This window comes from Lampetra fluviatilis, chromosome 35 (assembly GCF_964198595.1).
Source record: "Lampetra fluviatilis chromosome 35, kcLamFluv1.1, whole genome shotgun sequence".
In the NCBI taxonomy this organism is placed as follows: Eukaryota; Metazoa; Chordata; class Hyperoartia; order Petromyzontiformes; family Petromyzontidae; genus Lampetra; species Lampetra fluviatilis.
The window spans coordinates 3,205,134-3,349,312 of NC_136309.1; the positions used below are offsets into that span (position 1 = coordinate 3,205,134).

The 144,179-nt window shown below is 53.3% G+C and overlaps 2 protein-coding genes across 6 annotated transcripts; both read left to right on the forward strand.

Moving 5' to 3' along the window:
* Positions 1-2,736: 2,736 nt before the first annotated feature.
* Positions 2,737-32,740, forward strand: LOC144944519 (netrin-1-like). The gene is made up of 7 exons (XM_078872734.1): positions 2,737-4,328; positions 5,531-6,522; positions 10,550-10,738; positions 17,907-18,056; positions 19,066-19,119; positions 30,926-31,000; positions 32,110-32,740. The coding sequence occupies exons 1-7, from the start codon at positions 3,844-3,846 to the stop codon at positions 32,727-32,729; spliced, it is 2,565 nt and encodes an 854-aa protein (XP_078728860.1). The 5' UTR covers positions 2,737-3,843; the 3' UTR covers positions 32,730-32,740.
* An 11,102-nt stretch (positions 32,741-43,842) lies between these two features.
* Positions 43,843-110,114, forward strand: LOC144944518 (lethal(2) giant larvae protein homolog 1-like). Of its 5 annotated transcripts, none has more exons than XM_078872730.1 (27): positions 43,843-44,067; positions 55,423-55,554; positions 73,668-73,765; positions 82,272-82,353; positions 83,460-83,593; positions 87,317-87,475; positions 87,815-87,977; positions 89,386-89,524; positions 91,139-91,190; positions 93,009-93,163; positions 93,988-94,211; positions 96,116-96,183; positions 96,734-96,878; positions 97,218-97,322; positions 97,714-98,006; positions 98,346-98,496; positions 99,539-99,568; positions 100,525-100,651; positions 101,146-101,262; positions 102,530-102,696; positions 103,855-104,125; positions 104,278-104,386; positions 105,150-105,217; positions 105,520-105,567; positions 105,954-106,048; positions 106,502-106,548; positions 107,477-110,114. In XM_078872730.1, the coding sequence occupies exons 2-26, from the start codon at positions 55,474-55,476 to the stop codon at positions 106,508-106,510; spliced, it is 3,090 nt and encodes a 1,029-aa protein (XP_078728856.1). In that variant the 5' UTR covers positions 43,843-44,067; positions 55,423-55,473; the 3' UTR covers positions 106,511-106,548; positions 107,477-110,114. The 5 variants fall into 5 exon arrangements, with proteins under 5 accessions (XP_078728856.1, XP_078728855.1, XP_078728857.1 ...); XM_078872729.1 differs by having other exon boundaries at positions 43,843-44,049; XM_078872731.1 differs by having other exon boundaries at positions 43,843-44,049; positions 83,460-83,575.
* Positions 110,115-144,179: the final 34,065 nt, after the last annotated feature.

The window sequence follows — 144,179 nt, forward strand, 5'->3', positions numbered from 1 at the left end:
CACTGGGGAGACAAAGGCGGCCGGGCGTGGTGTTGTTCATCCACCACGGCTCGTGAGCCGGATCGCCGTGAAGGCGTTAGTGAACATTTGAATCCGACTGCGTCGACGCATTTCTCTACTTTTGCAAATCAGCTCAAGCCTAGATCACGTGATTCCCGTGTGCCCACGCCCCCAACTCTGAAGCCCCTCCCACTTCCCTCCTGCCCGCCGCCCACTGTGAAAACCGACGCCGCTCCTCCTCCGCGCCAAAGCCGACTGAAGAGTCCCATAGCTCGCAAGGTGCTTCGAAATAAACTGAGCTGAACTGAGCGGCATCGACGCCCTGATGCATCCTCCCCCTGCTCCTCCTCATCCTCCTCATCCTCAACCTCCTCATCCTCAACCTCCTTTCACAGGTTGAGTCACAAACCGTAAATCTCCATAACAAAGGCTCACCCTCTTAAGCCTCACCTTACCATATGAATAAAAAGTGTGCCGTACTTGGCCCTTCCTCCCTCTCCAACCATTATATAAACGGAGTGGTAGCTCCTGCAATCTCCTATTTACTTGATACAGCTGTCGTGGCTGTGACGGTTCCACCTGAAGACGGAAGCTTGTGTTGCCTCCGAAACGTCGTGATTTTTATTTTATTTTACTTTTATTAATTTTTATGTTTTACCTACGTGACTTTACCGAGAAAAAACCTAAGAATATGAATATTCCTCCTCCTCATCCTCCTCCCTCTCCTCGTCTCTCCTGACCCATGTCCTCTCGTTTCTGTATTGTATTGAGATTGTTATTGGAATTTTTTGCACTTTTTGTACGCAGCATGGACGGGTGGTGCTTCTTCTGTACGATTTTATTGTTCACGTACGTGATTTTGATTTAAAGCTTTCGTGACTGCAGGGATTCAAATTCTTGGTTCTTTCGGTAAAGTCACGTAGAAGGTAAAAAATAAAATTATAAAAATAAAACATAATAAAATACAATTCTCACGACGTTTCGGCCACAACGCAAGCAGTCGTCCTCAGGTGAAGAACAGCTCTGTCGGAAAGACAGCGTCTGAATGAGCACCACCAAGCTTGGCAGCGTATATTTCAGCTGGGTTGGAGGGGGAAGGGCGCCTTGACAAAGGAATTAGCATATCAAGACAGCAGCAGAGGTTAGTGTAAATGCTTTATGTTTTATTTTTATTATTTTCCTTCTACGTGACTTTACCGAAAAAACCAAGAAGATGAATTCTATATTTATTTAAAGTTGCGCATTTTGATCAACCCCCCCCCCCTCGTCACACATCGTCACAAATGTCTGACCCCCCCCCCCCTAGGTGCGTGACGTCATTTATGGATGGCCCCTAATTATATTCAATGATAATTATGTGACCTTTGTGATGATGACTGAAACTGCTCGTCTGCAATGTAGCGCTGTGCATGTTGACTTTACTCTCGCGCCGTGCGTAACCAACCGTGGCTCATCGGGGGTGCGGGGGAACGACATCAAACTGAACGCAACGAGGCAGTTCTAAAGACGCGAGTTGTCACCCCAGGTGATTTAAAAGTGCCACAGCTCCCGGCGTGCTTGCGCATATCGGAAAGGAAGAGTGCGTTCCAGACGGCCGCAGAAGCGACGCATCTGCCTAGACGGTGCGGGCGGCAGCCAAATCTATTTTTGTTCGATGGCCGAACCCAAAAAACGCCGTCGTCGCTGCTGCTGCTGCTGCTTCTGCTGCTGCTGCTTCTGCTGCTGCTGCTTCTGCTGCTTCTGCTGCTGCTGCTTCTGCTGCTGCTGCTTCTGCTGCTTCTGCTGCTGCTGCTTCTGCTGCTGCTGCTTCTGCTGCTGCTTCTGCTGCTGCTGCTTCTGCTGCTGCTGCTGCTTCTGCTGCTGCTGCTTCTGCTGCTGCTTCTGCTGCTGCTGCTGCTTCTGCTGCTGCTGCTGCTTCTGCTGCTGCTTCTGCTGCTGCTGCTTCTGCTGCTGCTGCTGCTTCTGCTGCTGCTGCTTCTGCTGCTGCTTCTGCTGCTGCTGCTGCTTCTGCTGCTTCTGCTGCTGCTGCTTCTGCTGCTGCTGCTTCTGCTGCTGCTTCTGCTGCTGCTGCTTCTGCTGCTGCTGCTGCTTCTGCTGCTGCTGCTTCTGCTGCTGCTTCTGCTGCTGCTGCTGCTTCTGCTGCTGCTGCTGCTTCTGCTGCTGCTGCTGCTTCTGCTGCTGCTGCTGCTTCTGCTGCTGCTGCTTCTGCTGCTGCTGCTTCTGCTGCTGCTGCTTCTGCTGCTTCTGCTGCTGCTGCTTCTGCTGCTGCTGCTTCTGCTGCTGCTGCTGCTGCTTCTGCTGCTGCTGCTTCTGCCGCGAGGGATGATGAACGCGGAGGAGTCTCGCGTGGGTCGATGATTTGTGCTCCTTGGCGAGATTCGGGCAGCGAGGTGATTTGTGCGGTCCGTTTGCGGCGTGCGCTTGTGCGCTCAGCGAGTGGGCAAATATAGAACGCGCTGATGTTTGTGACCTCCCCCGCCCTCTCTCACGTCATTTGCTTACTCCCCCCACCCACCCCCACCCCTCCCCCACGCAGGAGTCACTGCCACGAATCGTTAAGGTGCCCGGCTGAGCACGGAGCAGAGGTGGTGAGAGAGAGTGGAGGAAGAGAGAAGACTGAAAACAACAGCACGTAGCATATTGCGGGGAGTAGAGAAGAGAGAGAGTGGGGGGGGGGGGTTAGAGAGGGAGGTGGGAGAGACGGGAGGCGAGAGGGTGGGGGGGGGGAGTGGGAGACGGAGGGACACAGCAAAGGCGAAGGACGCATTGAGCGATATCCACTGCAGAGGACGACTGCCGAGTCGCTGGCGACTGAGCGAGACTCGGAGACATCCAGAAGGAAGGTCCAGCTATTAAACTGGCGGAGAAGCAGATCTCGTGAGCGACGCAGAACGACTGATAAGTGACTGACAGACAGATACGCGTACGGGCAACATTGAGACGGGCACAGAGAGAGAGAGCCAGAGAGATATCAATCAGAGAATATTTAGATAACTTAGACACGGATAGATATCGGGGTAAAGAGAGTAGAGACATGTAGACAGACCGACACGCAGACAGACCGACACATTCAGATAGACGGACTGACTGTGCAGGCTTTTGAGATATTCAGCTACGGACACAAACAACCACACACAGGCAGAGAGACCAGCACGGGCGACACACGAGGTCACTCACACGCTCTGAGACGAAGCGCTCGCAACACACACACACACAGTGACACACACTGACACACACACACTGACACACACACACTGACTGACACACACACACTGACTGACACACACACACTGACACACATACACACACACACACAGTGACACACACTGACACATACACACTGACACACACACACTGACACACACTGACACACACACACTGACACACTGACACACACACAAAGACACACATCGAGGCAGAGACCGGTCGCAAACCGAGACACGCACGCCCACGTATACACACACAGACACACACACTGACACACACACACACCGACACACAGTGACACACACACAGTGACACACACACACTGACACACACACACTGACACACACTGACACACACTGACACACACACACTGACACACAGTGACACACACACAGTGACACACACACACTGACACACACTGACACACACTGACACACACACACTGACACACACACACACTGACACACACACACACAGACACACACACACACACTGACACACACACACTGACACACACACACACTGACACACACACACTGACACACACACTGACACACAGTGATACACACACACTGACACACACACACACTGACACACACACACACTGACACACACACACTGACACACGGGGCCGGCATGGCCCTTCTTGCGCTCTGCATCGTCGCCGCTCTGTGCAGTAGCCGCGCGCTCCTGGCCGCACGTCCCTCCTCCTCTTCCTCCTCCTCCGCCGCGGGCCGCGGGTCCGTAGGGTCCGGGTTGGGCTCCGGCCCGGGCCTGGCCTCGGTACCCAACTCCGGGTTGGGGATGGGGGGGCCGCTGCGTCGGAGAGGAGAGGGAGGAGGCGGAGGAGGTGGAGGAGGAGGAGGTGGAGGAGGATCCCGGGGGGGATCAGCCGGCGGTCCAAATCGCTCTCTGCAACAGCAACAGCAGCAGAAGCAGAAGCAGCTACAGCTGCAGCAGCAGCAGCTGCAGCAGCAGCAGCAGGCGGGGTCGGGCGGTAGCTCCCCGGACCCGTGCTACAACGAGAGCGGCCACCCGCGCCGCTGCATCCCCGACTTCGTGAACGCGGCGTTCGAGAGGGAGGCGCGCGCTAGCAGCACGTGCGGGAGCCCCCCGTCCCGGTGAGCCCCCCCTCCCCTTGCCTCCCCTCCCCTTGCCCCCCCCCCTTGCCCCCCCTCCCCTTGCCCCCCCCCCCCCCCCACACACACTCCTCCCTACTGTTGGTGTGTGTGTCCACTCCCGGTGACCCCCCCCCCCTCCCGGTGCCCCTCTCCCCCCCCCCGGACCTGGTGACCCCCCCCCCCCCCACTCACGACTCAGAGAGAGGACAAATCAGGGAGAGAGAGAGAGAGGACGACTCAGAGAGAGAGAGGACGACTCAGAGAGAGAGGACGACTCAGAGAGAGAGGAGACGACTCAGAGGGAGAGGGGACGACTCAGAGAGAGAGGACGACTCAGAGAGAGAGAGGACGACTCAGAGAGAGAGAGGACGACTCAGAGAGAAAGATAGAACGACTCAGAGAGAGGACGACTCAGAGAGAGAGAGAGAGGGGGGACGATTCAGAGAGAGAGAGGACGACTCAGAGAGAGAGAGAGGACGACTCAGAGAGAGGGAGAAAGGACGACTCAGAGGCGCCAGGAGGAGGACGAGGAAGCACAGATGAGCGGGAAGGCAGCAGCTGCAGCAGCAGCTGCAACAGCAGCAGCAGCTGCAGCAGCAGCAGCAGCCACGCGATTCGCCATCGCAAAATCCCACCCCCAGGCTCTGCGGTCCTCTATACATGAAGGCGTTCCCGGCCACTGAATGAACGTTTACGTTTGGGAGTAAATCGGAGCACCTCGAGAAAACCCTCGCGTGCAAGGGAGCAACGCTCTATCCCGTACACATGAAACGGGCGGATTCCAATGCCTCGTTCTTGTGCCGCCTTCTCCTGTCACAGCCACGGAAAGGGAGTTTCACTCAACGTCTCTGTGTGTGTGTGCGCGCGCGTGATCCACACACGGTGCTGGGTTACAGGCAGCCGCGTGCAGCAGCAGTAGGAGCAGCAGCAGCAGCGTGAGTCGCGGCTAGCGCACGAGCAGCAGCTAAAGCGGTCGTCCAAGGCAGTGCTTTATTGTGAATATCATCATCATCAGCAGCAACATCATCAGCAGCATCAGCAAGATCATCGTCATCTTCAATTACGAGCAACATCCGCAGCATTGGCGGCAGTGGGGTGAGACAGTCATCAGCAGCAGCAGCAGCAATCAACCTCGTGTCATCCGCGTCGTCACGGCAGTCACTTTCCACGTCCCGTCCCTCCCCACTCGCAATCTTCCGCAGGTACTGCTCCTCTATCTCCTCCTCATCCTCCTCCTCATCCTCCTCGGGTCCTTCCGGAGGCGACGGCCGGGGCCACATCCTCGCCGGCGCTGCTGCTGCGGCTGCTGCGGCTGCAACGGGAGGAGGAGGAGGAGCCGGATCCGTCGGCGTCGGCTGCCGCATCTGCGACTCGTCCGACCCGCGCGGCGCCCACCCTCCCTCGCTGCTCACCGACCTCCACAACCCGCACAACGCCACGTGCTGGCTGTCCGAGGCGGGCCTGCAGCCCGGCCAGAACGTCACCCTCGTGGTGCCCCTGGGCCTCAAGTACGAGGTGACCTTCGTGAGCGTCCAGTTCTGCACGCCGCTGCCGCCCGACTCGCTCGCCATCTACAAGTCCATGGACCGCGGCAAGACGTGGGTGCCCTTCCACTACTACTCGAGCCAGTGCCGACGCGTGTTCGGGCGGCCGCATCGCGGCACCGTCACCAAGATGACCGAGCAGGAGGCACTCTGCACCGACGCGCACCTGTCCCAGGGCCTCGTCGCGTTCAGCACGCTGGACGGGCGTCCGTCGGCCAACGATTTCGCCAACAGCCCCGTGCTGCAGGACTGGGTGACGGCCACCGACATCAAGGTGGTGCTGGTCAAGCCGTGGAGCAATTTGGCCGGGGGGTCGGGGTCGTCCTCGGCATCCTCCTCCTCCTCCTCCTCCGGCGGGGTCATCGGCGGCGTTGTCTCGCCGGGGTCAACAGCCGGCGGCGGCGCCGTCAGCAACGAGCTGGCGGACGGAACGCCTCCAGAGAGTCGCTACCACGGCGTGGCCGACATCCAAGTCGGGGGCCGCTGCCGCTGCAACGGGCACGCGTCGCGGTGCGGCCGCGACCGCGACGGGGCGGCCGCGTGCGAGTGCCGCCACAACACGGGCGGGCCCGAGTGCGACTCGTGCCGAGCATTCCACCACGACCGGCCCTGGCAGAGGGCCACGAGCAGAGATGCACACGAGTGCGTCGGTGAGTCGGCGGCGGTGGTGGCGGTAGTGAGTGTAAGTGGTGGTGGTGGTGAGCGTGGTGGTGGTGGTGGTGAGTGTGAGAGTGGTGGTGATGAGTGTGGTGGTAGTGGTGAGTGGTGGTGGTGGTGAGTGTGAGAGTGGTGGTGGTGAGTGTGGGAGTGGTGGTGGTGAGTGTAGGAGTGGTGGTGGTGGTGAGTGTGGTGGTGGTGGTGGTGAGTGTGAGAGTGGTGGTGGTGAGTGTGGGAGTGGTGGTGAGTGGTTGCGGTGGTGGTGGTGGTGAGTGTGGGAGTGGTGGTGAGTGGTTGCGGTGGTGGTGGTGGTGAGTGTGAGAGTGGTTGTGGTGGTTGTGAGAGTGGTGGGGGTGGTGGTGGTGGTGGTGGTGAGAGTGGTGGTGGTGAGTGTGGGAGTGGTGAGTGTGGGAGTGGTCGTGGTGGTGAGTGTGGTGGTGGTGGTGAGCGTGAGAGTGGTGGTGGTTGTGTGAGAGTAGTGGTGGTTGTGTGAGTGGTGGTGGTGAGTATGGTGGTGGTGAGTGTGAGCGTGGTGGTGAGTGTGAGTGGTGGTGGTGGTGAGTGTGAGCGTGGTGGTAGTGAGTGTGAGAGTGGTGGTGAGTGGTGGCGGTGGTGGTGGTGGTGAGTGTGGGAGTGGTGGTGAGTGGTGGCGGTGGTGGTGGTGAGTGTGAGAGTGGTGGTGGTGAGTGTGGTGGTGGTGAGTGTGAGCGTGGTGGTGAGTGTGAGTGGTGGTGGTGGTGGTGGTGAGCGTGGTGGTGGTGTGAGTGTGGTGGTGGTGAGTGTGAGCGTGGTGGTAAGTGTGAGTGGTGGTGGTGAGTGTGAGAGTGGTGGTGGTGTGAGTGTGGTGGTGGTGAGCGTGAGCGTGGTGGTGGTGGTGAGTGTGAGAGTGGTGTTGGTGAGTGTGGTGGTGGTGAGTGTGAGAGTGGTGGTGGTGAGTGTGGTGGTGGTGATGGTGAGTGTGGGAGTGGTGAGTGTGGTGGTGGGTGTGGTGGTGGTGAGTGTGGGAGTGGTGGTGGTGGTGGTGGTGGTGAGCGTGAGCGTGGTGGTGGTGGTGAGTGTGAGAGTGGTTGTGGTGGTTGTGAGAGTGGTGGGGGTGGTGGTGGTGGTGGTGGTGAGAGTGGTGGTGGTGAGTGTGGGAGTGGTGAGTGTGGGAGTGGTCGTGGTGGTGAGTGTGGTGGTGGTGGTGAGCGTGAGAGTGGTGGTGGTTGTGTGAGAGTAGTGGTGGTTGTGTGAGTAGTGGTGGTGAGTATGGTGGTGGTGAGTGTGAGCGTGGTGGTGAGTGTGAGTGGTGGTGGTGGTGAGTGTGAGCGTGGTGGTAGTGAGTGTGAGAGTGGTGGTGAGTGGTGGCGGTGGTGGTGGTGGTGAGTGTGGGAGTGGTGGTGAGTAGTGGCGGTGGTGGTGGTGAGTGTGAGAGTGGTGGTGGTGAGTGTGGTGGTGGTGAGTGTGAGCGTGGTGGTGAGTGTGAGTGGTGGTGGTGGTGGTGAGCGTGGTGGTGGTGTGAGTGTGGTGGTGGTGAGCGTGAGCGTGGTGGTGGTGGTGAGTGTGAGAGTGGTGGTGGTGAGTGTGGTGGTGGTGAGTGTGGGAGTGGTGGTGGTGGTGGTGAGCGTGAGCGTGGTGGTGGTGGTGAGTGTGAGAGTGGTTGTGGTGGTTGTGAGAGTGGTGGGGGTGGTGGTGGTGGTGGTGGTGAGAGTGGTGGTGGTGAGTGTGGGAGTGGTGAGTGTGGGAGTGGTCGTGGTGGTGAGTGTGGTGGTGGTGAGCGTGAGAGTGGTGGTGGTTGTGTGAGAGTAGTGGTGGTTGTGTGAGTGGTGGTGGTGGTGAGTGTGGTGGTGGTGGTGAGTGTGAGTGTGGTGGTGAGTGTGAGTGGTGGTGGTTGTGTGAGTGGGATGAAATGCAGCAAGTTGGCACAGTGCTGGGGCACAGCTGCTGCATCTGCCGGTCATCTCAGTCAGTCAACCCACGGCACCACCTGGGTCTGTCCCGTGACCTCCTCCTGCACCTAGCCTGGCACAGCAGTCAACCCACGGCACCACCTGGGCCTGTCCCGTGACCTCCTCCTGCACCTAGCCTAGAACAGCAGTCAACCCATTGCACCACCTGGGTCTGCCCCGTGACCTCCTCCTGCACCTAGCCTGGTACAGCAGTCAACCCACGGCACCACCTGGGCCTGTCCCGTGACCTCCTCCTGCACCTAGCCTGGCACAGCAGTCAACCCACGGCACCACCTGGGCCTGTCCCGTGACCTCCTCCTGCACCTAGCCTGGCACAGCAGTCAACCCACGGCACCTGCTGGGTCTGCCCCGTGACTTCCTCCTCCTGCACCTAGCCTGGCACAGCAGTCAACCCACGGCACCACCTGGGCCTGTCCCGTGACCTCCTCCTCCTGCACCTAGCCTGGCACAGCAGTCAACCCACGGCACCACCTGGGTCTGTCCCGTGACCTCCTCCTGCACCTAGCCTGGCACAGCAGTCAACCCACGGCACCACCTGGGCCTGTCCCGTGACCTCCTCCTGCATCTAGCCTGGCACAGCAGTCAACCCACGGCACCACCTGGGCCTGTCCCGTGACCTCCTCCTCCTGCACCTAGCCTGGCACAGCAGTCAACCCACGGCACCACCTGGGTCTGTCCCGTGACCTCCTCCTCGTGCACCTAGCCTGGCACAGCAGTCAACCCACGGCACCACCTGGGTCTGTCCCGTGACCTCCTCCTGCACCTAGCCTGGCACAGCAGTCAACCCACGGCACCTGCAGGGTCTGTCCCGTGACCTCCTCCCGTCAGCCGGCTTGTCTGCACCTCACGTGGCACAAGCATCGTGGTAACGTCACCGCCACTTCACATCCTGTTAAGGCATTAGGAGGGTATCTTTGTCTTTGGTGTGAGTGGTTAGAGACAAAGATCCCCCGTATAGCCTTAACAGATTGTTGGGGTGAGTGCTGCTAACGAGTAGTACCTATTATAGCCGGCACGGCCCGGCCGCCTTTGTCTCCCCAGTGCTGATGCTTACACAACGCAACAGGTGCTAATTTGTGTGAGTGGTGGCGAGTAGTGGTGGCGGTGGTGATGGTGGTCGTGTCCGTGGCAGCGATAATGACGGTGGTGGTGGCGCACTAACTGTTACACCACCGCTCATCATCATCATTTGGCAGTGGTGGTGGTGGTGGTGATGATATCGATGAGTGAGTATCACCCAATAAATCATCCCGTTCGGTAACCGATGCGAGTGGTGGGTAGCGGTGGAGGTGGTGGTGGTGGCCGTGGGCAGGAATCTAACTCGGGTGGCGGCTGTGTTTGTAGCGACAACGCGCTAACCGCTACACCCAGTGCTGGATGAAACTAGTGCGGGGCCTGTAGCATATGTTATAAAGGGGCCCTAAATAAAAAACACACGTAAATAAAAACACGCAAATATTAAAAACATAAATTTTTAACTTGCATAATAAAGTAATTGTACATTTTTGATTTGCTTTACAGCAAGATAATAAGACACAAATCACTAACCTTAAACACCCCGTCGTTCATAAAAGTTGAAGGCAGTATAGTACTATAGTAATTGAGCAAGTGCAGAATCACTGAACCGGAATTGATAGCTTGAAAGCATTTAGCGCGGATACCCTTGAAAGTGCGGGGCCCGTAGCTACTACATATGTAGTAGCTACTTGTGCTACTACATATGTAGTAGCTACTTGTGCTACTACACATGTAGTAGCTACTTGTGCTACTACATATGTAGTAGCTACTTGTGCTACTACACATGTAGTAGCTACTTGTGCTACTACATATGTAGTAGCTACTTGTGCTACTACACATGTAGTAGCTACTTGTGCTACTACACATGTAGTAGCTACTTGTGCTACTGGGATCATCCGGAACTGGCTACACCCACCGCGCATCGTTATGAGCGAGCGCTTGATTTCGACGAGTAAAAAATCTCACCCCAATAAACCACCCGTTTGGACAACCGATTCCAGCCGTTGCAAGGTCAACCCCGTGACCTCTCCTCCTCCTCCGTCTCTGCCGCCAGCCTGCCGCTGCAACCTGCACGCGAGCCGCTGCCGCTTCAACATGGAACTCTACAAGCTGTCGGGACGTACCAGCGGAGGCGTCTGCCTCACGTGCCGTCACAACACCGCCGGGCGGCACTGCCACTACTGCAAGGAGGGCTTCTTCCGCGACCTCGGCAAGACCATCTCCGACCGCAAGGCGTGCAGGCGTGAGTCCCGCCTGCCACCACTACCACCACCACTGACAAACAAAGACAAAGATCCCCCGGGTAGCCTTCACAGACTGTTGGGGCAAGTGCTGTTAGCGAGTAGCATCTATGGTCCATAGTGTGAGTTGCATGGCCACAAGTCCACAACTGTGGCTTGTCTTTAAAGTGTCTCTATGGGTCTCTATGGGTTTATGTGTATCTCTATGTGTCGCTGTGTTTAATCTATGGTCCATAGTGTGAGTTGCATGGCCACAAGTCCACTACTGCGACTTGTCTTTAAAGTGTCTCTATGGGTCTCTATGGGTGTCTGTGTATCTCTATGAGTCTCTGCGTGTCTTCGCGTCTCATGGATTCACTGTACGGTCCGTAGTTTTGCCCGCATGGCCACAACCGCGCCGTCATCTGCAAGGGAGATGTGGCGTCATTATCGGCCCGGTGATGTTGGTCCGATGCGGTTGACGATGATGGTTGAACCTTCAGTACCTTCATGGGGGAGGAGGATGAGGAGGGATGTTAAAGCCCAGGATGGGCAACCTCCAACGAGCTCCCCCATTATTGACGTTCGACGAGTGACCACCACAACAGCGTCGACGCATCACCACGTGGACAATAACAACCGCCGTTGAGAATCGGAGCAATCCCCCCCCCCCCCCATCTCTCCCCCCACTCCCGATCACCACCACCACCAACCCGAGCCGACCTGACCCCACCGACCGGGACTTGAACCCTCAGCCGTGGAGTTCCGACCACACACGCACCGGGGTTGTGACGCTCTCTCACTCTCTCACTCTCTCACTCACTCTCTGTCACTCTCTCACTCTCTCTCACACTCTCTCTCACTCTGTCACTCTCTCACTCTGTCACTCACTCACTCACTCTCTCTCTCTCTCACTCTCTCACTCTGTCACTCTCGCTCGCTCTCTCACTCTGTCACTCACTCACTCACGCTCTCACTCTCTCTCTCACTCTGGTCACTCACTCCCGCTCACTCTCTCACTCTGTCACTCACTCACTCACGCTCTCACTCTCTCTCTCACTCTGTCACTCACTCCCGCTCGCTCTCTCACTCTGTCACTCACTCACTCACTCTCTCTCTCACTCTCTCACTCTGTCACTCACTCCCGCTCACTCTCTCACTCTGTCACTCACTCACTCACGCTCTCACTCTCTCTCTCACTCTGTCACTCACTCCCGCTCGCTCTCTCACTCTGTCACTCACTCACTCACTCTCTCTCTCACTCTCTCACTCTGTCACTCACTCCCGCTCGCTCTCTTCACTCTGTCACGCACTCACTCACTCTCTCTCTCACTCTCTCACTCAGTCACTCACTCCCGCTCGCTCTCTCACTCTGTCACGCACTCACTCACTCTCTCTCTCACTCTCTCACTCAGTCACTCACTCTCGCTCGCTCTCTCACTCTGTCACTCCCCCGCTCGCTCTCTCACTCTGTCACTCACTCACTCACTCACTCTCTCTCTCTCACTCTCTCACTCTGTCACTCACTCCCGCTCGCTCTCATCACTCTGTCACTCACTCACGCTCTCACTCTCTCTCTCACTCTGTCACTCACTCCCGCTCGCTCTCTCACTCTGTCACTCACTCACTCACTCTCTCTCTCACACTCTCTCACTCTGTCACTCACTCCCGCTCGCTCTCTCACTCTGTCACGCACTCACTCACTCTCTCTCTCACTCTCTCACTCAGTCACTCACTCCCGCTCGCTCTCTCACTCTGTCACGCACTCACTCACTCTCTCTCTCACTCTCTCACTCAGTCACTCACTCTCGCTCGCTCTCTCACTCTGTCACTCCCGCTCGCTCTCTCACTCTGTCACTCACTCACTCACTCTCTCTCTCTCACTCTCTCACTCTGTCACTCACTCCCGCTCGCTCTCTCACTCTGTCACTCACTCACGCTCTCACTCTCTCTCTCACTCAGTCACTCACTCCCGCTCGCTCTCTCACACTCTGTCACTCTCTCGTCCGGGTGAGGTCCCCGCTCTCGGAAATTCGCTACCCCCTCACCCCCCCTCACCCCCCCTCACCCCCCCACCCCCCCACCCCCCACCCCTCACCCCCCCACCCCCCCCACCCCCCCACCCCTCACCCCCCCACCCCCCACCCCTCACCCCCCACCCCTCACCCCCCCACCCCCCCACCCCCCCACCCCTCACCCCCCACCCCCTCACCCCCCCACCCCCCCACCCCCCACCCCTCACCCCCCCCACCCCCCCACCCCTCACCCCCCACCCCTCACCCCCCCACCCCCCCACCCCTCACCCCCCCACCCCTCACCCCCCCACCCCCCCACCCCTCACCCCCCCACCCCCCCCACCCCTCACCCCCCCACCCCTCACCCCCCCACCCCCCCACCGATCGTAAAAGGCTGAGAACGCGCCGCTCGCTCCCCCTCCCAGCCCCCTCCGCCACGCGAGATCCCCCCACGCCCCCCTCCCCCCTCCCCCCCACGCCCCCCCGTCCCCCCCCCGCCCCCCGCCGCCTCCATCTCGGGAACGTCTCCGGGTGCAGTAAACGTCGGGCCGACGGTCGACCTTGGACCTCCGAGGAGGAGGAGGAGGAGGAGAGAGGAGTAAAACATGTTTTTATTTGGTGTTAACCACCAGGGCGCCACTGGGGCTAGGAGGTGTTAACTACCTCGCCTGGTACACAGGAGGTCGTGGGGTCAGTCCAGACCCTGACGCCTGCTGCTGTAGATTTGCAGTTTGCGTGTCTCTCTCATCATCATCATCACGGTGGCCAGGAGATGTTAACTACCTCGCCTGGTACACAGCAGGTCGTGGGGTCAGTCCAGACCCTGACGCCTGCTGCCGTAGATTTGCAGTTTGCGTGTCTCACTCTCTCTCCGTCTCCCCGTAGTCGAGTGGGATTTTTCTCCGGCTCCTCCGGCTTTTCCCCTCCCGTCAGCGTCGCGCGTAATAGCGTATTCGGCGGCTGCTGCTGCTGCGATGGACGTGACGGTGAGCCCCACTTCGTTGAGCTGTCGTTTGTGGGCGCGTCGCTTCTGCAAAAAGAGCTACCCAGCTCAAGTGGGGCCTTGACCTGGTAAAATAAAATGAGTCTATTTTTTTTAGAGTTTATAGTTTAACTTCAAGGACCGCGAGCTGGGTCCCTGGTGTGCGTGTGGGTGGTGGTGGTGGTGGTGATGGGGAGCGGTAGTGTAGCGGGTAGCGATATTCCATAGCATAGTTTTTTTGGGGGGGGGGGGGTTAGATCACGTACATTTAAATCTGTCGTTAAACCCGCCACCACCCGACACAGCCGTTCATATGATGGATGATGCCGGTCGCGAAATCCTCCGTGTCAAACTGGCTAGCAGCATATTCTTGTTTCTTTCGGTAAAGTCACATAGAAGGGAAATAATAAAATGATAAAACAATAAAAATTCTCACGACGTTTCGACTGCAACACAAGCAATCATCATCAGGTGTGAAATCCACGGCAAGAAAATTTTAAAAAAGTGGCGGTCAAATTTTCTTGCTGTGGATTTCACACCTGATGATGATTGCTTGTGTTGCAGTCGAAACGTCGTGAGAATTTTTATTGTTTAATATTTATATTATTTTATCATTTCCCTTCTACGTGACCTTACCGAAAGAACCGAGAAGATGAATCCCTGCAGTCACGAAAGCTTTAAATCGAACTGTCTAGCAGCAGTAATGCCAAGGCACGTGCACCGCCGTGGGAACGCCGGGCTCGGATTGGCGAGCCGGGCGGGTTGCACTAGTAGGTGGTCATTGGAACGCCGCGATCGCCTGCAGCGGTGCATGCCGGGGCGAGGACAATTAGTTGGTCGCTGCGTGAGCTGACTAACCCTGTCGCTCACTTTGACGAGCAAAGAACAAAAGACGAGCGTTCGTGCAAGCTGCGATGTTTCAGTTTTCAGTTTCATTCATTAGGTACGAGCTGTACTACCCCGGCTTCGCCCGGGACTTGGATTCACCACACCCGGTCGCCTTTGTCTCCCCAGTGGCGATGTTCACACCACAAGAGTTACTCGTTTGAGGCTGAGTCGACCTAGGGGACGCCCAGGAGCGGGTAACAAATAATCGTCACCGGTGGTGGCCGTGAGCAGGAATCGAACTCGGGTCGCCGGGTTCGTAGCGCAGCGCGCTAACCACGACACTACAATGCGTGACGCTTCCACGTGCGCGGGTCACGTGACAGATGTGACGTCACAGCTCACTTGCCGTGCAAAAAGTAACTACATTATTGAGCTCCCCCCCCAAAAAAGTGTATTTTTATAATGTTTGCATGGTGTACAGTCTGGAAAGTACCCACATGGCAAATTTCCAGTTTGTTGCATGTCAGGAAGTACGCTAAACATTTTGAACAGGCACACATAATCACAACTTTACCTTTTATATATAAGGAAATAACCCTGTGAGCCATGTGGATCTTGACTCGGGTGCAACCGCAACAAAACAAAAACACGAACAAGAAAACATCTTCAAGTGACTACACGCAACAGAAAAATCCTGGAAAAAAACAGCAAAGTAGTAGTAGTAGCATCGTTGGGTAAATCGCACCGACCGGCTTGGGGAAGTATGGTCGAAAAACGAAAACGATTCAGCTTGACTCCCCTATGCTGCCACGCGATCCAATGCATCCTCCGCGGGCAATGTTTACCCAAAAGGTGCCGGAAATAATCCAGTTGGCTTCGTCAAATCTCACCTGGCCTGGCCTGGCTCAAGCACGAGTTGCCCCCCACCACCCCTCTCGGCCCCTCCCCCCCTAATCTCAGGCTTCCCCACCTAGCCACCAACCCACCCATCCACCCCTCCCTCTCCACTCTCTCAAAGTCTCCTTTGTAGTCCGCAAGATAGCCGAGGTGTTGACGATAAAGTTCGATACACGTTATCGCCGCCCGTTAAAATAGTTACGGTGGTGTAGGGTGGGGGTAGCGGCTTGGGGGCGGGGGAAGGTTTCTCCGTAAAAATCGCTTTCACACCTCAAGGGGCAGCACGAGGCGATAAACAAAGACAAAGATGCCCCCTGTAGCCGCACGGACCATTGGGGCAAGTGCTGTCGGCGGGCACCTGTCAAGGCCGGCACGTCACGCAGGGAAGTGCTGTGGTCAACACCAAACAACAAAGACAAAGATCCCCCCCCCGCCGGTATAGCCTTTAACAGATTGTTGGGGCAAGTGCTGTTAGAGTGCAGCACTGAATGAATGAAGGCCGGAACAGCACACGAGGAGTTGGAGTGGCCAGCACCACGCCCGCCCGGCCGCCTTTGTCTCCCGAGTGGCGATGTTTACACATCGCACCAGGTGCTACGTTTGAGGCTGAGTCGACCTAGGAGAGGTCGATTCAGCCAACGGTGTTGGCCGTGTACGCAGACGACTAACTGCTACACTACCGCTCCCCATTCAAAAAAAGACAAAGATCCCCCGTATAGCCGTAACAGACTGTATGGGCAAGTGCTGTTAGCGAGCACCTATGAAGGCCAGCACGGCACACGAGGGGGTGGGTGGCCAGCACCACGCCCGACCGCCTTTGTCTCCCCAGTGGCGATGTTTACACATCGCACTGGGTAAACTCATTTGAGGCTGAGTCGACCTAGGGGAGGTCCAGGACCGGCCCAGATAATCGTCACTGGTGTTTGCCGTGAGCGGGAATCGAACCCGGATCGCCGGGTTCATAGCGCAGTGCGCTAACCGCTACATTTTCACACTCACGCTGCAGAACAGGGGCAGAACATACAACCTCCACACAGAAAGTCACCCGAGTAGGAATTCGAACCTAGGGCCTTATTAGCTGCGAAGCACAAGCGTAACCACTGCTTCGTCAGTAATCACCGACTGATGCTGAAAGTATTGCGTGGTATTCTTTGCGTCTTTCAGTAGTAAGTACAGTGACAATAAGTACAATTATAAACGCGTAACTCTTGCAACCTCGGTTATCACGGTGGCAACATCTGGTAACGCCCCCATAGAAGTGACGTCACAGCGCTTTGCAAAGGAGTGTGGGTATTTTCTAAAATGGCGGTTGAGCACACGTCACAGCGTCAGAGTCACGTGGGGCCATTCTTTGTCAATCCGGTGGGAAAAAATTCGATTAATTATTTACAAGTGTTGTGCGCTGTTGTTTGCCAATAATAACGATGATTGTTGTTAAAAAGCGACAACATTAATTATATCTGCTACGTGTTTCCCAATTGACAACCCTGGGCCTACTTTGCAAAGTGAGATGTTCCGTCTCAAGGGAAACTTCCAGGTGAAGTATTTGAGTAAGAGATAAAGAAAATTGTGATGATGGCAATGTTGATGGCAATGTTGATGACGTTGTTGATGACGATCATTATTATGCAAACAAAGATCATGATGACAAATATGATAATGGCAGTGACGATGTTGTAGATTATAACGGTGATGACATAGATGACAGCGGCAATGTTAACAGCGATGATGATGATGATGATGATAATGACGATGATGACGATGTAAGCGACGTTGACGATGATAATGATGAACACGATGATGGTGAAAACGGAAGTGACAATGTTGACGATGTTGATTTAAAGCTTTCGTGACTGCAGGGATTCATATTCTTGGTTCTTTCGGTAAAGTCACGTAGAAGGGAAATAATACAATAATAAAAATATTAAACAATACAAATTATCACGACGTTTCGACTGCAACACAAGCAATCATCATCAGGTGTGAAATCCACAGCAAGAAAATTTGACCGCCACTTTTTTCAAATTTACTTGCCGTGGATTTCACACCTGATGTTGATTGCTTGTGTTGCAGTCGAAACGTCGTGATATTGTTTATTATTTTATTATTTTATTATTTCCCTTCTACGTGACTTTACCGAAAGAACCAAGAATATAATGTCGACAATGTTGATTATAATTATAATGATGACGAGGATCACAATGTTAATTATGGTAATGAAGATGATTACTTAAAAGATGACAACAACGAGGTTGACGACAATGATGATGACGACGACAATGACAATGTCAGTGACGTTGACGACGATGACAATGATGACGATGATGATGACAACGACGATGACAATGTCAGTGACGTTTACGATGACGACGATGATGACGACGACGATGACAATGTCAGTGATGTTTACGATGACGACGACGACGATGATGACGACGATGATGACGATGTGGGTTGCCCCCTTGCCAGCTTGCGACTGCCATCCGGTGGGCTCCTCGGGCAAGACGTGCAACCAGACGAGCGGGCAGTGCCCGTGCAAGGACGGGGTCACGGGGCTCACCTGCAACCGCTGTGCGCGCGACTACCAGCAGAGCCGCTCGCCCGTCGCACCCTGCATACGTACGTGCACACACACACACACACAGACAAAGGTCACCCGTGTAGCCTTAACGGACTGGAGGGGGCAAGTGCTGTATAGCGAGTAGTACCTGTGATGGCCAGCACGGTACACGAAGGGGGTGGGTGGCAAGCAGCCACGCCCGACCGCCTTTGGAACCGGTCCCGGGCCTCCCCTAGGTCGACTCAGCCTGACACACACATACACAAGACAAAGGTCCCCCGTGTAGCCTTAACGGACTGTTGGGGCCAGTTGCTGTGCTGTTAGCGAGCAGCACCACCGAACGAAGGCCGGTTTACGGCACATGAAGGGGGTAGGCGGCAGGCACACTCGCCCGGCCGCCTTTGTCACCCCAGCGGCGACGTTGTACACACCACGACAGGTGCTCATTTGAGGCTGAGTCGACCTAGGGGAGGCGCAGGACCGGTATTGGTGGCCGTGAGCGGGACTCGAACTCGGGTCGTCGGGTTTTCGTAGCTGCAATGCAGCGCTGCGGAGGCAGCAGCAAAGGTTGGTGGATCACATGCAGATCGTTGGGAACCTCACTTGTCGTGGGCGCCGAGGAGGAGCCGTTCCCCGGCTCGCCAGGAGAAGTCGGTGCAGGAAGAAAAAGAATCCGTGGGCTCCACCTGTTCCATCTGTAACGGGGGGATTGAGCGTTGCCCCCTCGCGCACGCAGGTTCTCTCCGGGCGCTCCGGTTCCCTCTCACGTGTACTAACACTCGTTAATTGGCTGAAAAACATCTGGATGCATAGAGGGCCGCCGAGCTTAGGCAGTTTTTGGTACTGGCTCCTCCGCCTGGCTGTTGCATTTCCCCGCTCGTCTGTGCCTCTGAGTCGTCGCTCTCTCTCTCTCTCTCTGTGTGTCTGTGTCTACGAGAGCGTGCGGATGCCATGCAACAGTGGCGGGGAGTGAGGGTGGGGATGGGAGTCCAGTGTTGCGAGTTGACATGATCCTCGTTGTTGTTGTTGTCCGTGTTGTTGTTGTTGTTGTTGCTGCTGCTGCTGCAGGAATCCCTCATGCCGAGCCGACTCCGATGGTCACGACGACACAGGCGCCAAAAGGTTTGTCCACGTCGCGCGCGTCAAACGGATCGTGAGACTACGCATGTGTGTGCGTGCGTGTGCGTGTGCGTGCGTGCATGTGTGAGGTTGATTTAGCCTCAAATGAGTACCTGGTGCGGTGCGTAAAAACATCGCCACTAGGGAGACAAAGGCGGCTGGACGTGGTTCTGGCCACCCACCCCCTCGTGTGCCGTTCCGGCCTTCACAGGTGCTACTCGCTAACAGCACTTGCCCCAACAGCCTGTTAAGGCTATACGCGGGATCTTTGTCTTTGTGCGTGTCATCTCAGTCAGTCAACCCACGGCGCCTGGGTCTGCCCCGTGCCCTCCTGCCAGCGGGTGTTAGACACTTTACGTGGCATTAAAGTGCACCTAGCCTGGCACAAACGCCGCGGTGACGTCACCGCCACTTAGTGGCGAATGGCGGTGGTTGTCGTTGTGTGTGTGAGTTGACTCAACTTCAAATCAGCTACCTGCTGCGCTGTGTAAATGTCGCCAATGGGGAGACAAAGGCGGCCGGCCGTGGTGCTGGCCACCCCACCCTCTCGTGCGACATGCTGGCCTCCAATAATGCTGATTAATCTTCTTGGTTCTTTCGGTAAAGTCACGTAGAAGGGAAGTAATAAAATAATAAAAATAAAACATAATAAAACAATTCTCACGACGTTTCGGCCACAACGCAAGCAGCCGTCCTCAGGTGAAAACCAGGTCTGTCGAGGCGACAGCGTCTGAATGAAACAGCACACGTGCTTGGAGCATATATATAAGCTGGGTTGGAAGGGGGGTTGTGGCCGAAACGTCGTGAGAATTGTTTTATTATGTTTTATTTTTATCATTTTATTACTTCCCTTCTACGTGACTTTACCGAAAGAACCAAGAAGATGAATCCCTGCAGTCACGAAAGCTTTAAATCGAAAAATGCTGATTAAGTGTGAATAACCCGACAGGTAACGTGTACTGAATGTATGTGCGTTGAACTTCGTTCGCACCGTACGTAGCCAACCAACATAATATATTCCAATGGAACCTCATTTGCCAGTAACACAATATGATAGTTGGTTTTTTATCCTTTTGTCTGGCAACAAAACTGACACCTTTTTACAAGGAGTCATGTTTGCATTGACCACAATACCTGCAGTCGGAATGCAAACAAAAAACACAACTCTGATAATGTATGCACTGTCCTTGAAGTTGATTGGTCCACACCCGAGACAGCTTTCCTTAGAGCCAATCAATTTCAAGGACAGTGCATACATTATCAGAGTTATGTTTTTTGTTTTAAATCCGACTGCATGTATTGTGGTCAATGCAAACATGACTACTTGTAAAAAAGGTGTCAGTTTTGTTGCCAGATAAAAGGGTGAAAAAACAATTATCATAACAAAATATATTGTTATACATATGGATTACATCAACACCCCTGGGTTCTGTGCACTTGGTATGTGCACAGTGATGAAATCACCCGACCAGGTGAAGACCAGGTCTGTCGGGGAGACAGCGTTGTGGCCGAAACGTCGTGAGAATAATTTTATTATGTTTTATTTTAATTATGTTATTACTTCCCTTCTACGTGACTTTACCGAAAGAACCAAGAAGATGAATCCCTGCAGTCACGAAAGCTTTAAATCGAAATTCACCCGACCGTACTTAAGAAAAAAAACAGGCAGGGCACTTCACAATGTTGGCAATCGCCTGGTGATGCTGGTTGTTTTTGTATGCACCGGCGATAACGTGGTGAACTCAAGTTGTAAGTGTTCTTGTGGGTTGCTCTCCAACACAGCGGTGGTGCTGAAGTCGAAACTAACTGGGCGCCACGGTGGCGAGATGTTTACAACCTCGCCTGGTATTCAGGAGGTCGTGGGTTTGATGCCGACCCTGATGCCTGCTGTATATTTGAAGTTTTCGCGTCTCTCTCCCAGCTTAGAGACACACTTAAGCGGTTGTGCTTTCGCTAAGTTGTCCCCCACCTGAAGAAGGACGCTTGTGTTGCGCCCGAAACGTCGTGATTTAATTTATTTAAATTTTTTACCACCCTGACTTTACCGAAAAAAACAAAGAGTTCTAGATTTGAAGCTTTCGTGACTGCAAGGATTCATATTCTTAGGTTTTTTCGGTAAAGTCACGTAGGTAAAAAATTAAAATTAATAAAAGTAAAATAAAAATAAAATAAAAATCACGACGTTTCGGAGGCAACTCACTTGATACAGCTATCGTGCTGTGACGGTTCCACCTGAAGACGGAAGCTTGTGTTGCCTCCGAAACGTCGTGATTTTTATTTTATTTTCATTTTACTTTTATTAATTTTAATTTGTTTTACCTACGTGACTTTACCGACAAAACCTAAGAATATGAAACCAAAGAGTATGGATTGTTACATCTACTACTAGTACGTACGGCAATCATTGACCCAGCAGCGGTTTGACTCAACGAGTGGTCCAGCAGTGGGTCGAACGGAATTGACCCGGCAGTGCACGGATCCACAGCTGTGCTGCCGATGAAAGTATTGTCGGTGTTTGTGATGAAGACAAAGATCTCCCCCGTGCTGTTGGGGGCAAGTGCTGGGGGGGGGGGGGTGGCCAGCACCACGCCCGGCCGCATTTGTCTCTCCCAGTGGCGATGTTTTACGACGCAGCGTGGCCAGGTACTCATTTGAGGCTGAGTCGACCTAGGGGAGGAAGCCCCGGACCCGGTTCGGATATAATCGTCACTCATAGGCGGAGTTTGACTTCTACATTTCGGGGGTTGGGGGGGGTTCGCTTTGAACCTCATATGAGGAATCGCGGGCGCACGTAATTATTTTATTTATTTTAAAATCTTAATTGTAAACTGCTGAAGATACATTAATAAAGGTGCCCAGTTTGCGAGGGAGGGGGGGGCATTGCCCCCCATGCCCCTCCCAAACTCGGCCCACGTCCTCATCGGTGCTGGTGGCCGTGAGTGGGAATCGAACCGGGACCTCCACCTGGTTCGCAGCGCAGCGACGCTGAGGATTTGCAGTCGCGGCCACCTCCACCACCAACCCACCCACCAACCCACCCACCAACCCCCACCAACCCACCCACCAATCAACCTCCCACCAACACACCCACCAACCCACCAACCACCACCAACCCACCCACCAACCCACCCCCACCAACACACCAACCCAACCCACCTCCCACCAACCCACCATCCCACCCACCCCTCACCAACCCACCCACCTCCCACCCACCCCCCATCAACCCACCATCCCACCCACCCACCCACCCCCCACCAACCCACCCACCCCCACCAAAACCACCCACCCACCAACCCACCCACTTCCCATCAATCCACCCACCCCCCACCAACCCACCCACCTCCAATCAACCCACACACCCCCCACCAACCCACCCACCACCAACCCACCCACCCCCCCACCAACCCACCCCCCAACCCACCCACCTCCCACCAACCCACCTACCCCCCACCAACCCACCTACCAACCCACCCACCAACCCACCCCCCAACCCACCCACCTCCCACCAACCCACCTACCCCCCACCAACCCACCTACCAACCCACCCACCAACCCACCCCCCAACAACCCACCCACCAACCCACCCCCCAACAACCCACCCACCCCCACCAACCAACCCACCCACCCCCCAACAACCCACCCACCCACCCCCACCAACCAACCCACCCACCCCCACTAACCCACCCACCAACCCACCAACCCACCCACCACCAACCCACCCACCCTCAACAACCCACCCACCCCCCACCAACCCACTCACCAACCCACCCACCCTCACAAACCAAACTAGATGAGCTTTAGCCGGGCGCGCGCGCGCGCGAGACTAAGACGAAGACGAAGAAGAAGACGAAGTGGGAAAGTAAATAAATAAACGAGGCCAAACAACAACGGGGGCGAAATGAGATAGATAAATAATGAAAATATCCCCCTGCGTACACAAATAAAGACTGAGCGAGCGGGCGGGCGGGCCAATGAATGAACGAACGAGAGAGAAAGGCGGAGTGGGAGGAGAGCGAGGAGAGCGAGGAGAGGGAGCGAGATGCAGGAGGTTTCTACAAAAAAAGTGTGGGGGGTGGGGGGGTGGGGATGGAGCGCTCCCAGAGGCGCGACAGCAGACAGAGGCCACTTTGTGTTCGGATAGAATCGTGATGGACCCTGCCTGCCTGCCTGCTCCTCCTCCTCCTCCCCGCGCCCTTTGTGTGGAGGTGACGACGCGTGAATCGAGAGGGGCTACGGACGAGAATGGGGTGGGTGGTGGTGGGGGGAGGCTGGGAGTAGGGGGAGGGAGAAGTGGTGGGAGGTGGTAAAGTCGGGGGGGTGGAGGGTCCCCACGTTGCCTTCTCTGGGTTCGTGTGGCCTCACCGCCGCCGATTCGTGAACTGCCTCGGCTTGCTGCGGAGTGGTCGTGAGGACGCCGCTGACGCAGTGGAGGAACTTGCGGGCTTATTGCATTGGGGGCGGGGGGAGGGGGGGAGCGGTGGCGCAGTGGTGAGCGCGCTGCGCTACGCACCCGGCAGCCCGAGTTCGATTACCGCTCGCGCCCATCAACACCGGTGACGATTATCTGAACCACAGGTCGACTCAGCCTCAATGGAGTGTCGGTGTGTAAACATCGCCACTGACCATTGACTGCTATCTCAGTCAATGGTTAACCGGTTCTGGGCCTCCCCTAGGTCGACTCAGCCTCCAATGAGGCCGGTGTTGATTTGAGGTGCGGCTACTTAACAGCGCCGGAGAGGCAAAGGCGGCCGGGCGTGAGATGTTGACCACACCACCCCTCGTGTTCCGTGACGTCCTTCATCGGTGCCACTCGCGAACGACGCCCGGCACCCAACATTCTGTTGAAATCAAATCCCAGCCAATCAGTGTTCGAGTCGATAACATCGGCGGCGAGTCGTATTCCTCTCCCCTAGATCGGCTCAGCCATAAAACTGCTGCGGTGTGCAAACACAAAGGCGTGCCAGCCGGCGTCCTTGACACCAGTTCCTACCGTGGAGGTTGGTCTGACCACTGAGCAATTGGCTCGTTATCGGTAAGATAAGCGCGCCACACTTCACTGCAGTTATAGTACCTAGAAACCCCTTCCTACCGACCCCACCTCCCCCCCAATTGCAAGGGTGAGGTGCAGGGAGCGGCTCGCACTGCTGCTCAATACAACATCTCAGCGAATAGCAATCGGCGCAAAAGCAACTTCTTTGCGAGAAGAATTGTTACTTTTTTAAATCCTTTATATTAAGTTCGCTTGCTTGCTTGCTTGCGTGCTTGCTTGCTTGCGTGCTTGCTTGCGTGCTTGCTTGCGTGCTTGCTTGCGTGCTTGCTTGCTTGCTTACGACCGTGCAAATCTTTCGGTCGTTTTTTAACCCACTTCCCGTGATCCAATCGAGCTGACATTTTCCACACAGACTCGTTGTGCGAGACAATAAATGTTCGTGAAAAAAAATTCCCTAAATTTTACACTTTTTAGGCAAAAAAAAATGTATTTTACATATGTTCAAATATAACTCATTCATGGCTTTGGCTGAACGTCACAGTATAAGAGCCCAGAGCGTAACCCCTCCACAGGACGTGGCGGAGTAGCACAGTTGGTAGCGCCCTCGCTTCCCATGCCAAAGGTCGCGGGATCGATCCCCGCGTCCTCCACAGGCGAATATATTTTTAAATTCTTTATATTAAGTTCGCTTGCTTGCTTAGGACCGTGCAAATCTTTCGCTCGTTTTTTAACCCACTTCCCGTGATCCAATCGAGCTGACATTTTCCACACAGACTCGTTGTGTGTGACAATTAATTTTCGTGAAAAATAATTTCCAAAATTTTACACTGTTTAGGGAAAACAAATTAAATATTTAATTACCAATTGCTTAATACTGGCAGACAATCATCTGACCCATAGGTGGCAGCCATCTCAAGCCAGAGGACGAGAAGACTCTAGCCGCCACGCATATAAAGGATTTATAGTGAAAAACTTTGTTTTTACGGGTTTACTTGTTATCTCTCTCGACAAACAGCGCACAAGCACCGTGAACGAAGCTAAAAACGTTTCAATCTTGATTTGAAGCTTTCGTGACTGCAGGAATCTATATCTCTTTGGTTCTTTCGGTAAAGTCACGTAGGTATAAACATTTTAATAGATCACGACGTTTCCTACGTCAGCAGTCCTGCTGCTGTGTTTGTTTCACACCTGATGACGGCTGCTTGTGTTGCGATCGAAACGTCGCGATCTTTTATTATTTTTTTATACCCACGTGACTTTACCGAAATAACCAAAGGGTACGAAAACGTTTCATTTTATTTGACCGGGTAAGGCCCCAAGTGAGCCGTGTAGCTCTTTTTCAGAAGCAAATCACAGCTCAACGAAGTGCGCTTCTCGTGGGGGGAAGATTGCCAGCAGCCAAAAACTGTAAACGCGTGATGTTCATTCTGAATGTGGAGAGAGAGAGAGAAAAAACCGGAGGACATGGAGAGAGAGAGTAGCCTTTACCAGACTGTTGGGACAAGTGCTGTTAGCGAGCAGCAACCTATGAAGGCCGGCACGGCATGCGAGGAGGTGGGTTGGGAGGAACACACACACAGAGACACGCACAGTCGTACACACATACACACACACACAGACAAATATTCTCCCGTCCAGCCTTAACAGACTGTAGGTGCAAGTGCTGTTAGCGAGCACCTATGAAGGCCGGAACGGCACACGAGGGGGTGAGTGGCCAGCACCACGCCCAGCCGCCTTTGTCTCCCTAGTGGCGATGTTTACACACCGCACCAGGTACTCATTTGAGGCTGAGTCGACCTAGGGGAGGCCCGGGACCGGTTCAGATAATCGTCACTGGGTGTTGTCCGTGAGCGGGAATCGAACCCGGGTCGCCAGGTTCATAGCGCAGCGCGCTAACCGCTACACCACCGCTCCCCACACACACGGACACACACACACGCGCGCACGCAACCCAGCCGCATGCATGCGCCACGCACTAACCAAAGTTGCAGAGCTGTGGACGCGCGTTTGGCCACCCGTCAGGAATTTCACGATTCTCGGCTGACGCTTCGTCGCACGTTCCATTGCGTGCGATTAGAAGAAAACCGAGGACTACGGGAGAGGGACGAAGGAGCTTGCAGCTCTGGTGAAGTAAACGCGGCTGAGTGATGAACAATCCCCCCACGGTCGTTCGCTCGTTCGCGCACTCGCTCAGTCACCCGTTCATTCATTCATTCTCCGGGCATTAGTCTGCCAGTAGGCGTTCAATGTTGACGTGTGTGGTGGTCTAGCCTAGGGCACCCCCAGTGGCAGCTGTCCCTGTGTGGGACAAGGCGACTCGGCACCTGGCCTGTAAACGGCGCATTAGTCTGCCAGTCGGCAGCAATTAATTACTGCTCCTGATGCTGCTACTGCTGCTGATCATGCTGCTGATGCTGCTCCTGCTGCTACTACTGCTGCTGCTGCTCCTGCTGGTTGCTTCTCCTGCTGCTACTACTGCTGCTGCTGCTACTACTGCCCCTGCTCCTGTTGCTGCTGCTACTACTGTTGCTGCTGCTGCTGCTACTGCTGCTGCTCCTGTTGCTGCTGCTGCTGCTACTCCTGTTGCTGCTGCTGCTGCTGCTGCTACTCCTGTTGCTGCTGCTGCTACTGCTGCTGCTCCTGTTGCTGCTGCTGCTGCTGCTGCTGCTGCTGTTGCTGCTACTACTGCTGCTACTCCTGTTGCTGCTGCTGCTACTGCTGCTACTACTGTTGCTGCTGCTGCTGCTACTGCTGCTGCTCCTGTTGCTGCTGCTGCTGCTACTCCTGTTGCTGCTGCTGCTACTGCTGCTGCTCCTGTTGCTGCTGCTGCTACTGCTGCTGCTCCTGTTGCTGCTGCTGCTGCTACTCCTGTTGCTGCTGCTACTGCTGCTGCTCCTGTTGCTGTTGCTGCTGCTGCTACTGCTGCTGCTCCTGTTGCTGCTGCTGCTGCTGCTGCTACTCCTGTTGCTGCTGTTCCTGCTGCTGTTGCTGCTGCTGCTACTGCTGCTGCTCCTGTTGCTGCTGCTGCTACTGCTGCTGCTCCTGTTGCTGCTGCTGCTGCTGCTGCTGCTCCTGCTGTTGCGTGTAATCCCAATTGGAGCCTGACTCCAGCAGCGGCCTACTGCTGCTTGTGACGTCAGGGGGAATCTTGAACGGCCACTGTGACGCAGGCGGCACGTGCCGTTTGCCGTGGTCGTCACGGCAAGCGGCGGTGACCGGGGGGCGGCGGGGGGGCGGCTGGAATATCGAACGGCGAAGCTTCGCATCGACGAAACGACGCCGCGGCCCGCCGCTCAGCTTTGCGCCGACAGCCAAGCGCCGGTCGGCTTGCCTACCGCTCAACTGTCACTACCTACTCTTAGGTTTTTTCGGTAAAGTCACGTAGGTAAAAAATTAAATTAAAAGTTAATAATGGAAATAACATAAAATAATAAATCACGACGTTTCGGAGGCAACACAAGTCTCCGTCATCAGGTGGGACCGTCACAGCTAAAATTACCCACCTGATGAGGGAGACTTGTGTTGCCTCCGAAACGTCGTGATTTATTATTTTATTTCATTTCCATTATTAACTTTACATTTTATTTTTTACCTACGTGACTTTACCGAAAAAAACCTAAGAGTATGAATCATTGCAGTCACGAAAGCTTCAAATCTAGAATGTAACTACCTAAACTACTAAACAATTAATAAAGTAAACTCGACTTTTTTTTCAATTCGACCAGGTGTAAGGCCCCTCTGAGCTACGCAGCTGTTGTTCAGAAGCGACTCTGGTCACCGCAAATGATCGCTCAAATTCATAGCAGCAGGCGTCAGGGTCGGGATCGAACCCTACGACCTCCTGCACACCAGGCGAGGTAGTTAACATCTCCTAGTCACCGTGATGATGATGAGAGAGACACACGCAAACTGCAAATATACAGCAGCAGGCGTCAGGGTCGGGATCGAACCCTACGACCTCCTGCACACCAGGCGAGGTAGTTAACATCTCCTAGTCACCGTGATGATGATGAGAGAGACACACGCAAACTGCAAATATACAGCAGCAGGCGTCAGGGTCGGGATCGAACCCTACGACCTCCTGCACACTAGGCGAGGTAGTTAACATCTCCTAGTCACCGTGATGATGATGAGAGAGACACACGCAAACTACAAATATACAGCAGCAGGCGTCAGGGTCGGGATCGAACCCTACGACCTCCTGTATACCAGGCGAGGTAGTTAACATCTCCTAGTCACCGTGATGATGATGAGAGAGAGAGACGCAAACTGCAAATATACAGCAGCAGGCGTCAGGGTCGGGATAGAACCCTACGACCTCCTGTATACCAGACGAGGTAGTTAACATCTCCTAGTCACCGTGATGATGATGAGAGAGAGAGACGCAAACTCCAAATATACAGCAGCAGGCATCAGGGTCTGGATCGAACCCTACGACCTCCTGTACACCAGGCGAGGTAGTTAACATCTCCTAGCCACCGTATTCGGAAGAACACGCGACAGAAGCTGTGCGCGCGCGTGGTTTTTCTTCCTTGTTTAGAGATCACGGTTATCTTTAAACAGGGTCCGCACAATGTTACCATTGACGAAAAGGTCACGTGCTTGTTTTTTGTTGTTCATAAGAGTTGTCTGTCCATAAGACGTTCAGACCGTAGACAAATAGGCCGTGTAAGTCACGTAGCGTGCCGGCCAAATCTGTTCGGAAATGACCTTTTATTCATAGACGCTGACTGCCCCCAGTGGCTGTGCAAGGGTGTATACCCCGGCACCTCCGATTAGCATGGTTGGCTACGTACGGTGCGAAAGAAGTTCGCCACGCGTGCACACAACGCCGAGATTTCCAGCAAAGCCTCAACGAACGCCTTTTCGGGATGATCGATCCCGCTTGCAAATGTGTGGGAAGTTTTTGTTTAGTAATAGGTTTTTACCCTTTCAACTGGTACAAAAACTGACACCTTTATACAAGGCATCATGTTTGCAATAACCACAACACAAGCAGTCAAAATGCAAAAAAAAAGAAAACACCGCTGATGATGATAATGATATGCACTGTCCTTGAAGTTGATTGGTCCACACCCGAGACAGCTTTTCTTAGAGCCTAGTCTCCATTGGTGTTGGACCAGATGACGCCAAAAGGCGCACAACTCAAAGACAGCGCACTATCAAGAGTATTGAGAGCTCGGGGTGAAGCATTTACACTATGAGACATCTCCTTTACCAGTGGCAAAATATAGTAGTAGGTTTGCACCCTTTCAACTGGTACAACAACTGACACCTTTATACAAGGCATCGTGTTTGCAATAAGCACAACACAAGCAGTCAAAAGGCCAACAAAAAGAAACAACTCTGATGATGATGATAATGATATGCACTGTCCTTGAAGTTGATTGGTCCACACCCGAGACAGCTTTTCTTAGAGCCTAGTCTCCATTGGTGTTGGACCAGATGACGCCAAAAGGCGAACTAGGTTTTTGTTTTTTAATTCTCCATCATCACGATCATTAGCAGCAGCAGCAGCAGCATCAGCAACAGGAGCAGAATATCAGTAACAAAAAACAAAATTACGTTTTACGAGAAATCAACCGGGCAGGTCGCGAGGGGTAGACATGCGGGTGACTGTCCATCTCTTGCAAGACGTCTTGGGTGCGCGCGTGGAAGAGGGAATTCAATTCGGTGAGCTCCGACCAGCGGAGGCCTTATCGGCTAGCAAGTGCCCATCATGGAGAAGTCACTTTTAGGGCTGCACCTTTAACAGTGTTATGATTTACGGGGGGGGAGGGGGGGTGGAGGTGGGGGGCAGAAATCAGGCGAGAGAGGCCACGTAGCGTGCGGAGAGGCGTGAGCGGACCTCTGAAAGGGGGGCGATTGGCTCAATTAGTGATCTGTCAGCGTCTGCAAATAATTAGACTTTGGGTTGATGTCAGGTTTTGTTTTGTGGGAGGGAGGGAGCAGTGTGGGGGTGGGGGAGGAGGGGGGGTGCATGGGGGTAGGCTGGGAGCGGCGTTGCTGCGAGGCAGCAGAGGTACCCGAGTCCACGGTCCGTTGTTGGTGCTTTCTGTGGCCGGACATTGTGTCCCGGATAAAATGTGTCCCATTGTCCAAGTGGAGCGATCGCCATCCCACCCCCCACCTCCCCCCCCCCCCCCACTTCCCCCCCCCCCCACCAACTCACCACCACCACGTCCTCCCAGCTCTCTCGCTCTCTGCCTACTCCTCCTCCGCGCCCGTCCGTACAACTGCCGCCACACACGCACAGACGATGCGTTTATATGTGTGTGAACTGTATGTAGATTGAGGGACGAGGAATGGAGAGGGAGGGGAGGGAGGGGGAGGCGGGGTTGGTTGGGTGGGTGGGAGATGAGCGACGCTCTCCCGGCATCGGACGGACGGACGGAGGAGGAGGAGAGGGGAGGAGGAGGGGAGGAGGCTGTAAAAAAAGGCAGAGGAAGACGGCGCGTGATTTATAGGCAGCGGCCGCTATTCAGCCGACAGCAAAAAGCTGAAGGGAACCCTTTGTGCGTAGTGTGTGGGGTGTGTGCCATTGTAAGGGTGCGACACAGCCACACACACACACACGCACGTGTGTGTGTGTGTGTGGCTGTATGTGTGTGTGTGGTATGTCATTGTAAAGGTTGCACATAGACAAAGATTCCCCCCCCGCTCGTATAGCCTGAACCGACTTTTGTGGCAAGTGCTGTTAGCGAGCCCCTTGCGAAGGGCCGGCGTGGGTGGCCCGCCCGGCCGCCTTTGTCTCCCTCGTGGCGGCCATGTGTACGCAGCAGCGCACTCAGTCCGCGTGTCTTCCCGTGTGTCCCTTAGACTGTGACGTCTACTGCAAGCCATCGAAGGGCAAAGTGAAGATCACGCTGCAGAAATACTGCAAGAAAGACTACGGTGAGCGCCGGCGGTGGTGCAACTGGTGCAACTGGTGCAACTGGTGCAACTGGTGCAACTGGTGCAACTGGTGCAACTGGTGCAACTGGTGCAACTGGTGCAACTGGTGCAACTGGTGCAACTGGTGCAACTGGTGCAACTGGTGCAACCGCACCGATGCCGGCAGTGATAATCGTCGAGGCGGTCCCCTGTCCAATTTTCTCCGCCACCCGATTCCCCCGCTACTCACACGCCCCCCCCCCGCCCCTCCCCCGCCCCCCCCCCCGCCCCGCGGGCCCCGGTGCAGTTGCACCGCCTGCGCGCTCGGCAGCTTTGCCCCCACCCCCCCACCCCCCGCTCCAACGGGGTGGTTCCGTTGGTAGAAATTTGGCAGATTTGGACCACGCGTGGCCGACTCTGTTTGCGCATTGCATCGCAGGATCTTTAAGCGAGTGGGTGGGTGACCTGCAGTGTGGTGGTTGAACACTGTGTGGATGAGTGGGTGGGTGGGTGAGTGGGTGGGTGAGTGAGTGAGTGAGTGGGTGGGTGAGTCGGTGGGTTGGTGAGTGGGTGAGAAGGTGGGTGAGTGGGTGAGAAGGCGGGTGAGTTGGTTGGTTAGTGGGTGGGTGAGTGGGTGGATGAATGAGTTAGTGGTGGGTGGGTGAGTGAGTGAGTGAGTGGGTGGATGAATGAGTGAGTGGGTGGGTGGGTGAGTGGGTGGGTGGATGAGTAAGTGGGTGAGTAAGTGGGTGAGTAAGTGGGTGGGTGAGTGGCTGAGTGGCTGAGTGGCTGAGTGGCTGAGTGGCTGAGTGGCTGAGTGGCTGAGTGGCTGAGTGGCTGAGTGGCTGAGTGGCTGAGTGAGTGAGTGAGTGGGTGGGTGAGTGGGTGGGTGACCTGCAGTGTGGTGGTGGTTGCACACAGAGTAGATGAGACGACACAGTGAGTCTGGATTCCTGAATGAACGTGCGAACCTCACAAGCAGGTGACTGCCCACCCGTGCGTCAGTGACTCGTGCAGCCCGCGTCACAGGCGTCTGTCGCCCGGCTTCGAACTCGGCAGCCTCTGACGAGCCACCTCCACCACGATGATTCTAACGACCCCCCCTGCACCCCACCCCCCCACCTGCGCAGCGCTTCACCTCCACCTGGTGAGCCGCTCGGCGGTGCGCGAGTGGACGCGCTTCACCGCCGAGATCCGCTCCGTCTTCAAGTGGGGCGGGGGCCCCTCGGGCGTGGGGCCCCCCGCGGCCGCCCCCCCGGCGCCGCCCCCACCGGCCCCCCACGACGCGGCGACGTTGCGGCTTCGTGGCGGCAATGGTGGCAACGGCGGCGGCAACGGCAACAACCGGCGGCGCGCGCGCGGCAAGAAGCAGGGCAAGCGGCGTCACCAGCAGCAGCAGCAACAACAGCAACAACAGCAACAACAGCAGCAACAGCAGCAGCATCCGCAGCAGTGGCTGTGGATCCGCAGCAGGGACCTGGCGTGCCGCTGCCAGAAGCTGCGCGTGGGCCGCTCCTACCTGCTGCTGCTCAGCTCCTCGTCGCCCGCGGGGGGGGGCTCGGGCCCCCCCGCCGAGGCTCCCTCGCAGGGGTCTTCGCAGGGTCCCCTTCGCACCCAGCAGCAGCAGCAGCAGCAGGGCCCGCTGGTGGCCGACCGCGCCAGCGTGATTGTGCAGTGGCGCGACGCGTGGGCACGCCGACTCCGCCGCTTCCACCGCAGGGAGAAGAGCGGCAAGTGTGGAGTGCCCTGAGTCCCGGTGCCGCGGGGGGCGGGCGGGCGGGTGGGGGCGCGGGGGGCGGGCGGGTGGGGGAGCGGGGGGCGGGGGGCGCGGAGGGCGACTTAGTCGAGTCCTAGACTCTGGGTGGTTCACCGCTCGGCGCTGGGTGACTCGGTGATAAGCTAAGTCAGGTCTAGACTCTGGGTGGTGGGTGACTCAGTGATAAGCTAAGTCAGGTCTAGACTCTGGGTGGTTCACCGCTAGGCGCTGGGTGACTCAGTGATACGCTAAGTCCAGGTCTAGACTCTGGGTGGTTTACCGCTAGGGGCTGGGTGACTGAGTGATAGGCTAAGTCAGGTCTAGACTCTGGGTGGTTTACCGCTAGGCGCTGGGTGACTCAGTGATAGGCTAAGTCCAGTCCTAGACTCTGGGTGGTGGGTGACTCAGTGATAGGCAAAGTCCAGGTCTCGACTCTGGGTGGTGGGTGACTCGGTGATAAGCTAAGTCAGGTCTAGACTCTGGGTGGTGGGTGACTCAGTGATAGGCTAAGTCCAGGTCTAGACTCTGTGTGGTGGGTGACTAAGTGATAAGCTAAGTCAGGTCTAGACTCTGGGTGGTGGGTGACTCAGTGATAGGCTAAGTCAGGTCTAGACTCAGGGTGGTGGGTGACTCAGTGATAAGCTAAGTCCAGGTCTAGACTCTGGTAAAAAAAATGAGTTTAGTCGTTTAGTTTAGATAGACGCGAACACACCTTTTTTTCCACTGCCTACATCCGAGCCAGCACGGTGCCCTTAACGGCACGGGGTGGGGTTTTGTTGTCATTGCTCCACTGGGGGTGTTAGCTGTGCCGGAACCGGAACCGAACCGTGATACGCCGCCGGCCTCAGATTTTATCTGGCTGCCGCCTGATGATGCCCGGTGTCATCACTGGCGAAACGTGCAGGACACTGCTAGACATTGGGTGACTTGCCACTAGGCATGGGTTGAGTTAGTGCTAGACATTGGGTGACTTTACGCTAGGCGTGGGGTGAGTTAGTGCTAGACATTGGGTGACTTAACACTCGGCGTGGGGTGAGTTAGTGCTAGACATTTGGCATGGCGTTACAGTGCTGAGCATGGGGTGGGATAGCGTTGGCAATGTTTTTATTTAGGTTTTAGGGTCAGGTCAACCACTGTGTGTGTGTGTGTGTGGGTCTGTCCCACTCTGTGTGTGTGTGGGTCTATCCTACTGTGTGTGTGTGTGTGGGTCTGTCCCACTCTGTGTGTGTGTGGGTCTATCCTACTATGTGTGTGTGTGTGGGTCTATCCCGCTGTGTGTGTGTGTGTCTGTCCCGTGACAAGCGAACCTTCACGACACTTCACGTGGCCCTCTCGAAGTGCACCTAGCCGGGCACAAGCGCCGTGGTGACGCCACCGCCACTCAGCGGTGAACTCCGTCTGTTGTGGAAAGAGGGCAGTTCGAATGTCACGTGCAAGCACAATTCAACGTGTTGTACTATATGTGTATGCTACTACGTCCATGCTCCCCGCGACCACCAACCCGCGCTGACCATTGCGATTAGGTTTGGTCGAATAACCCCCCAAGGTCACCTGCAGTCCGTGGAGATAGGCCGTCATCCAGCAGTGGCGTTGACAAGAGGTTTGCGCGCACGTGGATTGTACAAACCTTGCTTCATCTTGGTTGTCAAACACAGTGGGGGTCTCTCTCCCTCTCTGCTTAGCAGCTGGGATTACAATAATTAGACCGTATTCTGGATTATAACCCCCACCACCACTCCCTCCACCGCGTATTTTAAAATGTGAAAGTCGAGGGCGCAGTTGTTCGTATAATTGCGGAGAAAACGGTCAACGTTCGCCAAACAAAATTACCGAGTCAAGACAGCACACGACGACGTCTCATTAACTCAAAGCACTGATTAGACTAATGGACGAGTTGTGGTCTTAATTGCATTGCACATCAATTAGCGGCAATCAGCCATCGGGTTTGATAATATAATTAAACAAAACAAAACTGCTATTGGAGGTAATGAATGGTATCGGTGCGCTGAGTCACTGGAGCATTCTGTGGATGAACGAGTGAATGGAAATCAGTCGGTCACGTCTCAGAAGCCAAGCGGGGATGAGCCTGGACATTTCTTGGATGGGGTAACGACATCATCAACAACAGCAACCACCCCCACCGCCACCACAGAGGCATGCTAGGTCGCGATAGGTGGCTAAGGATCTGTGGTGCGTTGCGGAACATTCACGGGGCGAATAGAGATGGGGGGGGGAGTTGTTTGATAATTATTTTTTTCAACCTTTTTAAAATATTATATTTGGCATAAAACTAACTCTGGGTCGCTTCTGTCCGTGTGTGTGTTTGTACGTGTGTGTGTGTTTGTGTGTGTGTGTTTGTGTGTGTACGTGTGCGTGTGTTTGTACGTGTGTGTTTGTACGTGTGTGTTTGTACGTGTGTGTTTGTACGTGTATGTGTGTGTGTGTGTTTGTACGTGTATGTGTGTGTGTGTTTGTACGTGTGTGTGTTTGTACGTGTGTATTTGTACGTGTATGTGTGTGTTTGTACGTGTGCGTGTGTTTGTACGTGTGCACAGAGGAGCGACGCTCACAACAATGAGCGGAGCGCCGGGTGGCTAAAACACAGCAAGTAGGCACAGTAGGGGGCACAGGTGGTGCATCGGGCCAGTCATCTCAGTCAGTCCACCCATGGCACCTAGGTCTGTCCCGTGACCTCCTGCCAGCGGGCGGTCGACACTTCACGTGGCCTTAACGTGCACATAGTCTGGTACAAGCGTCGTGGTGACGTCACCGCCACTTAGTGGCGAATGGCGGTAGTTGTTAGACGTGTGTGTGTGTGTCGGGGGGGAGTGGTAGTGCAACAGTTAGCGCTACGCTGCGCTACGAACCCAGCGAACCGAGTTCGATTCCCGCTCACGGCCAACACCAGTGACGATTATCTGAACGGGTCCTGGGCCTCCCCTAGGTCGACTCAGCCTCAAATGAGTACCCGGTGCGATGCGTAAACATCGCCACTGGGGAGACAAAGGCGGCCGGGCGTGGTGTGGGCCACCCACCCCCTCGTGTACCGTGGCGGCCTTCACAGGTGCTCGCTAACAGCACTTGCCCCCAGAGTCTATTAAGGCTATAGGGGGATATTTGTCTTTGCTTTTTGTATATATCACAGCTGCGGTGATTAATAAATTAGCTGTCGGGTGGTTAAGGAGTCTCACATTGCCATATGACACTCATACAAACGGGTTCGTGTTTATAATAATAATAACATAATAATAATGATCATACGACAAGGCGAGATGGATGACATTCAGCACTGGTTAGATTCCTGCTGGGCAGTGCCAGGTTGCTGCTGCTGCTGCTGCTGTTGTTGTTGTTGCTTTGCGTCTGCTGCTATTGTCTTTTCCACTGGCACATCCGGGCCATCACGGCACGGGTGTTGTTTTTTTATCTCCTTCTATTGGGGCTGTTTGCCGAGCCGAGCCGGAGACATCTCGTGCTGGTTCGGGGCCAAATCAGGGCCAGGGATGACTCGTTCAGTTGCTTCATTGAATCTGGAATATTCCGGATCACAGTTCCCAGGAAGTTATTATATATATATATATTTACTGCCACACCACATCCATCCACGCCACATGAAATCTGATGAACATGAGTCTGTTCATCGGTCACAGTAATATAGGAGTATTATTCATAATAATACTAGTGTGCTCTCGTGGTAGTGCCTTAACCCAATAATTCCTACTCCAAGCACAGGCAGGCGAAAGGGCAGCAGCGTTCCTAGAGAGGTGGGGGTTGGGGGGTTGGGTGAAATCTTGAGCGAGAAGTTACGCTGCGGTCACGATCGCTTCGCGAAGCAATCTGTTTTTCCTTTTTAAACATCGTGCAACTAGTGACCGTGTCACACTCGGCTTCAATGACATCATCCGATCGTATGAGCGGGGCCTAAGTGCGCTTGGGCAGGACACGTGGCTGGAAAGGACGATGGACAACAACAACAATAATCAACAACAACAACAACAACGGGGTGGCAGCCAAGAGATGGAACGCATCCCAGGAGGACGTCCCGGCGCGGAGGAGATGGAGCGATGGAATCAGCTCGTCGTTGCAGCCGCTGGATGGATCGTCGTATCGCAAGCGGATCGTGCGACGTGGCGGTGATGGCGGCGGCGGCGGTGACGGCTTGGGGTTGGCCATCATCCAGCAGTAGATTGACCATGGCTGCTGATGACGATGATGAGTGATGAATAAGTAAAACAACTTAAAACATCTTGTGATGTTTACTGCCCCATGAGCTTCAAAAAAATAATCGATTGTAATCGACGTCAACCGATGCGCCGTTGCAATCCCTCGTTGTGAAGTCGCCTCCACACATCACCCACGAGGTGAGCGCCCGAATCGCCCCCCGAAACTGCGTAACTCGATCGCCTGCAGCAGAAACATTAAAAACCCCCACGGCTTTTTGGTGACCCCCCACCCCCCCGAGCGAGTAGTCACCCAGCAAAGGCAAATCGCAGTTCAATTGCATGCAACCGTGTTCCGCGACTGCTCGCAAGCAGTTGCAGAGGCGCCCGCGTACGAGAGATCAATTTGCATGCAACCGGGTCGAATGCAACCGATTGCATGCAACTATTCGCACAGAGACGTCCATATGTAAGCAGTTCAATTGCATGCAACCGTGTTGTGCGACTGTTCGCAAGCAGTTGCAGAGGCGCCCGCGTATTAGAGATTCATTTGCATGCAACCGGGTTGTATGCAACCGATTGCATGCAACCAGTCGCACAGAAACGTCCACACGTAAGCTGCTCAATTGCATGCAACCGTGTTGTGCGACTGTTCGCAAGCAGTTGCAGAGGCGCCCGCGTATTAGAGATTCATTTGCATGCAACCGGGTTGTATGCAACCGATTGCATGCAACCAGTCGCACAGAAACGTCCACACGTAAGCAGTTCAATTGCGTGCAACCGTGTTGCGCGAATGAATGTTCGGCAGGGCGCGGACGCGGCTTGCGTGGATTAATCGATTGGCTATGACTGCGCTGTCCGCCACGATGTGAACGACACGATGATGAATACATCGTCGGTAGGCCGATGTGGTGTGTCGGATGTGGGAGGAAAAAAACTAAAAGTAAAACAATAATCGTTTCGGGCGGTCGCCGACTCGCCTGCTCACCGGACGGACAGACGTGGCTGACATTAAGCGCTGGGCATCGTGGGAGTTAAACAAAATTTGGTATTCATCTTCTTGGTTCTTTCGGTAAAGTCACGTAGAAGGGAAATAATAAAATAATAAAAATAAAACATTATAAAATAGAATAAAAATAAAGCAAAATACAATTATGTTATTATTTCCCTTCTACGTGACTTTACCGAAAGAACCAAGAAGATGAATCCCTGCAGTCACGAAAGCTTTACATCGAAAATTTGGTATTTTTAAAGTTCGTGATCAATGGGGATAAGGGCAATGGACAGCCCCCAGTTTCATCCCAGGCGTGTCACGGGCGCCGATTTGTGGCTTCCCCGCAGCGGTTTTGTCCCGGACTCGCTTCAGTCAGTGATCATCGGCACGGCGGTAGCCCTTGGCGGCTATTAGCCGTCGTCTCTCTCACTGCCGCGAGTGTTCGCGGAGGTGGTCACTGGCTCCGGGTTGCATCCCCGCCCGACGCCGAACTCGCATTTCACGAGATTTTGGCAGACTTTCTCTCCGCCCCAAAGAACAGACGCGGCCCTCCAATTGCTCGTTCACGTCACTGCCGGTGGCAAGGGGCCTCCACCATAGCGAACCCAAGCATGGTGCGGGCGAGGTGGGGGGGGGGGGTGTATTTGGTCTACCAGACAGGTTTCAAGAGGTGAGGAGTTCCCACTCTCTACCCCACCACGTACGCGACCTGCCAATCGACTCGTGATGTTACCCATCTGACACTGCTGCGTGGACAGAGGTGACGGTGGGGGGGTGGGCGGATGAGCGGGTGGGCACGGTTGAGAAATTGACGTAATTGTTTCAACTGCAGCGCACGGGAAATTGCATCGAACCGGCGACCTCTGGATTTCAAATCCACGACACCGTGGCAGGATCCGCCGCTACATGCTCGGGGCAGGTTTAGGACAACACTTTGCTGGCAATTGTCACTGGCTACGCTAGTTTTGTTTTTTAACTACGAGGCAACTGTTGCAAAGCAATCCATGGTCAAACAGCCCCCTCCCCACTCCGCCACCGTTGCGGCGTGCTACCGGTTACACGGCGGCAAACGTTCCCTGGGCAAAATTATTTGACGGTGAAATTGGCGTGGGGGTGTGTGCGAAAGATGCGCCGTGGGGGAGGAGCAGGGCCGGATCAAGATTGTGTAGGCCCCTGGGCAACAGGTACTGTGAGGAAAACAAAGTTCAATAAAAATACAATTTTATTTTTACAAGGCTGACAACAAATAAAATTCAGCATTCGCAAGTGAAACAACTTTTCACATAATCTCTGGAGGCACTCCAGCCGGCGTAGCCCCTAAAGCCCCGTGCCTTAATCCGGCCCTGGGTTCGGAGGAACCGCTGGGACTGGAGTTGAGTTGGAGCCGAGAGGGCCGCGATTTGGGCTTCTGTGTGTTTTGGGTCGCGGGAATTAATTTCTACCGAGATCTGGCAGCGACGTCGTGTCGAACTTGCCTGCGATACACTGGAGACGATTGGATGATAGACATCGGGCTGACTGAGAAATATTGTTCGGGTTTGGACTGTGGGAAAAGGTGGAAATCTTGTCACTCAGCCACCCATGAGAATAGGTTTTCCCATTTTTTTCTGGCAGCAAAACAGGTGTTAAGATGTTAAAACAACAAACAGAAAACTTTTACAAGGAATCATGTCTGCATTAACCACAATACGTGTGGTCAGAATGGAAACAAAAAAACATACTCTGATAGCATTTGCATTGTCTTTGAAACTGATTGGTCCACACCAGAGACAGTTTTATTTCGAGCCTAGTTTCAAACGGTGTTAGACCAGAAGACGCCAAAATATATTCTCATATTTTGGTACTGGCAAAGGAAATCCCATGATGTAGCTACTCACCCACCCACTTACTCATCCACTTACCCACCCACCCAGCCAGTTGCTCACCCACTCAGCCATTCTCTCACCCACCCACTCATTCACTCACCCACTAATTCACTCATCCACTCAGCCACCCACTCACCCACTCGCCAACTCACTCACCCACCCACCTCATAGGGTTGCCACCCATCCGCGAATTGGCATCAGCGTTCGGGTGTCAATAATTGATGTTGTTTTGCATTTCGTTGAACTTGATAACGGACCTAGGTGGGTGTTGACTGTGGAATAGGTGGGCAACCCCTAGCCCTGCAGGTCACCACGGGGCGAAAACCTCCCGCTATAAGATGTGGGGCCATGTTGGCAGCTATACCTTCACTGTTTATGTCACGATGGGTTAGTTAGTTGTATTCGTTGAACGTACGCATACATTAAAAAAATGAGCTGTATTTCTCTAGCTATATTTAATTGTTGTTTTTTTTATATTCAAATATATAAATGAGAAAAAAAACGTTCAAATGTGAATGAATGGAGAGGCTAGCTTATATAACTTGCAGTATCAATATTTATATGTACACAGTCGTTTTAAAAATTAAAAGCAAAAGTAGCGTTTGCTATATTAAGTCGGTACGCACCGTGTTTTAATAAAGTAGCTTAATCGATGTCCGACTTCACCCGCGAGTTCATTATTAACTGGAATGAAAACGTCAATAGGTTTTGAAGTAAAAAAATAATCGATCTTGTCATCGTCGTCGAGTTGTGAGTTGTCCTCTTTGGTTTTTTTTGTTTGTCGTTGCCCTGTCTGACTGCCCCGGTGAACGTGCGACGTTCGGGCGACGTTGGGTCAACAATTCCGACCTCACGCCAACGTCAGCCCGACGTTGAGCGTTACTTACTGGGCGTGCGATATTTCAATTGCTGCCCTGTCCTTTGGGTAATGAGACGCGCCGGAAAGTAAGACGCACCCCCCCCCCCCCACGTAAACAACGCGTGTCCGGTGTCAATCAAGTTACATGTAAACCTGGTCCAAAAGACAAAGATCCCCCGTATAGCCTTAACAGACTGTTGGGGCAAGTGCTGTAAGCGAGCAACCTATGGAGGCCGGCACCGTCGCACGCACGGAAGGGGTGGGTGGCCAGCACCACGCCCGGCCGCCTTTGTCTCCCCAGTGGCGATGTTTACACACCGCACCAGGTTCTCATTTGAGGCTGAGTCGACCTAGAGGAGGCCCAAGATCCGGTTCAGATAATCGTCACCGGTGTTGGCCGTGAGCGGGAATCGAACTTGGATCGTAGCACAGCGCGCTAAACGCTACACTATAAAATACAAAGATCCCCTGTATAACCTAAACAGATGCTTTGGACAAGTGCTGTTAACGAGCACAAACACACAGATTCCGTGTATAGGTGGTTCCTACCAGTATACACCGTGTGGGTTGACGTCCATGTGTACGGACGCTGTATAGGCGATGCATGCGCGCCCTCTGCTGTTGACTGGGTCATGTGACCCTCGCACGCCCAGGCGGCTTTAAACGGGCCGCGGGCACTGACTGGCTGGACGGGGGGAGCTGGGGATGCGGTACAGGAGGAGGAGGATGCGGAGGAGCTCGGTCTCTCTCTGTTGGGGGAGGAGGCTCGTGAATGACGCTGATACTCGGAGGTTAGAGGCAGTCGCCCTCCGGCAACGACGGAGGACGAAGGAGCGACGCTCACAACAAAAATACAGCGAGGTGGCAGTTAGGGGGGGTCATCGGTGGTGCAGTCAACCCATGGCACCAACTGGGTCTGTCCCGTGATCTCATCCCCCTGCACCTAGCCTGGCACAGCAGTCAACCCATGGCACCACCTGGGTCTGCCCCGTGACCTCCTCCTCCTGCACCTAGCCTGGTACAGCAGTCAACCCATGGCACCACCTGGGTCTGCCCCGTGACCTCCTCCTCCTCCTGCACCTAGCCTGGCACAGCAGTCAACCCATGGCACCACCTGGGTCTGCCCCGTGACCTCCTCCTCCTGCACCTAGCCTGGCACAGCAGTCAACCCATGGCACCTGCAGGGTCTGTCCCATGACCTCCTGCACCTAGCCTGGCACAGCAGTCAACCCATGGCACCACCTGGGTCTGCCCCGTGACCTCCTCTTCCTGCACCTAGCCTGGCACAGCTGTCAACCTAAGGCACCTGCTGGGTCTGTCCCTTGACCTCCTCTTCCTGCACCTAGCCTGGCACAGCAGTCAACCCATGGCACCACCTGGGTCTGCCCCGTGACCTCCTCCTCCTGCACCTAGCCTGGCACAGCAGTCAACCCATGGCACCTGCAGGGTCTGTCCCGTGACCTTCTGCACCAAGCCTGGCACAGCAGTCAACCCATGGCACCACCTGGGTCTGCCCCGTGACCTCCTCCTCCTGCACCTAGCCTGGCACAGCAGTCAACCCATGGCACCTGCAGGGTCTGTCCCGTGACCTCCTGCACCTAGCCTGGCACAGCAGTCAACCCATGGCACCACCTGGGTCTGCCCCGTGACCTCCTCTTCCTGCACCTAGCCTGGCACAGCTGTCAACCTAAGGCACCTGCTGGGTCTGTCCCTTGACCTCCTCTTCCTGCACCTAGCCTGGCACAGTAGTCAACCCATGGCACCACCTGGGTTTGCCCCGTGACCTACCAGCAGCGAGTCTTCGACACTTCCCGTGACGGCCTCAAAGTGAACCTAGCCTGGCACAAGCGCCGTGGTCACCGCCACTTAACGGCTGTTGTTAAATGTGGCCTTAAGCGAGCAGTGTATTTGGTGCATGAGTTTGTAAACATCGGCACTGGGGAGACAACGTTGGCTGAGGCGGGGTGCCCCAGGGAGAGGTGGGGGTGAGGGAGGCGTCGCTAAGCAACGGGTCCTTCCACTCCTAGTAAACAAATTATTTGATGATGCTGCTGCTGCTGCTTCAATGTTGGCATTGGTGCACACAAAAAATAATATATAACAAGAAGCTCTACACACTCGTCAGAAACGCTGTGTGACCTTAAACAGTAAATTTATACTGGTAGGAACGAAGTGGACCAGACCACCAATAGATTATATCGTCCGTCCGTCCGTCCGTGTATCAACATCGCCCCCTACTGCAAACACTTGGCATGACCCTGTCCGACAAGATGGCCGCCCGCTCCCCCTGCGATCTGTGAAATAAACAAGATGGCCGTCGCTTCCGGCGCCTCACGGCGAAACTTTAAACACTAGAATACAGTAATTTTTTCTTTAGCTCCTCTATACCCGGTCGATATCCCTGTACCGGTTCTAAGTATTATTCCTACCAGCCCACCCCGCAGGGTCCTGTTATAAAAGGCAACTTTTCGGGTGATTGCCCATGTTAAACAGTACGTAAACATTTTGATTTAAAGCTTTCGTGACTGCAGGGATTCATATTCTTGGTTCTTTCGGTAAAGCCACGTAGAAGGGAAATAATAAAATAATAAAACATTTAAAACCAAAAACTATATTATTTTATTATTTCCCTTCTACGTGACTTTACCGAAAGAACCAAGAATATGATTTTATTATTTTATTTCTATTATTATTTCTATTATTTTTATTTTTTATTATTTATTCTTACCTACGTGACTTTACCAGAAAACCCCTAAGAGTATGAATCCCTGCAGTCACGAAAGCTTTAAATAAAAAAAGTATGATTATGGTTCTGATTAGACTCGTAGCCCCCGCCCCCTCGTCACGTAACCCCGCCTATCTATGTTAACCACGCCCTCTTTAACTAGCCCCGCCCTTTATGATAACATAGCCCCGCCCATTATTATATTGTAACCCCGCCCTTTATTATAATGTAGCCCCACCCTTTATTACAATGAAGCCCCGCCCTTTATTATAATGAGTCCCCGCCTTTATTATAATGTAGCCCCCCTTTTATTATAATGTAGCCCCCCCTTTATTACAATGAAGCCCCCCCCCTTTATTATAATGAAGCCCCGCCCTTTATTATAATGAAGCCCCGCCCTTTATTATAACATAGCCCCGCCCTCTTTAACTAGTCCCGCCCTTTATTATAATGTAGCCCCGCCCTCTTTAACTAGTCCCGCCCTTTATTATAATGAGGCCCCGCCCACCTTCCCTCTTCGACCGGCCCCCGACCGCTCCCCAAGGCCGCGCGGTTTGCGGCTCCTTGGCTCCCTCCACCACCACCACCACCCCCAGGGTCTCCCACAACCACAACAACAACCACCACCACCCCCAACCACCCTCAGTGCGGGTACCAGATGCGAAGAGGAGGAGGAGGGCGAGGAGGAGGAGGAGGCGGCAGCGGTGCGGCCAGGTGAGCGCCCACACCGAGGTGCGGATTAGCAGCGAGGCCTCCTTCCCCGCAGGGCTCGGCCTGACGAGGTGGTTGATTCCACTCTCGATTCTCTTCGTCTTCTTGTCACTTCACTGCCTGTGAGCCGGGCACTCACGGCTTGACGACCACTACTACTGTGTACTTACTGTGTACTTACTGTACTCACACGCCTCTACCACCACCACCACCACGCTCCACCGTGCCGCGTGTTTTTATCGATCCTTACGAGGTGAGGAGAATCTACCCCAACCACCACCACCCCCTCCCTCTCTCTTCTCTCTCATCACCACCATCCTCCACCTCTTCTCTCACGACCTCTCACGTGGGGGGCTCCTCGGTCTGAGGGGGTCGTGGGTCCCCCCCCCAAACTCTCTCCCCGGTTCACGCTTTCCCGCGTGAGTCGGGGGATGCGATCTCTCCTCCTCTTTACATCTCCTCATCTCCACCCTCTCCTCACGTAAACCTCGTCTGACGATGGGTCCCTGACGAGGTTAAAGTTATCCACGCTCCTTCATATCTCTCTCCCCACCTCCTCCTCCACTCTGCCTCGTCTGGCCACCGTTCTCCGTCGTCGTCTTTCACGTGGACTGTACCCTGACGACGTGAAGTCTACAACACCTCACCTCGCCTCACCTCATGAGGCGAGGTGGTTGTAGTGGAGGTTGTTGTGGTGTAGTGGAGGTGGTTGTGGTGTAGTGGAGGTGGTTGTGGTGTAGTGGAGGTGGCTGTGGTGTAGTGGTGGTTGTGATGTAGTGGAGGTGGTTGTGGTGTAGTGGAGGTGGTTGTGGTGTAGTGGAGGTGGTTGTGGTGTAGTGGAGGTGGCTGTGGTGTAGTGGAGGTGGTTGTGGTGTAGTGGTGGTTGTGATGTAGTGGAGGTGGTTGTGGTGTAGTGGAAGTGTTTGTGATGTAGTTGGAGGTGGTTGTGGTGTAGTGGAGGTGGTTGTGGTGTAGTGGAGGTGGTTGTGGTGTTGTGGATGTGGTTGTGGTGTCGTGGAGGTGGTTGTAGTGTAGTGGAGGTGGTTGTGGTGTAGTGGAGGTGGTTGTAGTGTAGTGGAGGTGGTTGTGGTGTAGTTGGTGGTTGTGGTGTAGTGGATGTGGTTGTGGTGTAGTGGAGGTGGTTGTAGTGTAGTGGAGGTGGTTGTGGTGTAGTGGAGGTGGTTGTGGTGTAGTTGGTGGTTGTGTAGTGGAGGTGGTTGTGGTGTAGTGGAGGTAGTTGTGTAGTTGGTGGTTGTGGTGTAGTGGAGGTGGTTGTGGTGTAGTGGAGGTAGTTGTGGTGTAGTTGGAGGTAGTTGTGGTGTAGTTGGTGGTTGTGGTGTAGTTGGAGGTGGTTGTGGGGTAGTGGAGGTGGTTGTGGTGTAGTTGGAGGTGGTTGTGGTGTAGTGGAGGTGGTTGTGGTGTAGTGGAGGTGGTTGTGGTGTAGTTGAGGTGGTAGTGGAGGTGGTTGTGGTGTAGCGGAGGTGGTTGTGGTGTTGTGGATGTGGTTGTGGTGTAGTTGTGGAGATGGTTGTGGTGTAGTTGTGGAGATGGTTGTGGTGTAGTTGGAGGTGGTTGTGGTGTAGTTGTGGAGGTGGTTGTGGTGTAGTTGTGGAGGTGGTTGTGGTGTTGTTGTGGAGGTGGTTGTGGTGTTGTTGTGGAGGTGGTTGTGGTGTTGTTGTGGAGGTGGTTGTGGTGTTGTTGTGGAGGTGGTTGTGGTGTTGTTGTGGTGTAGTTGGAGGTGGTTGTGGTTTTGTAGTGGTTGTAGTGGTAGTGGTGTAGTGGATGTCGTTGTGGTGTTGTGGAGGTGGTTGTGGGGTTGTGGATGTGGTTGTGGTGTAGTGGATGTGGCTGTACTGTGCAGTGCATAGTCGGTGGTGTTGTGGTGGTGGTAATTGTGCTTCGTGGTTTCGGTGTTGGGAGTGTTTGTGACGGTGCTGGAGATGGCTGTGGTAAATTATGTGGGTTCGTAGTTCGTTTCCAGCGTGTGGGATGTTTGTTTATAGTTTTGCGCATGTTTATAATCATGTTGATTCTATGTTTAGGACGGAGCTTATGTGTGTGGCCTGTGTGATGCTGTTGTGGTATTGATTCAGTTGATTATTTTTCGCATGCACATTACACACCTTGGGTCAATAATATGATAAACCTTCGTCAATTGTAGGAAGATCTTCAAACACAAACTCACACGGTTTGCCCGTATTCTTGTGCAGGGAAATTTAGTTTTTAGGTCCATACGGCGTTCAAACAATTGTTTTGTCCCTTGTGATGGAGCTTATGTTGTATGAACGTTGAGATGTATAATGGGCATGGGGTGATCAATAACGTCTCAATTGGTCAGTAATAAGGTGATAAGGTGTTAACAGGTATGCATATATTTCGATTTGAAGCTTTCGTGACTGCAGGGATTCCTCTTCTTGGTTCTTTCGGTAAAGTCACGTAGAAGGGAAATAATAAAATAATAAAAAGAAAACATAATAAAATTATTCGCACTATTTTCTTATTTGTTTTATTATTTCCCTTCTACGTGACTTTACCGAAAGAACCAAGAAGAGGTTTAATATACATACATATTTTTTACGTTTTGATTGCTTAACGCATTGAAAATGTTTAGCACGCGACTGGTTCTGACTTGCAACCCTTGTATTTACTCCCTTGTTCAAGAAAAGAAGGGCTTATGATAGCGGTTATGTGGTTGTTACTGTGGTGAAGAGTTAATCAATGTTCTGACACGAGTGCTTAGTGATTGGTACCGTCTGGGTTTCAGGTGTAAAGTACCGTGCATACGCGTTGGGCGTGGCGGTAGTGGCACATTTTATAATGTCTGCTACTGGTTGCAGTGGGTGGTTATTTTGAACCTGGTAGTTATTCATCTCTGCAACGAGTTTCATGACCAAGGGGCAGAGAAGACGGACGAACAGAATGTTTGGTCAAGGCGGGTCTGTGGGTCGCTGTGCGGGTCTGTGGGTCGCTGTGCGGGTCTGTGGGTCGCTGTGCGGGTCTTTGGGTCGCTGTGTGAGTCTGTGGGTCTCTGTGCGAGTCTGTGGGTCTCTGTGCGGGTCTGTGGGTCTCTGTGCGAGTCTGTGGGTCGCTGTCCGGGTCTGTGGGTCTCTGTGCGAGTCTGTGGGTCTCTGACTCTCTGTGCGAGTCTGTGGGTCGCTGTGCGGGTCTACGGGTCTTTGGGAGTTTTGGCAGTGTGAGTTTCACGACCTCTATGCGAGTCTACCTGGAGACCAAGTCACGAGAGACTGTCAGATCTTGGAGGTCTCACCTTTCCACTGTGCAGGGGCATCTTCCGGATCTGGCGGAAGGTGGAGCGCTTTCGCATTGAGTAGTTGTGGTGGCGGTGATAGCCATGATGTCTTCATCCTTGATCCTGAAAATAAAAACCGACCAGGTATCTCAGGGGAAGGTTGGGAGTTCATATATCCTGGTCGTGATGATGTCTTCAGTGGTTACAGGGCATGATACATTAATTTCGTGTCAATCTTACCAACTTGCATGTTGAACGTCTTTCGCACCGTGCCAATCGGAGGCGCGCGGGAAGGACTACAAGCTAAACAAAGAAAAAGGCAGTTCTAAAGAAATTCGTTTTTCACCATTTGTGGGGGTTACAGGCCCCCCCCCACCGCACCTAAATCATCATCATCAGCAGTGCATAGCTCCTCGAGCAGGTGCGACTGATGAGCGAGGAGGCATCACGCGCTCTTCACCTGTGACGCTGCTCACGTCCTATGGCGCGGTCGAGATGGCTCCCACTCGCTGAAGGGCCTGGCCTGCAGTTGGGGCAGAGGTCGCAACCGGGTACCCGATACCCGGCTACCCGTACCCGGCCGGGTACGGGTAGCCGTTTGCGACCCTGGTGCGGCCGGGTACGGGTAGGTCGTGAGTCACTGGTGAGTCACCGTTTGTCACTCATTTTCCAACGTCTTGTCTCTTTTCACAATTCAAGTTCCTAGAATCAACCCACCCACGCCTGCAACATGGCTTCATCCCAGAGGTCGCAATCGGGTACCTGTACCCATACCCTACCCGATACCCGGCCGGGTACGGGTAGCCGGGTATCGGTTAGGGTACGGGTACCCGATTGCGACCCTGGTGCGGCCGGGTACGGGTAAGGAATCAAAACCCGTTTGCGACCTCTGAGTTGGGGCCGGCACCTGTACAGAGGCGGGTTGGGGCATCGGCCGTATCAGCCCTGCGCGTCTTCGTTCGTTTTGCAATCCGCTTGTCCTGGTGAGGGTCGCGCCTCCCCCCCCCCACCTGCGCTTCTGTTGACACTTTTTAGAGCTTTCACTTGTGGCCAGTTTGCTTCCGAAAATGAAGTGAATACCTTGGTGGGCTAACTCCGGCAGGATGGGGATGGTTTTAGTTTTATTTGCATGGTTTTTTGGGTGATGTGTTCGCCTTTTCCTGGACTTTGCACCACTACCGTGTCTTTGTACTGTTTGTTGTCGTAACCTTCTTACCCACCCCTGCTGAACATCGGTGAAAAAGAGCTTCATAGCTCATCGGATTCGGCCAGTATATATACATATTCCGATTCTAATACCATGCTGGTAAGTGCCAGTTGATGAATGCTTCATTAGACCCAGGACCAGTGCAGTTGTTCAGAAATCAATTCGCCACTGATGTCAGCTCCACGTTGTAGGACTGCAAAACGTTCAGCGTTGACTTAGGACCACCAGTGGATATTCACATCGATTCTGATATGAGCAGCCGACGATGCTGCTCGCAGTCGTGCATTCCACAGTTGTAACCACGTGCTCTCCGGAGAGGTTCCGTGGTGGTGGCGGCAGCGGCATGATAGAAGGAAACGTGGACGGAGAGGATATGGACACGACGAGCTGGGTTGCAAGATGGAACGTAGTAATAGCGTGGTCCCGGCCGGTATGATATCTGACATCGGCCCGTGAAGGAAGGGCAAAGGTGGAGGGAGTTGACAGCTGAGACATCGGTGGTGCCCTCTTGACCATGTGGTTAATGGATAGATGATGATGAGCATTGTGGTTGCTAGTGGATTTTGTCCTAAAGCTGCTGTCAGGCTGGGTCGGTGAGTAGGCAGGTGCACCGTCTGGGCAGGTAGGTGTGCGTTGGCTGTGCTGGTTGCTGGTGGTTAATGTTTGCTTTCTTTGTTTAGTTTAACATTTATTTACATTCTTTACGTCACTTACGGGCTGCAAGTTTAACCCCCTTCCTTACGATTAAGTGTGTGTGTCCTGTATAGGGGGAGCGGTAGTGTAGCGGTTAGCGCTACGAACCTGGCGACCCGAGTTCAATTTTTGCTCACGGTCATCATCAGTGACGATTGACTGCACTGGTCCTGGGCCTCCCTTAGGTCGACTCGGCCTCAAATGAGTACCTGGTGTGGTGCGTAATGACATTGCCGCTAGGGAAACGGAGGCGACTGGGCGTGGTGCTGGCCACCCACCCCCTCGTGTGCCATTCTGGCCTTCAAAGGTGCTCGCTAACAGCACTTGCCCCAACATTCTGTTAAGGCTATACGGGGGATCTTTGTCCTGTATACTTCACGTGGCCTTAAAGTGCAACCTTGCCTGGCACAGGCGCTGTGGTGACGTCACCATCACTTAGTGGCGAAATAGCGGTATTGGTATTGGTCCTGTATACGTACCTCAACATCATAATGAATTGTTGTTCTTATCCACTGCTGGATGAAGACATCCCCCGTCCTTGTTGCCGTTATACACGGCCCCGCGATGTTGCAAGCTATGAACTCTGTTCTCCACTCGTACTGATCTCACCCGCTGCCGTTTCCCCGCGGCCCGTTGTTTCTTTGGGCACGTTCTCTCCTTCGGGCTGCCGTTTCATCGAAGAAAGCAGTCGCCTTCCCATCCACCAGGGCCTCGATAACGTCCCTCGCCCATCGGTTGAAGTCATGCCAAGTCCCTTCATTTGGACCCACGTGCTTAACCTTCAACGCAGAGGTCGCAAACGGGTTTTGATTCCTTACCCGTACCCGGCCGCACCAGGGTCGAAAACGGGTACCCGTACAAACATCTTGTGAAGGACCCAACGCACAAGATCGCTGGGGGTTTTATCTTCCACAAAGCTCATGGTCCACCCTAAACCGCATCCACTGCACAAACCATGGCAGCAGATGCGGGATACCTGATGCACAAATGGAAATTTAAAAACTCTCCGGTAGTGTGCGACTGTGGTCATCCAGAACAAACCGTACAACATTTCATGACACAATGCCCGATCCACAGATACAAAGGAGACGTCGCAGCGATAACACTCAGCTACTCCTGACGCAGTTATCTGGCTGGACCACCTGGATGTGAAATTGTAGTTGCTGCTCTGCATCCACATCAGCCGTACGAAAGAAGAAGTACCATTCCATTGCTAGTCTTGCCCTCTGGCCATAATCATCATCATCTCGTGATGTGTCCTGCCCCCTAGTGCCCTGATTTTCACCAACAATACGATGCCTGATTCGCGTTTGTTTACCCGATCCACGGGTTCGTCATTCTGTCTCTCAGTGTTCGTATTCAACTGTTGTTGGTTTAGAGATCTCGTAAATGTAAAAGCGTTGTAAAACCAACTCCAGCCGACGACACAGCCAATGATTAAGGTTTGTCACGTGAACAAGATGTGCCAATAAGTTACTACTTCAGCACCCCCACCACTGGTATTGAAGAGCAAACCCACAAGAACAACATTTGAGTGAACGACGATTCGCTGGTGATTACAGCAACAACCAGCATCATTCGGCGATTGTCAGAATTGTGAAGTCTTAGTCATGTGACATAAAGCAAGCAGAACCCCTCCTTGCTTTGCCTTGTCGTATGCTTTTACATCATTTGTCTCGCTTTGTTCGTCAAAAAGAACACCCATCCATCCGCAAGCTGAGAAAAAGTTTGCTTTGGCAGGCCACGTCGCTACAAGGGGATTCAGCCCGGCAGTCGAGACTAACGAGGGAGTGGCAGGCAAAGGAGGAAGCACGCCCTGAGGAAGATGTTTCAGGATCAGAATCTTTATTTGGACTGGAGGTGGAATCTATAAAGCTTTTTTTTCTTTCACAGATGTCCAGTAGTGGCATGTGGGGTCAGAAAGTTGCAACAGTACAAACACACGGCATGAGTGCAAAGTATAGGAAAAGTAAGCAAATGACAAAAATTACTTTTTAACGTTCATTTGACTAGGTAAACCCCACTGAGCTATTAGCTTAATTTTCAACGAAGTGGCTTAAAGGTCGCTTCTGAAAAATAGCTATATTGCTCAGTGGGCCTTACCTGGTAAAATAAAAATAGATTTTAGTTTAACTGACCATTGATACTGGTAGGAACCCACTGGTTATAAAACTCAACATTTAACCTACTCACGCCGGCTTGTGCCCGCCCTCACAGTCGGCCATATTCGCGGAATACACCACGCCGCCATTGACCCTGGCCATTGACCGAGCAACCCAACGTTCCTACCAGCTCCCTCCGCAGTAATGTGTTACGTTCCTTTCGATATTAGGAAGCCACTGGAGCTTTGTACTTTTAAATCAAGATTGAAAACGAATTTCTCTCGAACTGCTTTTTGTATTCCGGTGTCCTTTACCCCCGCACCTCCGATTAGCACGGTTGGCTACGTGCGGCGTGAAATAAATTCAACAAACATACATTTCACTACCACATGCTGTATTTACACATGAAAGCACTGTTTATGCATTCTGTACATTCCAAGATATGATGCGATTGCCTGGGAGAGCTCGCAGGCAAGCCACTGGGCACCGTGAGTACGTATGCAAAAATCTGTCAAAACTTGACCCCTCCCCCCTCCCTGTACGCACTCGTACTTTTTACACCCCCCCCTCCACCTGCATACGTACGCTTGAATCCTCTAGAACGAGGATTGAATCCTCTAGAACGACGATCAAGGATTAATAACATTAACGTGTTTAAGCAAACAGATAGTCCACCGCCGGACTATCTAACTCATTTCAAGGCCAATGTAGACAAATTACACTGGTCAACACACTTTTTCTGGCAACGGTTTTAAGGTAATTTTGGGGTGCTGATTCCAAATCTGGCATCAGTTTTTGTCTATTACATCAGATATAAAATATTGCATTTTCAATAAAAACTGCAGAAGAAAAATATTAAATAAATGTGGATATCTACATAAAATGATATTAGAAACACACTATCCTAAAAATACAGTACCATATTTTAACACTAAAGCAGTCACTGACTCGCAACAACTTGCAATCATAAGTGACAGAGTTAATTTCGGGTAAAATCAATGAAAATGGGGTATACCGATAGCATAAAAATGAGATGTGATAGAGCAAATCTGAGATCAGTTTTGGAATCAGCACCCTGAAATTAGTCCAGGCCAGAAAAAAATGTTTTTTTTTGTTGACCAGTGTTATTATCGAGGCTTCACCCCACCCCCACCCGTTTGCTATGCGTACGTACATTGTCAGTAGACCCCCCATACGCAAGCGTACGCATTTTGGTTAACCCCCCCCCCCCCCCTCTATGCGTATGTACTAAATGGATGGCCCCTTAGTGCACACACAGCGCTCACCCGTCCCAAACGCTAGCCAGGCTCGGCCCTGCTTAGCTTCCGAGATCTGACGACGCGGGGTGCGCCTTCCAGCTGGTTTGGTCAGTTGGCACGGGGAATGAGTGTGGGTCGTTCCTGCAGGGTGTTCCCATGACTATCATCCATTTTTAAATGAATGTCATTTCGATGGATCTTTGAGCTCGGGTTGACACGACCATGTAGAATGAAGATATTTTATCGCACGAGTGCCATTGGTGTGACGGGCACGTCCACGGATTCTCTCGGGCCATCGTTAGCCGGGCTGCCAGTCACAGATCTCATCAGAATGGGGTGGGGGTGGTGTTTTGGTCCCCCCCGCCACCCCCCCCCCCCATTTTGTGTCCGCACACAACACGACAGAGAAATCTCTGTGGAGTGCATGATTAAAATGATGGTGCAGTTTATTCCTGGTTAGGCCTGTAGAGTCTCGGCGGCTTCCCTGTCACCATGTAAACCTGTGCGTGCGGTAGGTACGTACGTACGTGCGTGCGGTACGTACGTGCGTGCGGTACGTACGTACGTGCGTGCGGTACGTACGCACAAAGCTGCCACTTCCCGACATTGTGACACTTTGGATTAAGCTTCGCAAAAAATTGCCGTAAAAAAACAAAAATATCGTCATCTTCCGTCGCCGCGCGCGTTCCCCATCGTAAAGCCAGCGACGCAACCGGTGGCTCAAACGTTGAACTCTTCCTCGGATTATCTTCGTCCTCGCCGACTCACCGCGGTGAATCGACGCGTGTGATGTAACCGTCGCGCGTGGAGCGCGCCCAATCCGCGTACAGTGCACCGACAAAACCACCACCGTGCAAGTCGGTCGTCGGCTTTTGTGGAGCTGGAGCCGCCCCCCCCCCCATGCCTGCCCCCCCCCGCCCACCTCTCTGCCCCCCCCCCCCCCCCTGAGGCTCACTCGTGCGCTCGGTTGTTTGCGGTCGAAAAAATCTCGACTGCATTTTCTGGAAATCCCAGATTTGTTTGACCGACGTGATTCCGTCAGCTGCTGAATGATTTACGTACACATCGTGATGGACGGCGTTTGGGAATACGATGCCAGTTTTATAGAAACGAATGCGTGTGTGTTTATACATCGATATAGTTTACAAAAGTTAGGAAGGAGGATAATGCACGCTTTCCAACGAAACGCGTTTGCATACTCCCCAACGGTATGCTCGAGTGGATCAAAATGCGTTTTGAATGTCCGCAAATCGTCCTTCGTGCTCTCGTTTGCGTCTCCCAAGCGTCGGGCTGCAGCGCTTCGCTCAAACGTGGCCGCTTTTCTCCAGGGGCGAGTCCCTCGCAGCGACGCAGCGCCGCTCTAAAGTTTCGCTCGTATTGGATCGTGTGGTTTACGAGAGTTGGAGTGACCTCCCCCCCCCCCTCCAGAGTTAACGCATAAACCCTTTGGGTCGGTGCGTGTCCAGTTTTCTTTCTAGGGCGAGGAGTCCCCCGAATAGCAACGCAACCTTTTACTGCGGCTTCGCTGATATTGGACGCGATCTTTACCGTGCGTTACAGTGCCCGCCCCCCCTGTCCCGTCCCCGTCCCCCCCTTCTTCCCTCCACCACCATCCACCACCACCCCCCATTCAACCTTACAGGCGGACTGACAGAGATAACAAATAAATGCCTTAAGTTAGAAAGTGTAACAAAAAACAACACGCAAACGCACTGAAGGTCCATAAAAGCTGAGAGCTCACGCTGTGAGCATGTCTGTAAATTATAAGGGCACCGCTGTGCAAAAATAATCCGTGCCCTGCAACTTTGGTCGGGAGAATTCTGTCCGAGCACTCTGTCACACTGTACTGCTCTCGTTTTCTGACATCGGTCTCTTGAGCAAAGGGCTGTTGTACATTCATTGTATGACTTAGCGGGATGATGCCCTGCAGCCCGACCTGGGCCCCAAACCATCTTGGGTACACAAGCACGGGGGGCCCCCGAAGGCTGGTGGCGTTAAAGGGCACGCGACATAGACGCTCGACCTTGGGGGCACTGGTCGCACTGGCCAGACGCGCGCACGGACTCCTCGTGTCAACGTGCGAGAAGACACAAACACCAGAATAGAAGCTAACGGTAGTTTGAACACTCATCCGTCGAAGCGATGGGGAGCCTCCAAGATCCGTGGTAATTTAATATAATGGCTACACTTTCCCCACAGTGCCTTGCACAAACTCGCAGTTAATTAAAACATTTCTCAATTTGCATGTGAATGCAACAATCTTCTGTGTCGCGTCTCCTGTCCAACCTATATGTTTCTTCCCCCCAATATTCTGCACAGTTCACCGCTTCTGTTGTTGGCATTGCCGGATCTTGACGTAGTGCCATTGTGATGCTGCAGGGCATCTCAGGAGATGGTCCATGTGGTTTGCTTCTCCTAACAAGTTCATGGGGCTTCTACACAACCGACCAGTGAATTCACGAGATAATAAAAATAATTATACATTTCATTGCACGCCTACGTTTCTTCATGGATTATACGAGACACTTTGATATGTCTCCTTAATTGTGCAAGTATTCAAGTCGAACAGTGACATTAAACACATGCGAATGGAAAGACACAGTGCAATCGTGTAGGAACGTGAGGTGCCAGAGCAAAATTAGTGTACAGGTGGGAGTAAGCTCTGCGTTTTGTTCTAACAGGGTAAGTAACTAAAGAGTGTATTGAACAGTGGGAGTAAAGGGGAAGGAACCATAGTCCAGGATTCTGGTGTTAGAAACTGCAGACGCGACTCTCCATTCGGCGAGCGGGGGCTGCGATGGCGTAACCGTTTTAGCGCGTCGGGGTCTTTGGGCAGCGCTCCAGCGTGTGCTTTGTCCACCGCAGGTTTTCCCGGGAGGAGTGGTGAGGAGCTGCCCGCCAGCGATCCCCGTCACGATGATGCGACTGAAGCTCAAGCGGCCGGGTCACGACCCCCATCGTGAGAAGTTGAAGCAGGAACTCTTTGCCTTCAACAAGGTAACGACGGCCTGGCCTGGCCGTGGGCCCCCCCCGCCGCCGCCCGCGATTCGGTCGTTGCCGTGAACTCTGGGTCGTGCCCCCCATCGCGCCGAATTGGAATTGTTGCGGATTTTTCTGTTCCCCCCCCATCGCTCTTCCAAAGTTCATCGGCGTATTGTACCGTTCTCGCGTTTTGTCGCAATCGACAAAAAAATACCTTTCGTGCCCTCTGCTGACCACCACGTAGCAGTTTTCCCTCGCAGCCCGCCTGGTCACAACCTGGCATGCACGGTGGCCATCTGCCGGAGCAATCCGGTAACCTTATCAACCGTCCGTGTTGCGGATTAACCGCGCTCGTGAATAAAAAGGAATATCACGATTAGGATTTGTTCATGGTAGGAAGCGCCCATCTCATCTCGTCCCGAACATTTCGAAGGACAGCCGTTGCCCGTTCGTCGGCTGTCCCTGTGCGCCACAAGGGGACAAAGCACTGGCCTAGTAGTGGAGGGGGGGTGGGGGCGCTGATTGGCGGTGGTTGACGTGGCTGTGTCTGTAATCCTAATTGAGTAACGTGCCTCTCTGGGGTGTGACACCTTGGTGTAAGGACGGTGCCACCTCTACGTGTGTGTCGGGGGGGGGGGGAAATGGGGCCGTCAACGGTTTTACGTTGACGGTTCAATGGCTGCCGCCGCGTAAGTGAACGCAGTCGTCCGTGAAGGTGTCTGTGATGGAGGGAGCTGCCCCTCCGTGTGACGACATAGCGCGCTGGCGCTACGAGCCCGGCGACCTGAGTTCGTTTTCTGCTCACGGCCAACATTGGTGGCGAATATCTGAGCCGTTTCTGGGGCCTCCCTTAGGTCGACTCAACCTCAAATGAGTACCTGTTGCGGTGTGTAAACATCGCCACGAGCGAGAAAAGGTGGCCGGGCGTGATGCTGGCCACCCACCTCCTTGTGTGCTGTGCCCAACTCCATGGGTGCTCCCTAACAGCACTTGCCCCAACAGTTAAGGCTATACGGGGGATCTTTGTTTTTGCCCTCCATATATTGCGAGCCTCCGGATCAACTGTTGCAAAGCGCCGTTGCACCGCCGGGCGGTAATGCGTCCTCGCCGGTAGCGCGTCCGCCGCTCGCTGCAGAGGCTAGCGGTTCGGGTCCAGCGGCCGCCCTGGTTATTACCGCGCGTGTGTGCAGTAGCCATCCAAAGGCCGCGTACCGTCTGCTTCACAGTGAAAGTTTAAAGAGTCCCGTGACGTCGTCTACTTGTGGTTGAAGTACGTCGTGCGTGCCGTTCGCCTTTTGGCGTTCCCTGGTCTTCCACCGGTGATACTAGGCCGTAATGAAGGCTGTCTCTGGTGCAGGCCAATGAGTTTCAAAGACAATGCATGTATTATCAGAGCATGTTCGTTTGTATGTATGTCCACCACAAGTACGTGTGGTCAAAGCAGACTTGATTCCTTTCAAAAGGTTTCTGTTTGGTGTAGGAAAATCTAAACACCTCCTGTTTTACTGCCAGAAAGGGTAAAACATTCTCATTTGTCCTCAAAATAGTGGGCTTAATCGCGGATCAATCATTTGTCGATGATGCTGCGTTGGCAGTGGCGCGTAATTAACAAATTAAATCGATGCGCTCGTCAATAACACCGGTTTAAGAAAAAACGAATTCCACAGTGGGCAACGTTTTGGGGCAACGTGTCCCATCTTCAGAGCACGCAGAGAGGCCGAAGAGGTGCGGTGTTCATCGTGCTCGTGCACCGCTGCCAACGCAGTCTCGCGAAAACAAAAGAAACCAAAAAAACACACCCCCCCTCACCTCTCCGTGTCATTTGCGGCACACAGCGAATCCACCGACCTCAATCCCCGCGACGCACTGCTCTAACGTGCGGCGTATCGCCGGAGGGATCGTGAGCGAGGTGTCGCGGCAGCTCGAGCAGGCCCGTCATCCAGCAGTGGATCGACCGCGTTCGATCCTGTCGACGGCTCGTGCGGGAAGGGGAGGGAGGTGGCGTACGCGCGGCGGGACAGACCCGCGGTTTGCGACGCGGCCGCGCCTTCGTGGGGCAGCGCGGGAAGTCGGAGGCCGAGCCGTTTTGATTGGAGGTTGTGAAGGTTCTTGTCGCGTGCTGTGTGTGGGTTTCCCTTCTGGGGCGCGACGATGTCCTCTTATTTCCTCTTCGACGCGTGCGTGCACACACACACGCGCGCGCAGAAAAAGGTCTGCAAGCAGAGTTGAGATCAATTGGCTAAGCGAAAATTATTTGCGGTCGGCGAGATAATCTTGAGAGTTGCGGCACACGAGGGGGTGGGAGGACATTGGAAACGCTGCGGGCTCAGGCTCATTTTTTTGCCAGAGCACATGAATGAAGAAGGGACATTGCCCGAAACGTCGTCCATTTTATATATATATTTTTTTCTCTTAAGGCCACACGCTGTTATCATTGACGAAAGAGTCAGGTGGTTTTTTGTTGTTTATGAGAGTTGTCTGTTCATCGGACGTTCAGACTGTGAACAAATAGCCCGTGTGAGTCACGTAGCGTATAGCGCGAAAGAAGTTAAATATACGTATCAATTCACTCTCCCGGTATGTAACAAAATTATCGTGATTTAAATATCTATTTTCACCTCGTTGGTATTGTTACGCGTGGTGCGCGTCTCGGTCGTACAGACCTTTTCCCCCGTCCCATTAGCCTGAGCTTTAACATTCGTGTGTAATTTGTCTCACAAGCGTGCGCGAATCGACGAGCCTTTGTTTTATTTAATTGTACGGTTTCGATGAGCGTATTGCACCACGATTAGAGTCCGTATCGTTGGAACGACGACCGACCCTTATGCGTCAAGACCCTATTGGCCAGCTCTGCACCTGTCATTCGTTACTGGTTCATTAGGCTTGTTTACCGGAGGATGTGCAAACAATGTCACCGATGACTGCCCAATATAAAGCGCTTGCGCTGGCGGAACATGTGAACTACTCCCACTCAGCTACCCCAACACAGCCACACGTACTCTGGCGGAGCGAGTGGACTGCTGCACTCAGCTACCCCAACACAGCCACACGTACTCTGGCGGAGCAAGTGGACTGCTCCACTCAGCTACCCCAACTCAGCCACACGTACTCTGGCGGAGCAAGTGGACTGCTCCACTCAGCTACCCCAACTCAGCCACACGTACTCTGGTGAAACAAGCAGACTGCTCCACTCAGCTACCCCAACACAACCACGTGCACTCTGGTGGAGCAAGCCGACTGCTCCACTCAGCTACTCCAACACAACCACGTGCACTCTGGTGGAGCAAGCCGACTGCTCCACTCAGCTACCCCAACACAACCACGTGCACTCTGGTGAAACAAGCGGGTTCCTGCACTCGGCTGCCACCCATGAAAAAAGATGAAAACCTCACTGGGTCTCAAGAATTGTTTTTGTACGTGGGGTGGAGGTGAGGCCCTGCTCCGTTTTCACAGTAGATGGTGGGGGGGGGGGCTGTGTTGCTACCTGTAATCCCAATTGAGTCATTTGTAGGTTATCTTTCACCATTTGAATTCGTTTTGGGTTAGGGTTGTCAATGACACGGTATTTGTTTATTTATTTATCTCTGGTTGGAAACCGGAGAACCCAGTAGGAAACCCATCCCGAACAGGAGGAGAACATGACGATCTTGCCGGGAGGCACGAGTGTTACCGCTGTGCCCGGCTGCCACTCCGTATATGTGCGTGCGTGTGCACGTCAGGCAACCCATGGCACCTGGGTCTGTCCCGTGACCTCCTGCCAGCGGGCGTTCGACACTTCACGTGGCCTTAACGTGCGCATAGCCTGGCACAAGCGTCGTGGTGACGTCAACGCCACCTTGGTGGCGAATGGCGATCGTTGTTTTGTGCGCGTGTAACCTCTCTCGGCTTTCCTCTGACCGCCAACATCCTGAGTGAATCCCAAGGATGCCCGGCGCTTGTTGAAACGTTACAAAATGTTCTCGCGCGAACCTCGATCTTATTGACGGGGCCCCCCTTTCCCCGTCGCTGAAACTCGATCGGCACATTCGTGTCTCTCCCGTATCGTCCTGCGTGGCGAACACGTTGAGTGAGGGGCACGCGCAGATAGTGTTACCGTGTGGGTTTGCGGGCCCCCCACCCCTTGTGTGCTTGTGTGGCCTCCCCCAATGTGCTTTCGGGGCGGTTCTGTGCCGCTCTGTGTCGTTCGGCGCGGCGTCCTGCTTGGGAGCCTCTTCAGGGACCGATGAATGCGGAGCACGTAACGCTCAAAGCTCCCCCCGCCCCCCGCCCCCCCAAAATCTCTCCCACAAGGTATCCGGAATCTCTGAGTCTGTGGACATTTTTTTAAAAGGAGTCTTAAAACCCATTTATACGCTTCCGCTTGTTAAACTTTTAGGTCGTTTAGTAAATGGATTATAATATAATTATTTTTAATGCTGAACGTCTGATGCTGCTGCTGTCTTGTACGGTGCTTTGAGATCCTTGATGAAAAGCGCTATTTAAATGGAATTATTGCAATATATAGCCTTTGACACACAATTTCTGCTCGCAAGTAGCACCTTTATGAAGGCCGGCACGGCACACGAGGGGGTGTGTGGCCAGCATCACGCCTGGGCGTCTTTGTATCCCCCAGTGGCGATGTTTACACACCGCACCAGGTACTCATTTTAGGCTAAGTTGACCTCGGTGAGGCCCAGAACCGGTTTGGATAATCTTCTCTGGCGGTGGCCGTGAGCGGGAATTGAACTCGGGTCGCCGGGTTTGCGGAACAGTGCGCTAACTGCTGGGCCACCGCTCCCCACAGGCACATGCAAGCACATGCAAACATATGTGTGTCCTCTTACAGGGTGGTGGTTAAACCGCTTTGGTTGTGTTTCGATGTTTACGCACAGCACCAGGTGTGATCATTTCAAGCTGAGTAGACCTCTGAGAAGCCCAGGATCATTTCAGATGTTGGCTGTGAGCGAGAATCGAACTCGGATCGTCATGTTCTCAGTAGCGCAGCACACCGACCACTGCCACCGCTCGCCACATAACACACAAAGTTAAAGACACATAAACGTGTTCGGGCACAACCCGCAAAACGCCATCGGAGACGCATACGACACAGCATCCCACGCAGCAGTCGCGGCACCTCTGTGGTCCCCACCTCCTCCTCCTTGTGCACACGAATGGGCAATGGGAGCGAATGGTCGGCCATCATACCAACGATGCACTGTACAACCCGTAAACACATGGGAGGGCTACGATCAGACGGTGTGGTCGTTAATAGCGGAGTGCCTTGACCCCATTCACTTATCCGACCTTACTAAGTTATCTGACCCTGTTAAGTTATCCGACATTGCGCATTTATCCGAACACGTTCACTTATCCGACCATGCGCACTTATCCGGCATTCTTTAATGTGGCATCTAAGCAACAGTTTGTATAGATGATGTCATAGTTGAACGTTAAGGTCCTTCAACCAATCCAAGGCGGCAGTAGACGCTGTACGGATTGCAGCGATACCGCCAGGGCGTGCGTGGCTGGCTCGCTCGTCGTTGATGTCTTTGATGCTTTGGGCTTCACCACAGTTGCAGATTGATGAATATTTTTTTTTCCACTTGTGGAACAACGTGTACGCACATCTCCCGTGCTGGTCCACAGCCATCGTAAGAGAGAGAGCCAGAGAGAATCGCGGCACTTTCACGGTGCGGTCCTCAACGACGTTTTTGTTTTCCACATTTGTAGCCGCCCCCACCACCCTTCAGACCGTCGAGTGGCCGGTGTCTTTTGTTTATTTGCCACAGCGGTAGAGGCCCGTATCCAGAAGGGCTTCCTGGATTTAAGCCTCGGGCGTGGGATGGGAGGGGGGTTCCTTTATGTCTTAGTGAAGCGGCAGGGCAAAGTTTTCCACGATCTTCGTCGGATGTTGGCTGGAGCCGACGTTCGCCAGCACGCGAAGCCATGGGGACTGGAAGTGGACTTTGAAGGGTGCCGCTGACGATACGAAGTGCGGTGTTGATTTGAACGTCGACGAGGTTTGTGCGAGGGCTTGCAACTCCACACTGGAGCACAGTAGGACTCCGCTGTAGAGCGGACCAAGGTCTGCGCTTCCCCCGCTTGGTTCCTGGATAGCGTCCACTCGTGCTTTTGTTATTAATTTTGGCTTGTTCGAGGTGTTGGTGCCGGGAGTTGAGCGTCCGGTCTATGGTCACACCTCGGTACCGAGGGTGCTGGTCGTGAGTTAGCGGTGTTCCTAAGAAGTTGACATTTAAAGTTTTCGTGGCTTGCCTGTTCTTCAGGTGGAAGATGGAGATGATGCTCTTGGAAGTGTTTGGCTTTAGACACCAATTTGTAAACTCTTTAAAAAAATGTTTTAGACTTTTCCAGTGTCCAACCACGTTCACTTATCTGACCACTTTCACTCATCCGACCACTCTCACTTATCCGGTCATGAATGCATCGTCTTATACATTCAGATACCGGGTAAGCCCTTCACAAACCGGATTTTAAGGTAGCCAGGTGTTGGTACCTGTGGTCACAGCGCATAGCCGGAGCAACTGATATCCTGGGTTCGGAAGGAATACGGTTTTCAGCCATGCGTGATTTCAACCGTACAAACGTTTCTCAGTCCGCGCGTCTTGGTGAGGGTCACGGCGGCAGCGTGTTGAGTAGGCCAGTCCAGACCTCCCTCTCTCTGGCGACGGACTCTCGCTCTTCCTGAGAAATTCCCAGGCGTTCGCAGGACAGCCGTGGCACACGTATGTGGCACGTGGCACACGTGTGTGTGCTATGAAGAAGGGTCATTGCCGGAAACGTCACCTGTCATTTAACACGCAACAAAGTTTACTCGTTGGCAGTGTAGAGGTGGGGTGCACGACACTTTTACATTCACGCCGCCTAACCCAACAGTCGTATAAAAAAAAATTCCCTTTTAAAGCTACGGCATTGTTGACGAATGCGATGTTTATTTTTGTCGCAGTTAAGCGTTCTTGTGCACGCGCCACTGCCAAGCACCACCACGTAATTTGTCCTGCGAAACTAGGGGCTGCGTGGCTCCGCGTAACGCTTTCGGGGCGAGATAGCGCCAGTAAAAATAGGCACGGGGGGGCCCCCCCCGCTGCTCAAGAGCGCAGACGCTTCGGGAGAACTGGTTTTCACTGCAGGCCACTGCGGGAAGGTCCATCCTGATGGACGGCGGAACGTGGGAGGAGGGGGAATGCTTAACCAAATTGCAGTTTGCGGCGCTCGTTTGTATATTTGCCGTTAAATCAACAGGCGTGGGGTGACGGCTCTTATTTCCAGGTGTACACATGGGGTGTGAGTGTGTGCGCGGGCGTGCGTGTGTGCATTTGGGGAGCGGTAGTGCAGTGGTTAGCACTCTGCGTTACGATTCCTGCTCACGGCCAACACCAGTGACGATTATCTTTAACCGGTCCTGGGCCTCCCCTAGGTCGACTCAGCCTCAAAATGTGTACCTGGTGCGATGTGTAAAAACATTGCCAAAGGCGGTCGGGCGTGTGGTGCTGGCCACCCACCCACCCCCTTCGTGTACCGTTCCTGCCGTCATACGTGCTACTCGCTAACAGCATTTGCCCCAACAGTGTTTAAGGCTATACGTGATATTTGTCTTTGATCTTTGTGTGCGTTGTGTGTCTGCATGCGTGACGAAGAGCTAAATGAGCTCATGCTGTCAGCACTTGCGAAGTTGGTGGCTTTGCCCTTCTTGTCGGCGCCCCTTGCGCCCACACGTTTGTCATTGTCTTTTTAGATTTGCGCACGTGTGTGTGTGTCACTGGAGCGGTAGTGTATCAGTTAGCTCACTGCGCTACGAACCCAGCGAACCGAGTTCGATTCTCGCTCACGGCCAACACCAGTGGTGATTATCTGAACCAATCCTGGGCCTCCCTTAGGTCGACTCGGCCTCAAATGAGTATCTGGTGCGGTGTGTAAAAACATCGCCACTGGGGAGACAAAGGCGGTCGGGTGTGGCGCTGGCCACCCCCCCACCCCCTCGTGTACCGTGCCGGCCTTCGTAGGCGCTACTCGCTTTACAGCACTTGCCCCAACAGTCTGTTAAGGCTATACGAGAGGGGGTCTTTGTCACTGTGAGACTACAATGTAGATCTTATATTTTTGTTTCTTTCGGTAAAGTCACGTAGAAGGGAAATAATAAAGTAAGATGTTTAATATTTTTATTATTTTATTATTTCCCTTCTACGTGACTTTACCGAAAGAAACAAGAATATGAATCCCTGCAGTCACGAAAGCTTTAAATCAAAATGTAGATCTTGCTTGCACCTGTACCTAACTTTTCACATCGCACTTGCACCGAGTTTTCTCTCTCCCATTCACGCGTGTTTCGGTTGCAACCGTGAAACGCCTCCGCTTTGTTCATCCTGCAATATCCCTCAGGGGGACCCCTGTCCCCTCATTCTCTGCAGTGTTGACGTTCTCGCCGTTTGCTACCGAGCCGAAGCGGACGCGGGTTCTCTCGCCGGCGCGACGTTCTTCGCGAAATTTAGTTTGGTTCCTTTTTCATTTCATCGAGGCAGTGTGCGGGGCCCGGTCCATCGCGCTGTGACGCAGGTGAGCGCACGCCAAGTCAGCGGAAACCAAACCGGTTGTGAGAAAAAAAGCAGGGGGGGATTATAGAAGGAAGGGGAATGGGCTCCCGAAAGGGGAAAAGGGTGACTTTTTCTTGAAGGGGAGAGAAAGAGATATAATCCAAACACAGCTGACAAAAAGAAAATAAATGCAATGTTTGGCTGATTACCTTCCAGCCCCCCAGATTTCTGTCGCCCCCCCCCTCCCCCCAACTACGACCAGGCCTATCCCCCACCCCTCTTTATCAATCCAAATTGCTTCATTGCATCAAAACTACACCACGTACAATAACCCAATTCTTTATTTCAAATAATGGTCACGCTATGCACAATTTTATAATTGCTCCTACAGCACCTTGGCAAAGGCGCTAGAAATATCTCTTTAATATTCACAAGTAGTACTAATCCCATATCTGCATTTCCCATAAATATGCTAAATTCCTCTTGATATGCAAATTATTTTGTCAAGGCGCTCTTCCCCTTCCAACCCAGCTTAAATATACGCTCCAAGCCTGGAGGTGTTTCATTCAGACGCTGTCTTCCCGACAGACCTGTTCTTCACCTGAGGACGGCTGCTTGCGTTGTGGCCGAAACGTCGTGAGAATTGTATTTTATTATGTTTTATTTTTATTATTGTATTACTTCCCTTCTACGTGACTTTACCGAAAGAACCAAGAAGATTCAGATAAGAGGCGGCCAGAATGAGCATTGTTTTTCTTTCCACCCCTCCGATTCCGGCTCCCGTCTGATCCGCGGTGGTTATGCCCCTCATCCGCGGTCCCTGTCTCGGGACCCCTCCACGCTGCGAACTTATTTCGGGTGTTGTACGAGGAGGTGGGGGGGGGGTACCATCTAGCCTCGAATTCCTCCTCCCTTGTGTCGTTGAGTTCCTTTTCATCATCGGCACTCATGCAACCACTGCCAACGTGGAAGCGGCTGCATCGCACAAAATAATGATCGTGATGTGTTCCACTACGTAGCCCTCACTGTAGTGCTGTGTACACAGGGCACAATATAAACATTTACATTGCCTTGTGTCCTGGGGCACACAAACGGCACTTGTGTGCACATCCGCAGATGTGCTGACACCACACCACCTCTCCGGCACAGAATAATAGGAGGAGTAAGCAACGCGATAAACGAGAATTACGTGGAGCGGGCAGAGCGCAGCGGTGCGGCGGTTAGCTCGCTGCGATGATGAACACCGACCGCCTGAGTTCAATTCCCGGCCACGGTTAGCGGCCGCGGCGAGGGACTAGCGACGTCCGAACCCTTCTTGGAGTGTGCGCCCGACAGGCCCCCCCCACCCCGCCGGACCCCGTGACCCCCTGATCCCCGTCCCCCTCTTGACCCACGGGACCTGACGGGCGTTGACTCCATCCCACGTGAGACAGCCTTGCTGTCGGCCCGCGTCTTAATCAAACTGCGCGGGGGGGCACGGAGACGGCACGATGCCCTAACGGAGGCATGGAAGAGACCCCCCCCCGGGGCTACACGATGGCCCCGGTCCCCCCCTTCCTATTGTTGCCGTTGGGTCACGACGTCGAGAGGAAATTCCTCCGTACCCCCCAGGAGGCAACAAGCCCGGACATCCTCCGCCGTCCACCCAGCCGGCGCACAGAAATGGACGAGCACAAACAATGGTGCCGGTTTCTCAAGTCCACCCGGCAGGGGTTACATTATTGCATCTATGATCGGCAGATCGCGTGTGTTGGTGGCGGTAGGGTCAAGTGTGGGCACTCCTCGCCGCTTCCAGCATGTCTGCTCAGCGTGTATGAGCAGACTGAAGATTTAGAGGGGCTGTCCTCTAGCTGGCTCTGGTGCGGAAAGCCCTTCTGTTGGCAGTGGCGCGAGCGAGCAATTGCAGGGCTGCGCCTTTGCCCTCGATGACGAACTGTCTGCCGCGGGCAGTGCTGCGGGCTTGCGGAGTTTGGTGTGCGCGTGGGCGTCTCTCTGGCTGTAATCGAGTTTCAGACCCCGTGGGAGGAGGAGGATGACGAGGGGACGTCACCGCCTTGAGTTTGCGTGGCTTGCGGAGCTGCACAGTGACCTTTGGCATTGCCTTTCCGTTGGGCCCTGGATTAGCAATTTACACCCAGGTGTACGACGTTGGGCTGCACTCCCACGGCCACTCAATAGTAGGATGGCACCGATGTGAGAATTGGGCAAGGCGGGCTGAGTCTGCATTCCCACGGTAGTCTTAAACTAAGAACTGAAACTAAACTCTTCTTGGTTCTTTCGGTAAAGTCACGTTGAAGGGAAATGATAAAATAATAAAAATAAAACATAATAAAATACAATTCTCACGACGTTTCGGCCACAACGCAAGCAGCCGGCGTTGTGGCCGAAACGTCGTGAGAATTTTAATTTATAATGTTTTATTTTTATTATTTTATTATTTCCCTTCTACGTGACTTTACCGAAAGAACCAAGAAGATGAATCCCTGCAGTCACGAAAGCTTTAAATCGAAAAATGAAACTAAACTGTTTATTTTACCAGGTAAGGCCCACTGAGCTGTAGAGCTCTTTTTTCAGAAGCGACCTGGCCACCACAAATGATAGGTCAACGAAGGGGTTTCCAACGTGGAAATTTATAGGAGCCTAATCCTCTCAACGCGCGTTGATTCTAAATGTGGAAGGAAAACCGGAGGAACCGGAAAAACATTCACGCGACGACGGGGAGAAAGACATCCAAACTCCAAATATAAAGGCGTCAGGGTCGGGGTAGAACCCACGACATCCTGCATTCCAGGTGAGGCAGTTAACATCTCACCAACGCGGCACCCCTTAGCCCGGGTCCACGCCTTCCACTCTGCACTGAATACAATGAGTGGCTAGCCCAAGGTTTGTTCCTTTCCTCGTGTGAAAGATCTCCGGTCAGAGTGATATGCCGCTGCTCAATTGAGCATTGAGGCCTTGGGTCTCCTCTCCTGTTTACAGCCCTGAGCCAGTGGTGGAAATTCCACATTCCTATGGCAGGGGTAAGTCTTCACAGGACAACCATTCTTGGACATCTCCACTTCGTGGTTCTCATTTTATCAGCCCCCCGAGCGGATGGTGGATTGAATGCGTTGCACGCAATCGAGTTGCGATATTCAGTTGCACGCAACCGAGTTGCATCCAGCATGCAATTTTAATTGCTGCTACGTGGAATTTCGAAGGCAAGCGGCGATCGTTCAACCAGTTGCACGGGGAGCAAACCCGTCAGGACGCGGGCCACAGGACGACGTCGCCCCTACCAGCAATGCTGCGTACGCCCACGATGCGCGCGCATGCACCGGGGGTTACCCTGGGTAAACAGACGTGGGAATTGGGTGCGCGTCGGAGGAGGAGGAGGAGTAGGAGGAGGAGTGGTCAGAAGCCGTTTGGCGTGTGGCAGAGACTTCTCATAACTGCTGATGTCAAAGGCGCTATTTTTGCCTTTTCAACTGACAGCAGATAATTTTTTTCTTCCGCCCCCACCGCTCACAGCAGCTCGCTTGACTCGGGAGCTCTCGCGGTGTTGTCCTCAAAATACCGGGGCTCGTTCCTAGGTCACGACACTTTAGTTTTACTCGCGTAACCCCCATTATTTCCACGCGGACCGAATGCTTATCTGTTTTGAAGGGCTGCTCGGCGATTAGAGCGAGCGAGCGGCTCGCAATCGGAAGTCTGCGAGTTCAAACCCTGGCTGGGGCTGTTGACTCAGCCCATCATCTCTCCACGGTCGATAAATTAAGTACCATTTTTTGTGGGGTTGTCAGCACAGTGATTGTCTTGTGGAGGGGGGGGGGGGTTGGCGGCAGACGTGGAGGGTGGGGGGGGCGGCAGTGGTGGAGGTTAGGGGGGGCGGTAGTGGTGGAGGTTAGGGGGGGCGGTAGTGGGGGGCAGCAGTGGGGAGGGGGGGAGAAGAGGGGAAGGGGAGGGAAAGGAGGGGAAGGTGGGGGGGGCAGTGGGGGAGGGGGAGCTACAGTAGGGAAGGGGGGCGGCAATGGAGGAGGTGGGGGGGGCATCTGCACCTTTAGCCTTCTCCCCTGGGTGTGCCTGTGGTTATGGCAATGGGTAGCTGCCAAATGCAATGACTCGTGTGACTCATCGTATTGCGTGGACTGTCTTTGCGTTAACTCGCACAGCCCTTGGCTGCCTGATACAAAAAAGACACGCAGGTACCGCTAGGCCTGTGATGAATCACGCCGCCGCCCGCGTTCCCATTCGTCATCTCTGATCCGTCAAATGAACTACCAATTTTTTCGTCTCATTCCAAGTGTGTGATAATGACAACAATGGCAACGGCTTTGCCTTGATGCAGCGCCCTCCTATAAATATGCCGGGGTCGGTCTCCGACCGCTTAACATCTCGACCCATTTAAAAAGGGCACCCCCGGTGGCAGCTGTTCCCGGCGGGCACAAGGTCCGTTGGGCAAAAGCGGCCTCTTCTGCAAGGACGACCACATCCCTAGACCGTGCGACTCTCTTTGGTTGGCAGTGCTATTGATGAATGCGTTGAGATTTCAACTTGGAGCTCTGTTAACAGCCCTTAAGGGGTGAAGCATTCCAGCACTCGGGAGGCGCCTGTGGGGGTTGTGTCATGTGGGATTATTGCCACTCCCCCCCCCCCCCATGCTTTTTACGCATCACGATGCCTTCCTGTTCGTGTCGCAAGGGAAAGCACTCACTCTCTGCCTTTCCGCGCAGGGCCGATGATGCATGTGCGGGCCCCGGGCCTCGGGCTTTGTTCAGAAACGCAACACCGAAGCGCTAAAACCCTTGAAGGAGACGACAAACTGAAGCGCCGCTCCCCGTCGGCAAGTTGGGGGCAAGCGCAGATGCGTTGTGCGGATCTCGTTTTTTGCCACCCTCCAGCGTCTTGTCAATGAATGGGGGACGCTTCCTCCACCCCCCCCCCCCCCGGGTGTGACGGTCGGCGCGCCACGACTTGCAAGCCAGGGGTCGCCTCTTCGACTCCATCCCCCGGAGCGGCGGCTCAAAACGATGGCGCAAGATTCTTAAACAGGGGCGTCGTCGCGGTGGCTTGGAGATGTTAACTCCCTTGCCTGGTATACAGGAGGTCGTGGGGTCGAACCGGACCCCACGGGTTTGAGCATCTCTCTCTCTCCCTCCCCCGTGGTCACGTGGATGTTTCTCCGGGTCCTCAGGTTTTTCCCTCCACAATTAGAATCAACGTGCGTTCATAGAGTATTTGGCTGCTATAGATTTCCACGTGATAAACCACTTCGTTAAGCCATCATTTGTGGCCAGGTTGCTTCTGAAAATGAGCCATATAGCTCAGGGGGCCTTACCTGGTAAAATAAAATATAGTTTAGTCGTAGATTTTAAATATCCCCACCGCCACCACCTCCTCCGTCCACCCAGCAGTGTCAGCGGGTTCACCACAGTGCAGTCGATCGGCAGGTTGTACGCGGTGGGAAGCTCGCACGTCTTTCAAGACGTCTGGTCGACGTGGAAGAGTAGACCAAATACCTCTCGAACTCTGCCCCATAGAGCTCCCTCTACTGGAGGCTCTTCTGCCGGCGGTGAAGTGAGGCAAGCGGTTGCATGGCTGCACTTTGAACCGACCGCTTTGTCACTGAACTTCTCCTGCAGACGACATTGTGATGTAGCAGCATCGGCTACGGACGGTGATGCTGTTGGGGAAGCCTCCATCCAGCAGTGGAGTGACCATAGCTCTTGATGATGAAGATCTGCTATTGAAATGGCCTTGCATCGACACTTCCTATAGATAATTGCTTTCGTGCGGAAAACGTGTTATTCCTGTTGGCGCTCTTCTTCCCACCTCCCCCCCCTCTAACCCAGCTTAAATATACGCTCCAAGCTTGGGGTGTTTCATTCTTCGCCTGAGGATGGCTGCTTGCGTTGTGGCCGAAACGTCGTGAGAATTGTTTTATTATGTTTTATTTTTATTATTTTATTACTTCCCTTCTACGTGACTTTACCGAAAGAACCAAGAAGATGAATCCCTGCAGTCACGAAAGCTTTAAATCGAAATTCATTAATCATAATCAACGTTTTTGGGTTTAGATCGCGTTATTTATAAATGTGTCGTAACCCTCCACCAATCAGTAAAAAAGTGTCACGTTGACAAAAGACAAATAGTTTCACTGCTTTAGCCCACCTGTGTGTTGAAGCGTGAAACCACAACATTTACAATTTGAGTACGACGTTTCGCTGGTAATTGCACCCAGCATCATCGGGCAATTCGCCAGATTATGAATAATATTGGTCGCGAAAGCCTACGTGTTAAACTGGCTCATTCATATTAACGATAATTAATTTTGGGTTTTGACCCTAAGTCTATTGGCAGCTCAATTATGGTTTGGCCACACATGCATAGTGCATGAGAAGACACGATGTTAGAGATGGTTAGCGGTGTGCCGATGCATTGATTAATCCATTGATATCAATTCCCAAGCCTAACCACACACTCGTTGAATCGCGTGAGTCAGGGTGATCGTTTTTAGTGGGCGGGTGAGGGAGGGAAGGGTGGTTGGGTAAGGGTGGGTGGGTGCGTTTGGGTGTGTGTGTGGGCAAAGTGCTTATGGATCAAGTGTTGGTGGCTGAGCTGGCAGCGGTGGTGCAGTGGTTTGCGCGCTGCCCAACAAACCCTGCGTGGGGTGATGAAGCGCGTGGTGACGGCTCACATTTCCAGGTGCACACACTGTGTGTGTGCGCGTGCGTGTGTGCATTTGGGGAGCGGGAGTGCAGCGGTTAGCACGCTGCGCTACGAGTTGGATTTCCGCTCACGGCCACCAACACCAGTGTCGATTATCTGAACTGGTCCAGGACCTCCTTGAGCACCTGGTGTTGTGATGTGTAAACATCGTCACTGGGGAGACAAAAACAGCCAGACGTGGTGCTGGCCACCCACCCCCTCTTGTGCCATGCCGGCCTTCATAGGCGCTACTCGCTAACAGCACTTGCCCCAACAGTCTGTTAAGGATATCCGGGGGATCTTTGTCTTTTGTGTGGGTGGATTGCAAACTCTCAGACAAAGAAATGGATTGGCTGAATCACAACTGATTCTCTCATCGTTGCTCTGTGTGCACGAGCCAAACGAAAGAAGATGTTTGGAAAGGCGTTGCAAACCTCGCTCTCGACCCCCTCAATAGCTTTACCTACACCCGGTCTCTTGAGTACGTCTTCAAACGGACGTCTTAAAAGCGTGGCCATAACGTTTTTCCCTTGCTGGTCTGTGTGTGTTTTTTTTCACACGCACAATGTTGTGATTGCACTAGCAATATCTCCGGTTCCATCTCGCTGAACGGATTGTGTGGTGAGCACTTCCGCTTTGTTGACCAAGGGTCCAAATGAGGTGTTGGTGAGTTAATCTCCAGGGCTTGTTGTACAGTCCCTGGGGCCAGGGCCAGAGATTTCACATTGTTGGGTCCAGAATAAAAATCTTCTTTGACGCTGGAGGAGCAATCCGATGATCTATGAAGCTTTTTTTTCTTCACAGATGTCCAGTAGGGGCACGGGCTAAGAACGTTACAACAACAAACAATACAAAAACACGATAGGAGTGTGAAGTATAGGAAAGCTTAAGCAAATTAAAAAAAGACTTTTTTTTTTATTTTACACGGGACAGTCGTCTGAAAAACACATCAACGCTCAAACTAGATTTAAAAGTTCTCCAAAATAAAGGGTTTTATTTTTGTGTAGATCGCGTGAATAAAAATGTGTCGTTAAACCCGCCACCACCCGACACGGCCTATTGCTAAGGTTTGTCACGAAAAACAAAACGTGTCGATTAGTTACGACTTCAGCACACCCGGTGGCGCTGGGAGAGTAAACCCACGACATTTACAATTCAAGTACCGTGACGTTTCGCCGGTGATTACAACGACCGGCTTCACCGGGCGATTAGCCAGCATTGTAGTTTTCAGTCACGCGTTCAATTCAACGTTTTTAGACCCTCGCGTGGAATGTTACGCGTGCCGCTCAAATAAAAAACGGTCTCTCTCGCCATCGGCTGCATCGACCAGCGACTTGCACATCAACCGTCGATTTTGTGTCGCGTGTTATATAGTTTTGCGTCAAGCTATGACAGAGTGGAGAAGAGGGGAGGGGCGGTCCTTTGCCTATAAACGTCTGGCAGTTCACCAGCATCGATTTAAGCAATCCTGATTACCCGATGAGACACTCAAGGTCGAAAACCGGTCCAGAGTTTGCCTGCGTTTTATTAAAGCTTTGTCGCTGCTCAAATGAAGTCTTCCCAGAGGGCCGTGTGGCTGATGGGGGTGCGCTTTTTATACGCACTCTGTCTGTTGTCGTATCCTCAAATCTTGTAACTCAATTTTTATTGTACACGTCTTGTTTTCTTTTCTTTTTATTATTACCTTGAGGGAGACGGACACGTGCAGGGAGGCGTATTGTCCGCCGATTTATTTCACTCAACGATTCGAGACGCCGTATGGATACGGGAGGCTAAATAGGTCACGTCCGTGTGTGTGTATTTTTCCAAACGGGGGGGGGGGGGGGGGGAACATTTTCACAGCGAACAGAGGTAGACCCAGCGCGTGCGCACGGCACGTCCGTCCTTACGACGCGAATGAAGGTGACTCATTCCACACCGCCGTCACAAAAACACCCGGTTCCCGTGTAGGAGCAATGTGCTGGCGTGGCCTGCTCATCGCTCGCCTTACTGGTATACAGGAGGAGGCTCGTGAAGGACGCTGTAGGTCAGTTGGAGGCAGTCGCCCTCCTAACAACAACGGAGGGCAGAGGAGCGACGCTCGCAACAACGAGCGGAGCGCCGGGCGGCTAAAATGCAGCGAGTTGGCACCATAGAGGGCACAGGTGGTGCATCTGCCAGTCATCTCCGTCAGTCAACCCACGGCACCTGGGTCTGTCCCGTGACCTCTTATCGGCGAGCCTTTGACACTTCACGTGGCCTGAAAGTGCCCCTGGCCTGGCAGAGGCACCATGGTGACATCACCATCACTTAGTGGCGTATTGGTTTACAGAAGGTTATGGATTCGATCCCGATATTTGACGCCTGTTGTATATTTGGAGTTTGCGTGTTCTCTCTACCCGTGGTGGTGTGGATTTTTCTCTGAGCTGCAGACTATCCATCAGAAGTTGCTTTCCCGTTCGAACGTGTGACGTGAGTCGTAATCTTTTGATGCCACCGTCCCCCAATAAATTCCGGAAATTGGTGGGGGGGGGGGGTGGGAATTTGGAGCCGACTCGCCACCGCGTGGATGCTGGCCCTCCCCCGCACACCTCTGAGTTCATCATCTCTCTCTCTTTGAGTGAATACCAGGTGCGATGGAGCAGCAAGTAAAAATTATTGTTATTATATTATTATAAAAAATACAGATACGCCTCCACGAAAGCTTAAGGTTGGGAACCACGGCAATAAGCCACGCGCAAGAGGATCAGGGCCGACTGTCGCGCCTCCGTCCAGTGGGGTACCGATCATCGACCCGTTAGCTCCGCTCGCGCAGCAGCCAACCGCCTCTTTGACCGACGTTTCGGAATTGCCCCCTCCGCCTCCACCCCTGTTCGCGTCGCCGCTGAGACCGACGCTTCAGCTTCTGCCCTCCCGTCGATTCTGTCCGCGCAGACCGTGGAGCATGGCTTCCCGCACCAACCCAGCGCCCTGGCCTACGACCCCGACCTGCGGCTCATGGCCATCGGTACCAAGTCCGGCGCCGTCAAAATGTATCCTTTCTGCCCGCGTGGCGTCGCCGCCGGTGACGCGCGAGATTAAAGAGGAGCCGCACTTATCTTCGCGTCGTGCTTGCGGTAAGTGCTGTCGCGACGATGGGTGAGTGTCAAGTAAAAACTAAATTTTTTTATTTTAACCGGGTAAGGCCCCAACTGAGTGGCTTATTTTATCACGTGGACATTTTACAGCGGCCAAATACTCTGAACGCAAGTTGATACTAAATTCGGAGGGGGAAAAAAAACGGAGGGCCTGGAGAAAAATTCACATGGCTACGGGGGAGAGACATGCAAACTCCAAATGTACAAGGGTCAGGGTCGGGATAGAACCTACGACCTCCCGTATAGCAGGCGAGGTGAGTGCGTGGCTACTTGTGAACGTAACTGACACGGCTTGGGGAGGTGGTGGGGGGGGAGATAACATCATGCAGCAGTGGAGCGACAAAGGCCTGTTGATTTGCTCATTCGGATTTAGCGTCGGCGAAATATCGCCCACACGTGTCCGGGTTGCACTAATTGTGACTGCAAGGGTTGGTTGGGTGAGTGGTCAGGTGAGTGGCGAGTAGCAGCGTCTGCTGAGGTGTGAACGAGGCTGTTGGGGGCCGAACGGTGAAGCGACCAAAACCGGTCCTCGTGGCTTGGCCCGGACAGTCCCCGTTGGTTTCATAACGGCTTGTCCCCGTGCCCCGAAGATTTTGCGAAAAAATTCTGGATTCTGGCCCAGGTTTCCAAAGGAGGACAAGTTGCCCAAAACGTCACCTATTTTATAAATATAATATTTCCTTTTAAGGCCGCAGTGTTTGCAACGAACGCGAGGTTTTTTTTCTTTTCATCATCGTAGGAACGGGCCGGGGGGCTGCCGCCCTTCATTTTACAATGTCCGCTAATGGTTACTGTCAACATTCGCCGTCTCGTTTAATCAGACTTGCTTGCGATCAGGAATCGGAGGAGTGATTGTGAGTGGATCCATCTATTCGATAGCATTCCGGTTGTGCGTGGCTCCAAGTGAAATTGAAGCAATGCAACTGGTGAAATCGCATTCATTTATTTCACCACTGGCAAGCTTAAAGCCCCGGTGTATTAATTCAACTACCGTCTTACCATCTTTTAATCCTCACCGCCTCGTTTTAACGCTCTCTCTCAGCAGTGAAGCTTGAACTACGCCACACCTTGAGGTTTTTAATGTAAGCTCACAGCGTAATGCTCGTTATGGCAGGCAATGGGGTCAAATGGAAGTAGTAGGTGATATTTGCCCCCCTGCGTTAACAGCCACTGCAGTAACCTTGAAAGGGAATTCCGTGTTTTTTTTGTGTTTGCTGTCGGCATTTACCGTATTCTCTGGATCATGAGACGCTTCGGAAAGTAACCGACTACAAAAACCCGTGCCCGTTGTCAAATAAGGTCATACAAATATGACATGAAAAAAAAACAACAGCCGCCATTAGCCACTTCGGCGGCGGTGACGTCACCAGAGCACTTGCGTGCCAGGCTAGGTGCACTTTGAGGCCGTCACGTGAAGTGCGCGAGTCTCGCTGTTGACAGCAGAGCACGGGACAGACCCCAGGGTTGTTATCCGAGGATTATTGGCACAAATCTGATTTCTCACAAAAAGAAAAAGATCCCCCGTGTAGCCTGTAACAGACTGTTGGAGCAAGTGCTGTTTGCGAGCACTTACGAAGGCAGGCACGGCACACGAGGGGGGGGGGGGTGGCCAACATCTCAAGAGGGGCGATGTTTACACACCGCACCAGGTACTCGTTTGAGGTTGGGTCGACATCGGGGAGGCTCATGATCGGTTCAGATGAAAGACTGTCTCGTATTCACGTGCATTGCGGCTCTTGAAACATTGGGGTTTTTTACCGAATTCGAAAAAAATTGCTCGTGTTATTTGGGGTTGCCTCCGACCCCTGTGCGAGAGAGACCTCTCTCGAAAGAGAGAGAGCCCCTTTGGAGAGGGGCTATTTTGTGGGGAGTACCCATACTTGACCCCACCACCACCACACACAACCTGTGCCGATTGACTAACTCCGGCCGTGCCCATTGGTTACCTGCTCTGAGTCGGCTCGTGCGAAGGAGCGTTACATCACGTCTGCGTTGCGTCACTTGGGCTTGGCAACAGCTTACAGCAATGGCCTTTGTCCAGCAGTGGATTAAGCGTAGATGATGATGATGATTATGATGAATGATGCGGTACTGCATGGACGGTCATTATGCTCCCCGAGTGACTTCACGTGGCCCAAATGTCACCACCGTGTGCCGTAGGTGCTTTGGAAAATTAAAAAAAAATCTTCTCCGAGTTCACAAAGTAAAATGGCGCGGTGGACAATGACCGCACGCCTCCGATGCAGGAACAGAAACTCGTAAGCGCCGTGGAAAATCCATTCGCTCGCCCGCGCTGCTTCTTCTCGACCGAGATGCCATTCCGACCTTTATCTGATTGAAGCCCGGAGGATAATCTTCATTATGCTGGCCACCCGTGGGGCAGCGAGCGAGCGAGCTCGTGCTCACGGCACGCCGGATTTTTAGATTGAGAATTCATTTGTGCCCGGCCAGGATTAGCGAGTGTCTCAGAGTCGGGGTAATTGACCTCTCTCTCCGTCTGTGTGTGGTCTTTTACCCCCGGTTCTTAGAGTGGGACACCTCCGCGCTTGTCTGTCAGGGGCAGTCTCTAGTCACTCACGTGGGCAGGTGACTTGATGTCTTTTGTTTCGCTGGCTTTACATTAAAATGCGTCGATTCGTCGCGGCCATTCGATATCCGATGTGTATTTTTGCGCGTCCCAAAAACAGCTTCTTAGCCATTTCTGGACAAGCCTCTGTCGAGCTTGTGTGTGCTGTGCACGCTCGTTGGTGATGGTGGGAAGAGAATTATAATGTGTTGTCGTCGTACGCACAGGTTCGAACCGGAAAGTTGGGGTGGGGGACATGGCCTTTACGAACCGGCGACGGTGCCTTGTGTACGCAGGGAATTGTAACGGGTGGCAGGCCCCCTTGGATTGTACATCCGCAACACCTCCTTGTCGTCACGCGGGCAAAGTTAATCAAGTAAATGTGCGGCTCTCCCCCTCGCTTAGTGCGGTAGTAGATGTGTTCCTAAAAATAAGGGGGGGGGGGGGGGGTCGCACAATGCGAAATAGCGGAGCGTGGAGCGAGCGGTCATCCAACCCACAATGCACCGCACGAGACAGCTGCCTGCTGAGTAGCGCTCACTTTACACAAGGCACACAGACGGTACACACACAGTACATATACACAGTACACACGGTACACACACACGGCACACATGGTACACACACAGTACACACGGTATGCACACAGTGCACACACACGGTACACACACAGTACATATACACAGTACACACACCCGGCACACATGGTACACACACACACACTACAGAACACACACAGCGTTGTGCCATGTCCAACCGCATAACCGCATGTGGAGTGAATTCAAACCCGCGCATACTCGACAGCGAAAACTATGAGACGCGAAATCTCACAAAGAGAAATCGCAGATCAGCGATTTCCTGCTCAAACGGAGCATCGGGGCAGTGGTTCTCATCTCCTGTTTGCGGTCCACAAGCCAGTGGTGGAAATTCCACGTTTCTATGGCGGCCGGGCAGGCGAGGATAGCCTATTCGTAACGCTTTGCTCAGTGCTGTTCGCGATTCGGAGACAATGGATTTGGCGGGGCGGTGGTGCTTTAACCCCCCCACACCCACCTCTCTTAATTACCTTTTTTAATATTGCCAACGATTTTTGTCATGTTTTAGTTTTCTCCACATGGCCAACGATTCGCGTGCCCATTTGTGGATGTTCAGCGCCTTGAATACCTTGTAGGAAAGGCGCTTTAGGAATGGCATTTGTCTCTTGATCGTTGTGCGCGTACACGCTACGAACCCGGGGCTTCCCCCTAGGCCAACTCGGCCTCAAACGAGTACCTGGTGCGGCGTGTAAACATTGCCACTAGGGAGACAAAGGCGGCCGGGGGTGGTGTTGCTGGCCACCCCCACCTCTCGTGTGCCGTGCCGGCCTTCATAGGTGCTCGCTTACAGAGAGCACTTGCCCCAATGGCTATTTGGAGATCTTTGGGAGTTTTTTTGTACAGTACACCACGTGCGTCTCTAGGGGGGGGGGTACAGTAGGGTACAGTGGGGTACAGTAGTGGCAGCCCGAGGTTGAGAATCAGGTCCAGCCTGTGCCTCGCCCTGTACACACACCCCACAATCCCACAGCATGCCTCCCCTTCGCCGGCCCATGCACAGACGATGTGTGTCAACGCAGCCGCAAGCAGCAGCAGCAGCAGCGTGGACTATTTTGTTATTTCTCCCCACCACCAACCCACCGTGTCTTGGGTTACAGGTTGTTGGTGACGTGCGGATGGCCAGATTGTCAGTGTCTCTGTTGCTTCCTGCAGCCCTTGCCACCGCTGCTGCTGGTGAACTCAACCATTGGAGTGAACTTGTGTGTCTTGTTACAGCCTGCGGGAGCTGTGGGTGCAGCAACACCGGTGACGATTATCTGAACCGGACCTGGGCCTCCCCTAGGTCGACTCGGCCTCAAATGAGTACCTGGTGCGATGTGTAAACATCGCCACTGGGGAGAGAAAGGCGGCCGGGCGTGGTGCTGGCCACTCCACCCCCTCGTGTGCCGTTCCCGCCCTTCATAGGTGCTACTCGCTAACGGCACTTGCCCCAACAATCTGTTAAGGCTATACGGGGGATCTTTGTCTTTGTTGTGTTCTTTGGGATGTTAAAATTGGGGTCCCTGCTTTTATTGGACAGTGCTCCAGACCCCTCCCCCCCCTACGCATTCTCTCATTTGCTTTGACAAGTGACTCAATAACAACCGCCCGTCGTCAAATGTGGAGTCTCTAGCCAGAGCCAAATTGGCATTGGCTCCGGCAACGTCCCTGGGTCTGCCATGCCCACCACGTGCCTCTTAGCCTCTCTGCGCGGCGCCCTTGCGCTCGTCTGGGCATTCGTCACAAATTTGCGTGTTTTTCTAAGTACACGCTTTTATTTAACTCACTCTGTCTGTTGACCCAAAAACCTATATTATGGTTGCGATGGCCACGTGGTTCAGCAGTTGAGCCAGAGTCTCGCAATCTAAAGGTCACATGGTCAAATTCCGGTTGGGGGTTGACTCGGCCAATCATCCCTCCGTGGTCGATAAAATGATCCCATTCAATTCACTGTAACGTATTGTTCATCGTTATAATTACTATCATCTCCTGCAGATCTTTCCCGGCCTTTGTTCCTCCTGCAAGTGTTTGTGCTCGGGAAATTATAAAGGGAAAGGCGATGATGATTGCTTGTGTTGCAATCGAAACGTCGTATGCTGTTATTTAATGTATTATTTTCTCTTCATACGTGACTTTACCGAAATCACCAAAGAGTAGGCCCTGCAATTGCCTACTCACACCACTGTTGGCAGAAGAGTGAACTGGAGGATATTATTTGAACTCCAGAAAACTCCAGCGGGGATATTCGATCTGCTTTTCCACGCCGGCCACAATTTCCCCCCAGTTCACGCGGCATCTTGATCGACGACTTCACTGTGGCGAAACCCATTTTGATTTGTACTGCTGGGTGCACAGAGATAGACCTGAGAAAGACTGCTGCTTGCATTGTTTCATCTGCCACCAGTCGTAACGTGGCATTCGAAACGGGCCATTTTACTGGATTGCAAATCCATTCGCGCTTACCATTCATTACGCGACAGCTTGGCTCCCTCCGAGACACGGTAGGACTGCGTAAATCGGTGCCGCCTTTTGCTCGCAGCCATGCAACGCCCACACCACCACCTACCCCTCTGGGGCAAGAGCTACCCACGTGGTGTGCTATGCCAACAGGGTTCCGCGTGGCCTGTGACTTCCCCCCTATCCCCCACCACCACCACCATGTAAAGGATGGTTATTTTTAGCGTTCCCGGTGGGTTTTGTCTGGGTAATGTGAGCCCTCTTGTTAATCCCGCGGGGGCTAAAGAGCTTGCCCACGCGTGTCCCGGTTGCTCTAATTGTGACTGCAAGGGTTGGTTGGGTGAGTGGGTCAGGTGAGTGGTGAGTAGCAGCGTCCGCTGCGGTGTGAACGTGGCGGATGGGGGCCCAACGGTGACGCTGCAGAACCGACCCCCCCCCCCTCCGGCTTGTACAGAACAGTCCCCGGGTGGTTTCATGACGTCTGTCCCGGTGTCCCAAAGCATTCGCAAAGAATCGGGATTTTCTCGCAGGTTTAAAATCTTACTACCTGGGGCAGGGGCTGAAAGGGCAGCCCTCCCAGAGCATTGGGTAGAGCTACCCGGGCAGTACCTGGGTAGTGGGTGGGGCTACCTGGGTAGTCGGTGGGGCTACCTGGGCAGTGGGCGGGGTTACCTGGGTAGTGGGTGGGTCTACCTGGGCAGTGGGCGGGGCTACCTGGGCAGTGTGTGGGGCTTCCTGGTCAGTGGGCGGGGCTACCTGGGCAGTGGGCGGGGCTTCTTGGTCAGTGGGCGGGGCTTCCTGGGCAGTGGGTGGGGCTACCTGGGCAGTGGGTGGGGCTACCTGGGTAGTGGGTGGGGCTACCTGGGCAGTGGGTGGGGCTACCTGGGCAGTGGGTGGGGCTACCTGGGCAGTGGGCGGGGCCAATGTTGCAGCACATCTGGCCACTCACTGTCTGGGTGGGGCTGACGGGCAGGTGCCCACCCACTCGCCATGAGGTGCAGCGAGTGCCTCCTGTGTATATAAAAATAAGCGCTTGCTCCAGTCATACCCTTGTTAGAGCGCGATTGTAGGCGAGGTGACAGAAATGGTCACGGTGCTACATGACAGAGCTGGGACAAATCTACGTAGACCACCAGACGAAGTGCGCGGCCCCTTTCATAGGTTAAAAATGAGTCCCGCAATCCCCATCACGTCGTGAGAGAGATCCGTTCATTCCGGATTTCTCGCAGGGCGACAGGGTCGGCCGGGCATCGCCCCCGTTCTAGAGAAGTGGCCCACAGAAGCGAGAGAGGCCGCGGTACGAACCCACGACGCCGCGGCGGCGGCGTCAACGGCCTCGCCGCAGTTGCCCGCAGACGACGGACATGGGACACAACGCGGCGAACTCGAAACACCGTCGCCCCCCCACATCCCCACCGCATCCGAGTGCCGCCCTTCTTGCCGAGTTGCCCGAGTGTCGCGGAGTTGTTGCCATGCGACGCGTGAGGAGCGGGAGTTTGTTTGTTTCATCTACGCAGCTGGCTCTTAGGGCGCACAGAAGGGGCTTCGGTGATTGGGGTGGCGGCGGTGAGCTGTCCGATGACGTTACAAAGATGTCACTTTAGGCTGGCAAGCCGGGCAAAGCTGTTTGAACGTTTGGGCCGATGCGTCCTTGTATTGCTTAGCACGAGCGCAACGACTTTACGAGAATAAGCAGTCTCATCATTATTGTCATTATCTGAATCCCGTAACGGATGTTGTTAATGTCACGGTAATTAGCTGGAGGTGGCGAGATGTTAACTACCTCGTCTGGTTTACAGGAGGTTCGTGGGTTTGATCCCGACCCTGACGCCTGAATGTTTGGAGTTTGCCTGTTCTCTCTCCCCGTGGTCACATGGGTTTTTATCCGGGCCCTCCGGTTTTTCCCACCACATTTGGAAACGCGCGTTTAGACTATTTGGCTGCTATAAATTTCCACCTGATAAGCCACTTCGTTGAGCATTTGTGGCCAAGTCTCTTCTGAAAAAGCTACATAGCTCAGTGGGCCTTACCTGGTCAATTAAAAATAGTTTATGGTTTTAGTTAGTTGAGTAATGATGCAGCACTCTCCTCCGTCCATCGCGGGGTGTTGTAATCGCCATGGTGAATGCAGCGTCTCTCGTGGGCCACAGGTGGGCGGCTGGCGCTCGCCCACTCCTTGCGGTGGCGCTACCTGCTGTCACGTTGTGTCCGTGTCACCTTCAACACACAACCAATTCCGTCGTCAAGGGCGAATTTGACGTCGTTTTTTCGTATTTGGTGCAATCGGCAGAGCCAAATGATGACAAAAGGGCCCCCTTTTGTGGTCAGAAACCCATCGGACGAGGTCTTCGAGTGAACCAGCTCAACATATCAGAATCTTTATTTATCCCGGAGAAATCTATTTTTGCAAAGTATAGGAAAGGTAAGGAAATCACTATAAATAAACTTAAACGAAACACATTTTTCTTTTCAGGTAAAGCCCTCTGAGCTATTCATTATTTTTCAGTAGCGCCTAACGAAAGAAGACTCCAATTTGTTTGACCCGGGAAAGCCTCACCGAGTCTCAAGACTCTGTCAGGGAAGGATCCTGCCAAGCTTTTACAATCGGGCGGCTGAAAAATTACCCGCGAATTATACTGTCATGTGTCAATCCCAAGTTGAGAAATTGAATTGTCTGAGACGATATTGAAGGTGTACCGAGTTGCCCCGAGGCATTTAAGCGGGCGCCATACACGTGCAGAGATGATTCTTGTTGTTGTTATCGTCGTTGTTGGTATATTCCTTGATGGTCCCCACGCTGCAGCTACGGTGCTCCGGGAGTGGAGTTCACCGGGCTGCACCACGACATCGCCATCGTCACACAGCTCCACTTCCTGCCAGGACAGGTGCCTCTCCTTCCCTCCCTCCAATTACCTCCCCCACCCCCCGCTCCCTCCCCCACCCCCCGCTCCCTCCCCCCCCACTCCCCCCCCCCCCCGCTCCCTCTCTCCACCTCCGCTCCCTCCCCTCTGCTCCTTTCACCTCCCCTCCCTTCCCATCTCCCTCGCCATCTCATCCCATCTCCTCTATCCCCTCCCACCCCCTCCCATCTTATCCTCTCCCCCCTCCTTCCTTCTCCCTCCCCCTCTCCTCCCCTGCTTCCCTCTCCCCCTCCCTTCACTCCCTCCCCTTCCATCCTACAACATCTGTTCTGGGCTGTTGTAGGCGTGGGAGAAACATTGAAAAATAGGCCCATAACTCATGATTGAGATTTAAATATTAAAATTATTGGGGGAAGTGCAATGCAGATTTCTATAGCAATAAAAGATCGATATATGCCCTTGGAATCGGACCGCCTCTCAGTGTATTTCTTTTGCTCATCTCTCTCTAATGCATGTGGCACATGTCTCTGTGTGTGTGTCTTTGTTTCAGGGGAGCGGTAGTGTTTAGCGCACTGCAAAACCTGGTGACCAGAATTGAATTTACCCTCACGACCAATAACAGCGGCCGGTCCTGGGCCTCCCATAGGTCGACTCGGCCTCAAATGAGTACCTGGTGCGATGTATAAAAACATCTCCACAAGGGAGACAAAAGCACCCAGGAGTGGTGCTGGCCACCGGCCCCCCCTTGCGTGCCGTACCGGCCTTCATAGGTGCTCGCTAATAGCACTTTCCCCACAGCCTGTTAAGGCTACACGGGGGATATTGGTCCCTGTTTTTCTCAGGGGAGCGCTAGTGTGGTGGTTGGCGCACTGCGCCGCAAACCTGGTGACCAGAGTTCGACTTACTGTCACGATCAATAACAGCGGCCGGTCCTGGGCCTCTCATAGGTCGACTCAGCCATAAATGGGGTATCTTGTGCAAGTGTGTAAACATCGGGAAGACAAAGGCGGCCGGGAGGCGGTGTTGTCCACACCGCCCACCTCACGTGGCCTTCATCGGTGCTCGTCAACAGCACTTGCCCCAGTGGTCTGTTAAGAGGCTTCACGGGGGATCTTTGTCTTTGGTGTCAGGCGCGCGTGGTCTCTCTGCTGGACGACGGCTCGCTGCACCTCTGGGAGATCGTGGAGAAGGACGGATACTCGACGCTCACCGAAGTCCAGGCTTTCACCATCCCGAGCCGGCCAGGGTCTGAACAACATCCAAAGTACAAAACCCCGTACCTTGTCCCCCGGCACGCCCCCCCCCCCGTGCCTGCTCCACCGGGTCGTGCTCGAGAACGCCACCTGCCCCCTCCGCCTTGAGGCAACCGCTGGCAGGGCACGGCTGGGAGGCGACGTCATCGTCAAACGGAAGGGTCAAAGGTCCTCGTCGTCATCATTGTCGTCATCGTCGGGTCTAGCGGCCGCCACAGTTGCACACCGCCACACCCCGTTCATTATTGATCGGCGGCATTAATTACCTAAACCGCCAATGTGCAATGATTGATTTGGCCAAGATAAAAAAAACACAATTACTCACAAGGCTTCTCTAAAACTATAAATAAAAGCTGCCAAGTGTTTTAGTTTTTTCTTCGGTAAAGACGCTATCTCGTTCGATCAATGTTTCCGTAATAAAATCGTAATTTATTCACTAGCTCCCCCCCCCCACCGAGCCACGAAGTTGCGTCTTGAGGGAGAGTATAAAAAACTGCTAAATTTGAGCGACTCCGTAAACGAACGAACAAGCGCGAGCAAACTCGGACGTAACATAAATACCAACGCATCCAACGATAACGTCGCTCCCGGCGCAAGCAGGCGACGACGTTTTTGGTGCCCGGGCCTCTGCCATCGTAGCAGGGAGCGATAAATTGGGTCTGTTACGTCCGCAGCGCTGGCTTGCTGCGCGTTGAATCGATTGCCGTCTCCGCTAAATGGATTGTTTCCCCCCCCCCATCCTGGCTGCTCTGGGGGGCGACGAGTCGTGCATGCCGTTCTCTGCTCTCACACCTAGATCGTGGCTCTTTGGGTTATGGGTCACTGAGTCGTGGGTCGTTGGTCAGTCATCGCTGCTCGTGGTGGTGGTGGTGCCGCTTGCTTTGTTTAGCGCCGAGGAGCTCACGTCAGCTGTCCTGCCACCTTGCCTCAATGCTGGGAGCTGGGTCGCGCAATGGTGTTTTTGCATGATTCTCGTCGTCGTCGTCGTCGTCGTTATGATGGCGATGGCCACGATGATAATGATGGTGTGCTTCATCTCACAGCGAACGCTTCAGGTGTCTATGGGTGACGGTTCTAATGGCTAACTCGATTGCTGTTTTTTTTACTTGAATCCTCCTCTTCGTCTTTCGTACGGCTGATGCAGATGCAGAGCGACAACTGCAATTTTACATTCCCGTGGTTTAATTTTAATGCGAATTTGCAGACTGCGATCGTGTTGTTGCAGCAGTGTTCTCTGTGGAGGTGGCCCAGAGGTCGGGGAAGCTGAGCCGGCAACGCTGAACCCCCGGGTTCGAATCCAGGTTGCGGCCACTGCCTGTGATTTAAACCGGGTTCTCAAGCCTAGCGAGTTGAAGTGTTTTGCGTTGATGGTCTCAGCCCGGTCACCAAATGACTGCGCGTACAAAAAAAGCACTTTTCAAAAAAATGTGGTTCTACGCTTGACGTGGCTAAATTTGCAGCCGTTAAAACACGAGTTTTACTGTCGTGCGATGAACATTACTCGCATATGCAGAGAGAGCAGGAACAGTGCTTCCCTCTACTGCGTGTGGGGCCGCGAATCGATTGAAGAAGGGATCTCCGAGCGAGCTCTCCGATATCCGCTTCCGTGGGCCGTCTTCTTAACTCTAAATCAGGGTCACGCTGCTTTCCGCGGTGGGGTCACGCACGCGCGATGCAAGGGTTGGGGTCACGCACGCGTGGAAAAAATATCACGGGGGTGTTAACTTCACGCGACCCTCCGCCGTCGAGCAAACGCATTCTGCGGTGGATGAGCTCTCTCTCTCTCTCTGTTCGGCCAGACGTCAAATTCAAGAGCAAAAGGGAAGAAAAAAAACGATGCCGATCCAGTTTTTTTTTTTCCCCTCGAGCTCAAAAGAAAGCCTGAAGTAGCTGGTGCTCATTCTCCATCCACGGTCACCATGAGCGGTGGAAATTCCACATTCCCGTAACGAGCGCCGGTCTCTCAGAGACGGTCACTGTTTGACTTCCCGCAAAGTGGTACTTATTTTTTTTGGACCTCAAAGGGATGATGATGATGATGGAGCAGAATTGACCACCCCCTTCTCCAATCAGGATTTAAACTCGTCACCGTTTGATGTTGAGTGTTGCGCTCTGCTGTAGCACCATCTGGTGTGCTGGGCTCGGTAGAAACGGTCAAAGGTGCAGCCCTGCAATTGCTTGCTCACGTCACTGCTGCTAGAAGCCACCACCACCCCACCTCCTCACCCCCACCCCCCCCTCCCCCCCCATGAAGCCGATTTGTCACTCCACTGCTGGATGAGGGCCTCCCCCCGTTCTATGATTTGTGGAGATTATTGGACCACACTTTGCCTCACTGGTCAGTGCGGGTTGGTGAACACACGGCGTTACGCAGGTGGGAGCATAGAAGTACAGTGCAGTATTTTGCCGCACTCTTCTACGACGCAACCCCGCAAAGGGGGCGCCTGTGATAATGTTGCTCGCTAGCGGCACATTTCCGGGTGTTTTTGGGGGTTTGCGACAGGGGCTTAACGTGATCCGGATCTATCCAGGTGGGCGACACCCGGCACACCACATCCGGTATACATCTCGCTAGGGTTACTTGTCGTGCGCCACCCCCACCCACTGCTCCAGTTGACCGGCGGGCCGCAAAAAAAATTTCGACGACAAGTTAAACCCCAATAAAATAATATAATAAAATAACGCAAGCAGCCGTCCTCAGGTGAAGAAGACCAGGTCTGTCGGGGAGACAGCGTCTGAATGAATTCATTCATGTGGCCGAAACGTCGTGAGAATTATTTTATCATGTTTTATTTGTATTATTTTATTACTTCCCTTCTACGTGACTTTACCGAAAGAACCAAGAAGATGAATCCCTGCAGTCACGAAAGCTTTAATTCGAAATTTAAGTTAAACCTCTGTCTGCCGGTCATTGGCGCGGTGGGCGTGCGGCCTCGGAGCTCTCTGCGGCTGTCGTCGCTGCGTCAGCCTTGGTTGACTCGGCCTGAAATGAAGTACTCAAGCGTCCAGAGCGAGACAAAAATTGCGGCCGGGCGTGGCGCTGGCCCCCACATTCAGTTGCCCCCTGGCCCCGCCCCACGTGTGCCCGAGTCTTAGTAGGTGCTCGCTAACAGCACTTTCCCCAACAGTCTGTGTCAGCTATATGGGCTGGGAGGGGGGCGGGGGGTTGGTAGTATATATATGTGTGTGTCTTTATGCTCGTGCGACTGTACATCAGTCGTTAAAGGAGAGACTTTGATCCTTGTGCGATTGGCAATCCCTCATTCTAAATCCTGTCAGTTGGGAGTTGGGGCATGGTTTTACAGCAGGTTTATGTTGTCTCAACTGCAGTTCTTGTGGCATGCGCGCCTGCGCGTGCGTGTGTGTGTAGCAGAAGTGTAGTGGTTAGCGCGCATTTTGTTACGAACCCCCAAGGAGATCGATTCCCACTCACGGCCCTGACTGGTAACGATTACAATTATCTGAACTGGTTTTGGTTCTCCCCTAGGTCGACTCAGCCTCAAATGAGTACCTGGTTGCGGTGTGTAAACATCGCCGCTAGGGAGACAAAGGCGGCCGGGCGTGGTGCTGGCCACCCACCCCCTCGTGTACCGTTCCGGCCTCCATAGGTGCTCGCTAACAGCACTTGCCCCTACAGTCTGTCAAGGCTATACGGGGGGGATCTTTGTATCTTTGTTTTGCACGTGTGTTCACGTGCGTGTCGTGTGTCTGCGTGCGGCGCGTTGTTTTTCTAGCGCTCCGCCCAGCCTGGCGCGCGTCACGGTGCTGTCGGCGAGCGTGGCGGGCGACCGCCTCTACGTGGGCACCGAGGGCGGCGGCGTGAGCCAGCTCGAGCTGCCCGCCATGCGCCTCCTCGACGACCTGACGCTCACGCAGGAGGACCTGCTGCACGGGTCAGCGTCGCGCTCGCCTTGTCGGGAAATCGTTGTCAGCGTCTGCCGGTGCCATGTAGCGCCAGCAGCGGCAGTACCAGTAGCACCAATAGCACTCGCACTGGTAGCAGCCGCTGCACTAGCAGCAGCATTGGGAGTACCAGCAGCATCAGTAGCACCAGCAGCACCAGCAGCAGGAGTAGTACCAGCTGCGGTAGCACCAGCAGCAGCGCCAGTAGTAGCATCAGCATTAGCAGCAGCGCCAGCTGCAGCTGCAGCTGCACCACCTGCAGCAGCACTAGCAGCAGCGCCAGCAGCAGCAGAGTGCAGGTAACATTGGTGACCGCGCCTGTGCCGCAGAGTACCGGACGAGTACCGCGGCGGCAAGGCGCTGGGCCCCATCGAGGCGGTGCAGGAGCACCCGCGGGACCCCCACCGCCTCCTCGTGGGCTTCAGCCGCGGCCTCATGCTGCTGTGGGACCAGGCGACGCGCCGCATGCTCCGCTGCTTCCCCACGGCGCAGGCAAGGAGGGACGCCCGGTGTGACATCTGGGGGCGGGGGGGGAGGGTGGAGAGATGTTCAAGTCTGCAGGATGGTCGTGGGTTCGATCTCGAGTCTGCGTCACTCTCCCTCTCTCTCTCTCCCCGTGGTCACGTGGATTTTTCTACGGGTGCTCCGGGTTTTCCCCTCCACATCTAGAATCGACATCGTGTGTTTATAGGGTGTTTTGGCTGCTATAAATGTCCACGTGATAAGCCACTTGGTCATTTGTTGCCAGGTCACTTCTGAAAAAGAGCTATCTAGCTCGCTGGGCCTTACCTGGTAAAATAACAAATAGTTTAGTTTTAAGAGTTAATATCAATAAAATGCTAATTATTGGGGCTTAGGGGGTGTGGGTTGGCAGGCAATCTGAATCTTTATTTAGACTGTAAAAATCCGTTTGCCCCCATCACACCCCCCCTCCCTCCCTCTTGGATCCACCAATACTTGCAGAGGCCTTCATCCAGCAGTGGATTGACCGTGGGCAGATGAACTTGAGTGGTGAACGAATTTTGTCGGGGAGGGGGGGGGGTGGAGACAGGGGGGGGCGGAGGTGTGGGTGGACAGTAATTCAAGCTCCCCGCTGAGCTAAGACCTGTGTATCTGTGGGCCGCTTTGCAGTAAAAACACATTTGTTGCGGGCACACGGATGACGTTGGGGGGGGGGGTGGGGGTTGAGACGCACCCGCGCCAAACCCGTCCTGCGGAAGGCGCGCCGTTCCCTAATTAACGCTCGTTAGTGACGGCTTTGTTTTTAGGCTTGCGGTGTGAGTGGAATGCGCTTTCCACGCGCGGAATGTGTGCGTCCCTAATTGGCGCTGGAATCTGACGTTGTTTTCGAAAGCTCCAGAGGTGAGGAGAGAGGTGAGGGGGGAGAGAGGCCGTTGATCTTTCGCTGGGGCCCAGACCAGCATTCGCATGGCCTACGCGCGCTGCCCTCCCAGCCGGCCCTTGACTCAGAAACATCGACATCATCATCGTAATCATCATCCTCATCATCATTGTAATCAGCCATGGTCAATCCACTAAAGGGTTTCACAGGGACACATCCCAAGTGGTTTAACCAACAACTGGTGAGAGGACACACACGTGTTGACCCGAGTTCGATTCCCGCTCATGGCCAGCACCAGTGACGATTATCGGAACCGGTCCTGGGATCCACCCCGAGGTCGATTCGGCCTCAAATGAGTACCTGGTGCGGTGTGTAAACATCGTCACTGGGGAGACAAAAGTGGTCGGGCGTGGTGCTGGCCACCCACCCCCATCGTGTGCCTTGCCGACCTTCAAGAGATGTGCTGCTCGCTAACAACACTTGTATCCAAAAGTCTGTTAAGGCTACACGGGAGATCTTTGTCTTCGTGTGTGTGTGTGCGCGCCGGGGGGCGAGCAGCAGCTGGAGAGCGTGACCTGGCAGAGGAACGGAACGCAGTTCGTGAGCTCGCACAACGACGGCAGCTACCGCGTCTGGCACACGGGCAGCAGCAGCTCGGAGGAGGAGGACGGCGAGGGGGGGCACAAGATCCCCTACGGTGGGGCACACGCATCTGCTGCCACGGCGGCGTAGCGCACTGCACACACACACACGGGCGTAGCACACTGCATACACACACACACACAGGCGTAGCACACTGCACACGCACACACGGGCGTAGCACACTGCACACACACACACACAGGTGTAGCACACTGCATACACACACACACACAGGCGTAGCACACTGCACACGCACACACGGGCGTAGCACACTGCACACACACACACAGGCGTAGCACACTGCATACACACACACACACAGGCGTAGCACACTGCATACACACACACACAGGCGTAGCACACTGCATACACACACACACACAGGCGTAGCACACTGCATACATACGTACACTGGGCATAAGCACTCTACATACACTGGCATGCAGGCATAGCGCGCTACATACACACGCAGGCATAGCACGCTACATACACACGCAGGCATAGCATGCTACATACACACGCAGGCATAGCATGCTACATACACACGCAGGCATAGCATGCTACATACACACGCAGGCATAGCATGCTACATACACACACAGGCATAGTACGCTACATACACACGCAGGCATAGCATGCTACATACACACACAGGCATAGCACGCTACATACACACGCAGGCATAGCATGCTACATACACACACAGGCATAGCACGCTACATACACACGCAGGCATAGCATGCTACATACACACGCAGGCATAGCATGCTACATACACACACAGGCATAGCATGCTATGTGCACTAGCATGCAGCCATAGCACACTAAAAAACTAAACAAAGATCCCCCATGGAGCCTTAACAGACTGTAAGGACAAGTGCTGTTTGCGAGCACCGATGGAGGCTGGCACAGCACACGAGGGGGTGGGTGGCCAGCACCACGCCCGGCCGCCTTTGTCTTCCCAGTGGCGATGTTTGCACCGCACTAGATACTCATTTTCGGCTTAGTCGACCTAGGGGAGGCCCCGGACTGGTTCATTTGCCGCTGATGTTGGCCGTGAGCGGGAATCGAACTCGGGTCACCGGGTTCGTGGCGCGCAGTGCGCTAACCGCTAAACACATCAATACACACACAGGCATAGCACACTACACACACACAAGCATAGCATGCTACGTGCACTAGCATGCAGACATAGCACAACACAGGCGCAGCACTTGAACAGATCGTGTATTTAATGTTGCCGTGCCTGTGTGTATGTGTTTTACGCGTTGTGGGGAGCGGTAGTGTAGCGGTTAGCGCGCTGCGCTATGAACCCAGCGACACGGGTTCGATTCCCGCTCACGGCCGACACCAGTGACGATTATCTGAACTGGTCCTGGGCCTCCCCTAGGTCGACTCAGCCTCAAATGACTTTCTGGTGTGGTGTGTAAACATCGCCACTAGGGAGACAAAGGCAGTCGGGCGTGGTGCTGGCCACCCACCCCCTCGTGGACCGTTCCGGCCTTCATAGGTGCTCGCTAACAGCACTTGCCCCTACAGTCTGTTAAGGCTATACGGGGGAATCTTTGTTGTTGTTTTACGCGTCGGGGTGCAAGTGAAACACGCGGCCTTTTGTTTTACCTCTCCCTCGTGATTTCCATGCTGCTTCTGTTGCTGTTGCCACCGTCAGGGCCCTACCCCTGCAAAGCCATCAACAAGATCCAGTGGCTGCTAACGAGAGGGTGAGTGACCCCCCCCCCTCACCACCACCACCCCCCCTCACCACCACCACCCCCACTGCTTTCACGCTTGAACGGAAAACAAACGCACCGGTCATCTTGTAACAGCAGCGTGCGCACGATGCTCTTGGGATGAAAGTTCTGTTTTCTTTTTTTATCTTATCCCAACCGACTTTGCGATTTCGTTATATTATTCGGATAAGTTCCGTGTAGAGCGCACGGCTTGTGAATCTGGCTGTTTGAGTGACCGATTGCCCGCGGATTATCGGTTCAGGTTACTCGGCCAACCGGATGGCACGCAAAATAGTTGCCGGTCGGACGCGGGAGGTGGTGTCTCACGGGGCTTTGACGATATCATCGGCCACGCGATGGTTCCGCGTGGCTCGTAGGGGATTTCCTGCCTTCATGTTGGGGCGGTCGCCGTGATTAAAAGGGCCCCGAGGAATCGACCGCAACAAAAGTAGTCAATCGTCGGCTAATAATCCCAGCCGTAGTTCCATTCATCTCGAATGAAAGTTACTTGGAAAACCAAGAGGGGTAAGCGAGAAACTGTATATATACACATCCCTGCCAGAAAAATATCCTGCTCGCGAACATGTATCATGTAGATTTAAAGCTTTCGTGACTGCAAGGATTCATATTCTTAGTTTTTTTGGTAAAGTCACGTAGGTAAAAAAATTAAATTTTTATTAATAAAAGTAAAATTAAAATAAAATTAAAAAATCACGACGTTTCGGAGGCAACACAAGCTTCCGTCTTCAGGTGGAACCGTCACAGCACGATTGCTGTATCAAGTGATACAAGTGATACAGCTATCGTGCTGTGATGGTTCCACCTGAAAACGGAGGCTTGTGTTGCCTCCAAAACGTCGTGATTTTTATTTTATTTTTATTTTACTTTTATTAATTTTAATTTTTTACCTACGTGACTTTACCGAAAAAACTAAGAATATGTATCATGTATGTGTGCTTTCATCATCATTATCATCATCATCATCACTACGATCAATGGGCAGATAGCCCGAAGTTGTCCACTGCACATTTCCTCACTTGTTTCCACTTTCCTCTGTCCTGTGCCAATATGCTCAAGTAGTGCCACATCTTTCTGGCACCGATCTCTTGTGATGTTGTCATCAAGCCACTCATTGGTTAGGGCTTCCTCTCTTTTCAGTTCCTTCCGTTTATCCAAACAACACACTGGAAATTTTCCTCTTGTCCTCCGTCCTACATATGTGTGTGTGTACAAATAGTGGCAGTTTCCTTATAAGAGAAATAAATGTCTTTTGCCTACAGTGAATACATTTAAAATGGAAATTCGCAGCACTTGATGGCATCAGCCTCCTTGCGACGACGATAATTTGCGAAAGAAAAACAAAAAAGTATAACCCGTAAAAACAAAGTTTTTCACTATAAATCCTTTATATGCATGGCGGCTAGAGTCCTCTCGTCCTCTGGCTTGAAATGGCTGCCACCTATGGGTCAGATGATTGTCTGCCAGCATTAAACAATTGGTAATTAAATATTTAAAAAAATTTCCCTAAACAGGAAAACACGAAAATGCATTGTCACGCACAACGAGTCTGTGTGCAAAATGTCAGCTCAATTGGATCACGGGAAGTGGGTTAAAAAACGACCGAAAGATTTGCACGGTCCTAAGCAAGCAAGCGAACTTAATATAAAGGATTTAAAAACGAGCGACACGATGATCGCAGATCACACGGCGCACCGCTCGCCGTGTCACTCCGGGCGACCTCGGCAACACCGGGGGGGGTGGGGGAGCGGTTATCCCCCCTTGAGCTCAACTCTGTCTCTCTCTCGGCAGGGATCCGTACATCGTGCTGAGTGGCGGCATGCCGCGTGCCAGCTACGGAGACCGCCACAGCGTCACCGTGATCCACGGCACCAGGCACGTCGCCTTCGACTTCACGTCCCGCGTCATCGACTTCTTCACCGTCTGTAACGAGGCTCCCGACAGCGGTGAGTTGGGTGGGTGGCGGGTGGGGGGCTGTGGGAGGCGGGGCTGTTGGGGGGGGGGGCTGTGGGGGTGGGGTAAGGAAGGTGGCTAATCATAACCGGTTTATCTACAGCATTGAAAAAAAAACCAGGAGAGAAACTGGTTACGGGTTATGGTCTAGGGTAGACTGGCAGAAGGGGGGGGCGGGTGATGTACAAAGTCCACACACTCAATACAGTCGCACTGATACACAGCAAACAAACAAAGATCCCCCGTATAGCCTTGACAGACTGTAGGAGCAAGTGCTGTTAGCGAGCACCTATCAGAGCCGGCACGGCACACGAGGGGGTGGGGTTGACAGGACCGCGCCCGACCACCTTTGTTTCGACAATGGCGATGTTGACTACACACCGCTACACCAGTTACTCATTTGAGGCTGAGCCGATCTGGGGTAGGCCCAGGGCCGGTTCAGATAATCGTCACTGGTGTTGGTGGTGGCCGTGAGCAGGAATCGAACTCCATGGGTCGCCGAGCTCATAGTCCGATGCACCAACCGCTCTACACTGCCGCCTACCGCTGTACTACCAACTGCTGTACTACCGCACCCTAAACGTACATATGTTCACACAAACTCTCACACAAGCTCGCTCACACTCTGCAGAACAGGGGGAGAACTTAGAAACTCCACGCGGGAAGGGCGCCCGAGGTCACGAACCGAACTCGTGGCCCCTTCTCGCGGTGAGGCACGAGTTTTTTTTTGTCACCACCAATGCGCGCCAAACGAAAACGGACAAAACCCGCCGGACTAAGACGGGGGCGGCGCGCTGGCGCTCGTGCGCGTGTGCAGAGTACGACGCGCCGCAGGCCCTCATCGTGCTGGTGGAGGAGGAGCTGGTGGCCATCGACCTGCGCTCGGAATCCTGGGCCCCGATCCCGCCCCCGTACCTGGCGTCGCTGCACTCGTCCGCCATCACCTGCTCGCACCACGTCTCCGCCGTGCCGCTCAAGATCTGGGAGCGCATCGCGCGCTGCGGACGCAAGCAGGAGGACGAGAAGAACAAGTCGCACGCCGTGAGTCCGCCGACGAACGCGCGCCAGGCCTCGCCCGTGCCCTCTCGACTGCTTCGACCTCCGCCCCTTGCGCCGCTGGCACTTTGCTTTGTCGCGCCAACGCCGAGAGGGGAGGCTCCGGAGGATCTCCTCTGCGGCGTGCGTGGCCTACTCTTGCAAGCTCGAGCCTACCGTAAATCACGTGGCTTTTGCGTGGCCACCCCCAACCCATTCTGAATCCCCTCACCTCTCATTTACATATCTCTATCGCTCTATATCAGCTCAAGCCTCCGTCTGTGTGTTAGTCTATAGGTGTGTGTGAGTCCCTGTGTGAGTCTAGAGGTCTCGGTGTGAGTGGATGGGTTTTTATTCGAGTGGATCGGTCTCAGAGTCTATGAGTATCTACGCAGGACCTATAGGTTCACACGCAGCTGGAAGCTTCTGATTGCAAGCCGCTCACCGTACCACTGACCAGTTCTACTTCACGAGATATAAAGAACTTGCGTCAGTATCGGGTGCCAAACCTGCCACTTAGGTTCTTGCATGGCCAGGGAATGAATGCGGGTCATTGAGATAGTAGTTGAACACCAAGTAGGATTTAGTCGTTAAACCCGCCACCGTCTATTCGTAAGGTTTGTCACGTGAACAAAACCCCACGACATTTATTATTCTAGTACGATGTTTCGCCAGTAATTACAACCAGCATCATCAGGCGGACATCCAGACTTGTGGAGAAATCCTCCTGTTTCGTTCTTAAAGAGAGAAAGGATAAATGTGATGTTATCACTAGCGAGTCAGTCGGGTGCGAGGGGCGGGGAGGTTAATGTATGCATAGAAATTACAATGGATATCCATTCCCGGTTGAGTTATTCATAGGGATAGTAGCACACTGAGCAAAGCGCTATTTTAGAGATCACCGTTTGCAATACACACAACAAATATAAGTATATATGTTGAACTTCTTTTGCATACCGTATGTAGCCAACCCGCGCGAATCGTCGGTGCGGGGGAAGGACAACAAGCATTTATAAATAAAAAAGATATTCTCCTCTCAGAGAATATTTTTGTGGAGCAGTTGAATGAAAATTAATCATCATGATAACAGTGATTCACAGCTTTTTGCCAAAGCTTCATGGTCGTTGATATGAATGAGCTGACAGCAATAACACGTGTTCCGCACTATAGCAATTATCTATCGGCAGCATCTCCGTGCTGGCAACTGGCCAGCACTTCTGCAAGGGTCGTTTCGAAAACTGATTTTCATCGTCGTCCTCATCGGATGTGATCCATCCGCTGCCGGATGAAGGACCTTCTGCAAGCCACCTGAAACTTTCTGACCCGGTGCCCCCTACTGGACATGGGTGAAAAAGAGCGTCATAGCTCATGGGATTCCTCCTCCAGTCTAAATAAAGATTCCGATTTCTGAGCTTTTACGGTCTCGCGATCCAACGAAGCTTTACGGACGCACGATCCGATTTCATTGCTCCATCTCCACGGTTTAGTTCTTTTGGTTGCCACTCCGGTCGTAAGTCTCAAAGAGAGAGGGAACGACCCAGAGGCGTGAGGAGCAACCGCAGACGTGCGGCAAAGGCGGCGGCGGCGGCAACCACGAAGGTGGTCAGCCGCCACTACCAACATTTGCCCAAGCTCTGCTGGTCCTCTATATATATTGAGGTGTTAATTATAATCGGTCAATTCATGAGAGTTTTTCCCGCCTGGGAGTAAACCGGAGCGCCCGTGGAAAAACGAATGAAAGAAAAATTCTGGCAAAGGCGTGGCGCGTCATCTAGGCATGCCGAGTCCACGGCCTGAGCTGAAGCCCTGGAACGGTTGAATCAATCCGCGGCGCTGCACCGACCGACCGTGCCGCTCGCTTCGATCTCTTTGACGTGCGCCCCCGTTCCCTCTTCCTGTCGTCGTCGCAGGAGTGGCCCGTCAACGGAGGCATCAACAGGAACACGGAGCCCGCGCTGAGGGACCTGCTGCTCACTGGGTACGGCGCCGGCGTGGGCGGCCGCGTGCGCGTGCACCTGATCGTCATGCCGCCCCCACGCTGTACGGCTCGTGGCGGATGAGGGGTGTTGAAGGAGGAAGGGGGGGCATCGATTAACCGCGTTCCAACGCGCCGGCCGCTGCTCGCATCGTTGCGTTGAATCGCGTCTGGTTATTCGTGGCGCCCGCTCTGGTTCGTGTTATACACTTGGTGCCGCAGACCCGACGCTGCCGTCGCATTGCTCTTGCTGCTGCTGCCTTGTGTGTGTGGTGGTCTGTGTTGGTGCTGCTATGTTGCGCCGTACGACTCTCTCGAGGTTGTGCTGCGTGCAGTGTTTGGCGCGATGTCCGACGTTTTGCTTCCACGTGTCTCGGGAAGTTCCTAGCGCGTGGCCCGAAAACCTCGGACGCGGTGCCAAACAACGTTACCGGCGGTACAACCGGAGAAAACGAGCGGCGGGGATGCTGGTGCTGCCCGACCGTGCTCTGCCCGGCTAAGCCGTGATCCCCTGTATCCCCCTTTATCCCCCACCCCCCGTTGCCGTGCCCAGACACGAGGACGGCTCGGTGCGGTTCTGGGACGCGTCGGGGGTGGCGCTGAAGCAGCTCTACAAGCTGGGCACGGCCAACGTGTTCCTCACCGAGGCCGACCACGCCGCGGAGGGCGAGGACGAGGAGTGGCCGCCCTTCCGGAAGGTACGCTGAGCCAAACCCACCACGGGCCGAAGGTACGCCTAGCTGACGCGTAGGTCAAAAGTACGCCTAGCTATCCCACGGGCAGCCAGTTCAGTGATGCTGTCTGCTTAGATGTGAGTGTGCGAGTGGCGAAGATCCACTATTCTACCGGGATCAAGGCGATTCACAATGCTCCGGATGTGCGTGTGTTTTGAACACAAATAACGTGAATACGGACCAGTGGGGTGAGCGACTTAGCGACCCAAAGGGTCCAGTGATTCCGTCCGTAGGCAACTGACGATTGTAATACGCTTGTGTGTGTGTGCGCACGTGTTTTGTTGCGTGTGTTGGTACCAACAGGTGGGCTGCTTCGACCCCTATAGCGATGACCCACGGCTTGGCATTCAGAAGATCTCCCTGTGCAAGTTCAGTGGGCAGATGGCGTTGGCTGGCTCGGCTGGACAGGTAATGCACCACACGACCCCGTGGTCTGCACCTCGGCCTTCACGGCACTTGCCCCAAACCTCTGTTCAGGCTATACAGCGGGTGGGGGATCTTTATCTTTGTCGAGGTTTGCCAGCCCCAGTTTAAAAAAAACCGACGCGGTGATTTATGGCAGCTCGGTGTGTCCGTACGTATGTATGTTGAACTTCTTCTGCACCGTACGTGGCCAACCGTTTTTTTTATTATTATTTAAACAAAACCCGAGTCACGCCGAAGAATTCCAGTAACGGGGGGGATACAGAAAACGTAGCCGACCGTTTTAACCGCAGGTCAAAGGCGCACCTAGGAGACCCGCAGGCCAAAGGTCCGCGTCCCTACTACTACTCCTCCTCCTCATCCCCCTCCGCCGCAGGTGCTGGTGATGGAGCTGAACGACGACGAGGTTGAGCACGAGGTGGACGTGTACACGGTGGACCTGCTCGAGGAGAACGAGACGTTCCGCTGGAAGGGACACGAGCGGCTGACGCAGCGCGCCGGCCGCATCCGCTTCCCCGCCGGCTTCCAGCCGCAGCTGCTGGTGCAGTGCTCGCCCCCGGCGTCCGTCACGTCGCTGGCGCTGCACCCCGAGTGGCGCCTCGTGGCGTTCGGCACCAGCCACGGGCTGGCGCTGTTCGACCTCCAGCAGCGCCGGGCCGTTATGTCCAAGTGAGCGTCCGGGATTTTTTTAAAGTTTTTTTTTTAGACGTTGAGTGGCCGCTGTTCTGACGAGACTCGCTGAGTCGTAAGACTCGCTGAGGCTTTGCTGGGTGAACAAGCGTAAGGATAATAACGTGTGCGAGTGGTACGTGTAGCAATGCAACGGTTGAGATGAGAGCTTGTTTGCAACGCGCGCGTTCAGATGTGCTTCTGCGGCTGTCTGGAACGCTCTTCCTTCCAATATTAGGAAGCGGACCAGGGACCCGCGGACTATCGAGCTAACGATGAGCGCATCGCCGCTCTATGGCGTCCGTGTCCCTCCTCCCCCCACCCCCTCCCCCGTGCCAGGTGCACGCTGCACCCCAACGACGCGCTGGCGCTGGAGGGCCCCCTGTCGCGCGTCAAGTCGCTCAAGAAGTCCCTGCGCCAGTCGTTCCGCAGGATCAGCAAGAGCCGCGCGTCGGGGCGCAAGCGGCCGCCCAGGGACGGCGCCAACAAGGTGCCCGCAGCAACCACCGGCACGCGGCCAACGTGCGGCCCCCGTGCGGCCCTCTGGCCGGCGTGAGCCGCGTCACAGCGATACGGCGAGAGCGGGCAGGGAGAGTGGGCCTGCCTTTGATATTCATCCTTGACATTTTGTTTTTACCATTGGAACCTCATCTGCCAGCAAAAAATATGATAATTGTTTTTTTTACCCTTCTATCTGGCAACAAAACTGACACCTTTTTTACAAGGAGTCATGTTTGCATAGACCACAATACCTGCAGTCATAATGCAGGTATTGCCTTCGTGCGAGGGGGCTGCACGCGGAAGCAGATACCGCAGAACCGCTTCTGAGGTCCCTTCCCGGCGGTCTCTGGTATACACGGCAGATATCAGGAGCTGCAGAGAAGATGCGAGCGTCCGTTATTCATTCCTGGAATGCATTCCAGTCATCAAAATCCGGCACGGAGCACGTTGCTGGTGGTACTCGGAGCCAAACTATAATGCATTGTCATCTTTAAATCTACGTCCATGATCCCCCTGTGCATGATCCGGGCCTGGGTTTCTTTTGTCTGATTTAGCTATGCTCTGCAGTTAACATGCAGCATAGATAAAGCACAGTCGGATGCCTGAGCCCACTCGTGTGTGTCGTGTTTGGACATTGGATGCAACACATGTGGGTGGTGGTGATGGTGGCGGCGCTGCGGTTAGCACGCCGCGCCACAAACCCGGCAACCCGTGTTCGATTCCTGATCACCGCTACAATTTAGCGGCGAGGGATTCCTGAACCGGACCTGGGCCTCCCCTAGGTGGTCTCGCCGCTTGAATGAGTCCCCGATGCGGCGTGCAAACGCGTCAGCACTGGGGCGCGGCGCTGGCCAACCCACCCCCTTCGTGCGCCGTGGCGGCCTTCGTAGGCGCTACTCGCCAACAGCACTTGCCCCAACACTCTGTTAGAGGCTGCTGCACGGTTGGGGGGGGTTTCTTTGTCTTTGTGGATGTAACTTTGTGAAATGCAAATATGCGTACGTGTTGTTATTGTCGTTTTTTTTTGTCAGTGTGTCAGTACTCAGGGCCGCCTGGATAAAGTAAGTGATGGGTTTACCCCTTTCACGAGAGGCAATGGGGGAGCACCCACTAACCCTGTGTCACGAGCTTCCATGCGTGAATGTCCACGATGATTTGCCGTCACTGCATGTCCCCGAGTGGGGGGGTAGTCTTACCACTGCTGTGGGTGTCACGATGCGTGGGGTGCACTGCCCCCCCCCCCCCAGATACGACCAGGCCTACCCTAACCCCCTCCTTAACCATCCGCGCCTGTTCTCCTGTCACCGTAACTTCTATCATTGCTGTAAAGCGACCTTGCAATAAGGCGCTATATAAATCTGTCAGGCTGCACGCGGGATCTTCTTTCCCGTTTCGTTCACCGTGGCATGTGCATCCCGTGTCCTGGCATGTGCATGCGCGTCCATCTGCGTGCACGGTCGCGTGTCCCTCGTTCTAAGTTTGTCCGTGCGTGCGCCCGCCCGCCCGCCTGCCCATGCTGGCCGGTGTGGGGACCACTCGTTTCTGTGGGTGCCCGGCGTATGCCCGTGTGCACGTGCGTGTGTCAGCGCGTGTGTCAGCGTGTGTGTCAGCGTGTGTGTCAGCGTGTGTGTCAGCGTGTGTCGGCGTGTGTGTGTGTACGTATATGTGTGCTCGTGCGTGTGTATTTGGTGTGTGCGTGTGTTGTGCGCGCGCACGTGTAATGTAGCGGTTGCCATGCTGCGCTACGAACCTGGCGACACAAGTTCGAATGCGGCCAACATCAGTGACGATTATCTGAACTGGTTCTAGGCCTCCCCTAGGTCTACTCAGCCTAAAAACGGGTACCGCTGTGTAAACATTGCCACTTGGGAGACGAAGGCGACCGGGCGTGGTGCTGGCCGCCCACCGCCTCGTGTGTCGTGCCGGCCTTCGTAGGCGCTGCTCACGAACGGCACTTGCCCCTTACAGGCTGCTAAGGTTACACAGCGTGGGGGGGGATCTTTGTCTTTGTGTGCAGGTGCAGGAGGCAGAGGGCGAGGTGGAGCTGGCGCCCGTGCAGCGCCGCATCGAGGCTCGCTCAGCCGACGACTCCCTCTCCGGCGTCGTCAAGTGCATTTACTTCGCCGACACGTTCCTGCGTGACGGTCCGCTCACTCGCCTGCTCAACCGCTCGCTCGCTCACCCGCTCGCCCGCTCACTCGCACACCCGCTCACTCGCACGCCCGCTCACTCGCACACCCGCTCATCCGCTCGCTCGCCCGCTCAACCACTCGCACACCCGCTCACTCGCACACCCGCTTGATCGCCTGCTCACCTGCTCGCCCGCTCATTCGCACACCCGCTCGCTCGCCCGCTCAACCACTCGCTCGCCTGCTCACCTGCTCGCTCATCCGCTCGCTCACCTCTCCTGACCTGCAGCTCACTCCTCTCATTAGGTGGTGGGGGGTTCCCTTGGGTCCCTCCCCTTGGCTAAAAAATTAATGTGTAAACATATATAATAAATGCCCTGCATTCTGATATGTTCTGTTATGTTACGGGGAGCGCCATGCGAATGCAACACAAATTATGCTTGGCGGACGCAGCCAAGTGGTGTTTATTCAAAATCGGCGTTTGTGTTTTGTTGGCTTTACGGACCAAGGATCACACCACGGACCCAGCCTGTGGGCCGGCACCAACGCTGGCATCATCTTCGCCTACACCATCGACGTGCCGTCGTCCGAGCGCCGGTCGGAGACTCCGGTGGAAGCTCGGCTAGGTACGTGCCAGGTGTGCAGCCGGGGGGTTGCCCCGATTGCCAGCCGGTGATATTCGTAAACGCTTCCCGACGAAGGGTGATAAGCGGGTCCGTATGTCCGTACGTACTTAGTGCATCCGTCTGGTTGTCTTGTCCATCCATAATGGGGGGGGGGGGGGGGGGGGCAGATAGCGTGGGTAACTTCCGTACAGATGATCCAGCATGAACACAACTTTAGTGTCACGTTGTGTTGCTGTTGAGGAAGTTAACCAAGCGAAAAACGGCCGCATTGATGTGAAGGCTCCTCAAAACTTAAAACCGCATAAAATGAACCGCCTTGTTTTCCCTGGCCCTGCCTGCCAAGGCTTGCCCTCCCCTAGGTCAACTCAGCCCTCCCTGAGTACCTGGTGCGATGTGTTAATCATAGCTGCCGGCCTTTATAGTTGATCTTTAACAGCACTTTCCCTAAAAACGTATGTTGAGGCTATACGGGGGGATCTTTGTGCTAGCGCACTGCGCTCTTGGCCAACAGTGCTGAGAATGTCAATCGATCCTGGGCCACCCCTAGGTCAACTCAGCTTCGAGTGTGTAAACATTTCCTCTAGGGAGAGGAGGGCAGCCGTTCGTGGTGCTGGCCACCCACCCACCCACCCCCCTCGTGCGCCGTGCCGGCCTTTGTAGGTGCTACTCGCCAAACGACACTTGCCCCGACAGTCTGCTCTAATCTTCTTGGTTCTTTCGGTGAAGTCACGTAGAAGGGAAGTAATAAAATAATAAAAATAAAACATAATAAAATAATTCTCACGACGTTTCGGCCACAACGCAAGCAGCCGTCCTCAGGTGAAGACGGCTGCTTGCGTTGTGGCCGAAACGTCGTGAGAATTATTTTATTATGTTTTTTATTTTTATTTTATTACTTCCCTTCTACGTGACTTTACCGAAAGAACCAAGAAGATGAATCCCTGCAGTCACGAAATTTTTAAATCGAAAGTCTGCTCTAAGTCTTCTTGGTTCTTTCGGTAAAGTCACGTAGAATGGAAACAATAAAATAACAAAAATAAAACGCAACAAAATAATTCTCAAGACGTTTCGGCCACAACGCAAGCATCCGTCCTCAGGTGAAGAACAGATCTGTCGACAAGACAGAGCCTGTCTTGTCGACAGAACGAACCAAGAAGATGAATCCCTGCAGTCACGAAAGCTTCAAATCGAAAAGTCTGCTCTAAGTTTTACACGGGGGTTGGGCGTCTTTGTCTTTCGCGGGCCCACGTGGACCCCGCGCGCGCAGCCAAGGAGATCCAGCTGATGCACCGGGCCCCCGTGGTGGGCCTCACCGTGCTGGACGGGAAGGGCAGCCCCCTGCCCGAGCCGCTGGAGGTGCTGCACGACCTGGCCAAGTCGCCCGAGATGGGCTCAAGCCACTCGCTGCTGATCATCTCCGAGGAGCAGTTCAAGGTGCGGACAGAGACGACGCGAGTGGTGCCTGGCCGGCTGCAAGGTGGCCAGGAGAAGGACGCGCAGCCATGGATTCTTGAATCTATCTGTGCGGAGGCTTTGCGTGTCACCCCCCCACCACCCCGCATGTGTGTGTGTGATGGGTTTGCTCCGGGTTCTCCGGTTATATCCAACAAGAAGCCAAACTCTCCCATTATTGGCATTGGCCAAACAACCCAAATGTAATAATTGTTTTTTTACCCTTTTATCTGGCAACAAAACTGACAGCTTTTTTACAAGGAGTCATGTTTGCATTGACCACAATACCTGCATTCCGACCGCAGGTATTGTGGTCAATGCAAACATGACTCCTTGTAAAAAAGGTGTCAGTTTTGTTGCCAGATAAAAGGGTAACAAAACAATTATCATATTTTGCTGCTGGCAAAGGAGGTTCCAGTGGTGGAACCCAAATGTAGTAGGGCCCTGCTGAGGAAAGAGTCTTGAGACTCTGGTAAGACCTCGCGAGAGATCTTACTCCAACTCAAACGGTCATTATCGCAGCAGCAGCAGCAATGGCTTTTGGCTCCGCCATCGAACAAAGACGGTGGCCACTGCATCGCACGGCGCTCTCAGATGCACTCCTGCAGTCATCAAGGGACGCTCTGCCGGTATTAGGAATCCCACTGAAGCTGTGTACTTTTCAATAGTCGAGATTGAAAACTAATTTTTTCAGAACTGATTTTTGTTGCTAGTTGCTTGTCCTTCCTCCGATTAGCAGGGTTGGCTACATACGGCGCGAAAGAAGTTCAACTTAACAAACATACAAGGTGTGCATGTTGCCTGCGCGAGAGCCTCTTCCTGTGCGGCACAGTAGAGGGGGGACGGGGTCCCTGTTCGCCAGAGGATTGTTCTGCTGCTTCTGCTGCTGCTGCTGCTTCGTGTGGATGTGGATCGAGTGAAACGTTTACGATGAATGCTCTCGAGGGCTGCTCTTGCGGGAGTATTTGGCTGCGACACATTTCCACGTGATGAGACACTTCATCGAGCTATCCATTTGTGGCTAAGTCGATTCTGAAAAAGACTGCTACGTAGCTCCGTGGGCCTTGCCTGGTAAAAAGAAAAATAACGGAGGGCCACGTTCGTTCGGCTGACGTCTCACCGTGTCCGCCCGCCCGCCAGGTGTTCGCACTGCCGCGAGTCGGCGCCAAGAACAAGTTCAAGCTGACGGCGACGGAGGGGTCGCGCGTGCGCAAGGTGGCGCTGGCCACGTTTGCCAGCGCGGCGCCGGCGGGGGAGGACTACAGCGAGAGCTGCCTCGTGTGCCTCACCAACCTGGGCGAGGTGCACGCCTACAGCGTGCCCGCACTGCGCCTGCAGGCGCGCCACGGCTGCATGCGCCGGGAGGACGTCGGCGGAATCGCCTCCTGCGTCTTCACCAAGTCGGGGCAGGGTGAGGACTCGGCTACCGCGGACGCCCACCAGCTCGCCCCTTCCTCCCCCCCCCTCCTCCTCCTCCTCCACCCCACCACCTCGCCCTCTGCTTCCACCCCACGAGGGAGATACAGGCGTGTGTGTGTGCTCGTGTGTCTGGACGTGCCCCAGGCTTCTATCTGATCTCCCCGTCGGAGTTTGAGCGCTTCTCCCTCTCCGCAAAGAGCATCACGGAGCCGCTGTGCGCCGTGCAGCCCAAGGCTCGCGACGTCCCCACCAGGTGACCCACCCCCCCACCCCACCTCAAGGCACCTGACGTACATCCCCACTTGCTCTCTAGCGTTCCAAGGGCACCCCCAGCGGAAGATGTCCCTGTGCACGAGCCTGCCACGAAGGGGCGATGATTGCCGCTATGTGGTCGAGCTTAGAGGAAGGTGGCAGCTCTCCCGACGTAGCTCAACGTCAATGCAGCCACCAGCCGGCGAATGGGCATAAGTCTTCCAGTGTGGGGCAGTAATGAGCGCTCCGTGTAATCCCAGTGCAGTTGAGTTGAGTTTATCACAGTCGTGTTTAGTTCGTTCTCATTCCCTCGCACCTCCGAATAGCGTGGTTGGCTACATACGGTGCGAAATAAGTTCTACATGCATGCATGCATCACTTGCAGGAGGGCGTCCCAGTTACATCCAGCAAACATCGCTTCAAACAAGGTTACAGGCGAAGTTGCGGGTTTTAAAAAAAGAATGTCCCGGCGCAAGAAAAAATAAAGAAGGCGCCAACGACACAGTTCAAGTGAAGCAAAACGTGAGAGTCTTGACCGACAACGCGTGGAACAAAAACCACGAACGATCGTCGGACATATAGAGTGAGCGGTTATGTACCGGCTCAAATTTTTAAGCGAAACATTCACGGTGAGCGGAGAACAATGTGGCGGCGGGGGGGGTGGGCGGCTTAATTGCGCGGGGCGCCGGCAAAGAACGATGGCCCCCCTCGGTGTGTTCTCGATTGCAAAGCCGGTTTATTGCCGCGACGAAACCCTCTTGCAGGCATTCGGCCAAGGACAGGCAGAGGAACAGCACGAGGAGCAATGGGAGCAGCTCGTCTGTCGGAGAAGGTGACGTTCACACACGCGGCCTCCCGTCGTACCTCCACGTGTCGTTTGGGAGTAGGTGACGTTCACACACGCGGCCTCCCGTTGTAACTCCACGTGACGTTTGCGTTTGCGTCCTTGAGAAAAAGGCTGAATGTGAAAGTGGATCTAATGGGTACCGTTTCGCGGAGACGCACTGCAACGCGTTTTGACGCAACGCAGGGGAGCGTGCCGCTGTAATGCCGTGGAGGGGGTGGGGGCAGTGGGGATCTCTGTCTGCGGCGTGTGGTTTGTGGCTTCCTTGAACCGTGGATTTCTTCCAGCAGGCAAGAAGAAGGGAAAGATCATGGAGAACGCCCTGTTGACCGACTCGTGTGAGTACCAATCCTCCTTGACTCCACAGCGTCTGTCTCTCCACGTGGGGGGGGGAAAAAACGTTGAAAAGTAATAAATTATTCAGCCACGTGGCCGTCCTCCTGGGAGCCACTTAATTTCAGCAGTTTTGGTTCAATGTAAGCAAACTCCGGACTAGTTTTGTTACTCATATTCATACCACCAGCACCTCCGATTGGCCAGCCGAGCGTGGTGTTTGCCACTCACCCCGTGGTTGCGGCCGACACGGCACTCCCCCCCCCCCCCTCGCCACAGCCTGTAAGAGTCTGTATGGGTAAGAGGTGTGGTACCTTTGTCTTTGTATCGCACGGGGGCGCGCGTGTAACGCAGAGTGCCGATTGTCCCCCCCGCCCCCTCCCCATCCCAGCCGTGCTGGAGGAGATCCAGGAGACCCTGAGCTCGTCTAACGCGGCGGCTGCGGCTGCGGAGGCCAAGGCCGGTGGTCGCGTGGGAGCCAAGCCGGTGAGGGATGGGGTCGCACGCTGCCCCGCATGCTGTCCCGCCCGCTGTCCCGCACGCTGCCCCGCACGCCCTGGTTGCCCGGCGGTGAAATGCTGGTGACGCCGGCGACGCTGGCAAAAACTAGCGCCCGTCCTTATGTAGCGCGGGGGGTACATGGTTGTGAGAACTGTCCTGTCTCCCCCCCCCCCCCTCTCTCTCGCTCACGAGCCGAAGCGTTAAAAATAATAATGATGATGATGGTGATTGGTAGCGTTGGATGCTTGCGAGCGTGACAATCTCATCTTGTTTGGCTGTGTCGGGTGGCGGAGGGTCTCGCAATAAGAGGATGGCGAGAGAGAATGTGAGAGGGTGCGAAGTCGGGATGTGACGACGGGAAGATGTGACGAAGGGACGAACGGATGTGTGGATGAGCACGCTAACACCATCACCTCCCCCCCCCCTTCCGCTCTGTAGGCGCCCTGACTCGAGAAGCAAGATGGATACTGTTTCTGCGCGGAGATGTAAGTGCTCTCATTCGTTTTTAAACCGACGCCCCACCTCGTTACGTCACGTTTCCGCTACCTTGTTGTCGGTAGATGGCAGTGCGGAGAGAGACAAAGAAATGCTTTTAATTTACAGCGTTGCTCAAATTCTTGGGAGAGAGACAAACCAGGGCCCTGTCGGCTTTGCGTGCCGTTACGTCGTCCACAACGGCAACCGTGTTGATTCTCCCCCAAAACTTGTCGTTTGCGCAAATCCGTGTTGACGCGCGGTCGCGTCGTGTGGTCCACGCGCGATGTCGGGCGTGGACTTCGTGGAGCGATTCGTGGAGTGATTCTCCCGGGAACCCGCGAGTGGCGGAGAGTGGCACCACGGTGCGGCGGAGCGACCCACCGCGTCGGCGGGGTTCGGGTGTCGTCGGCGATGAGCGTCAAGTCGATCGCGTCGTGCTGCTGCTGCTACTGCTGCTGATACTGCTGCTGATACTGCTGCTGATACTGCTGCTGATACTGCTGCTGCTGCTGATACTGCTGCTGATACTGCTGCTGCTGATACTGCTGCTGATATTGCTGCTGATACTGCTGCTGCTGATACTGCTGCTGATACTGCTGCTGATACTGCTGCTGATACTGCTGCTGATACTGCTGCTGATACTGCTGCTACTGCTGCTACTGCTGCTACCACTGCTGCTGCCACTGCTGATACTGCTGCTCCTACTGCTCCTACTACCACTGCTGCTGCTCCTGCTGCTGCTACTGCTACCGCCCCTGCTGCCGCTACCGCTGCTACCACTGCTGATGCCACTGTTGATGCCACTGCTGATGCCACTGCTGATACTGCTGCTACTGCTGCCCCTACTACCCCTGATGCTGCTACTGATGCTCCCAAGAGCTCCCGTCGGTTTCGTCTCATCCCGAGTTGTCTCTTCCCCTCCCGCTTGTTCCGCAGAGTTAACCGACGGCTCCTGGAACCTACCTTCCCTCGCTCTCTCTCTCTCTCCCCCCACACCCGTCGCTCGCCAACGAAGACCCCAACGGATTCACACACCGCACGCAAAGACAAATATCACCCCCACATAGCCTTCTTCAACAAGCTGTTGGGGCAAATGCTGTTAGCGAGTAGCAGCGCCTATGAAAGCCGGCACGGCGCACGAGAGGGGGTCGTGTGGTCAGCACTAAGACCGGGGCCGCCTTAGTCTCCCCAGTGCTGATGTTTACACACCGCATCAGGTAGTCATTTAAGGCTCAGTCGACCCAAGGGGAGGCCCAGGGCCGGTTCAGATAATCGCCACTGTTACTTGCCGTGAGCGGGAATCGAACTCTGTGCGCCGGGTCCGTAGCTCTGTGCGCTGGCCCGCTACGCTACCGCTCCCCCAACAAACACAACAACAACAACAGCCGTCATTCGCCGCACGCACACGAGCACAACAACAACAACAACAACCGCCGTTCACCACTGAGTGGCGGTGACGTCACCGTGGCGCTTGTGCCGTGCTTAGACGCGCATTGCGGTCACGTGAAGTGTCGGAAGGCCAAGCGCTGGCAGGAGGTCACGGACGCGGTCCCCCCCCCCCCCCCCAGGTGCGACGCGCACACAGGCACACACAATGCCTCGTCCCTTCAGCTAAACGTCGAGCCCGTACCCTCAGGCTCCCGCCAGTCCGTGCCTTTACGCCTCTGATAATCCAGACCTGGGGTGAGGTGGGGGTGAGGTGAGGTGGGGGGGGGGGGTCGCTGTTCGGCTTCCGAGCCGGCGCTGCCGCGGCTCGGGGTGCGTGATGAGGGTTCTTGCCTTGGGCGGTGCGACCTCCCTCCCCCCCCCTGCCCCCCCCCCCCAGTCTTATCGCCAAGCACAACAAGGTTCGATGCGGGGGGAGGGGCTCCATCGCCGGTGACCGCTCACGGCAGCGATACTTTTGTAGCAGCGCTGATCGTACCACAGATTTTCTCCCCCACCCCCACCCCCCGCACCGAAATCGTAGGAGACACGGTAATGCCTTAAAAAAATGTCTTCCAGTAGTCGTCTCTCACGCTAATTGTATCACCCCCCCCACCGCCTGATTGTTTTATACCCGCCGGCAAAGTCACCTGACGAGGTTCGTCGTTGTCGTCGTCGTCATCTCTCTTGGCCTTGTGTTGGCGGCTGCTGCTGCTGCCAGGCAAGGTAACCCACCCCAGCCCACACCCCCACCGCCAGCAGACGTGGTACCGTTTACCATTTGAAAACGAATGCGGGCGTGAGCGGCCAAGACGAGTCGGCCGGATGTACTGTATATTTATGGCGCCGGGGGGTAACTCCTGCACCTTGGCGAACTCCTGGAGCCGGTCGTGGCATTGCCGCTGTCACGGCAGATTTATTTTTAATTTACGAGTTTGGCGTGGGGGGGGTTGTGGCGTGGGAGGTTGGTGATGGTGGCGGTGGAGTAGTGGCCACTTTAGATGAGCAGCAGCAGCAGCGGCAGGGGGTGGTTGCCTGGGTTTCTCAAATCCTTCCTCGAATCGGCCGCCTAAACAACGATTCGGCCACAACACACTCGGCCTCTGCTGAGCTAGTGGTCTGGACAAGGCTGTGGGGGGGGGGGGGAGCAACGTAGCTCGGAGATGATGGGGAAGCCCCCCCTCCCCTCCCCACCAGGGCCTCCTTCCTGCGGGTTGGTGTTAGCAGCGCACCGTTTGCGCGTCGCTCATTCTCACGGAACACGCGAGGAGGGAGGAGGAGGAGGTTGAGGGGGGGGGGGGGTTGGGGTTAGGACCCAGCCATCGCTGCTGTGTTTCACCAACCCCCTGCTCCTCAGTGCTGCCCCCCTCCACTCCTCCAGCGGACACTCGATTATCGATAACACACCCACGTGGTTTTGGAGTTGCTGGGGTGATGGGGCGGTCTCTGGGAGTTGTTGGTTCATCTTTGTTGGTTCATCGTCGTTTGTTCATCGTTGGCTCACCGTTTGTCGTTTCTCCCGATCCTTATGCGAGCGTCGCGGGCCCTGATTCCGCAGGGCGGCGCGATTGTCCCAGTCTCCCGGAGTCCATGCGTCGGCCGGCAACATCGCGTTTGCGATGCTGCTGCTGCCACCTCCACCGTAGTTTTTTTTTTATTTTACTTTGTCTAACCGGAAATCACAGCGGTCACTCATTCTTGAAGCTTGCTTTCTCTCGTGTTTCAACTCTTAACCGATCGACGTCGATAATGCAATGTCTGTATTTTAGATGAAATGAAATATATTTTAGTACAATGGGGGTAAAGTATTTTTAATCATGTAATGGTTAATTTTTAATCTAGGTGTATACATTTTTCAATATGGTGTAATTTTATAACGATTTCTTAAAGAGGCTGCGGTATGGTGTTTCTCTGTGGGTGTAATATTTTATTCCGAATTAACGATTTCCGTCGAGGTGTTTCGGTTTTTTTTTCTTTCACCACCCCCCTCCCCTTTCCTATTTTTGGTAGCGTACCGATCGACGCGAAACGTAGCCGGGCGTTAGGGGGTTCGTTTTGCAAAGCCTCCCTCTCTTAACCGCGCGCGCGTGTGTGCCGTGCACTACACTTGACACCAATAAAACTTCTATCCCAGGAACGATTTGCCTTCGATCGCCGATCTGCCGTCCCGTTGATTGAGCGTCCCCCCCCCACCAGCAGGTGGCGTTGGTGCAGCGCTGTCAATTGGCATTTGCTGGTTTCATTTCCGTATCGTCTATCCAGTCGTGCCACACGGAGTATAGTACAATATATATTACTGGTAGGAACCTCCTGGTTACACCAGCCCACAGGGGATTATTGTGTCCGTTCGTTCGTCGTGCAGGGAGCGGCTGGGTGGGGAGGGGCTGGTTGGGGAGGGTGGGGAGGGGCTGGGTGCGGAGGGTGGGGCTGGGTGGGGAGGGGCTGGGTGGGGCTGGGTGGGGAGGGGCTGGGTGCAGAGGGTGGGGCTGGGTGGGGAGGATGGAGAGGGGCTGGGTGCGGAGGGTAGGGCTGGGTGGGGAGGGGCTGTTTACTCCGTGGTGCCCTTATAAAACTCAACGTTTAACCTACTCACGCCGGCTTGTGCCCGCCCTCACAGTCGGGCATATTTGCGGAATACACCACGCCGCCGTTGACCCTGGCCATTGACCGAGCAACCCAACGTTCCTACCAGCTCCCTCCGCAGGAGGAATGTGTTTATTTTGTTTCGTAGGGTTCTTCTGCCGCATTTCTTTTATTTAAGACGTTTTCAAAAAATGTATGAGTTGTATCAGAACATATTTTATATATATACTGGAGGAATCCGATGAGCTATAAAGCTCTTTTTCACAGATGTCCAGTAAAGGCACAAAGTGAGAACCCTACAACAACAATCGGTGCCAAAACACGAGAGTAGTGGAAAGGAAAGGTAAATACATCGCCCGAACACAAATCAAACTAAACTATCCCGATGCTGCCAGGCACAGCCCACTGAGGTTGTTAACTTATGTTTCAGAAGCGACCTGGCCACAAATGATAGCTCAACAAAGTGGCTTGTCATCACCACCACTCCATCTCATCGTCTGTGCCATTACACCTCCACCTTCTCTCTAACATCACAAACTAAACCTCCACCGCTGTACCATCACCACCCCACCTCATCATCTGTGCCATCACATCTCCACATCCTCTTTAACATCACAAACTAAACCTCCACCACTGTACCATCACCACCCCACCTCATCGTCTGTGCCATCACATCTCCACATCCTCTCTAACATCACAAACTAAGCTTCCACCTCTGTAACATCACAAACTAAACCTTCACCGCTGTACCATCACCACCAACCCCACATCATCTGTGCCATCACACCTCCACAAAATTCCCCGTCCGAGCTCCGCAGTCCTCTATATATTAAGGCGGCATCGGTCGGTGAACGCGTGTTTACGCGTGCGAGTAAAACCGGAGCGCCCGGAGAAAACCCCCGCGTGCGAGGGGAGCCCAGGAACTCGATCCCCCGCGCACAGATGCATCAGTGTGGGGTCTACGCGTTGCTGCGGCCGAGTAACCGCACACTCCTGCCACAACACGCACGTGGGAAGGCGGTTTCACGGCCATCTGTGTGTGATTCGCCAACCCCCTCGCTGCTGCTGCTGCTGGCAGCCACAGCAGTGCTGGGTCACGTGCAACCACGTACCGAAGCCATGGGCAGTGCTGCTTCCCGGCAGGCAGCGGGTCCGAATACGGTTGGTGTGATTATATGAAGTTGAATTTCACATTCTTGAGGTATCATTGACTCGGGCACGGATAAGCGATCCAGCAGGTGCGTGTTATGCGTGTTGCATATTCATAAAGGCAAAGGTCCCCCGTGTAGCCTGCGTCGACTGTTGGGGGCAAGTATGTGCTAGCACCTGCTGAGGTACGGAACGGCACACGAAGGGGGGTTGTGTGGCCAGCACCACGCCCGGCCGCCGTCGTCTCCCCGGTGGCGATGTTTACACTCCGCACCGGGTACTCATTTAATGGCTGAGTCTACCTAGGGGAGGGGGAGGCCAAGGACCGGTTCAGAGAATCGTCACTGGTGGTTGATGGAGGAATGTCAGAGCCACGAGGAGGAGGAGGTGGAGGATGTTTGTGTCTCGAATGAGGAGATGTTTATTGTTCTGGAGGTCCGCGTTGTTCCACTCTGTTCGTATAGCAGAGGCGTTCATGTGGGTCTGGGTGGTGAACTTCTGGGGTTGTGACAGCAGCAGCGGCGTTCATGTGGGTCTGGGTGGTGAACTTCTGGGGTTGTGACAGCAGCAGCAGCGACGTTCATGTGGGTCTGGGTGGTGAACTTCTGAGGTTGTGACAGCAGCAGCAGCGGCGTTCATGTGGGTCTGGGTGGTGAACTTGTGGGGTTGTGACAGTAGCAACAGCGGCGTTCATGTGGGTCTGGGTGGTGAACTTGTGGGGCAGTGACAGTAGCAGCAGCGGCGTTCATGTGGGTCTGGGTGGTGAACTTCTGGGGTTGTGACAGCAGCAGCAGCGGCGTTCATGTGGGTCTGGGTGGTGAACTTCTGAGGTTGTGACAGCAGCAGCAGCGGCGTTCATGTGGGTCTGGGTGGTGAACTTGTGGGGTTGTGACAGTAGCAACAGCGGCGTTCATGTGGGTCTGGGTGGTGAACTTGTGGGGCAGTGACAGTAGCAGCAGCGGCGTTCATGTGGGTCTGGGTGGTGAACTTCTGGGGTTGTGACAGCAGCAGCAGCGGCGTTCATGTGGGTCTGGGTGGTGAACTTCTGGGGCAGTGACAGCAGCAGCAGCGGCGTTCATGTGGGTCTGGGTGGTGAACTTCTGGGGCAGTGACAGCAGCAGCAGCGGCGTTCATGTGGGTCTGGGTGGTGAACTTCTGGGGCAGTGACAGCAGCAGCAGCGGCGTTCATGTGGGTTTGAGTGGTGAACTTCTGGGGCAGTGACAGCAGCAGCCTCAACACGATCACAGAAGTTGGTCCGATGACGATTATGACAATGATGACGATGATTGTGATGATGATGATGACGACGATGATGAATATGATGATGACGACGACGATGATGAATATGATGATGACGACGACGATGATCATGCGATGATTGTGATGATGATGACGACGATGACAATGATGCCGAATGATTCGATTCGGATGGTCGCCACTGGTGTTTGTGGCGGCCGCGCGCGGGGCAATCGAACTCGGATCGCCGGGTTTCGTAGCGCAGCGCGCTCACCGCCACACCACCACCACCACCACTCCTTGACATCTCTACATCAAGAACGAAGATCCCCCGTGTATCCTTCAACAGACTGATGGGGCAGCACCACGCGCGGCCGCCTTTGTCTCCCTCGTGGTGATGTTTACACACCGCACCAGGTACTCGGTTACACATCCAGTATATATCTATACACAAAGATCCCCTGTGTAGCGTTAACATACTGTTGGGGGCAAGTGCTGTTAGCGAGTAGCACCGATGAAGGCCGGCACGGCCACACGCGAGAGGGTGGATGAACGTGCAACCACGCCGGGCCGCCTTTGTCTCCCCAGTGGCAATCCTTACACACGGCACCAGGTACTCAGTTTTATATATATATTTAAAAACCTATATCCACGCACGCACACGCACAGAGGAAGGGAATGGTCTTCACGTTGATCTCGCGTGCCGATGTGAATCCCTCCGACCGCTCACCGTGTCCCCTTACACGGTGAGCGAGCCCCAGACCCCATTGTTACTCGGGGGACAATTTCATTCTTTCAGCCACTCAAGGTTGGGAGGAGGGGGCGATGTGTGTGTGTCTGTGTGTGTGTGCTCGCTAACAGCACTTGCCCCTACAGTCTGTTAAGGCTACACGGGGGATCTTTATCTTTGCATGTGGGGAGTGGTGGTGTAGTGGTTAGCGCGTTGCGCTATGAACCTAGCGACCCGGGTTCGATTCCCGCTCACGGCCAACCGGTGACGATTATCTGAACCGGTCTTGGGCCTCCCCTAGGTCGACTCAGCCTTAAATGGGTACCTGGTGCGGCGCGTAAGCATCGCCACTAGGGAGACAAAGGCGGCCGGGCGTGGTGTTGGCCACCCACCCCTCGTGTGCCGTGCCGGCCTTCATAGGTGCTCGCTATAGCAGCACTTGCCCCTTCGGTCTGTTAAGGCTATACGGGGGATCTTTGTCGTTTTGTGTGCGTGTGTGTGTTTGTCTTTGTGTGTGTGTGCGTTTGTCTCTGTGTGTGTCTGTCTCCGTGATCTGCGTGTGTGTGTGTCTTTGTGTGTGTCTGTCTGTCTCCGTGATATGCGTGTGCGTGTGTGCGTTTGTCTTTGTGTGTGTCTGTCTCCGTGATCTGTGTGTGTCTTTGTGTGTGTGTGTGTGTGTCTGTTTCCGTGATCTGCGTGTGTGTGTCTTTGTGTGTGTGTCTGTCTCCGTGATATGCGTGCGTGTGCGTGCGTGTGTCTTTGTGTGTGTGTCTGTCTCCGTGATCTGCGTGTGTGTGTCTTTGTGTGTGTGTCTGTCTCCGTGATCTGCGTGCGTGTGTGTGTCTTTGCGTGTTTACGCAGCGAGTTCGGGCCTGCCGGGCAGCTTACAGGTGGCTGCGCGGTGGCAGATGTTCAGGCTATTGGGAGGAATTCTCGTGGCATCCGGCAGCGAGCGTGGTGCGTTACCGTGCATTGTGTGTGCGGGAGCGGTAGCGTAGTGGTCAGTGCTACGAAACTTGGGGGGGGGGGGGGGGGGGGTTCGCGCTACGAACCCGGCCACCCGAGTTCGATTCACCGACGACGGTTATCTGAACCGTTCCTGGGCCTCCCCTAGGTCGACTCAGCCTCAAATGAGCAGCTGGTGCGGTGTGTAAACGTCGCCAGCCTTTCGCAGGTGCTCGCTAGAGCAGCACTTGCCCCAACAGTCTGTTAAGGCTATACGCGGGGTGGATCTTTGTGTTTTACATGTGTGATTGCGAGTGCGTGTGGACTTTACTACATGTGTGTGCATGTTACTACATGCGTGTGCATGTTACTTACATGCGTGTGTGTGCGATGGGAGCGGTGGCGCAGTGGTGAAGCGCGCCGTGCCTCGGCCCTTGCGACAGGAGTAGTTCGATTCCCGCTCGCTGCCAACATCGGTTCCGAAGATTTGAACCGCTGTCAACATCGGCATGACGGGGGGTAGGGGGGGAGGTTCATAGCGCGCTGCGCTAACCGCTGCGCCACCGCTCCCCCCACCGGCCCTGACCTGAAAGGCGACGTTTAATCTGTGAGCGCTGTGCTGGGATTTAGAAACCCTCTCGTGTCCCTGTTTTGACAGTGAGCAGATGATGCCGGCTAAGATTCCCCACCTCCATTCATTCCTCCTCCTGCTGCTGCTGCTGCTTCTGCTGATGCCCCCCCCACTCCCACCACGTGGGTCAGATCTATTGTCTTGAAGGGTGATGATGGCGAGGAGGTGAGACCAGGAGAGTCGCTTTTGTGTTTTATTTATTCTACCGGGTAAGGGCCCCACTTGCGTTTGCTATTTTAGAGATTTTCAGAAACGACCTGGCCATCAGAAATGATTAGCCTAAGTATGCAAAGTATGATCTGTGTTTTGATTTAGTGTGCTGATCTTCAAGGTGCATTGAAAAATGTTGACACTCCGACTGATGCTCCTGCTGTTGCGGAGTGACTCATGCAGCCAGCTATGGCTGCAGGGTTTTGGTGGTACATGTTGTTTATTGTGAAAATTCGGTCACAGTTCCTATGACCACTGTTGCATTGCTTTTATGGCTTTATTTTGGTGATTTTCGAAAAGTTGTTTGGTTTGGCCATGCTTGTTGTAGTACAGAAGTAGACTGATGGCCTTAATCTAAGTTATCTTGTGGTGGTTGTTGTTGTTGTTTGACTTGCATCCCACTGGGATATTTGCACAGGGTTGGTGTACGGTGATTTTTCTGCAATATTTTGCTGTCTTTTCTTGGATTTTCTGTTTGCACATAGTCACTTTAAGATGTTTTCTTGTTCATGTTTTTTTGTTTGTTGCGGTTGCACCCGATTCAAGAGCCGAATGGCTCACAGGGCTATACCTAATAAATGAACTTTGAACTTTGAACTTTTATCGCTACGTGGAAATAATCGCTCCGAAGAGTCGGAGCGATAATCCCGCTGTGGTGTAAGCGTTGTGGGGATGTCCACGTTCCTATGGCGGGGTCCGAGTCTCCATCGAAACTTAACCAATTGTTTTTGTATTGTTGCCGACTAAGGCCCTGACACTGAACTCTAAAGCTCTTTTTCAGAAGCGACCTGGCCTCTAAAATCGATAGCTCAACGAAGTGGGCTTCTCGTCGTCGTGTCGAAATGTATTGCAGCCCGACACCCTGAACGCGTCTTCATCGACTCTAAATGTGGAGGGAAACCCCCGGAGGGCCACGAGAAAAAAAATCCACGCGACCACAGATAGAGAGAGTGTAGTTACTACACCACTGATAATGTAGTTACTACACCACTGATAATGTAGTTACTACGCCACTGATAATGTAGTTACTACACCACTGATAATGTAGTTACTACACCACTGATAATGTAGTTACTACGCCACTGATAATGTAGTTACTACACCACTGATAATGTAGTTACTACGCCACTGATAATGTAGTTACTACACCACTGATAATGTAGTTACTACACCACTGATAATGTAGTTACTACGCCACTGATAATGTAGTTTACTACACTGATAATGTAGTCACTACACCACTGATTATTTAGTTACTACACCACTGATAATGTAGTTTATTACGCCACTGATAATGTAGTTACTACGCCACTGATAATGTAGTTACTACGCCACTGATAATGTAGTTTATTACGCCACTGATAATGTAGTCACTACACCACTGATAATGCAGTTACTGCACCACTGATAATGTAGTTACTACACCACTGATAATGTAGTTACTACGCCACTGATAATGTAGTTACTGCACCACTGATAATGTAGTTACTACGCCACTGATAATGTAGTTACTACACCACTGATAATGTAGTTACTACGCCACTGATAATGTAGTTACTACGCCACTGATATTGTAGTTACTACGCCACTGATAATGTAGTTACTACACCACTGATAGTGTAGTTACTACGCCACTGATAATGTAGTTACTACGCCACTGATAATGTAGTTACTACGCCACTGATAATGTAGTCACTACACCACTGATAATGTAGTTACTACGCCACTGATAATGTAGTTACTACGCCACTGATAATGTAGTTACTGCACCACTGATAATGTAGTTACTACACCACTGATAATGTAGTTACTACGCCACTGATAATGTAGTTACTACACCACTGATAATGTAGTTACTACACCACTGATAATGTAGTTACTACACCACTGATAATGTAGTTACTACACCACATATTGCATCTGGAACTCTCCCCCCCGTGCCTCTCCCCCCAGGTGCGTGCGGGAGACGCTCACAGACTGCAGATCGTTTCCTCTTTTGTTTTAGATCCATATTCAGGTTTCAGGTTGCGAGTTGACTTTGTTGAAACAGGCGAGAAATCGAGAGACGGGAGATCGAGAGTCCCATTCTGTAGAGCGTCTCACTTGGTAGAGACTCTCAGAGTCTCGTTTGCAATAGTGCGTGCACTGGGTCACCACATGCACAAACAATTACACAAATGACTTAAAGCTTTCGTGGGTCTTTCGTTAAAGTCACGTAGATAGGTTCAAAGAAAATTACAAAGAAATCGATCGTCTTTCCTGAAAGCGACCGCTTGTGTTGCGATCGAAACGTCGTAGTTTTGTTTGTTTGTTATTTCGTGTTATTTTCTTTGAACCTATCTGCGTGACTTTACCGAAAGAGCCAAAAATAAAATACAAATAGAACAAATAACTGAACAAGTCCGTCAACAGCAGTGTGCCGTGTCGCCTTCAAATGAACACATATATATAACACTCTTCGATTGGCCACAAAGATCTGGTTCATATATCCGTCACTGTTATTGGTCTTGAACCGGAAATCGAACTCGGTTCTCCGCGGGGAGGCCCATGACAGCGACGATTCAGATGATCGTCACCGGCGTTGGCCGTGAGCGGGACTCGAAATCGGGTGGCCGGGTTCGTAGCGCAGCGCGCTGAACCGTTGCACTCCAAAGGCGCGTGAACGTCCCTGGCAAGCGCACTCACTCATGCACTCACTCACTCACGTACTCACTCACCCACTCACTCACTCACTCGCCCACTCATTCACTCACTCACGCACTCACTCACTCACTCACGCACTCACTCACCCACTCACTCACGCACTCACTCACTCACGCACTCACTCACTCACTCACGCACTCACTCACTCACGCACTCACCCACTCACTCACGCACTCACGCACTCACTCACTCACGCACTCACCCACTCACTCACGCACTCACTCACTCACGCACTCACTCACTCACTCATTCACCCACCCACTCACTCACTTACGCACTCACGCACTCACTCACGCACTCACTCACGCACTCACTCACGCACTCACCCACTCACTCACGCACTCACGCACTCACTCACTCATTCACCCACTCACGCACTCACGCACTCACTCACGCACTCACTCACGCACTCACGCACTCACTCACGCACGCACGCACTCACGCACTCACTCACGCACTCACTCACCCACTCACTCACGCACTCACTCACTCACGCACTCACTCACTCACGCACTCACTCACTCACTCACGCACTCACCCACTCACTCACTCACTCACTCACTCACGCACTCACTCACTCACGCACGCACGCACTCACTCACTCACTCACGCACTCACTCACGCACTCACTCATTCATTCATTCACCCACCCACCCACGCACTCACGCACTCAAATCACGCACTCACTCACGCACTCACCCACTCACTCACGCACTCACTCACGCACTCACTCACTCATTCACCCACTCACGCACTCACGCACTCACTCACGCACTCACTCACCCACTCACTCACGCACTCACTCACTCACTCACGCACTCACTCACTCACTCACGCACTCACTCACGCACTCACCCACTCACTCACGCACTCACTCACGCACTCACTCACTCACGCACGCACGCACTCACTCACGCACGCACTCACTCACGCACTCACTCATTCATTCATTCACCCACCCACCCACTCACTCACGCACTCACGCACTCACCCACTCACTCACTCACTCATTCACCCACTCACGCACTCACTCATTCATTCATTCACCCACCCACCCACTCACTCACGCACTCACGCACTCACTCACGCACTCACTCACTCATTCACCCACTCACGCACTCACGCACTCACTCACGCACGCACGCACTCACTCACTCACGCACTCACTCACGCACTCACTCACTCACCCACTCACTCACTCACGCACTCACTCACGCACTCACTCACTCACTCACGCACTCACTCACGCACTCACTCACGCACTCACTCACTCACGCACTCACGCACTCACGCACTCACTCACGCACGCACTCACTCACGCACTCACTCACGCACTCACTCACTCACCCACTCACTCACTCACGCACTCACTCACTCACGCACTCACTCACGCACTCACTCACGCACTCACTCACTCACGCACTCACTCACGCACTCACTCACTCACTCACGCACTCACTCACGCACTCACTCACTCACGCACTCACTCACGCACTCACTCACGCACTCACGCACTCACTCACGCACTCACTCACCCACTCACTCACTCACGCACTCACTCACTCACTCACGCACTCACTCACGCACTCACTCACGCACTCACTCACTCACGCACTCACGCACTCACGCACTCACGCACTCACTCACGCACTCACTCACGCACTCACTCACTCACCCACTCACTCACTCACGCACTCACTCACGCACTCACTCACTCACGCACTCACTCACGCACTCACTCACGCACTCACTCACTCACTCACGCACGTGCGCGGACCCTGATGTGGAAAAAGTGATTTGGCTTGGCACCATCAGCAAGAGAAATTCTAAGGGGGTCTGGTATCAGCATAGAGCACAGGAATTGTGGGTATCTGGTATCAGTGGCATCTGGAAAGATTGCTCATGCGTTTACCCCCCCCCCCCCACGAGTGAGCTCGGACAGAGACGAAGATCTCCCCGTGGAGCTCACGTCCGGCCGCCTTTGTCTCCCCAGTGCCGGTGGGTTTTTTGTGTTTTGTGTTGTTGTTGTTGTTGTACACCGGGTATAGTCATTTATATGAAGCACAAAGACAAAGGTTCACCCCCTACCTCAAGGCCCCCCCCACCCCGCCCCCAGCAGTATAGCCAGAACAAAATTGTTAGCGCAAGTTCTGTTAGCGAGCACCTGTGAAGGCCGGCACGGCGCACGCGAGAGGGAGGTGAGTGTACAACGCCCGACTGCTGATGATTTACTATTTACTATGTACACTGTATATATATATATATTTTATTTATTTAACAGGTAAGGCCACTTACCTGCTGGCTATCACAAATGATAGCTCAAGGAAGGTGGCTCTTCATCACACGGGAACTTATAGCGAGCGGCCAGTCGCTCTGAGCGCGTTGTTTCTAAATGGGTTCGAATGTTCGCGCTCACTGATATTGACCGTGAACGGGAATCAAACGGGTTCAGTCGGGTTCATAGAGCAGTGCGCTAACCACTGCGCCACCGCTCCCAAAGACAAAGACAAAGATCCCCCGTATAGCCTTAACAGACTGTAGGGGAAAGTGCTGTTAGCGAGCACCTAAAAAGGCCGGAACGGTACCACGAGGGGGTGGGCGGCCAACACCACGCCCGGCCGCCTTTGTCTCCCTAGTGGCGATGTTTACACATCGCACCAGGTACTCATTTGCGGCTGAGTCGACCTAGGGGAGGCCCAGGACCGGTTCAGATAATCGTCACCGGTGTTGGCCGTGAGACGGAAATCGAACCCGGGTCACCAGGTTCGTAGCGCAGCGCGCTAACCGCTACACTACCGCTCCCCACACACACACAGACACTACGCACACAGACACACACAGACACACACTGACACACGCACACACAATAAGACAAAGCCACCCTCCCCGTATAGATGCCTACAATCACCCAACTACCTATGGGGATCTAGGGTGGCGCCACAGTGTGTGTGCGTAGTAACGCAGTAGCACGAGTATGTGTTTGTAGTAGGCAAACACTGGAGTTACGTACACTTTAAAATCTGGATTGAAATCTCATTTTTTTCGAACAGTTTTTGTGTTTAGTTTGTTGTCCTTCCCCCGCACCTCCGATTGGCGCGGTTGGCTACGTACGGCGCGAAAGAAGTTCAACGTACATACTTACGTAGCGTATGGTGGCCAGATGTTAACTCCCTCGCCTGGTATACAGGAGGTCGTGGGTTAGACGCCTGCTGTATACTTGATTCTAGTCCTCCGGTGTTTCCCTCCACGTTTAGAATCAAAACCACCGCGCGTTCAGAGCTATTTGGCTGCAATAAATACAGAATGTCCACGTGATAAGTCCACTTTGTTGAGCTTATCATTCGCGTGGCCAAGTTGCTTCTGAAAAGAAAGCTACGTAACTGAGTGGGGCCTTACTTTGTAACGTAAAACATTTTAAAACATTATTTTAGTAAAGTCACGTAGAAGGGAAATAATAAAAATAAAACGTAATAAAATAATTCTCACGACATTTCGGCCACAACGCAAGCAGCCGTCCTCAGGTGAAGACCAGGTTTGTCGGGGAGACAGCGTCTGAATGAAACACCACCACGCTGAATGAAACACCACCACGCTTAAAAAGACGCTCCAAGCGTGGTGGTGTTTCATTCAGACGCTGTCTTTCCGACAGACCTGGTCTTCACCTGAGGACGGCTGCTTGCGTTGTGGCCGAAACGTCGTGAGAATTATTTTATTACGTTTCATTTTTATTATTTTATTATTTCCATTCTACGTGACTTTATTATTTTATTATGTTTTTTTTTTCATTCTACGTGACTTTACCGAAAGAACCAAGAAGATGAATCCCTGCAGTCACGAAAGCTTTAAATCGAAAATTATTTTAGTATTAGTTTATTATCGTGGTTGGGGGTGGGCGGGTGGCTGGATGAGGGAGTTAAACATTCGGCAGCAGCCTAACAGGGACGTCGCATCCAGTCGACCATGCCATTCCTCCGCACTAGTTCCCGAGGTCACAGCGCCGCGTGTCGGGGCTATATCGGGACACGGTGACGGCTGGCGACATCTCAATGGGCTGTGCAACGTCTCGCGTTACAACCATCAGAGCAACATTCGCTTCGCCGCTCTTCCCGAAACCCCCACACCCCCGTCAATCACGGAATTCGCTCGGGGGCAAACGGGTCAGGTCACGGATTAATATGTAAAAAGATATATTTATATATATACGTTTACACAAAAAGATGTCTAAATGTGTATGTGTTCTTGGTTCTTTCGGTAAAGTCACGTAGAACGTAAAAAATATTTAAAATTAAAATGTATTACAATTAAAAATTGAAGCAAAAAAAAATCGTAATTAATTTTTTTATTTCATTTTTATTTTCTATCTACGTGACTTTACCGAAAGAACCAAGAATATGAATCCCTGCAGTCACGAAAGTTTTAAGCCAATTGATTTGTGTTATTCATCACGTGATATGGCTTTCATTATAATTCTTGAACAACAACAGCAACAACAACAGCAACAACAACAACGACGACTACGACTCGCTGAGTCTCGAGGCGCACTTTCAGGGTGTTCCTGGACCCTTTGGTTCGATCAGTTTTGTCTGGCTGGCAGGTCTGCTTTCCAAGTCGTCTTGCAGTCATTGTTTTAGATCGTGCACGTAATGCCGTCCCTGTGTGTGTCCGTCTCCGTCTTACGGTTTGTCGATTAGTATTCATGTCATTATGGGCGTCGGTCCGTCTTCACTTTTCTCTTTCAGTTTTTGTCATCATCATCATCATCATGTCTGTGTTGTCTCTCTTCCAAATTGTCTTTGTTTATTTATGTTTATTGTGTCTGTCTCATAAGTTGTGTGTCTATCAGCATTCATGCCACCGCGTTCGTCTTACGTACGTCTTGTGTCGTCATTGTCTCTCTCTGTGTGAGTTGTTCGATCTCTCTGCCTGTGAGTGTCTCTGTCCAAGGCGATCGTGTCTGCCTTTGTCTCTGTCTCCTTGTCTCTGAGAATGTCTCTCGCTCTCTCTCTCTCCTCTCTGCCTCTCTCCCCCTCCCTCCCTTCCTTCTTCCCTCCCTCCCTCCCTCTCCCCCCAGGTCCCCGCTCTCTCCCTGCTCTGGACATCGTCAGCATCTGACACGGCGGGCTCTGGAGAACATCCACGGCGTGACCTCGATGTCAACGGAGCACGGGAAATGTGTAGAGAAACCTCACTCACCACCATCATCATCATCATCACCACCACCACCATCACCACCACCACCACGTGCTACTGGAGCAGTTTCATCACCACCACCATCACCACCATCATCATCAGCATCATCAGCACCATCATCACCATCATCATCACCACCATCACCACCATCACCACCATCATCACCACGTGCTACTCGAGCAGTCTCATAATCATCATCACCACCACCATCATCATCGCCACCACCACCACCACCACCATCATCACCACCACCATCATCATCATCATCGCCACCACCACCATCATCACCACCACCACCATCATCATCATCACCACCACCACCACCACCATCATCACCACGTTCTACTCGAGCAGTCTCATCATCACCACCACCACCATCATCATCACCACCATCATGCGCTACTGGGGCAGTTTAATCACTGCCATCATCACCCTCATCATCACCACCATCATCATCACTTCACGCTACTGGGGCAATTACATCATCACCACCATCATCATCATCATCACCACCACCATCGTCATCATCACCACCACCATCATCATCACCACCATGTGCTACTGGTGAAGTTTCACCACCGCCATCATCACTACCATCATTGTCACGCGCTACTGGAGCAGTTTCATCAGCACCATCCTCATCATCATCTAGTCGTGGGTAGACGCTTTGCTTTAAATGATACTGTTTTCGAAAAAAAGTTTGGCTGGAGGGAGGGAGGGAGGGGAGGGAGAGAGGGAGGGGAGGGGGGTAAGGCCAAGTCCACAGTCCGTGCGGGCTGACACTTGTCAACTCGAGTCATGTCCAGCGCCAACTCCACAACAGGTGAAGCACTTGATACGCGTCGCGATCTTTCTGTTGCTGCTGCTGCTGATGATGATATCATAGCTGGCAGGATGATGATATTCAATAGTATAATGACGATGATTGTACAATTATGGTGATAATGATGGTGTAAACATGATGTTGGTGATGTTGATAAAATTATGACAACAATTATGACAATTATGATATACTCAGTGATAACATCATAACAATGATAAAAATTGCAAAAAATACGTAGCTAATAATGGTGGTAATATAATGATGGTAATAACGATCATGATGCAAATTTAGTAAATTAATAAATTATGGCAATTATGGCAACAATGGAAAAATGATGATGACGACGATGAATAATTGGTAATACACTCTATTTGAAAACTACAAGTCTGATCATGATTTTCAAATTATTATCACAACACTCAATACCAGTGGTGTTGGTGATGTATAGTTAGATTTTACTGGTAGGAACCTCCTGGTTACACCAGCCCACAGGGGATTCTTGTGTCCGTCGTGCAGGGAGGGGCTGGGTGGGGAGGGAGGGGCTGGGTGGGGAGGGTGAGGTGGGGAGGGTGGGGCTGGGTGGGGAGGGGAGGGTGGGGAAGGGCTGGGTGGGGAGGGTGGGGAGGGGCTAGGTGTGGAGGGTGGGGAGGGGCTGGGTGGGGAGGGTGGGGAGGGGCTGGGTGGGGAGGGTGGGGAGGGGCTGGGTGGGGAGGGTGGAGAGGGACTGGGTGGGGAGAGTGGGGCTGGGTGGGGAGTGGGAGGGGTGGGGCTGGGTGGGGAGGGGCTGGTCACCCCGTGGTGCCCTTATAAAACTCAACGTTTAACCTACTCACGCCGGCTTGTGCCCGCCCTCACAGTCGGGCATATTTGCTGAATACAGCACGCCGCCGTTGACCCTGGCCATTGACCGAGCAACCCAACGTTCCTACCAGCTCCCTCCGCAGGAATGTGTTTTGCTTCTGTGTGCATCAGAGCACAGTTCTGGAAGAACGCGATCGTGATGTGCGTCACACGATCTGATTCCTGCGCCCTACGAATTTCGGCGATGATGATGACGACGACGATGAGTAAATGATTTGAGATTTATTTTGGATTGTTTTGCTGCGATGCATTTCCAAGTGACGAGCCGCTTTTGTTGAGCTGTCACGTGTGGCCAGGTCGCTTCTGATACCCTTAGGGGGCGTCCATAAATGACGTCACGCACCTGGGGAGGGAGGTCAGACATTTGTGACGATGTGTGACGAGGGGGGGGGGGTTGAGGAATGTGACGTCACATCAAAATGCGCAAATTTAAATACATATAGACAGCACGTTCTACTTAATTAAATAAACTTTGTAATAAATGTTTTCTCCTACAACATCAGAGTGCAGTGCCACATTAAATACGCACTACAATGACAATAGTTTAAAGCGATTTGAAGCATGTTTTATTTTCAAAATGGAAATATGGTTTTGGGGGGGGGGGGCGGGGGGGCAGAGCTTTGTGACGTCATATTTGAGGGGGGGGGTCTGACTTTTTGTGACGCCGTGTGACGAGGAGGGGGGGGGTTAAAAAATCGTCCAAAATCGCGTGACGTCATTTATGGACGGCCCCCTAGTGGGCCCTGCCTGGTTGGATGTGGATAGTTTCGCGTTGTATTTGTTTGTGTGAATTGTTTACATTTCTTGGACTTTTACGCGACTGTCGTGTTTGTGTACTGCGTGTTGTTGTGACGTTCTTACCCGCCCCCTACCGAGCATCGATGAACAAGCGCTTTATATTTCGATTTAAAGCTTTCGTGACTGCACGGATTCATCTTCTTGGTTCTTTCGGTAAAGTCACGTAGAAGGGAAAAAATAAAATAATAAAAATAAAAAATAATAACATTTCGATTTAAAGCTTAAATGACTGCAGGGATTCATCTTCTTGGTTCTTTCGGTAAAGTCACGTAGAAGGGAAGTAATAAAATAATAAAAATAAAACATAATACATTTTTATTATTTTATTACTTCCCTTCTAAGCGCTTCATAGCTCATCGGATTCCTCCAGAGTAAATCAAGAATCCCATTCTGTGTGACCCTATACGCCTCGATGATTACCCATAGATCCACGATCCTATTGTGGTCTCATTGGCACCAGCGTAGACTCCATGTCTGACCCTATAAGCCTCGATGGTTACCCATAGACCCACGATCCTATTGCGGCCTCATTGGCACCAGCATGGACTCCATGTCTGACCCTATAAGCCTCGATGATTACCCATAGATCCACGATCCTATTGTGGTCTCATTGGCACCAGCGTAGACTCCATGTCTGACCCTATAAGCCTCGATGGTTACCCATAGACCCACGATCCTATTGCGGCCTCATTGGCACCAGCATGGACTCCATGTCTGACCCTATAAGCCTCGATGATTACCCATAGATCCACGATCCTATTGCGGCCTCATTGGCACCAGCATGGACTACATGTCTGACCCTATAAGCCTCGATGAATACCCATAGATCCACGATCCTATTGCGGCCTCATTGGCACCAGCATGGACTCCATGTCTGACCCTATAAGCTTCGATGGTTACCCATAGACCCACGATCCTATTGCGGCCTCATTGGCACGAACGGGGACTGTGTGTGTGTGTGACCCTCTGAGCCTCGATGATTGTCCACGGAGCTTCGTCGACGCAGTCGCCTGCCTCATCAACCACCTCCATGTCACATCACAGCAGCTGCTGCTGCTGCTCCACGCGGACATCGGCCATGCGGAGACGAACGTACAACCACAACACAACTTCTGAATAAGTCGTGGCAAAGTCAACCATAAAGTACGAAAAATAAGAATAGGTTTGACCCCTTTCTGGCAATACCACGGGGTGGTGGGGGGGGGGGTTATTAAGATGTTCAAATACCAAATCGAGACCTTTGACAAGGAATTGGGTTACTGCATTAGCCATACGCAGCCGCTCCCGTGACAAATCCGACGACTCCACTAACCGCTGCACACAAGACAAAGATCCCCCGTGTAGCCTTAACATACTGTTGGGGCAAGTGCTGTTAGCGAGTAGCAGCTTTGAAGGCCGGAACGGCACACGAGGGGGGGGGGGGGGCAGGTGGCCAGCACCACGCCCGGCCGCCTTTGTCTCCCTCGTGGCGATCAGTAGTAACTACTACATGTGTAGTAGCTACTACACATGTAGTTGTAGTAGCTATTACACGTGTAGTAGCTACTACACGTGTAGCAGCTACTACACGTGTAGTAGCTACTACACGTGTAGCAGCTACTACATGTGTAGCTACTACATGTGTAGAAACTACTACATGTGTAGTAGCTACTACACATGTAGTTGTAGTAGCTACTACATGTGTAGCTACTACATGTGTAGCTACTACATGTGTAGCAGCTACATGTGTAGCAGCTACTACATGTGTAGCAGCTACTACATGTGTAGCTACTACATGTGTAGTAGCTACTACACATGTAGTTGTAGTAGCTATTACACGTGTAGTAGCTACTACACGTGTAGCAGCTACTACACGTGTAGTAGCTACTACACGTGTAGCAGCTACTACATGTGTAGCTACTACATGTGTAGAAACTACTACATGTGTAGTAGCTACTACACATGTAGTTGTAGTAGCTACTACATGTGTAGCTACTACATGTGTAGCTACTACATGTGTAGCAGCTACATGTGTAGCAGCTACTACATGTGTAGCAGCTACTACATGTGTAGCTACTACATGTGTAGTAGCTACTACATGTGTAGTAGCTACTACACATGTAGTAGTAGTAGCTACTACATATGTAGCTACTACATAGTATGTGAGACTAGGCTCTAAGGAAAGCTGTCTCGGGTGTGGACCAATCAACTTCAAGGACAGTGCATACATTATCAGAGTTATGTTTTTGTTTGCATTATGACTGCAGTTATTGTGGTCTATGCAAACATGACTCCTTGTAAAAAAGGTGTCAGTTTTGTTGCCAAATAGAAGGGTAAAAAACCCAATTATCAAGAAGAAGAATTATAATTATTATTCATGAATAGCCTCGCGGGCCCACACGCGCTCAGGCACAGAACCAGGGTGGCTCACACGTGCGTGGCCTCTCGCAGAATAAATAGCGGCGTAATTGCACCTCCGATGATGTTCCTAGACGCGGCTCGGATGTTTATACCCCGAGTCTCGTTCTCAGGGTGCCTCCTGTGTGTGCGCGCGCGTGTGTGTTAGTCTCCTCTGTGGGTGTGTGTGTGTCTATGCGCGCGTCTCTATGCGCGTATCTGTGTGTGTGTGTTGGCCACCCACCCCTTCGTGTGCCGTGCCGGCCTTTATAGGTGCTCGCTAACAGCACTTGCCCCTGAAAGTCTGTGTGTCTCCACTATGAGTGTGTGTGTATCTGTGCGCACGTTCCTATGCATTTGTCTTTGTGTGTGTGAGTCTCCACTATGAGTGTGTGCCTGTGTGTGCGTCTCTGTGCATGTGTCAGTGTGTGCGTGAATGTGTCTCTGTGTGTGCATGCGTGCATGTGTGTGTGTCTGTGTGTCGCCTGTATGGGTGTGTGTGTCTGTGCGCGTGTCTCTGTGCACGTGTCAGTGTGTGTGCGTGTGTCCACATGCCAACGTGGTTCATTTGTGTGTCCATGTGTGTGTGTCCATATGTGTGTGTGTGTCCATATGTGTGTGTGTGTGTGTCCATATGTGTGTGTGTTTCCGGTGCTACGAACCCAGCGGCCCGAGTTCATTCCCGCTCACGGCCAACACCCAGTGACGATTATCTGAACCGGTCCTGGGCTTCCCCTAGGTCGACTCAGCCTCAAATGAGTACCTGGTGCGGTGTGAAAAAATCGACACTGGGGAGACAAAGGCGGCCGGGGCGTGGTGCTGGCCAACATCACTTGCCCCAACAGCCTGTTAAGGCTATACGGGGGGCCTTTATCTTCGTGTGTGTCTGTGTGTGTGTGTGTGTACGTCTTTGCACACATGTGACACAATCGTGTGTGGTTTGAATGTTTTTTTTTGCTGGGGATTGTGGAATTTCGATTTTAAAAATGTGGCCAGCACCACGTCCGGCCTCAGTGGCGAAGTCTACTACACACCGCAACGGGTGCTCATTTGAGGCTGAGTCGACCTAGGGCATGCCCAGGACCGGCTCAAATAATCGTCACTGGTGTTGATGGCCGTGATCGTGAATCGAACTCGGCTCACCCGGGAGTGCTCTAACCACTGCGCCACCGCTCCTCATATTATACACAAAGATCCCCCATATAGCCTTCAACAGACTGTAGGGGCAAGTGCTGTTAGCGAGCACCTATGAAGGCCGGCAGGGCACACGAAGGGGCGGGTGGCCAACACCACCCCCGGCCTCCTTTATCTCCCCAGTGGCGATGTTTACACATCACACCAGGTACTCATTTGAGGCTGAGTCTACTTAGGGGAAGCCCGCGACCGATTCAGATAATCGGTGTTGGTGACCGTGTGCGAGAATCAAACTCGTGTCGACGGGTTCGTAGCGCAGTGCGCTAACCACTGCGCCAACGCTCCTCATACAAACACACACACACACACGCGTGTACACACACTCGCACGCATACCTGATGCAGTTGTCGAGGCATTCGCGAGCCGGCTCCATCTCTCACGTGCGAGCGATCACTCGGCGGCTCTCAGAGGGCCCCTCCCCCCACCGACCACCGCCCATCGCATTCCTCACAAATCGCACGCGGTGAGCACACGGGGGACAGCCGCGGAGCCACACATCACGGGGTCCCAACGCCGCGTGTCATGTCATCATCGTGAGCAACAGCATCATCATCATGAGCAGCAGCAGCATCATCAGCAGTGTCCGTCTCACGCAGCCACATCTCACACATCACGGGGTCCCAAACGCCGCGTGTCATGTCATCATCGTGAGCAACAGCATCATCATCGTGAGCAGCACCATCATCAGCAGCAGCATCATCAGCAGCAGCATCATCAGCAGCAGCAGCAGCATCATCATCATCAGCAGCAGCAGCAGCAGCAGCAGCAGCAGCATCATCATCATCATCAGCAGCAGCAGCATCATCAGCATCATCAGCAGCAGCATCATCAGCAGCAGCATCATCAGCAGCATCATCATCATCAGCAGCAGCAGCAGCAGCATCATCAGCAGCAGCATCATCATCAGCAGTGTTTGTCTCACGCAGCCACATCTCACACATCACAGGGTCCCAAACACCGCGTGTCATGTCATCATCGTGAGCAGCAGCATCATCATCGTGAGCAGCAGCAGCATCATCAGCAGCAGCATCATCAGCAGTGTCCGTCTCACGCAGCCACATCTCACACATTACAGGGTCCCAAACGCCGGGTGTCATGTCATCATCGTGAGCAGCAGCATCATCATCGTGAGCAGCAGCAGCATCATCAGCAGCAGCATCATCAGCAGTGTCCGTCTCACGCAGCCACATCTCACACATCACAGGGTCCCAAACGCCGCGTGTCATGTCATCCATCATCATGAGCATCACCATCATCAGCAGTACGTCTCGCGCAGCCACATCCCACGCATCACGGGGTTCCCACACCGCTTATCATCATCAGCGTGAGCAGTCGGATCATCACCATCATCAGCAGTGTTCGTCTCACACAGCCACATCCCACGCATGACATACTTCAGCGTCTCGTGTATCATCCTGTCAATCATCAGCATCATCATCAGTAGCAACAGCAGAATTGCCATCAGCATTAGCACCAATATTGTCATCATCGTTTCATTTCTTGAGAACTGCGTTTTGTGCTTACTTTGTTTCCCCCCGCCCCCCCCCCCCGCACCTCCAATGAGCTCGGCTGGCTACGTACGGCGCGACAGAAGTTTAACACACTGTACATACATCATAACAATGGTCGTCATCGTCATCATCAGTAGCTGCAGTGTTCAAATTTCGATCGTCCCCATGAGTAAAAGACGCAGCAGCAGAAGCAGCGGTGTCGTTATCATCATCAACATCAGTCAACCTTCACCGGCCATCGCCCACATATCCGATCATATCAGATTGACCAGCTCCGACCCGCCCCCCCCCCACTTCCGTCACTCCAAAAAGCCCTTGGTATCATCAGTGTAAAGTAAACAATGTTATTTTTTTCCCACCAGGTAAGACCCATTGAGCTGTCCAGATCTTTTTTTAAATCCTTTATATTAAGTTCGCTTGCTTGCTTACGACCGTGCAAATCTTTCGGTCGTTTTTTTAACCCACTTCCCGTGATCCAATCGAGCTGACATTTTGCACACAGACTCGTTGTGCGTGACAATTAATGTTCATGAAAATTTTTTTCCAAAATTTTACACTTTTAGGACAAAAATATTATATTTAATTACCAATTGCTTAATGCTGCCATGCAATCATCTGACCCATATGTGGCAGCCATCTCAAGCCAGAGGACGAGATGACTAGCAGCCACGCATATAAAGGATTTATAGTGAAAAACTTTGTTTTTACGGGTTATACTTGTTCAGAAGCGGACCTCGCCACGAATGATAGCTCAGCAAAGTGGCTTATCGTTGTGTGGAAATGTAAAGCAGCCAAATGCTCTGAAACGCGTGGTTGTCGATTCTAAATGTGGAGGGAATGGGATCGAACCCACGACCTCATGTATACCAGGCGAGATAGTTAACATCTCGCCAGCGTGGCAACCATCAGCATCAGCAGCAGCACCAGAATTGTCATCAGCATCATCATCAGCATCAGAATTTAAATTTTAAGCTTTCGTGACTGCAGGGATTCATATTCTTGGTTATTTCGGTAAAGTCACGTAGAAGGGAAATAATAAAATAATAAAAATAAAACTATTAAATTCTCACGACGTTTCGATTGCAACAAGCTGTGATTTTCACACCTGATGATGATTACTTGTGTTGCAATCGAAACGTCGTGAGAATTTTATTCTTTTATTTGTATTATTTTATTATTTCCTCCCCCCTTTCTCTGTTCACCTCTCTCTGCCCTCTTCACCCAACCACCTCCAACCTCTACCTCTCTCTCTTCCTCTCTCCCTCCCTCTCTCCCCGTCCATCTCTCGCCCCCCCCCCCCCCAGAGGGGACGTGTCCCCTATCGGAACCCCCCTTGCCAAACGCGCCGCTAATCCCTGCAGATCATAAACACGCGCGACGCCCTGGGTGACGGCCGCGGTGCTGAGATTCTCATTGAATCCACGGTGCCCCCCTGGGGAACACAAAACTAATCCAGCACCGGCCGAGAGAATTTTCTCCCAGCGCGCTAACCACTACGCCACCGCTCTCCCGCCCGTCGTTAACGAGTAGCAGCAGCAGCAGCGACGAAGGCTGGCACGGCACGGCTCGGCACGTGAGGAGGGAGGGTGGCCAGCAACCACGCGTGCCGTGCCGTGCCGGCCTTCGTCTGCGCCGGTAGGAAGCAGCGGCTGTGAATCTCGTGTCGCACTCGGCGGTTTCGTCGCCGCGGCGCTCGTGCCAGGCTAGGTGCACCAGCCACTTTCACGCGTTCGCCCGCGCGCACGCTCGCACGCGCGCACGCACGCGCGCCCACACACACACGCACACACACACACGCGCACACACACACGCGCACACACACGCACGCACACACGCGCGCGCGCACGCACGCGCGCGCACACACACACGCACACACGCACGCACACACACGCGCACACACACGCACGCACACACACGCACGCACACGCGCGCGCACACACATAGACGCACGCACACACACGCACGCGCACAGACACACACGTACGCACACACACGCACGCACACACACACACGCACACACACACACGCACACACACACGCACGCACACACGCACACACACGCACACACACACGCACACAGACACACACGCACACACACACGTACACACACACACGCACACACACACATGCATACACACGCACGTACACACACACACGCACACACACACGCACACACACACACGCGCGTCGTCATCGTCGTCGCATCGCTGTGGGAGCCGTTGGCACAACTTCAGTTGAACACGCGACATGCGGGGACTTAGTGGGTCCATGTGATATACGGGGGCCCAGCGGGATAGATGGGGGTCGGGGGGTATGGGCGGGGGGGGGGTGAGGGAGGGTTCAGCCACAACAGAGAACGGTTCCCTGGAATCAGATCAGTGAGTGTGGTGGGCGTGAGGTTAGCGCCGCAATATTGCAGCTAATTATATACGGTCCTCTAAAGTACGGATGTCGTTTGTGAATCTTTCAGTTCTTGCCTTAAAGCTTTCGTGACTGCAGGAATTCATATTATTGGGTCTTTCGGTAAAGTCAGGTCGATAGGTTCAAGTAAAATAATCAAAAATAACACAAAACCACGACGTTTCAATCGCAACACAAGCGGTCGTCTTCAGGAAGTATTTCCTTATTTTTTGAAAATTTCTTTGAACATATCTACGTGACTTTACTGAAAGGCGCAAGAATAGAATATTTCATTTGTATCGGCGCGTACGTGTGCGAGTGCGTGTGCGAGTGTGTGTGAGAGTGCGTGTGTGAGTGCGTGTGAGAGCGAGTGTGAGAGCGCGTGTGAGAGAGCGAGTGTGAGAGCGCGTGTACGAGTGCGTGTGAGAGTGCGTGTGAGAGTGCGTGTGAGAGTGCGTGTGAGAGAGCGAGTGTGAGAGTGCGTGTACGAGTGCGTGTGAGAGTGCGTGTGAGAGTGCGTGTGAGAGTGCGTGTGAGAGCGCGTGTACGAGTGCGTGTGAGAGTGCGTGTACGAGTGCGTGTGAGAGTGCGTGTGAGAGTGCGTGTGAGAGCGCGTGTGAGAGCGCGTGTACGAGTGCGTGTGAGAGTGCGTGTACGAGTGCGTGTACGAGTGCGTGTGAGAGTGCGTGTGAGAGTGCGTGTGAGAGTGCGTGTGAGAGAGTGTGTGTGAGAGTGCGTGTGAGAGTGCGTGTGAGAGAGCGCGTGTGAGAGCGCGTGTACGAGTGCGTGTGAGAGTGCGTGTGAGAGTGCGTGTGAGAGTGCGTGTGAGAGTGTGTGAGAGTGCGTGTGAGAGCGCGTGTGAGAGTGCGTGTGAGAGTGTGTGAGAGAGTGCGTGTGAGAGTGTGTGAGAGTGCGTGTGAGAGTGCGTGTGAGAGTGCGTGTGAGAGTGCGTGTGAGAGTGCGTGTGAGAGTGCGTGTGAGAGTGCGTGTGAGAGAGCGCGTGTGAGAGCGCGTGTACGAGTGCGTGTACGAGTGCGTGTGAGAGTGCGTGTGAGAGTGCGTGTGAGAGCGCGTGTACGAGTGCGTGTGAGAGTGTGTGAGAGTGCGTGTACGAGTGCGTGTGAGAGTGCGTGTGAGAGCGCGTGTACGAGTGCGTGTGAGAGTGTGTGAGAGTGCGTGTGAGAGCGTGTGAGAGTGTGTTAGTGGGGGGAGACAAAAGCGGCCGGGCGTGGTTGTTGCCCCCCCCCCTCGCCCTCGTGTGCCGTTAACAGTACTTGCCCCTACAGTTTATTCAATCTATACGGGGGAACTTTGTCTTTGTGCGTGTTAGTGTGGGGAGCGACAGTGTAGCGGTTAGCGCGCTGCGCTACGAACCTGGCGACCCGGGTTCGATTCCCGCTCACGGCCAACACCGATGACGAGTATCTGAACCGGTCCTGGGCCTCCCCTAGGTCGACTCAGCCTCAAATGAGTACCTGGTGCGATGTGTAAACATCGCCACTGGGGAGACACAGGCGGTCGGGCGTGGTTGCTGACCACCCACCCCCTCGTCAGCCGTAACGTCTATTGTCTTTGCTACGTACCGTTGATGTTTAATACCGGACTTAAAACACATTCCTGCGGAGGGAGCTGGTAGGAACGTCGGGTTGCTCGGTCAATGGCCTGCAGGGTCAACGGCGGCGTGGTGTATTCCGCAAATATGCCCGACTGTGAGGGCGGGCACAATCCGGCGTGAGTAGGTTAAACGTTGAGTTCTATAAGGGCACCACGGGGTGACCAGCCCCACCCTCCCCACCCAGCCCCTCCCCTCTCCACCCAGCCCCATCCCTCCCATTTTTGGATGCACGACGGACGGACGGACACAATAATCCCCTGTGGGCTGGTGTAACCAGGAGGTTCCTACCAGTATAAATGTGTCGTTAAATCCACCACCACCCGACACAGCCAATTGAAAAGGCTTGTCACGTGAACCAAACGTGCCAATTAGCGACTACTTCAGCACACCGGTGCGTTTGAGAGTAAACCCACAACATTCACAATTCGAGTGCGACGTTTCGCTGGCAATAGCCGACTTAGTTGATGCAGCTCACCAAGTCACCACGTGGAGAAATGGTCAGAGCACCCACCTCACAATGAGGAGACAAATTCACATCCTGCGCATGGGTTGGTGGTTGACTCAGCCCATCATCATCGTTATTATAATATGCGCGGGGTAGCTAAAACAAAAGTACCACTTTGTGGGGTAGTGGGGGGTAGTGGGTGGGTGGGGGGGAAACACCAGGTTTCCTCTTTCAAAATTAGAATTTAATTAGCGAGCCTATTTATTTGGGAGATGCATAATTAGAAAAGTTACAAGAACAAGCCCCTCGTGTAACCAGCGCAAAGTAATTTGCGCTGTAAGTCCGTGCGCGCGCGCGCTGTTGGTTGGCTCAACGTGAATTGCACCACGAGGACATTACAAGCCGGCAACACCGGTCGGTTAAGGGAGCCTCGGTGCGTTTATGTTTAAAAAAAACTAAAATTGAAACCACGTGGGTGCCTCTCCTCCACAGTCAAACGCCGCCGTGGGGCTGACTGCACGCGCGCGCGTGCGTGTGCGTCTTTTTCTCTTTTTGAAGTTCATTAAAACATTCTGGAGGGGTTGGGGATGGTAGACATACAGATATCCTGTATATGTAACGGTTCAATATTATTATTATTTTAAAAAAAATTCACGGGAAGAATGAAACGGAAAAAGATGAACTTATATTCTTGGTTCTTTCGGTAAAGTCACGTAGAAGGGAAACGTCGTGAGAATTGTATTGTTTTATATTTTTATAATTTTATTATTTCCCTTCTACGTGACTTTACCGAAAGAACCAAGAATATGAATCCCTGCAGTCACGAAAGCTTTAAATCGAAAGATGTACTTGTCAATAAAGTCCAGAGATGCATCTTTATTTTGTGTGTTTTAAGGTGAGCCGGTCACCCCGAGAGGGATAAGTTCTCATCATTTCCCTGTCGGTCACCAAGAATTTAAAGTTCCTGCCATCTTCTAACGCTCTTTCGCGTGCATCAGCCGCGACTGAACGCGCTCGTCAGAAGCCACCACGCCTGCGCGTGGCCTCGAAGGGAAATCAATATTTATTTATTCCTAATAGGGGACGTTTCGGGCAATGACCCTTATTCACAGCAGCGCATAAGAAGCTATGAAGGAGGGCCATTGCTTGAAACGTCGTCTAGTATGTTTTTTCCCTCTTTTAAGGCTATACACATTGTTATTGATGAACGTGTTGAATTGTTGTTAAATTGGGTTTGTGCACAACTGCCAACGCAGCCGCAGCATTAGCAAAATATTAATTGGAAGTATTTTGTTTCACATCGAATCAGCCACCATACGGCGCCTTCCTTCAGGGGAAGGCATATATAATTTCGATTAAAATTTCGATTTAAAGCTTTCGTGACTGCAGGGATTCATCTTCTTGGTTCTTTCGGTAAAGTCACGTAGAAGGGAAGTAATAAAATAATAAAAACAAAACGTAATAAAAAAAAAAGAATAATTATATTATATTATTTTTATTATTTTATTACGTTTTGTTTTTATTATTTTATTACGTTTTGTTTTTATTATTTTATTACTTCCCTTCTACGTGACTTTACCGAAAGAACCAAGAAGAAGGCATATATAGTATCAGCAGCATTGGGATCGCAACACAAGCACGCCTACGGGCGGATTTCGACATTCCAGTGTCTTCTAGATTTTAAGTTTTCGTGACTGCAAGGACCCATACTCTTTGGTTTTTTCGGTAAAGTCACGTGGGCGAACAATAAAATAAATTATAATGAAAACAAAGAAATTTAATCACGACGTTTCGGAATCAACACAAGCAACCGTCATCAGGTGTTGACTGCTCCAGCAAAAAAAAAAATGCAAATTTTTTGTTTGCAAAAAAATTTTGAACAAATATTTTTTCTGGAGCAGTCAACACCTGATGACGGATGACGGTTGCTTGTGTTGATTCCGAAACGTCGTGATTTAATTTATTTACTTTTCACCTACGTGACTTCACCGAAAAAAACAAAGTATTTTTCAGTGTCTCATCAGCGGAGTCAGGCTCGCTTGAAGCGATGCTGGTGATACCGCCCCACATGTTTATGGGAAAAGACCCTCGTCTGGACGCGAGACCTCACAACACACAACACAACACAGCATCATCACTCTACTACATATGTGGCTACTTTTGCTACGAGGATTATCCGGCAATGACGTTCATCCGACAATTACGCAAAGAGTGACACCCTCCCCCCCCCCACAATAATCATCATCGTGCTACTGTCAACCCACACAATGGTGTCAAATATTGTAGCGGCCCCTGACGCTGATGATGTCTTATCGGCGAAAGTAGCCCCCCCCACCACCACCACCTCCGCAAATGCGTGAAAAAGAAGAGAAACACCGCTCTCTCTCTCTCTCTGGACGCATCAACAAGATGTTGCGGTAGTCCACCAACGCCGTGGTGACATTCTCGTGGCAACTACAAAGTCGTCACCGATGCGTCGCCGATGCGAAGAATAAAAAGAAGAGACGGCGATGGTGGGAACGGCCACTCTTCCTCCTGGAGCAGACAGGCAGACGGCCGCCACTTTTATCCGAGAGACCGAGACCCCCCCCCATCGCGTCGCTCGCGGCACCGCCGGTTTTGCCCGGGCGGGAGGGCCTCCGTGCGTGGGCGTCCGAGTCCCGGATGGGTCGCGATGTCTGTCGGCCGCGGCTGCAACTTTTGGGTTCCGCCGCCGTTGCTTGTTGAGTCTGCGGAGGTGACAGACCGCGATCGTCATTTACTCATCGCCCGGTTGCAACGCAGCAGGCATGCGTGTGATGGATACGCGAGTTTCCGCGTGTGTGTGTGTGTCAATGTGAGTGTGTGTTAATGTGGGGGGGGGGGGGGGGGTGTCTGTGTGTCAATGTGAGTGTGTGTCAATGTGAGTGTGTGTCAATGTGGGGGTGTGTGTCAATGTGTGTGTGTCAATGTGAGTGTGTGTCAATGTGAGTGTGTGTTAATGTGAGTGTATCAATGTGAGTGTGTGTTAATGTGTGTGTCAATGTGAGTGTGTGTTAATGTGAGTGTATCAATGTGAGTGTGTGTTAATGTGAGTGTGTCAATGTGAGTGTGTCAATGTGAGTGTGTCAATGTGAGTGTGTGTCAAAGTGAGTGTGTGTCAACGTGGGGGGTGGGGGGGTGTGAGTGTGTTTTGTGGGCGGCGAGTTCGATTACCGCTCACGGCCAACACCGGTGACGATTATCTGAACCGGTCCTGGGGAACTCCCCTAGGTCTACTCGGCCTTAAATGAGTACCTGTTGCGGTGTGTTAACATCGCCACTGGGGAGACAAAGGCGGTCGGGCGTGATGCTGTCCACCCCCTCCTGTTCCGTGCCGGCCTTTATCAGTGCTACTCGCTAACAGCACTTTCCCCAACAGTCTGTTAAGGCTATACGGGGGATCTTTGTCTTTATTTTGTGTGTGATTCCGTGTGCGTCTGGGGAGCGGTAGTGTACCGGTTCGCGCGCTGTGCCACGAACCCGGCGAGCCAAGTTCGATTCCCGATTATCTGGACCAGTCATGGGCTTCCTCTAGGTCGACTCGGCCTTAAATGAGTACCTGTTGCGGTGTGTAAACATCGCCACTGGGGAGACAAAGGTGGCCGGGCGTGGTGATGGCCACCCACCGCCTCGTGTACAGGTGCTACTCGCTAACAGCACTTGCTCCAACAGCACGGTGTAGGCTACACGGGGGCTCTTTGTCTGTGTGTCTGCGTGTGAGTCTCTCCCGTCCGCTGTATTCCTTTATAAATGCGGCATCCCGAATGCGGCCACAACACGAGGGGCAGGCGAGATGCGAGGCGATTACAGATGCAGCTGCCTTGATAACGTGTTTGGTGCCTGAGAATGCGAGCGAGTGTGTGTGTGTTAGGTGTGTGTTTGTTAGGTGTGTGTGTGTTTGATGTGTGTGTGTGTTAGGTGTGTGTGTGTTAGGTGTGTGTGGGTTAGGTGTGTGTGTGGTGTGTGTGTTAGGTGTGTGTGTTAGGTGTGTGTGTTAGGTGTGTGTGTTAGGTGTGTGTGTTAGGTGTGTGTGAGTGTTAGGTGTGTGTGTTAGGTGTGTGTGTTAGGTGTGTGTGTGTGTTAGGTGTGTGTGTGTTAGGTGTCTGTGTGTGTGTGCTAGGTGTGTGTGTGTTAGGTGTGTGTGTGTTAGGTGTGTGTGTTAGGTGTATGTGTTAGGTGTTGTGTGTGTTAGGTGTGTGTGTGTGTGTTAGGTGTATGTGTTAGGTGTTGTGTGTGTTAGGTGTGTGTGTGTGTGTTAGGTGTGTGTGTTAGGTGTATGTGTTAGGTGTTGTGTGTGTTAGGTGTGTGTGTGTGTGTTAGGTGTGTGTGTTAGGTGTATGTGTTAGGTGTTGTGTGTGTTAGGTGTGTGTGTGTGTGTGTATTAGGTGTGTGTGTTAGGTGTGTGTGTGTGTTAGGTGTGTGTGTGTGTTAGGTGTGTGTGTTAGGTGTTGTGTGTGTGTGTGTTAGGTGTGTGTGTTAGGTGTTGTGTGTGTTAGGTGTGTGTGTGTGTGTCAGTGTGTGTGGGGAGTAGTGTTGTCGCGGTTAGCGCGCAGCGCTACGAAACCCGGCTACCCGAGTTCGATTCCCGCTCACGGTCAACACCGGTGACGATTATCTGAACCGGTTCTGGGCCTCCCCTAGGTCGTCTCAGCCTCAAATGAGTACCTGGTGACAAAGGCGGACAGGCGTGGTGCTGGCCAACCACCCCCTCGTGTACCGTGCCGGCCTTCATAGGTGCTCGCTAACATAACTTGGCCCAATGGCCGGGTAAGGCTATACGGGGGATCTTTGTTTTTGTAAATGAGTGTGCGGGGAGTGGTTAGTTAGCTGCGCTTCGAGACCGGCGTTCCGACTTCGATTTGGGACGAATGTCTGAAACGGCCCTGGGTCCTTCAATGAGCGTCTGATGCGTTGTGTAAACATCGCCACTGGCGAGACAAAGACGGCTGGGGCGAGGTGGCTGGCCACCCACCGTCTGGTCGTTCCCTGCCGGCCTTCATCCGTTCTGTTCGCGAACAGCACTTGCCTCCAACAGTATGTTGAAGAACAGTGGGGGGGGGGGGTGTGGGGAGGGAAACTCACAAACGCCGCTCGCTGGCGCCAGGCGAGACAAACGCGCGTTGGGGCACGTGCTGTATCGATGAAGGTCACACCCGGAGTCTTTATTGATCCTGGATGAACCCGATGAGAAATGAAGCTCTTTTTTATTTTTTTTACACGCTTTTATTTAACTCGCTATGTCTGTTGTTGTTGTCGTATCCTCAAATCTTGTAGTTCAATTTAAACTCACTTTCCAATGTCGTATCGACTGCAAACTATGCATACGCGTGTCATACTGATGACAATACGATATTGTATCATTGAAAAAATAAAAATTTTAACAATCTATTTTACATGTTATGTTTCGCTTTGGGTCTAATTGTCCAATTAGACCCACAGCCCCTTACATTATGGCAAGCCTCGGGGCCACTTCCTGGAGTCGTGGAGTTATTCCATTACTAGTACGGTACATTTCATGAAAGCGTGTTGTAAAAGTGTCTTTTTAAATATTACTAATTGTGTTCACGGATGCCGGCAAGGCACACGTGACGGGGTGGGTGACCAGCAACCACTCCCGGCCGCCTTTGTCTCCCTCGTGCCGATGTTTACTACGCACCTCTGCAGGGACTCATTTGAGGCTGAGTCGACCTCGGGGAGGCCCACGACCCGGTTCAGATAATCGCCACCGGTGTTGGAGGCCGCGAGAGAATCAAACTCGGGTCACTGCGGTGTGGCAAGTGTGCAGCGCAGTTGCACCGCCTGTACACTCGGCAGTTGAGCTGCTGACTGAACTCTAGGGGAGCCTTAGGCTGACTCTACGAGCCTCTAGAATTAACACTGAACCCGAAGGCAACCTTAGTCGAATTCTACGATCCTCTAGAATTAACACTGAACCCCCTAAGGCAGCCTTACTCTGGCTATATGAGCCTCTGGAATTAACACTGAACCCTAAGGCAGCCTTAGTCTGGCTATATGAGCCACTTGAATTAACATTGAAACCGAAGGCAGCCTTAGTCTGACTCTACGATCCTCTAGAACAAACACTGAACCTCCTAAGGCAGCCTTAGTCTGGCTATATGAACCTCTTGAATTAACATTGAACCCGAAGGCAGCATTAGTCTTGCTCTACGAGCCTCTAGAACCAACACTGAACCCCCTAAGGCAACGCTCGCTCGCCGCACCGCAGGAACGAGCGAACTTCCACGGCGTATAACGGCGCACGTGGTCGCGAATTCGAACCCAGACGCCTCTGCTCACTCGAGCGCTGTGCACGCGCACGCGCACCCACACGCGCACCCACACACACACCCACACACACACACGCGCACGCTCACCCACACGCGCACCCACACGCGCACCCACACGCGCACCCACACGCGCACCCACACACACACACACGCACCCACACGCGCACCCACACGCGCACCCACACACACACGCGCACGCGCACCCACACGCGCACCCACACGCGCACCCACACGCGCACCCACACACCCACACGCGCACCCACACACGCACCCACACGCGCACCCACACACACACACACGCCGCGCACCCACACGCGCACCCACACACGCACCCACACGCGCACCCACACACCCACACGCGCACCCACACACGCACCCACACGCGCACCCACACACCCACATGCGCACCCACACACCCACACGCGCACCCACACACGCACCCACACACACCCACACGCGCACCCACACACGCACCCACACGCGCACCCACACACCCACACGCGCACCCACACACGCACCCACACGCGCACCCACACACCCACACGCGCACCCACACACGCACCCACACGCGCACCCACACACCCACACGCGCACCCACACACGCGCACCCACACGCGCACCCACACGCGCACCCACACGCGCACCCACACACACACACACACGCGCACCCACACACGCACCCACACGCGCACCCACACACGCACCCACACACGGCCTCACACGCGCGCACCACGAACACTCGTGGGGGGGGGGGGGCCTTGAGTCGCGCGTGCGGTTTGGCGCTGCGCTCCGATCCCCCAAATGTGCATCTCGTTAGGCCCCCACGTGTTGTGTGGGTGTCGTTGAGAGCGCAGGGAGTGCAACTGCGCCCGAGCTTTCATGGCTTTATTTTAGTGATTTTCAAAAAGTTATTTGGTTTGGCCATGCTTGTTTGTTGTAGTACAGAGTTAGACTGATGGCCTGAGTCTAAGTTGTCTTGTGGTTGTTGTTGTTGTTGTTTGACTTGCATCCCACTGGGATTTTTGCACACAGCGTTGTTGAACGGTGCTTTTTCTGGTCACGTGACAGACCCAGGTGCCATGGGTTGACCCGAGATGATTGGCAGATCCACTGTGCCAGGCTAGGTGCATGAGCCGGTCACGTGACAGACCCAGGTGCCATGGGTTGACCCGAGATGACTATGACCACTGTTTCATTGCTTTTATGGCTTTATTTTGGTGATTTTCGAAAAGTTTTTTGGTTTGGTCATGTTTGTTTGTTGTAGTACAGAGTTAAACTGATGGCCTTAATCTAAGTTGTCTTATGGTTGTTGTTGTTGTTTGACTTGCATCCCACTGGGATATTTGCACACAGCATTGGTGTACGGTGATTTTTTTCTGCAATATTTTGCTGTCTTTTCTTGGATTTTCTGTTTGCACTTAGTCACTTTAAGATGTTTTTTGTTCATGTTTTTGTTTTTTGTTTGTTGCGGTTGCACCCGATTCAAGAGCCGAATGGCTCACAGGGCTATATCTAATAAATGAAACTTTGAAACTTTTGAAACTTTGAGTCGGAGGTCGTTGGTGGTGGTGGTGGTGGTGGGGCGAGCGCATTGGGAGCCCTCAGCGTGAATCATCATCGTTGGTTTTGTTATGATTCTATTTGATGCGGCTCAGTGTTAATTCAAAATGCTCGTAGAGGCAGACTTAGGTTGCCTTAGGGTTCAGTGTTGGTTTTAGAAACTTGTAGAGTCAGACGAAGGCTGTCTTAGGGGTTCAGTGTTCAAGTTCAAGTTCATTTAATAGGTATAGCCCTGTGAGCCATTCGGCTCTTGAATCGGGTGCAACCGCAACAAACAAAAAAAAACATGAACAAAAAAACATCTTAAAGTGAATATGTGACTGAGTGCAAACAGAAAATCCAAGAAAAAACAGCAAAATATTGCAGAAAAAGCACCGTACACCAACGCTGTGTGCAAAAATCCCAGTGGGATGCAAGTCAAGCAACAACAACAACAAGACAACTTCGATTAAGGCCATCAGTCTAACTCTGTACTACAACAAACAAACAAACATGGCCAAACCAGTGTTGGTTCTAGAGGCTCGTAGAGGCAGACTAAGGCTGCCTTCGGGTTCAGTGTTAATTCAAGAGGCTCATACAGCCAAACTAACAGACTGTAGGGGCAAGTGCTGTTAGCGAGCACCTATGAAGGCCGGCACGGTACACGAGGGGGTGGGTGACCAACACCACGCCCGGCCGCCTTTGTCTCCCCAGTGGCGATGTTTACACACCGCACCAGGTACTCATTTGAGGCTGAGTCGACTTAGGGGAGGCCCAGCACCGGTTCAGATAATCGTCACCGGTGTTGGCCGTGAGCGGGAATCGATCCCGGGTCGTCAGGTTCGTAGCGCAGCGCGCTAACCGCTACACCACCGCTCCCCACACACACACGCACACACATAACACACACCCAAATACAACACGTGTATAAACATACACACATGCAAACCATGCATTCCCACGCGC

Excerpts from the sequence above, each read along its gene's own strand:
- LOC144944519 (XM_078872734.1), top strand. The coding sequence starts at position 3,844 with ATGGCCCTTCTTGCGCTCTGCATCGTCGCCGCTCTGTGCAGTAGCCGC. Across the intron at positions 10,739-17,906 it reads CGACCGCAAGGCGTGCAGGC|CTTGCGACTGCCATCCGGTG; the intron begins GTGAGTCCCGCC and ends CCCCCTTGCCAG. Across the intron at positions 19,120-30,925 it reads GACGACACAGGCGCCAAAAG|ACTGTGACGTCTACTGCAAG; the intron begins GTTTGTCCACGT and ends TGTGTCCCTTAG.
- LOC144944518 (XM_078872730.1), top strand. The coding sequence starts at position 55,474 with ATGATGCGACTGAAGCTCAAGCGGCCGGGTCACGACCCCCATCGTGAG. Across the intron at positions 104,126-104,277 it reads CTTCACCAAGTCGGGGCAGG|GCTTCTATCTGATCTCCCCG; the intron begins GTGAGGACTCGG and ends GACGTGCCCCAG. Across the intron at positions 104,387-105,149 it reads GCTCGCGACGTCCCCACCAG|GCATTCGGCCAAGGACAGGC; the intron begins GTGACCCACCCC and ends ACCCTCTTGCAG.